The following is a 144,179-nucleotide window of genomic DNA, read 5'->3' as shown; positions in this document are numbered from 1 at the left end:
GAGAGAGGGTAGCCAGTGTATTGGTGCGTTCATAAGATAAATGATAAAATGTGCAGTAGTTGAAAGAATACACTGTAACTAATATTTCAACGCTTCTAGCTTCAGATATTTCTAAAGAGCTATCTGTTAGGAAACCATGGTTTTATGTTAATTATTTTTCTTTGTTTAAAAGTATTATAGGAACATAATATCTAAAGTTGCATATAAATTCACAGAAATTCTGTTAATCTACATTAACACAATAGATCGTCCAAAAATATAAGATACAGTCTCTCTGGATTGAGATCAGCAATTATTTTTATAGAACTTACTGTTGTTCAGTACTGGGCTAGACCTTGGGGAACAAAGACAAAAATATATCCTTTCCTTTTAAGATTTCAGTTACTTTCATAAGAAACCATTTCAGTACTTCTACACTCCTTTTACACTGAAGATATTAATTATATATTTGAAATATGTTTTTAAGAAAACGTTGTATTTGATACTACTGTTAATAAAAGCAAACCATACAATACAATCTCAAACAATATGGAGTATGCAAAGCAAAGAGTAAAGTAATGTTTCCCCTTTTTCTTAAGAGTCTATAATGAAATGATACATACTTTTCTATGGTTTCCTTAGTATTTTGTTGTAGAGATGAGTCATGATACATTTACTGTGTATTGTTTAAGCTTTTTTATATGCAATTCAATGTACTTAAGCAAAAACATACAGAAAAAGTCAACAAAATTAATTCGCTTTTTCTACTGTTTAAAGTTACCAGGGCCATTAAAAAACTTATAAATATATTTAAATTTCAAACCATTAATCCCATACATCCTATGTATGATATTTATTATGCATATACTACATAGTATAGAATATGTAATAAATATCATAACATATTAGTTAAATGTAATTTAAACATGAGAAAAATTACTATCTTAAAATAGATTTTGAAAAATAACACAGAATTGGACAAAGGCTTGTACAGAGAAAAGAAAACAGAAAAATGGGATCTAATTGTTTGCTGATCATAACTGATCATAAAAAAGAATATACACCAAAATGTAAAATAAGTTTATTTTTAAAAGAAGATATTTTTTAATTCTCTGCATCTGCTTCAAAAGCTTTATTTTATGTCTATTATTGTATTTATTCCCAACAGTTGTGTGTGTTTGTGCATATGTGTGTAAATTCACAAGCTCATTCTAAATTTCATAAATATATGCAAAGCACCAACAATCTTCAAGGTGATCTTGAATAAGGGTCAGACTGAGGAATTAAATTATGCAGGTTTCGATAATTGTTAAAAAGTTTCAGTAATTAAAACATCATGCTATTGACACACAGGTGCATTAACTGACCAATGGAAAATAATAAACTAGGAAAAGATCTGCTTGTATATGAACATAAAATTTTTTCCAGTGGGGCTAGTGGAATTCCAAGTGGCAAGTATAGGCTTTTCAACAAATGATGTTGAGTCAATTAAATAGCCACATGGGAAAAATAGAAACTTGAAATTTACTTCACACTATTCACAAAAATCAATTTAAAATGGAGTCATAGCCTGTTATGAAAGTGAAACAAAAAACTTTCTAGAAGAAACAGAAAAATTTCTTCATAAACTTGGAGTAAGCAAAGATTTGTTACTAGGAAACAAAAGTGCTGACCCTGCCAAACAAAACAAAAGAAAACAAAACTGAAAAAAGAAACTGATAACTTCTTCAATTCCATAATTAAATGTGGTACTTTCGTTCATCAAAACAAATCCTTAAAAGAGTGAAAGGAAAGACATAGACCAGCAAGGAATATTTGAAACAGTACATCCAAAAAGTAGAAGTCTTGTATATAGAAATCAGTAATATGTGAATAATATAACAATAAAGAACCATATTTTCAAATTAGCAAATGACATGATCAGACACTTATCAGAGGATATACGTCTTTATGGCTTAGAGACATGTATATAGGTTTTTACTGTATTACTCACCTGAGAACTGCAAATTAAAACTGCAATGCAATATTAATATGTCCTCGCAACACTAGCTAAATTTAAAATAATGTATGATAACAAATGTTAAAAATATGGAACAACCTGTAACTCTTATACATTGATGGTGGCTTTGGAAAACTGACAGTAGTTTCTGAAATTAAAAAAAAAAAAATGCCTACCTCATCACCCTAGAATTAGAAGCCTACGTATATATAGAGAGAAATTAGTGATGTCTTCACAAAATAAGACTGTATACCAAAATGTCTCTAGCAGCTTTATTTATAATACCCAAATTGAAAATAGTGTAAATATCTGTTAATATAAGGCAGACACAAAAATTGTATATTTATTCAATGAAATATTATATGACACTACAAAATAACACAGTAATTCAACAAGATGGCCTAATCTAAGAGACATAAAGTTGAATGAAAGGAACTAGATAGGAAATAATACATAGTGTTGAAACCAATATATGGTTATAGTTACCAGAATAGTGGCTACTTTTCAGGAGCTGGGAGAGGGCCTTCTGGAGTAATGGCAGTTAATTTGTATATTGTAAAAATTATGCTAAGTGTTAATCAAATGTATGTGATTTACTGTATTTAAGTTATGCCTTATTATAAAAATTTTTTAAAAAGCAGGCAATGCTTATTCCTCTAAGGGATAAATTTCTTGATTCTTTCACATGATCTTAAAACAATGTACGGGTATGCTATTAATTTATGTCCTTCTGCAAAGAACTGACCTAGTACCACAAACAAAGTGATATTTCATCATGTATACTTGAATTTGAAGCCATTCCAGGATGGACCTAGGGCTTTCTTAAATCAGGAAAACAGACATCTTTAGGTTCTTTCCACCCTCAGATGAACCTAGGGGATGCTCTTTGAAAAATAGATGCATACATAGTGATAATAATGTTATTTCTAACCAACTTAATTCAGACTGTGTTGAATCCTTGTTAAGAATAATGGAGAAAGAGTGAATATTGAAAATTAAATGTTCTTCCTTTACCTGTTGCAATTTATCTCATATAATTAAGTTTGAATTATATAACATTTATTCATATATAAAATAGGTTATTTTTAGTTCATAACTATAAAATATGGTAATTATTCACAAAGGCTGTAACATTATCATTATAGGTGCTCAATAATAAATGGATGAAAATTAGTAACTCAATGAAAGAATGAATTATTTAGAGTTATTTCCTCATTAAGTTCTGGATACAGCTATTTATGCCATAAATTGGATAGTTTTAAGGGCTTAGCAAGCCACATGTAAAGCAAATAAATACTACATAATTATTAATTAATTTAATAGATATTTATTGACTGCTTCATATACGTCAGCCTTTCTTTCAGATTTTAAAAATATGACAGGGAACAAAATAAATTCTCTGCCCTAGTGAAGATTTCACAGAGCTTACACATCTTTCAACATTTTGGAGCTCTTTCTGCAGTAAGCAAGTAATGAATCTCAAATAAGGGGGAGAGAATGGAACTGGGCTTTGGGTGCTCACGATATAATAATCAAGCAGCCACACGCATACACGCATTCATGCATGTGCCAATACACACATCCTGGTCCAGCCTCATGAACCTGCCTTCGTAAGTCACATCTACAAAGAAAAAAAGAAAAATAAAGTTTGCTCATTGCACTTTCCTCAGAGACCATCAACTCTGCAAAGAGGATATTGTTATTACAATATTCATTCAACTTAACATTAAGATTTCATAGGATGTGTTTGCACCGAGAACAGCGCTGGGTATCAGCTGCAAGGCCATATTTCAAGATTTATCTCAAGCCTCACCTCATCTGCTTGCTCAAGTTTTCAGTCACTGAATCTGCCTTTAAATGCACCAGCTTTTATGATTTATACTACTAGTTTGTATTCACCATACTGCACTACATCTGGAATTTTATTATTATGTTTCTTTTTGCATACATGCTCTCTAGCCACCAATACATTCCATTGCTGGGTTTGTGCTTAAAATATTGACTGTATACATTAGGTAAAATAATGTAGTACCGTTTTACTAGTTACGGTGGTGATGATGTTGGGGAAAATGAAAGTAATGAAAGTAGAATAAATACTATTCACAGTTATGGACTGAATGTTTGCATCCTCCCCAAATTAATATGTTGGAGTTCTAACCCTCAATGTGATAGTATTTAGAGGTGGGGCCTTTGAGACGTAATTAGGTTTAGATGAAGTCACCAGGGTGGGCCCCCATGTTGGGATTAGTGATCTTGAATGAAGGTCATGATACAAGGAGCAGGCGACCATCTACAAACCAAGAGGGCTCTCACCAGGATCAGAATCTGCAGGCACTTTAATTTTGGACTTCCCAGCTTCCCAAACTGTGAGAAATAAATACCTGTTAATTAAGCCACCCAGTCTATGGTATTGTTATGTCTTGGGCAGCCTAAGCTAAGACACTTACTAAGGATTTATAATATGCTAGGTAGATGTAAGTTAATGACTTAACTTTAAAAAAAAATCTTTAATTTTTAAAATAACCTAATATGGTGATTGCTGTAATTATTGACATTTTACAGATAAAGAAACTGAAATAGAGGGATTAAATAATTTGCCCAAGGTTGCACAGATAGTCAGTGGCAGAAACTGACCTCAGACCTACTCTATTAGTCATAAAATGCCGCTATCCCATGCATCTGTGTTATGTTGCTTTACAATTAAAATCAGAATCTATTTCTAGTAAATGACCTCCAAAATTCAGAGTTATATATCACTATAGCATATAATAAAAAATACATATGGTAGATTGTATTGCTGAATAAGTAGCCTTATCTTAGATAGCAAGAAACAATTTTGAGGGTGCTATAGTAGAATTAAAATACTTTATGTCACATATGTACTGTTAAACTGTATAGTAAAAGAAGCTTATATTCATCCATTATTTTATTCATTCAATATATGTAAATAATACCAAATAAGGACCATATCTAGTCCTTATATTTAAGAAATTCAAGAATTAAACAGGAGGCCAGATTATTTATTAGACAACATACATGTGCTAATACAGCTAGAGCAAGACAATGGTATAGAAAAATAGAAAAGATAACTGAGTCTGGGAAGTCAGAGAAAGTTTCCAGTCAGATGTGGCATTTAAATTGACATTCAACAATAAGGATTATTTTGCAATCAGGTGCTGTCAACATGAAAATTGGATGACCTATTCAGGTTCCTAGCTGATAGATCATTAAAAATAATTTTTGCTGACTCTTCGTTATGTGATTTTTCTAACATAATGCAAAAAGAGGTTATATCAATGACACTGCTGTAATATATCCATAGTAGACTTCTCTGAGCTCATGCTCACAAAATTTTAAAAATGTATTATAAATAATGTTGAACCATTCCTTATTTAAACAAAGTAAACTTCATCAATGAATGCACAGATGGATTATAACAAAAACAGTCTCATTTATTATTATCAAACATTGTAATATGCCCATGATGCTTTGATCAATTGTGTACTAATTCTAATTATAATGATAATCAATCAAGAGCAAAAATTTTAACCCTTGGGGCATATAGTCATAAAAAATTAATATCTTCAAGGTTTATACTTAAACTCATATGCTTGAGTAATCAGTTATATACTTTAAGTGATATGCTGTATTATATTTGCATAAAATCAAGTGGGGAATTTAAATGGAGAAAGGAAGAAAAAATACAATGTAAATATTCTATCTGGTGAAGTGGAACTCATTAACTCATTCATGTACGTGTGAAAATGAATGACAGAGCGAACAATCCTTGGTGTTTAGATTTAATTGGCTCCATTTTGAAAAGTAATGTAACAGTTTTGTTTGAAGATGGCAATATTTTTAATCTGCTGGAAATTGCATTATTGCATGACCTTAGAAGGAAACTTAGAAGGAAAACTTTTAGAGACAAAGAATGCTCAAAGGAGTATGTACTTTTAAAAATAATTTTATCAGTAACACAAACAAAATATTTTAATGATATTTATCTGAGGAATGAAGAATAATTTATGAGATGATATCAGACTAAAATATAGCAATAAAGACATAATTGAAAGGAGCATATCAAGTTGAGAATATAGGGCAAAAAAGCAAGTGTTTTGAGTAGAATATCTTAAATATCACAATATGCAGTCCAATTTCATTCTAAAATGTGAGACAGTAAGCACAATTAGTTTTTTAAATTTTTTTAATTGAAGCATTGTCAGTCTACAATGTTGTGTTAATTTCTGGTGTACAGCATAGTGATTCAGTTATACAATAAATATATATATATTCCTTTTCATATTCTTTTTCATTACAGACTATTACAAGATAGTGAATTCCTGGTGCTAAGCAATGGTACCTTGCTGTTTATCTGTTTTATATATATATAGTTAGTATCTGCAAATCCCAAACTCCCAATTTGTCCCTATACCCCCATTCCTCCTCCCCGGTAACCATAACAAACTTGTGGCACAATTAGTTTTTGATGCAACTGTTTTAGCTACTGCGTTGTAATTTTATTACCTTCTGTCATATATTTAGTCATTTCCAGTAGGTATATTCTCTTAAGCTTTTTTTCCATTATAGCTTCCATTGATAAATGTTGTAAGATCTAGATTCCAACATACATGATGTATATGAAGAACATGAAGACGAAAGTTGTCTTCTGAACCTACATTGTGTATCATTCAGGGTGATGCACTGCAGGAATTCTGTGTCACTGCAGGTTGGAGTTGACGCATGAATTGTGTTGGACAGCAAGACAGAATTGTTTTCAATGTAATCCTCAGGGAGTCCTTCAGAAAAGGGAAAACAATGATTTTGAAGATTCCTTTCTGTGCCAGCTGGCAGAGGTCTTAAAAAGGTTATTCCATTTTACCCATACTACATTGTTATTTAAATGTCTCCATGTGCAACATAAGACAAGAATGTATATTTAGAGCCACTGGAATTTTAAAAATATGTTAATAGTGGCATAAGAAGTGAAAAGCAAGAAACTACGTGCTGATTACCACTATTTGGCTGTATTGCATTGATATTATTGTTTTACAAATATTTACTCTATTTTCAGTAAACAATTGAATACCAAGTTCGAGATACTCAGCTCTACCTTAACTGGAAGCTGAAGACCCACTTGGACGTCTTCTATTGGTTTTATTTTCTGCCAAATTGAGTATTTATTACATGAAAGTAGTATTCTACATGTCTAGATTCATTTGGTCACAATAGATTTGGGAGTGAATAAAAAGATGTTGAAAATGTAGAATTCATCTAAAAATGAGCAATCTATTGAAGAAATCAATTGTCATTAAGTGACTTTATTCAAGAAATAGTTCTTTTAAGTTAATGCAGTTTCAGGATAGCATTATATAACTCTACACTTATTTAAACAGTGTTTTGGCTATTTACTAGTAGAAGACACATGAATAATCCCTTGGCTGAGATAGATTTATGGACATGCAACCAGTAAGATCTCATAGGATCCCATACTTTGTTAGTGCTCTGTTGACATCCCTTATAAATGCATATCATTTATGAGCAAGCAGTCTCACATATTTCTTTTGCACTGGGCCTTGCAAATTTAGTTCTTGGTCTTGACTGATAAATTTGGGTGAAATAGACAAATGCATTTAAAAGAAAAACAAGCAGAAAGCTCTTTGTTATTTAAAATAGGTCTTGATGTTTAGAATGCAGATAAAAATATGTCATTACTCTTAAAAATAGTAAAATAATTCATTTGGAATATTTTGTCTGCAAACAAATTTGATTGAGAGTGTTGGAATGAAACGGATTAGTACAAGGAATTAAGCATCAGACGTGTGGGGGGCTTAAGGAGACGACTGAAGGCATCACAAGTAGCCTTCTGTGGAGTTTCGTTAAAGAGGAATATTATCAGATCCATTATCAATGCCTGTGATGAGAAAAATGGCTTAAATACAGAATATCTACAATCTAGCTGCCTTATAACTCAGTGGTTCTTAGACTTTTGTGCATACAACAGTATCCTTGGTAGCTGTTTTAAATTCAGGTACTCTGATTTTATTAGATCAAGGGCAAGACCACAGCAATGATTTTTAACATACATGTCCAGGTAGTTCTGAATGAGGTTCATCGTGCATTATACCTGGAAAAATGCTGATCTATCATAGCATCTAATGTGCTTGAAGCTGAAAATTCATTTTCCACCCATTAAACAACCCTGTCACTGGGTTTCTTCATTCAAGACCTGGCTACATTAGGTACGCAATAAATTTTTTAAAGAAATCAATATTTTTAGTTGGGAGTTATGCTTTGGGTTTTATGGAAAGTTTCCCTTCAATGAGTGGGAAAAGCCCAAAGCTTGAGTAAAAGAACTAGAAAGATAATGTAGTGGAGTGGCTATAGTTAAATCTAACGCAAATATCTGGAGAATTTACAGTTTTCTCTGATGAAATTAGCCCCTGAGTTCACAAAAGACATCCTTTTAAGATAAATATTATGTGAAATAAAATAAGAAAATGGGTAGATTTTAGTAGGAACAAAACTAAGTCATACTGCTAAGAAAATTCTTCCATTGTCTGAAAATAAGGCTGGCTTAATTTAATATGCAATAATGTTATTGAAAAGATGTGTTTAATACTTTGCATTTATGAAAAAAGTAGCATTACTCAGATCAGCTTGAATTATCGAGATGTTTTAGTTTGTTATATAAGTGATTAACACAATTTTATTTTGTGTTCAAGTGAAACTGCTAGAGAACCAGAAAATATTCTCATGTGTGTGTTTCTTCTCTTCTTCAGTATCTAATTTTAACCAAGTGGATTATTTTAAGTATCATCTTATTCAACATTTGAAGTGAAAAATTCGCTTTTTAATGGTGAATCTGCATTTATCATAAAGATAAAACAAAAAAATCCTTGGCAGAGCTTTTCCCCACAGAGGCAGGCTATTTTTGTCCTATATATTTAGCAAGTTGTAAAACTACAAATTCCAGAATTCATATTTCAAGAATTTAAAAGACAAAAAGAGCATACATGTAGGAACCTGGGTTTAGTTCTTTCTATCAAGTAATAAAAATTTCAAGGGAGACATTATTATACTTCCTTTTAATAAGCAATAATTTGTAAAGATTTATTTTAAAGGGAAGTTGAGAAGAGAGTAAGCAACGAATATAATCAATGAAATAAGACCAGCATTGTTCATTATTTGCTTATTTGGGAAACATAAATACATACTTAAAGGAGGTTATGACCTATGTCAGGTGGATCTTCAGACCACGAAGTATGGAAAAGAGAATATTTTATTTGTATTTTTTAAATTGACAATATTACTAATGGTATTTTTTTCCTAAACACATAAGGTACCATGTTGATGATATAAAGGAAGAGAGAGTTTACGTTGAACTACATTTGTCAGAACTTGAGAATAGTTTGTTGGTTCAGTAACAGTAACATGTTATCCTGCGTGTAAGAAAATGTCTCATCTATAATAAGGTGATAATTTGCAGAAAACACAAATATTTTAATGAAAAATTGTAATGATACAACTGACAGCAAATTGAATGTGAATTTTAAAGTATCTGGTAGTTTATTATCCTGATTAAAAATAGAATCAAACCAAGTATATATGTGATTATATGTTTTGATTCTAGTTGTGTATCTAATGACAATATTAAAAACCCTACTCCTCCAGTAAAATTAGTAACGTATGCTTCATAATTACAACTCAAAAATGTATATGCATCCTTAGTACAATATAAAATAAATGCAAATAAGGTCACTACTTCATTCTACAGAGGTCTATCAAAAATTTTAACCAGGCCCTACTAAACATTTAGCTCTGATTCTTCAGAGCTGAAGTAATTTCAAGTCTTTCTTCATTATATGTCAAAACTCCACCTAAAAGAAAAGAAAACAATATGAGAACACAAGTAAAAAGCTGTATTTGAAATTTAACACCGTCGTTCGCTGACACCTCAGTATAGTCTTGCTTCTCTGTTTATGTTCCTGTTCTCCATAGCAGACAGCTGACTACCTTCTAGAGGGACAAAGCAATAATGTTAATCTCTTTATTATTACTATTATTATTATTATTATTATTATTATTATTATTATTATTATTATTACATAAACTCCTGACATTAGTTGGATGTCACCAATTTTGTCATTGATGTCCTTCTTTCTATTTCATGATCCAACCTAAGGTAACACTAGTGTGTTTTTAAAACTGCATAAATTCTAAAAATTGTTTCCTATTGCTTTTATGCCTTTTTCTCACTTTGCTTAGCCAACTGCTATTTTCCATGTCCAGCTATAGTAACTGTTTCGAAGTGACATCCTTCCAATAAATCATCAGACCTTTAATAGAGCCCAGGAAATTGTCACAACCTGGGTCTCCAGACTCTATTTTTACCTGCAAAGCTGTGTTTTATGTATGTTACAAGGTTCTGCTCTATAAATTCCACCTCTCTTTTTTTGGAAATGCCACCCCCCCTTTTTTTATAGCTTTAAGTCTTAGACTTAATATTTATCTGCAAATCTATATTAGCAAACTTTAACCACTAACCTGAATTCTAGCTGCATGTCTCCAACATTTTGGCTGGAAATTTTATGTTGCACTTCTCATCAATATTTAAACTCAAACTATTCAACTAATTTCTGTCCTCTTAACACTAATCTCTGATTTCCATTAATGGATCAATTTCTCCAAATTCAAACTTAAAAACTTAAAAGCACCTCTGATTTTAGCCTTTTATTTCTCATATTCACCAAACTGTAAATGTCATCAAGTATTCCTTTAAAAAAAATCTTTCTTTCAATTCTTTGCATTTCTGTTGAACCCACTAACTCACGACATTCAATTTTATTCCTATGTGGGAAAAAAAAACCCAATCTGCCTTTCTTTATCAAAGCATTCTTCAACAACGCATCTACATTTACAAGAATACATTTTTACAAATCTTATTTTTCCAGGTTATTCCTCTAATCAAAATATTGAGGGTTTTTCTCTTATTCTTGTCACCAAAATCTGAAGTTTTAATACTGGTGCATAACTACCCTCCTCTTTCCAGACTGTGATTTGAATTTACTGTACCACTACTCCCTGGCTGCATTCATTATTCTACTCCAGCTGGAGTATTCATGTATTTAGCATCAAGATCTATACTTGTAAGAGATTGCCTTCTGGAATGGGGGGATGAGAACCTCAGTAGACCTGCTCTCACAAAAAAGCAATAAAAATACAGACTGAAGAATAAAAACCAGCAATCTCAAAACTCTGGAAATTAACCAAATTCACAGAATAAATGAAAAGCATCTACTCAAGAAATATTACTGGACTTCAGTAAAGACAGCATGGCCTGCAGCACTCTGTCTCGGGGCTATTACTGTCCTTTCCCACTTCCCAAAGCAGGGGCATGGTGGGCAAGAAAGCCAGCAGACTTACAGCCAACAGAGACGAATAAACTCTTCTGGGGATCTCTGTTGAAAACCCCATCCCAGAGTACAATCTGTAGTTCGACAAAACAGAAAGCGTTAGGAAAATCTCCATTCCCAGAGCTTTGTAGTTATTTAATTTAACTTGGGGCTTAGTTCTGAAAATAAAAAACAGCAACAACAAAAAACACCTATTCCCAAGAGTTACTGAAGACGATAGCATTTTGCCCTAACGTCACCCACAATTGTGAGTGCAGTTGGGGCAGACGAGAACTTGGTCACAATTTAAAAGAAACCACTAAATTGTTTATCTTCTCCATAGTTTCTCCTTTTCTGGAGTGGCATATGAATGAAATCATATACTATGCAGTTTTTCAGACTGACTTCTTTCATTTAGAAATATGCATTTAAGATTCGTCCATGTCTTTGCCTGGCTTAATAACTCATTTCTTTCTGTCACTGGAAAGTGTCCCATCATACATCCTGCCACAGTTTGTTTTAATTCAGCTACTGAAGAATGTCTTGGGTGCTTCCAGTTTGGGCAAATATGAATATAGCTGCTATAAATACCTACACATAAGTTTTTGTGTGCTTATACATTTTCAAATCTTTTGAGGAAGTATCTTGGAGTGTAACTTCTGTGGCAAGACTGTGTTTGACTTTGTAAGAAACTGCCTTCAAAATAGATCTGTAATTTTGCACCCCACCAGCACCCCACCAGAAAGGTCGTTAGACATACTCACTAGCAATTGGTATTGTCAGTATTTTTGTTTTCTTTTTGATTTCAGCCATTGTAACAGATATGTATGTAGGGATATCTTATTGTTGTTATTTGCACTTCCCTAATGACAGAGGATGTTTAGAATGTCTTCATGTCTATCAGATCCTTTGCCCATTTTTAACTAGGTTATGTGATAGAATAAAGTCCCCTCCCACCGCCAACGTGTGGACATCCAAATCCCTGGAACTTTTAGAATTAATTTGTCAATACCAAGAAGGCTACTGACCGTGGAGTATTGATGTTGTTACCTGTAAACTTGAAATACTTGTTTATTAGTTCCTGGAAGTTTTGTATGGATTCTTTGGTGTTCTCTACATAAATAATTATGTCATCTGTGTAAAAAAGAAAGTTTCATTTCTTCCTCTCTAATCAGTGTACACTTTATTTCTTTTTCTTATTGCACAAACTGGGACTTCTAGTATGATACTGAATTGGCGTGGTAAGACCAGACATCCTTGCTTTGTTCTTGATCTTAGGAAGCCTCTCATCATTAGGTACAATAGCAGTTGTAAGTTTATTGTACATGTTTATTGTTAAGTCAAGGAATTTCCACTTTATTCCTAGTTTGCTTATACTTTTTATCCTGAATTGGTGTTGGACTGTGTCAAATGCTTTTTGTGAGTCAACTGAAGTGATGGTATGCTATTCCTTTAGCCTGAAGCAATGGTTTGTTACATTTGATAATTTGTTTTTAAAAACTTTGAGCCAGACCTGCTTAGTTGAAGTAAATCTTACTTGGTGATGTAATAAATAGTTGAGGAAATCCCACAAGTATGAGATCAGTCTGGTCATCTCTCTTCCATTTCTGATATTGGTTAATTTGTGTCTTCCCTCTCTTTTTCTTGGTTAACCTGTTTAGATGTTTCCCAATTTTATTGGGATTTCCAAATAAACAGCTTTTGGTTTTGTTGTTTTGTGTATCATTCTTTTTTTTTCCAATTTGCTGATTTCAGTTCTAATTTTCATTATTTCCTTTCTTCTCCTTGTTTTAGGTTTCATCTGTTCTTTCTCTATGTTCCTAAGGTGGAAGTTTAGGTTATTAATTTTAGATCTTTTTTCTTTTCTAATATATGCCTTTAATACTATAAATTTCCCTCTAAGCATTGCTTTTACTGCATCCCACAATTTTTGATAACATGTATTTTCACTTTTTAGATACAATTATTTTTATTTCTCTTGAGAGTTCTTTTTGACCCATATGCTACTTCTAAGTGCATTTTTATTTCTAAATATATAATAATTTTCAGCTGTCTTTGTGTTATTGACCCCTACTTTAATTCCATGGAGATGCAAGAATATACTTTGCAGGATTTCAATTTTTTTAATTTGTTAAGGTGTGTTTTATGGCCCCAGATATTGTTTGCATTGATGAATGTTCCAAGTGAGGTGGAGAAGAATGTATATTCTGCTGTTGTTGGATGGAGTATTCCACAAATGTCAGTTAGATAAAGTTGATTGATTTGTGAAGTTCAATTCATCTGTATCCTCATTGATTTTCTCCCTACTTGAGCTATCAATTACTGACAGAGGGGTGTTGAAGTCTCCAATTATTATTGTAGATTTGTTTGTTTCTCTTTGTAGTGCATTTCTGTCAGTTTTTGCCTCATATATTTTGACGTTCCATTGTTAGGTGCATATACATTAAGAATTGCTATGTTTTTTGAGGAATAGACTATTTTTTAATCATCATAATTCATCCATGAGAATTTTTTTTTATTCTTAAGTCTGCTTTTTGTGAAGTTAATATAATTATTCTGGCTTTCTTTTAATTGCTATTATCTTTATGACTCTGTTTTATTTTAACCTATCTGCGCCTCTCTATTTAAAGATGCTTTTATATAGACACCTATAAGTTGGTCTTGTTCTTCTTAAGATGCTCACCTAAAGGAACCTACTTTTACAGAATTAAAGTATGGCAACTATGTCTCAACAAAAGTAGAATTTCAAAAAAGATACAGAAAATAATAGTATTGAAACAATAATGATTTTTATTATAGTCAAAATAAAGGATAAAGTAGAAATTCTGGAGGTGAACAGTACAATAACTGAAATGAAAAATTTACTAGAGGTACTTAACAGATTTGAGCTGATGGAACAACATAACTAGTGAACTCAAACATAGGTTGGAAGAGATAATCTAGACTAAAGAATAGAAAGAACAAAGAATAAATAAAAATGAACTGAGCTTAATAGATGTGAGGGACATTAAACAGGCCAACATATGAAAAAAGGAAGAACCAGAAGAAGAAAATAGTGGTAAATCAGAAAAAAAAAATTGAAGAAATCAGGAATAAAATGTTCCCAAATTTAATGATAATATTTTAAAAAAATACGAGAATCTCAACAAATCCAAGCAGAATAACCTGAAAGAGACACCCCCAACCACTCAGATACTTCTTACTAAACCAAATGAAACTTCGAGATAAAGAGAAAAGTTTAAAGGCATCAACAGAAGAATGAGTCATCATGTAGACAGATCCTTTATAAAATCAGCAGCTGACTCATCTGAAATAATGATGGCCAATAGAAAATAAATTCAAGTTTTGAAAGAAAAAGACTGTCAACCAAGAATTATGTATCTTACAAAATTATTCTTCATGAAGAACTAAGAAATTAAGACAACTCCAACTAAGACAAGACCAATAGAAGTGATTATACATATTTTTTTACTCTCTACATAAAATGTTTTAATATATATAATGGAATATTATAAAAAGGAACAAACGATGGATATTTGTTATTCCATGAATAAACTTCAAAAATATTTTAGTGAAAGAATCCAAGAGACCACATATGTTACTATTCAACTGATAAGAAATATTATGAAAAAAGCCAAAGCAATCAAGACTTGTACATTTATGGTCACCCAGATGGGGGTAGAAGAGAAAGGATAATCAGCAAATGTGTACAGTGTTTTATTTCGAGGATATAAGATGTTCTAAAATGGATTTATTGTGATGGATTCACATTAAATAACAATGTATTTATTAAAAATTGAATTGTACATTTGAAAAGAGTGAATTATATGAAATATAACATATGACTCAAAAAAGTCATTTAAATAAAACCAAGGGAGGAGGAAGAACTGTGCTAGAAAATTTTACTGATCAACATTTAAGCTGCTCTACACTGAAATTTGACACAACATTGTAAAATGATTATAAATCAATAAAAGATGTTAAAAAAAACATTTAAGCTACATTAAGTAGAGATTTTTGTCTATTTTGTTTACTTCTGTATCTCCAAAACTGGTAATATTGCCTATACATTGTAGGCAAAAGATATATTTTTGTTGAATAAGAAGATATGTATAGGAGTTCAGGGAAAACTTCTTCAGAGGTTGTTTGTCACCAAAGATATCAATGTTGAAGGAATTGTTTGAACTGAAAATACACTCCTGAGGAATCTGTAATAGAGTTAACCAGAAGGGGTCAGTACCATTCTACCTTGGACCCAAACATAATGAACTAGACCTAAACAACTAGAAATATAAACTCCCTTCCAGAAGAACAAAGAGGAATTTAAGTATCTATCCAGAGGAAGTATCTTCAAATCATTCACAGAAACTTAGAGACTCCTATAATTGTAGAAATAGTGAAGGCAAATAATTTAGTAAGACTTCGTGAAATAACACGTATGTCTATTCATAAGGCACTTGGGCAGCAATCTTGCCATTGCCTGAAGGCAACCAACTCATTTGAAATTGCAGGAGAGGGTGTGTGGAGATGTTCTAAATCTAACCTGCCAATGTTTATCAACAGGTTTTATTATTACAATTCTCATGATGATTTGTTGAGACTTGCTCTGGGCTCCTAACTATCTTAATTGCTCTCTACTATTATATAACATAATCCCAGCAACAATCTGTAAGGCTGTTGTACAGATGAGGAAATGGAGAATTTAGAGACATTAAGCAGAATGATATAAGCTTCAAAATAGCCGTGATTTTGTCTATTTCATTCAGCACTATCTCCCGATGGCTACACTGAGGAGCCTGTTATAGGCTGGATTGTCACTCAACCACTTCCATATTTATATGTTGAAACGCTCAACCCCAGCACCTCAGACTGTGACTGTATTTGGAGATAGAGCCTTTAAAAAGGTGATGGGATAAAAATGAGGTTATTAATGTGGTCCCTAGTCCTGTTTGACCAATGTCCTCTTAAGAAGAGGAAATTTGGACACAGAGCGAGACACCACTGGTGCTCTTGCATGGAGGAGGACATGAGAATGCGTGCATAAAGAGGACAGGTCATATGAGGACACCGCAGGAAGTGACCATCTGTAAGCCAAGGAGAGCGTCCTCAGAAGAAACCAACCCTGCTGACACCTTGACCTTGGACTTCTAGTTTCCAGAACTCTGAGAAGTAAATTTATGTTGTATAAGCCACCTAGTATGTAGTACTTTGTTACAGCTGCCCTAACAAAATAATACAGTGCTCACAAATATCTGTTGTATAAATTAAATATTGCATCCAAATTTATAAAATCTAGCATGTCTGTAATTGGTCTGCAGACTCCATGTGGTTACACTTACCACTAGAACCTTCTGGCTTATAAGAGCTAATCTTTTATGTTACAGCAGAAGCCAGATTCTTTAAGGGAATTCTAAATTAGGCACCTTCAATTTCAAATTTCTTTTGCCATAGGGATTTTCAACAATTTATAAAAGGTTCATATTTGCTGTAGTCTAGATGTTTGAAACTACCTTTTCATGATGCTGAGAACTTGATTATAGGGCCAATTGCAAGACATGTGTTCAAGAGAATAAAGCATTTATTCCTCAGGGTTCCCAAGAACTAAAAAATACTCCCTCTAAACAAGAAATCAGCAGGAAAACTGTAGATAAAATTAAACTAAATGCTGTTCCATAGATCCTTAGAAAACAAAAGATATATATAATTATCTGAATGCAACATAGCTCCATAGAAGCTTAAAGATAAATTGTATATTTATATATTATGTATAATATGTAATTATACATTTCTATACAGCATCATCACAATTAAAATGTTGAGATACTTTCTTAACCACACAAAAGGGTCATAATTTAAAATATTCAAGGAAGTAAAGTGTTAGAGTCATTCTTATTCCTCTCACTGAATTCATCTCTCAAAGATCAAAGGTTTGGTGGGCCAGATCTTAAACCTGACTCTACAGAGATCTTGTGGTTTAATAGTAGATATACTCCATCTTGGCCATGGAATTACCTGCCATCACTGGGAGCACAGAGTGTGACTGAATCACTCAACTAAAGAATGCAGGGAAGAAAATAAATATATAGGAGCAGAGACAGGTGTAGCTGAACAAGCTATACAGGTAGGTCTGGGTGGCAGAAACAATCAGAGTTAATGAAATAAAATGCTAAAATAAAGTACACAACAGTATTGCCTGAATTTATTCCTAAAGTAATAGATTTCATTTTTTTCCCACCATGAAGAAGAGTAAAGCTCAATTCATATATTCTTCAGCAGAAGGCTGCAAGCCATAGTCAGTATTTCTTCCCAGCTGTGAATTTCAATCTCACGTTTGATTCTTTGATTCTACATGCAGTTCACTTCAGGGGTTTCCTACAGGGGAAGAATTTAGTAATTATTATGTAGGTCCTTGCAAATGTAAATAGCTTCTTAAATATGGCCACTGAATAGTGCTTGAGTTAAGTTCGATAGGATAAATAAGGATATCTTCCTAAAATTGTATTCTGTTGCTTCAGGGGATTATAATGCAGTGTATTCAAGAAATTTATGACCAATAAAGTATGTAACTGATGAAAGAATCTGTGTGTGCATGTGTATGTGCATCTGGGTGTGTGTGTGTCTCCCTTTCTTAGACTGTGCTAGCAGCCGACCTGTTCTGATGAACCGGAGCAGCCTTGCAACTCCTATAAATAGACAGCTTGCCAAAACCTCAGATTCTATTATTAGCAATTAGATAGATAACAACTAATCAGTATTCACTATTCTAATTGCACTGCATCTGGGTTCTTCAAAGCCCCCTGCAATTTTGTCTTTTAAGAGTGTAAAATGGGAAGCACAAAATCTACCACTCTTATGTTATACAATTTTGTCAAAATTATGATTTAATAGTGATAGATCTTTCAACAGTTAGACAATTTCCCCCTGTTTTTATCCCAAAGTCACATCAAGTGAACCTGAGTCTATGATGAATGTCTACATTAAAGCTATCATTGCTAATGGTATTCCATACCATTTGTCTTTGGTTCCGTGGGACCAAATTACAATCACCACATGACTGTAGCTTATCTTGTGATTAATGATGGTTTTACTAAGTCACTGACAGTGAAGCTTCTGGGAGGAAAATGGTAATATGGTTTGAAATTTTAGATTGCACATTTAAAAAATCATTACCTGGTTTTCAAAGAGATGGTTAATTTGTACATGATAGGGGGTAAAAAGCTAGTTCTTTTAGCCACTAGAGAAAAGAATTTCTCAAGACAATTATTCCAATTTTTAAAGGTCATAAGTAAGATGCTATCAATAACAAGACATAGCCAAAGGAGACTCAAGCATCTCTCAGAAAGGATGCTGAGTTTTTTTTTTCAGATGAATAAAATTTTAATGCACAAAAAGAAGTGCAAAAACTCAGAAACACCCCAGTAGCAAATAATATTGGGTGATATATTAACGAGTATTCTGTATGATATATTATAAGTTCAGAAAATTGCTCTGCATCATTTCCTTGAGAGTCATTGGTGCACATCTAAGTCATTAGTGAAGGAATATTATCAGCATCCATTGGACTTCTGATGTTTTCTTCTAAATTACCTCAGCCTTGAAACTAATATGAACTTAAATTATTACTACTGGGACTAATTGGCATTAGTTCACTTTAAGCAAAGAAAGATTTGAAAATCATTTTGCTTCAGGAAATAGACAGCCAGTGCCAGAGAGAGTTATTTTGATTGCGACTTTAGCTCTTTTTTTACATGAAACTCAAAACCTTTTTTTGCAGTAGTAGCCCCAGTTAAGTTCCATGATAGTAGACAATTTGCAACTCAAATGCCCATAAAATAACCTCAAAACTCTGAAGGTAAGTCATAAATGGCTTTGTTCTTAGATAGTTTGGTAAAAATAGAACAGGGGAATCTGAAACTCCATTTCTAGCCCTTCTACAAATCAATTGACTGTATCTTCTATGATTGAAATGGTCAAAATATGTCCATCTTTCAAAAGCCCATGATCATCCAAGTGAGTGTAACACTAACAGTGCCAGCTCAGATTGTTATTCTATTTCTGTGGTTTTCATGCTATGTTAGCTACAGAAAATACGTTTTTTTAGTAGTGTGTTGATTCTTTATGTGTACTTGGGCTGAAATATTTCATCTAATGCATGATATGATATTGTCTGAAAGAATTAATAGCCCAAGAATTGAAATTTTCTTAACATATTACATAAAAAGGGTATATGATGGCAGCTTCTGTTTTTGGTGAAAGTCATCAAAATGTTGGGGGCCTCATTGTTCAATCTGGGCAAGTGAGCAAGCCTACTTGTGCTCACTCTGCTATTTAGAAGACTAATTATTGTAGCAACTTTAGATGATTTTAATGTTTAAGAGCACTTAATGAAGACCGTTAAACATTTATTAGTAGCATATTTGCCTCTATGAACCTCTAAAACAAGAACAGTACTGCATTTTAGACATTTATTTCTCAGTGATGATGTTGTTCATGCTTATAAAGCTATTTACTTTTCTTGTTTAATATAACCATTTAGTGTGTTATTTCAAATTTAAAAAAAGATGGAATTAACAATGTAGCCTGCATGAGTGATGACAATCAACTCTTACACTACTTATTTTTTTTAAAAAGGCCAAGATGAAGAGACATTTGAGTCAATTACCCCAAAGAGTAAAGGTAATAAAAAATAAAATATGATTTTATAATTGCAGGATGAGCTCTGTGGATCCAATTCCCAGCAGAATAAGTGAAAACAAAACAAAACACAACACAAGCATTAAAAGCCTCTGGAAATGGTGCTAAAGGCTATAGCCAATGAAGAAATATCTATTAAAAAATCTACTAAAATTTAATGATCGCAGTGATAGGCTATAGTATTTGAACAGAGACTACTCCCTCCCTCCCCTTTCCCAGCTCAGCCAGATGGGAACTACTCTAGAGCTTGGTAGCAGCCAAGAACTCAAGACTGCCTCTACTGCCACCTCCCAGTTGGAGGTCTTCCTTCTCTGGAGGGTCAGGATGTTTCTATTTCTCATGCTGCCCTACAAATAACTGAGTCTAATTTCTAAGCAAAATGTGGGGTCTCCGTTATTTTTGCCTACCCCTCACTGGTGGGAGGAGGTTTTGTATTTTGGGGGCTCCTGAGTATTCTGGGTCCCCAGTCATTCTTTTCCTGCTCCGCAAGGCAATGAGTCCATGTTGGAGAAACAAGCTGAGAAAATCAGATGCTACTGTGACTCTTCCACCTAACAGTCAGCTCCTAGAGCAGAAATGTCACTCAGAGAGAAATGCACTATTGTCCTTACCTGCAAATTCAGAGATGTGGCTCAAAGAATTTGCTGGAGAGTGGGTGTAAAGGAAAAAGAAAATCAGAGAGATTTCTCTTGGTCTCTTCCAAAAATAACAAAGTACATTCGCAATAGGATGTGGAGAAATTGAAGCCTAAATGTGCTCTGTAAAACAGTAGAGGATATGGTGAAAGAAAATTGGGAGGAGACTCATAAATTTATTAAAGATACAGGCTGAATTTGGCTGGCTCCTTTGCCAGAGAGAACTTGGAAAAGAGACAGCTGGAGGAGACTTCCTGGAGTCAGAACAAATCTCAACTACTGATCTCTGTAACCATTCCTTCAATGGAAACTAAATATGATTGGTTTAGTCTGTAAAGCAATCTATGATTCAGATCATTGTTGAAAATGAGAAAGCAAATAGTGGATCTCAACAGTGGGAGATATCAAATAGTGGATCTCAACAGCAATTAATGTTATCTTAACATGGGTCAAAGAAAGACCTGCAAAAGCAACTGTTATTCCCAAATTGACTCAGGGTGCCCCTTATGCACAAAGGCTTAATAATGAGGGAATGAAATAGACTTCACTAAGATAATCCAGTCAGTTCCTAAACCAATAAACAAGCAAATAAAAATAATAAGCCTGGAGTTGGGGTGGAAGCAGTACCCAGAGTTGCTACAATATATTACCTAAAATGTCTAGTTTCCAACAAAATGTCTAAGACATCCATAGAAATAAGAAAGTGTGACTCATATACCAGAAAAAAATCAACACGAGACAGAAACTATTATGAGTGTCCAAATGTAGCACTTAACAGGAAAAAAAGACTTCAGGTAGATGTTATAAATATAGTCTCAGAAATAAAGGAAAACGTGATTAAAGAAGAAAAGTATGCTGACAATAACAAGATAGAAACTATTTATTAAAAAAGAACCAAATGAAAATTCTACAATTGAAAAGTACAATAACCGAGAGGAAAAATGGGCTCAACCAAGAAGAAGAATTAATGAACTTGAAAATAGATCAACAGAGATCATGCAAACTGAAGAGAGATAAAAAAAAAGAAAAAAAAAACTTCAGAGAAACGTAAACATTACTAAGAACATCAAAATATGTATCCCAATAATATAAGAGTAGAGGAGAGAGAAACAGAAAAAGATATTCAAAGAAATGTTGGCTGAAAACTTCCAAACTTTACTGTAGAACAGTACATCCAGGAAGCTTAATAGACTCCAAGAAAGATAAATGCAGAGAGATCCACAAACAGACACATCATAATTAAAATACCAAAAGCCAAAGACAAGGAGAAAATCTTGAAGGTAGTAAGAGTGAAATGACTCATCGCTTATAAGAGAACCCCAATAAAATTAACAGACTCCTCAACAGAAAAAAAATGAAGGCTAGAAAGCAGTGGATTAACGTATTCAAAGTGCTCAAAGAACAATAAAAACAACAACCACCACCAAGATTTGTTACTAGCTGACCCACCTTTAAAGAAATACTAAGAGAAATTCTTCAGGTTGAAAGTAAGTAACCCCAGATGGTATTTAGAATCCACATGGAAAAAAATATAGAACCAGTAATGATAATTATGTAATTATAAAAGACAGTGTAAGTGCACATTTCTCTCCTTTCTTAATTGATTTAAAAAGCAGTTGAATAAAATAATGTGTATATAATGTTTTGGTCATGTAGAAATGGAATATGTTTGCCAAGAACAGCATAAAAACGGTGGTTGAGAGCAAGAATTGAGCAAAGAAAATGACTCTATGTGATAACATGAATCCACAGAACAAATGAAGAGAAACAGAAATGATAAATCAGGAAGTTAATATAAGAAAAGTGACATATAAAATGAACAATGATTGTCTTCCTAGAATTTTTTGCTGATTATACATAATATATATGTGTATATATATATATATATATATATAAGAACACTGCTTGATTCTTGGTTTCATTTACAATACAGATATTGCTTTGGTAACAACGTAGCTTAAATTAGCCCAAATTAGTGAAACTTAAAAACATTATTTTTTCTCTTAAATATCAAATAACTTATTAAAGTTGTAATTTTATATATTAACTAAACAGATTTCTGTTACATATTAAATAACCACTATAAGTTAAGAAAATCTTTAAATTGCATTTGTGAAGATCCAAACTGAAATAAGCCCTTAGAACAAGTGATTTTTCCTGACTTACAAAATATGTAACATATAGACTAAGACTAATGTGTGATTAGTTCACCTCTGCAAACCCTATGGAAATGAGAAGATTGACTCTGATTTGAAGCCTATGCAATACTTTTCAGATATAATGCCATAATTGGCTTTCATTGATCTCAACATTAAAGGAATAATGGCAAGAATTCATCTTGCATGTATGCAAAGTTGACACTGTAATTGAGACAAGAGTGAGTAAGTTTGGGTGTTACCATAGTCAGCTAGAGCATTTTTCTGTTCCTAGGCAGAGTTATTAAATCATCTCACAAATAAGGAAAAATGTAATATTTTAAACCACAACCAGGTTAAGGAAAGTCCCTGGGAAACACTTCCAAATGTGTAACCATTATTATTAGAAAGACGTTTAATATGGCCTAATTAAATCTATCATTATTGTATTTTTAGTTCATGTAGAAAAGTTTCTTGATACTGTAATGTGCCTATTCATTACTTTTAAAAGATTTTTTTCCAGGAAATAAATTTTTAAAAACTGTTAAAGAATGGAAGGTCAGAATCTCAAGGTGTAACTTTAATTGTAGATATTATAATTATGGAGATATTTCTGTAGCCTGTCTCTCTGAAGTTCAAAGCAGTAAGAAGAAATAGAAAGTAGAACAGAATCTTGAGAAAGACTACACATTTCCCAATAGATCTTCCTGAGTCAACCGAATTATGATTAGAAGTTGAACGAGATCTTAAATACAGAGTACCTTATACATTTTGTAAGTGCTTGACATATATTTGTTGAAGAGGAAGATATCTCACTTCCACCTTTTGAAAGCAATGAAGTAAAGCAGAAAAGAAAGAGTGATGGTGATTGAATTAGAATTCACACCTACCTTTTCCTAGGGAGAATGTCCTGCTTTATGTTTTAATGCCAAAATGTAACCCTGGTTCAACCAGAAGATTTCATTGTTCCAGACTTCCTTTTGCCTTCACCTAAAAGCCATCTTTGGGAGATGCGACTCGTGGGAGTGTAAGGAAACTGGTGTTACAGGAGGAAATCAATTTGAGGTCATCCCTAAGGGAGGAACAGTTCAGATCTCTTCTCCCTGTATTTCCTTTCAACCTGCTCCTTTCTGTTTTTCCTCTCAACCTGACTTTGATCTATCTTCCTATCACCTGCATGCTTTTCCTAAATGCTTAACTGAATAAACTGTATAAGGGAATATATTTACATATAAATATATGTGTGTGTGAAATTAAATGGGCACTCAAGCTAGCTGCCTTCTGTCTGCCAGGCTTTACTTATAAACCCATCTAATGGGACACTACATGCCTACTGCCAGCCTTGAAAGAAGTCTTTTAACAGGACAGAGTTGCCTACCACACTGTAACCATCTTTACTGTGTTATTTATTTATTTTTAAAAAATCAAGCTCTTAGCACACAAACCAGAGATTATGGGAATTCACACCTCTTCTCTAAAGCTCTATTTTTTTTTAAATCTAAAGGGAGTAATTTTCTTAAAATAAAGAAGAAAGAAGCTTTGTTATTATCAAGGCAGAATCCGAGAGAGGCTTTGTGAACTAAATAAAAAGATAAAAAGATTTAGCTAGCACTTTGTTTTGGAGACTATGGGAGTAACAAATCAAAGCTGTTGCTTTAAAAAAATTAATATAACTTTTCAGTGATACCTGGCATCATTCTCAACTCAGTCAGTTTGAGGAAGATATGCTAGTCTATTCATGAAGATTATTCAGATATATAATAAAATTAGTAAAGTTCAAATATAGAGAGATATGTCAAGATTACAGGTCTATTTGTGTCCTCATGGACAAACAGAGACTTTGATGGGGTTGGAATGATTAAGAAACCATTTGGAAAGTTTAAAAAAAAAAACACAGTTGGAGAATAAGTAACAGAGATCACATAAGGAACATCTACTATGTGTCTGGCATATTGAGAAAGCAAAACCTAAGTGGGGAAAAAGTGAAGAAAGATAGTGTGAATTTGCACCTACACATTCAGGTGGGCAAGAGAAATCCCATTAGTTAGTTTTAATTATTAGCAAAGACCAAGCATTAATGAGGTTGAGTAATAGTAATACTGAGCATCAAGTTCTTTGAATCAAACTGTGTGCTCTTAACTGTGCCTTGTACTCCATTTCTGATAATCCACTCCATAAAAATAGTTTTAAAAGATGAGCTTATGAAATGTTAGGAGTGAGAAGGACAATATATTCATAGGTGAGAAAAAGATTTTTAAAAGAATAAGACACAATTTTGGTTAATTTATAAAATAAAGGAAGTCATAAGGAAATAGGTGACTGTCTAAAAATAAAAATTTATAAAATATTTGTAAAGGAGGAAACATATCTTACAGAGAATACTGAATAATACAAAAAGCAACTACCCCAACGTGGTTGCCTAAGCCCATGTTTTTCCCAGGGAGTCTTCCAGGCTTTCAAGAAGCAAATCATTTCCTTGTTACATACATTTGTTTTTTCTTAGCAGAGGAAAAGAGAGCTTTTCCTAATTTATTTATTTTAAACAACTTACCGAAGTATAACTTACCTACAAAAATCTTACCTGTAGTTCAATGAATACTGACAAATAATTAGAGCCAATATAACCTCCACCATTAACATATATAATATTGTCATCACCCAAAAGATAACTCAATTTGACTCCACATCTGGTCCAAAAAATTGATGATTGGCTTTCTGTCAATATAAGTTATTTTTTTCCCTTTCTTTAATTTCATATAAATGGAATTATACAATATGTACAGTTTCACATCTGACATCTTTCACTCACTATATAGTTTGATATCCATCTATGCTGTTGTGTGTGTCAGTAATTTGTTTCTTTTTAACACTGAGGGATATTCTATTTATTAGATATATCATGATTTGTTTGTCCATTCATTTATTGACGAATATTTGGGTAGTTTCTAGGTTGAGTCTATTATTAATAAAGTTGCTTTCAACATGTGTGTCCAAGTCTTTTTGTAGGCTTGTTTAAAGAAAATTTTTAGGTACTTACAAGTGGGATTGTTGATTGGTAGAAGTATATGCTTCTTTAATCTTATAAGAAAAAGCTAAAATGTTTCTCAAATAGTCACACAATTTTATACTTTGATCAGCAACTTTTGAGAGTTTCAGTTACTTCACATTCTTGCTAAGTCTTTTTAACTTTTCACAGTCTAATGGGTATGTGGTATACCTCACTTTGTTTTTACTTTTTGTATCTCCATTATATATGCATGTGGCTATTCATTTATCTTATTTTGTAAGCTGTTTATTATTTTGCTTATTTTTAAAATAAATGGTTGGTTTGCTGTCTTAGTACTGAGTTATAAATGTTTTATATATATATTTCAATACATTTGTTAAAAATGCATATGTGTGTATATATATATGTGTGTGTGTATATATATATATATATATATATATATATATATATATACACATATATATATATATATATATATATATGTATATATATATATATATATATATATAAAAACATTTGTTTGGAGTTTATTTGGGAATATGTTACCCTGTAAGGTCAGGTGCCTTCTTTCACCATATAGAAATCCATTTCTTTATAACCATTTGTTGAAAAAACTATCCTTTCTCCGATGATTTATTTCAGCACCCGCTTTGAAAAATCAATTGACTATTATACTTGGACATATTTCTGAAATCTCAACTCTGTCACATTGATCTATTTATCTGTCCTCATGTGAATGCCACTGTATTGATTACTGAAACTTTATAGTAAATCTTGAAATCATGTGTTGAAACTTAGACTCTAGCTTTGTACATCTTTTTCAAAATTGTATCAAAGTCCTTGCCTGCTAATCCTATTGTCTCAGTTTTAAGATTTATTTTCTCCTGTTTATTGACCACATTTTCCTGCTTCTTTTACACGTCTAGTTATTTTTTGGTTGGATACTGACCTACTGATTCTTACATTGGTATCTGAATTCTGCTTTCTAACTTAATGAATGTTACGATTTCAATAGACAGTTAAGTTACTTAAGAATCAGCTTGGTCCTTTTGAGGCTTGTTTTTAAGCTTTGTGTGATGAATCTAGAGCAGCCATGACTGTGGGACAAGTTTAACCCTGCAAAGTTTTTCCCTGTGGGTCCTTTACTGGAAGCCCTGGGTGTTCAGCAAGCTCTCTCTCCTTTGACTGGTGGTAATCAAATGTCTCTCAACGATGTGTTGTTTCCAGGAAATGCTCAGCTGATGCATCTCCAGTAGTTGCTTCCTGCCCAGCCTGGTGTAGTCTCACCATCATGTGGAGTTTAAGTATTTGGCAAAAGTCAAGGAGAACTATATGCATGTTTCTACAGCTCTTTCTCTGTATAGGTTGGTTCTGATTCTTTTAGACACTAGTCTCATCTGTCACAACATCTTAATCTCTGATCTTAGCCCCCTCAACTCAGTGAAATGACCATGCTTTGCTTGAATTAACCTTTCAGGACTTAAATTCCAGAAAGTTCCTCCAAGCCGAATGTCAAGGATGTTCCTTCCTCTCAGGAATTACAATCTGTCACTCTCTCTGATTCAATATGTGGAAATATTTGCTTATTTTTTTTGTTTTGTTTTACTTGTTTTCTACTTGTCTACAGTGGGGGGACAAATATAATACCAGTTACCTCATTATGGTCAGATGGAGAAATTGCTTCAATTTATTTTCAAGGCTTGCATAACACTGCAAATCCCAAAACAGAGCACAAAAACAAAGCAGAGCTTAATTTTATTTATAGGCAAGAACGCAATGATCTTAAATAAATTAGTATCAAATGGATTCCAGCAATATATTAAAAAAAATACTGCCCTAGAACCACATAACATTTATTTCGGGGAGTCTATAATGATTGAATGTTATGAAATCTTAGCATTACATCCAAAGGTTAAAGAAAAAAATCCTTTTAGTTATCATAGTAAGTACTGATCAATCTTCAGTGTGCAGTTATTAAAAATTAAAGCTCTTCACATAATAAAGCATATCCATTTCAAATCAAAATTTAGTATCATAAAATAGTGAATTAAATTGTGAAATAATTTTCAATAAATATACAAGGAATAGAAAAATGTCTGATGTCATTACTCATGCTTAATATTAGCTTAAAACCATTTTGAGCACTCTTTTAGATACAAGACACAGAAACTTAGAAAATACAATAAGTATTTTTTTTTTGGCTAATTAATATGAGAGTGATACTATCAATGAAAGCTAGTAATGTCTAATATTTAAAATTCAAGTTAATTCTAGAGACCAATGATTTTGGATTTTCCACTAAATAGTATTTTGCCAATACCATAAGTACAATTTTCAGTGTATATGCCAGTCTCTGGGTCTGTTCTTTCCTTTTACTTTTAATTGCCAATTCCTCATTCAAGATCAAGAGGGGAAAATGTAATTTTTTATTGTCAGAACTATAGGCAAGATAAAAAAACCAACAAGTTTTATTAATACAAATAGCAACCATTGTCTTTAGGAGTATTCAAAGAAAATTGCATAAGAATGATGGAAGAATGGGAAGAAGGGAGGGAAGAGAGAAGAAAAGAAAGAAAACAAAACAAAAAAGAAAGAAAGAAAACAGAAAGAAGACTGTATAAAATTATAAGAGTTTGTGAGGTGATTTGTTAAAAGCACAAAAACAAAAAGAAAAAGAAAACAATGTACAAGTCTTAAGCAATATTGAAATCATGATGAAAATATAAGCCTAACAAGAAACAAGCACTACATATATAGTGTAAAAGATAGTATTTTACTAAGAGAGATGGAAGCAAACATAGTAAGAAGTATATAATATTTATGAAAGAGTGTGCTTGCTTAAAGTTGTCAGTTCTTCCAAAATGAATATATAGTTTAAAGTTTTAAATGAAAATGCCAATGGAAAATTTTTATAATTTAATAAATAGACTTTAAACTTAATATGGAATGATGACAAGGAACATAATGGACAAAAACATTTTGAAATAAATTATTAACTAGATACACCTTTCCTTCATAGATAACACAGTGTGTTTTTAAAATACAGCAAATAAAACATCTAGTTACTAGAACAGACAAAGCTATAAATGGAACAAAAAAGAAAAGACAATGCACTTAGTATAATGCATTAGAACAGATGGGGAAATTATTTTTATAATGAAATTATTTTTATAATGACCTTTAAAATTAGATCATTACTGCATGCTATATATCAAAATGAATCTCAGATAAATAATTTAATGGGAAAAGCTAAATCATATACCTACTACAATGAAAGCATGGAGTATATTTGTATAATTTTATTATCATAACAATAAAGGTGCACCATTAGAAAATATAAGCTTGATTTGACAATGTGAAAATCAAAAATGGTTATATGCCAAAAAACGCCATTAACTGTTTTGAAATGCAAGTAAAAAATAGAAAATATATTTGTGACATACCCTGCAACTTAATTTTCACACATAGACAGTATTGCCAATCAATAGGAATTCAAACATTCAAATGAAAACTGGCCAAGAGACGCACATTAGCAAATCATAAGTAAAATGTAGTTGGGTAATAATCATAAGAAAATATTCAATGTTATCAGTCATCAAAAAATTCAGAAAGCATAATGATTCAGTGCCTGGGATTCAAAGATGAACAGTCATAAGTCTGAGTTCCAGATTTGACATTTACTAGATATGTGACCCAATTGAATTACCTTCTCTCTTTGACCATCAGTTTCCTCAAATGTTCTTGTATGATTAAATGATGTAACCCATTGTGGAACTTAATAAGCTTCATTACACACTGAATGTTTTTACTAAGTGTTTATCTTATATGAATATATTCAATTATATATTATTTTCTAAAATAACAATGAGGTACCTTCACCTATCAAACTAGCAAATACTTTATTGTAATAATAGAGCATCATATTATTATATAAATATCCAAGTGGAGTGGGTATGGGAATTTAGTATCCTCATGTATTGAGGAGTATCATTTCTTGACATTTGTCTTAAGAAAGAATAAATTATATCCATAAAGATTTTTTTGCTAAGAGAAAATAAAAATTATTGCCATTTACAGTGTTAGTTGTTAAATCTGACTCCACGACGTAAAGTGCTTATGTCCGTACTTATGTCCAAGGCCACAAGCTCTTCCTTTTTATAAAAGGGGATAAAGGTATTGCTTATTGTATAGGGACAGTTTAATCATTAACTGACTGCCATGTTAAGTGGCTATTTAATAAACATTACTTATTATTTCTCTTTTCAGTAATAAGACTTTTCATTTGTATTTTTACTATAGTGAGTCCCCCAAACAGTTTTGGTTTGTTGAAATAATTTAGGGAATAGCCAATCAGTTGGAATTATAATCTATTATTAAACAAAATGATGCAGAAGAATTTTCAAAGAATTCTCCATGGAAACCCCAGAAGATCCTCAGGTAGCCATGAGGGGAGAGGTGGGCAGCAGCAAAATCAGGCATGTTACGCCCCTTCCTCACTTCCGCTAGAGCAGGTCTGCATCTACTGTGGTACCAGTTAGATTTCTCCTTCAGATGTGCTTGCACAGAAAATTGTACCATCAAAATGTAAAAGCTCCTTGTTTAGAATACACGCTGACACAGCAGATGTACGTGATGTATTAGTAAATTTTAAAGATCAGATTATAAAGCGTAATAGAACATGTCACATGGGAACTAGGTGCCCCAACCAGTTGCTGAAATTGGGGTAGATATTGTTTTCTCTTTGGGGGCGCTGTACAATCTATGATGAGTATATTTTTATATGAACAATATCTAGGAAAATCATGATAAAGCAGGAAAGAAATATTCTATAGAAAATATCAAGAAGCTACTAATTTCATGTTTCTTTTCCAATGATACGTGAAAATTACTTGATATCACCACAAAGATTTACAAAGATCTGTAATCTGTTTTTATGTTGACCAGAACATAAAATGTTTATGTTGAACAAAAGCAAATGAGATACATATTTCCTGAGTAAAAACAGCCATACATATTGGTATTAAAACTATTTTAGTGTTACAAATAGTATTTTCTAATACCATGTTTTTTATTTGTTCTATTCGGATGCAAACTTCATAATGTTTCTGAGCCTCAGGCTACTCAGCTGTGAAATGTGGTTAAAATAACTGATGCATGGAGTTGGGGAATTGAAGATGATGTAGATAAAAGGCCTACTTCATAATAGGCACAAAAGAGAGACTAGCTTTTGCTATATACATCATTTACCTTTAAAAAACAGAAACTTTAATAATGCTCAAATCTCAATATTTGATTGTCTTTAAAAGTAAGGACAGTGATTATTTGGCTTTCAGTTTATTGTAAGCTGCATGCATGAACTCAATACGTCATGAATTTGCAGTTTGGAAAAGGAAAATCTCTGTCAAATTACCAAATATTGATATAGAGGATCTCAGGAGTACCTATTGTTGATTTTTGTGAGTTTTCCCTTTCTGCTTGACTTCCCTTTTCATGGACAGCTGCCTGTGTTGCTGAAAGATTCTTGTTTGCATTTAGTATAGATTTGTTCTTGTTAATATTTTATTAGTTGCTATTTTTAGCTTTAATAAAAGACTACGTCTAACTCTGTTCTTTCCAGGCTTTTGTAAATGGATTGCATTGAAAATTGAAATGTTTTGGAAATCTATTGGTTGTGAATATTCTAAAAACCCTTTGTAAAAATAAAGGATTGGGCGCAGGCTTCCAAATGGCCACCAGCCTGGAGCAAAGCATGTTGGCAGGAGCCTACACACCTGTTTGGCTCGCTTGCATTCGCTCTGTCTCTTTTTATCTCTCTTGCCCTTGTTGGCCACCCCAGCTGAGTGATGATATTTACTTTCATACTTTTATTACACAGAAAATAAACTTTACCTTAACAATAGCCTCTTCTATGACTTTGAAATGTAGGCTAGAGTGAACTTGCACAGTAGTTCCCAACACCGTTCACTAGGATAAAATTTATTAAACAATTCTATATAATAAATGACTTTTGAGATGGTTCAGTTTCTAAACCATCCAATATTCTGGTACATGTATGCTCCACCAATAGTGATAATGTACAGATTACCTAGAATTGACCAGGTTCTGGCCACCCGATTAATATTTTCTCATGTAGTTGTATTTTATTCTTACAGTATCTTCATGATGTAAGAACAAATTTGAGCCTCCATTTTGCAGATTGATAAAACTGAGACTCAAGACACACAATCAGAGTTACATGGCTGATAAACAGCAAAGCTATATTTGATTCAATACTTTATTAGAAATGTAAAACAAATTCAAATATTGATCTAACTTTTCAAATTAATGAAGCAATCAATCTTTGACCTCAAATTTAAGAAGTGACGTGTTTCTCATTTTCCTGAGTTGTCCAACTTCTGATGACAGAAAGTGCATTACTGATGATTTTTACACAACTGTTCCCCAAAGAGATATCCTTTTGGAGCTTAATTTCAGTGACAGGAGTGAAGAGATTCACCATTTTAAAAAGAACAGAGGAAATATTTTAAAATAGAAAATCAAGTTTTCTTTTGTTTGTTTGTTTTTAGCAGAGAAGGAAAATGGTTTGCTCCTCCACCTGCTCATCCCTTTTCAGCATCTCTTACTACAGAAGATGCCCATGTCCCAAGACCTAGTGCTGGAGGTGGCGGCAGCTGTCACTCATCTGCATCCTGGATTCAGGTACCTAGAGTGGCTGGGTTCAATGACCATTTTAAAAAGTTGTGTTGTGTTTATATTATTTTATTTTTCTCAAAAAAAAAAAGATCCCAGGCCTCATAGGTAGTCAGGGTAACGCAGAGTGTTAAAGGGTTAACCAAATGAAATAATAAGCAGTTATGTTTGTTGGAAAAGACACTGAAAGATAGTTTATTTTAGCTCTATAACTGGCATTTTCTATGCAAAGTAGAATACGATTTGTTACTACCAAATTTAGTGGGTGTTGTAAGCATTGCTAAAATTGCATTTAAAAAATCCTTATCTCTTGAAAGCAATGATCTGTATAAAAATAAGATGATTTGGGTATTACATATGCAAAATTCATCACTGCAAAAAAAGACAATTAACTTATTTCAATATTTTGGCTCGCAGTAGAGTGAACTTGTTCGGGGAAAAGAGAACATGATCAACTATAATATTTGCAATTTCAATAGCTTATGTAAGTCCATTTAATTATTAGTAGTGTGATTGACTCCTGAGGACTGCGCTTGTTGCTCTTGAAGTGGGTAAGCAAATAAAAATTCTTATAACACATTAAAGTTAGCCACCAATGTATTTATGCCCAGAATGCTACTTGACTACTGTTGGGTCTCAACCTCCTGGAAAGTTTCCTAGCTGTCATCTGAAACCAGCACCCTGCCCCCTGAATTTGGGGGAAGGAAGAGACCATAGAAAGAGGCAGAGCATTCTAGGTTGGAAGGTGGCAGATTTAATAAGCAAGGGAGCTAATTTACGAGGTTTGTCTTGGGTGACTGCAAGAAAGTAGATTTCTACACTCACTGGCCAAAATCTTAGTTGATATAGAGGCCTTAGGAGTGCTCAGTCTTCTATATCATCAAATGCTCTCAATAGCACATGATTGTCTCAAGGCTGTGTCCTCAGGTCAGCTTCTGGGAGTGGAGATGGCGAACTTAAAGCACATTCCAAGGACAGAGCCAGGGGTGAGGAGCCTCCAATTGTACCAGTACAGCTTGAGGGTCAAACCAGGGATCATATCTTCTTAATAACCTCTCCCAACAGCTACACCAAACAACCCTGTTTCAAAGTTTATTGTATTGATTCATTTTCTTTGGATTACGGCTTTTGCAGTATGAAGAAACAAGAATAGAGATTATGTTTATCTATTTAATTTTGCCAAGGCACATAGCCCAATAAAATAACTCATTCAGTCTAATTAAGCAGATTTTGGCATGAGTTATAAAGTTTGATTTTACTACTTGATCAAATTAATTTGGAAGTTGCTAAATCTCCTTTACTTTTTATAGCTATCATTATAAGTTTATCTCTCTACATTATTTCCTAGGGCACAAGTACAACCAATTTAAAGGGGAGGGAAATGCGTTGCCTATGTCAGTGTGCAAATTTGATAAATGTCTTTAAATAAGGTTATTTACTTGAAGTAATGCTTCTTTGGAGCACTGGAGAGGAAATAGACCCCATTTTATATCAGTGGATTGGATTGATTACTCACTAATAATATTTGATTTCACATAATCTGTGATAATGTCTTTCACCTCTGACTTTATATATGCATAAAGTTGACTGAGAGAGAGTTTCTGTAAGTCAATGAAGTCAAGAAAGACATATAACTGAGGAAGGGTGAGAAGCAAATTTTAAGATAATGATGTAAATCTTAAAAGGCTATACAGAGAGCAGCAGGTTGTAAAATGATGGTCCTGAAGAAATCATCAACAATTAAGCTCATCTGGAAATTGAAACCCTTAGTACAACAGATTGACTTCTTATTACTCAGATCTATTCTTTCTGTCACTTCTCTTGCCATTGATAGACTTTCCACAGAATTTTAAAAGAAGAGCTTGCTTTTAAGAAGCCATTTGCTAAAGATCTTAATCTACACCTTAAGGTCAGCCATTTGTCAACAACACAGTTTATAAATACCAACCATGCATTTTCTTTTTTACATCATTTTATTGGGACAAAAAAAAAAAAGCAACTTCCAAACAAAAGTTGGCTACATAAGTAATCTACATTTTCTGGACTCCAAGATTAAATTTGTTCTTATCATCTGAAAGTTGATTCTGTCTCAGAATTGAATAAATAAACTGATGTGAGCAAGACATTGGTTTTCATTAGATATTGACAAATTCTACTACAATCTTACTTTTAGTGGCTTTTGTTTTTTAAGTGTGAAGTTACACTGAAAACACAACAAACATCGTTTTTCTTTTACAAATTATTAAATCAGAAGTTCATTTTCTTAAAACAAAAGGTCTCCAAAAACCTGAATTAAGCATGTTTGGGAGAGAATGAAATGGGTCATTTTCCAATGCTAGTTTTAAAAGGTTTTGCTTGCAGGAATTACCTAATAGGAATAGGAAGGAAAAAGACTTACTGTCCCTTTAATTTTACCAAATTTCTGTTCTTTTAACTTGCTTTGAATTCTGGGATTGCTCCTCCATGCCTTATTTCACACAAGGTGCATGTGTAGCCTCAGAACTTGAGAATTTCTATCATTTTTGATAATACATTACATCTAATTAACTGGAAAATGTGCAGAATATACTACAATACCAAACTGCCCTTTTTGACAACAATCTTAGAAATATAGACTCATATATCATGATAGAGTTTGAGCAGAAATGAATTACTTTGTAAACACAGGTTGTAGATGATAATCAGATTTTTAATTTGTTAATTCAGTTTTGATATAATATAGGATCATTGCATATATTAAGGTATATGGCACAATGTATATAAAAATTCTTTGGAAGAAATGCTAGCATTTTCACTTTTACCCAAGTAATCTGTCCCATAATCTATAGTACCACTGTGAAGTGACAATCTATTTAACCAATATGGAATCTAAATTCTAATGAAGTTAAATTAATTATAAATAAAATAAAAATAGGACATTCTTCTCTGCATTAATTTTGATTGGAAAGCCTATGTTGTGTCATTCATGCATCGTTATTAATCATTTATTGAGTATTGATAGAGTGAATATCACTCATCATTTGTTTTAGAATTCATTGAAATTAGCTGTTTTAAAAAATATATTTTATATATGAATATATATATATTTAAAGACTTTACAGTTTATTGAGAAGAGGAAGAAAACAATGAAAATGTAACATAAATAGGATTATAAGTTGTAGAGCCCCACCTGCTACTTTTTGTGTTGACATTTCCAGAAAATTGAAATCAAAGCAGATAAACTATACAATGACAAAATTGTCTCAGTGTATGTCACACAGATATTCCAGCAATCTTTATTAGATGAATGAATTGCTTTTTAATTAATTAATGAATAATTTCAATTATTCTGCAAGTCCTATGCTTATTTTTCCTCCTCAAACCAACCTTTTCTTCAAATATTTAAGATATATTTAGTTTACTTTGGATTGTGTAACTATTGGGAAATGACCTAAGTAGATATTTCCTGTGTAAAACAGTAAAGTTCTTATTTTAATTTGGATCTAACTTGGGCTATAAAGAACATTTGAATCTGGAGAAATCTTAAATGACTTGGCATTTTATATATATTTTTTTACCCTAATAGGACTATGGAAATGAGAAAGTGCCAAAGAGTGGGTCTAAAAGAAGAAATCACTACACTTATTATTCCTAGAGATTTACTTGTTAGTTTTGCAAATATTATTGAATTTTCTGAATTTATTTTGATAATCTTAAAATATATATAAGCATATCACAGATTGTGTGCATTGTCAACTTATGACCATGTTCTGCTGCTTTATTGCAGTTCTAGAGTTTACATTTGCATTGGCCCCAAGTAAAGGACAAATTACCTCATGGCAAGCTGTGTAAATAAAGCTTTTACAGTCATTTACATAAGGACCAGTAGTGGGGAAATTAAGTCATCAAATAGTGCATGGTCTTTGAACTCCGCGGAAGTCGATAGACCTGTACTGTAGCCATCAATATCATAATCATTTCACTAGCAGATGTGTTGTTAGATTTAATTTTTACACACGTAATTATGATAATATATGATAAAGGACTTCACACTGCAATTTTTATTATGTTTTATTAAATCCAATTGAATTCATTGGATTTTCAAAATAATTCCCTGATAGTTAAAATTATTATTTTTTTAAAGGCCAAAAAAAGAGAATGATACAATTATAACTCAAATAATGGTCCAACATGCACAAAATAGGATAAGAAAAGTGAAAAAGTATTATTTTATAATTTTAAATTCATCAGACTTGTATTTTCTTAAAAAAAAATCCTAAAATGTATACCATGTTAAATTAATGTTGTTAACTTGAAATTTATTGGTTTGGTGGGAAGTTTAGTATTTTATTTGAGAGTGTGGTTTAATAGAGTTTCAGAGCTACAGGTAAAATAAATTTTGTTTATACATATTTAGGTACTATTATAAAAGTTAATGACACTTGGAATTGAAAGCCCTTGGCTTTGTATTTGTTTTTACCTGAAAGGGCTCATAGATTAGTAACATCAAAAAAAGAAAGAAAATTAGGAAGGAGAGTCCTAATTATTTTTGCCTTTCAATATAGACCAATGTTTGCTATTTTGATTATCTGATGTTTCTCTTTTTTTCACAATCAGTAGCAATAAAAGCCCATAAATGTTTATAACATATGTGTATGCTCATTACAGGGAAAACAGAAAATCAGAGGAAACGATATTTTATTCTCTCTGCAAGAGGTTTAAGGGAACCCGGTAGGTAGGACGGATGGTATCAGTAGAAGTGGCTGAAACAAGTCAAGTGACTTAGTGTTTTTGAAATGAAAAGCAGAGATAAATGCCCTACTTGTATTAGAAACATGTTCTTAAGAATGAAATCAATGGAAAACTCTTATGTGTTCCCTGACCATACTTTTTGAGTTGCCGTGGTAACCTGCTTTGATTGGACCAGAGCAAGGCTCTTTAAGACAGACCATGACAAGTTCTTCTGTAACTACCTTCTTAGGCAGTGTGACCAGTCACAGTAGCTCAGAGATGTCTCTCCAGCATGAAAAGCAAGACAATTCCTCTTTTCACACGACTTTCGTTCCTTTAGCTACTTGTTCACCTCAGGTCCCACATTAACGGCAAAGAATCAGAATTACATCCTACTCTAGAAACTGCAGACTAGAGAAATTTGGTGGGTCCTGTCCCTGAAATTCAATATCTGCTGCTAGATAATCATTTTACCTCTTTAATTGGCACAGATAGATGAGTTATTAATACAGCTTTTTCTCCAAGTTGTGCTAGACGTGTAATATTAAACACTATATCTAAAAACAATAAAAATCTGAAGGAGTGTGTGTTAGGGATTAGAGAGAAACAGAGACAGAGAAAGTTAAAAAAAATCAATAAATATTGAAATATTCTTGGAAGAAATATTTAAAGAATTTTTAAAAATCCTAGACTAAGAGAGACTATCACAGCCTTACTGATACTACTGTAAATTCAAAATAAGACAAATAGTTTATGTATACCTATAACCTAAGACTTTCTGCAGAGGTAATATGGATAATATTGATGGCTTACAGGTATGTAAGATTCTTTCTTATTTATCTTTTTAAACTCTGTGTTTCATGTTGTACCTGATATATGTAGGTTCTCTAATGACTTTAATGGTACTTATGACAGAGTTTTTGACCACAAGGAGCTTATAATTTAGTACAAGGAAAAGATAAGTACATATATGAAAAGGCTGAGAATAGCTAATTGTCTAATAAAGGATACAAAGCACATTTCAAAGAGATATATGATCTATGGCTAAGTGAATTAAAAGCCCTTTATACATAAAGTAAGCTTGAGGTATGGCTAGAATTTTGACAGATAAAGACAGAGTGAGAGAATTCCATGTAGAAGGAATATGAACAGGATCAGGAGAGGCAAAATATGGACAATTGCTAAATTGACAGTTGGACTAGAAAAAAAAAATCCCTGGCCGAAGGAAATTTAGAGTAAGCAGTATTTGGATGGCCTTGAATGAAAGGGGAAGGGCAGAGTCTTTACCTTGAGAGCAATAGACAGTTATTGAAGGATTTTCTGCAGGAGTAAAATATGGTTGGGTTAACTCTTTGGACCAGTATATTGGGGAGATGTAAAGGAGATTGTAAGGGAAGAAAGAAGGTATATGAAAACGAGAAACTACACATAAATGAAGAAAAATCATGAGAACATAGCCCATGAAAAGTCAATGACATGCCAAGGACAATATGAATGGAAAAGACTTTATAGAGGCCAACTGTATAACTTAGCATCTGGCCCTAAATGAATAGGAGTCACCAGCAATGTCTCTGTAGGTTTTAAGCGTGACCAACTTAGAAAATGACCCAAACATTGCTTTAAGAAGGTGGGGTGCATCAAATAAAAGGACAGATGAAGAATTTTTATTTGAACATGTCCAGTGTGACACATTATGGGTAAACCATTTGGAGATGTCCAGCAGGAAATTGGAAATGACAGTCTGGAGATGAAACAAATTTCGATTTGATCACTGTATCAAGGAATCAGTCACTTAGACATGTTTCTTGAAGACTGGGTAGTACTTGTCCACCCCACCCCCACCTCCAAGGGAAAGACTAGGATAATAGACTACTGTTTAGCCCTGTGTGCTCAATACACTTTGCTGCATTTTTATTTACTTGCTAAATAAATAAGTAAGTAAGAGGAGAGCCCTACTCCCATTCCCTATTTCTACATACTTCCATAATTCCATACTTCCACTCACCACACGCAAGCGCTATAGATGCCCATGCATGCACACACATGCACATTTTCATCACCTTATCCTTATTGGTACAATAGGCAACATGTTTAGTGCCTAAACTTATCAAAGCCAGCATAATCAGATGGGGTCAGAATGTCAATTTAAATTATACTCACAGATAAGATGATGGAAATGGACACCACCCATCTTTCTCAGGCAGGGTTTGAATTCATCAGACGGAATCTGACAGCTGTTGTTTAAAAGAAGCCCCATTTCCACTCATTTCCTTATTATGACATTCCGATTTCCTTCCTGAGACATTCTTCGAAGTTCTTGATCTCAACCCTAGAAATTTGCATATAAAGTTCCGCAGGCAGCTGTACTATTGAAACAGCTGCATGATGAGCCCAGTAATCATTCTTCCACCTTTCCACTCTTCTAGCACCTACACTTCTGCTCCTCGGGCAGCTCTCTGCTCTTAACTGTCTGACAAAAGAGCTGTCTTTGGACTCATCTCTGTTACTAAAATTGTAAACAGTGACAGGGCAGTAGCCTTCCTTGTGCTTAGCATAGAAAAGGGACTTAAAAATAGTACATACTTGGCAGTTAAATAAAGGAAAGGGATCCCTCCTACACTGCTGGTGGGAATGCCATTATGGAAAACAGTATGGAGATTCCTCAAAAACTAAAAATAGACTTACCATATGATCCAGCAATCCCTCTCCTGAGCACATATCCAGAGTGAACTTTAATTCAAAAAGATGCATGCTCCCCAATATTTACAGCAGCACTATATACAATAGCCAAGACATGGAAACAACCTAAATGTCCATAGACAGATGACTGGATAAAGAAGTTGTGGTATGTTTATGCAATGGAATATTACTCAGCCATAAAAAATAATAAAATAATGTCATTTGCAGCACCATGGATGGACCTAGAGATCGTCATTCTAAGGGAAGTAAGCCAGAAAAAGAAAAAAAAATACCATGTGATATCATTTACATGTGGAATCTAAAAAAAAAAAAAAAAGACGAACTTATTTACAGAACAGAAACTGACTCACAGACATAGAAAACAAACTCATGGTTACCAATGGGGAAAGCAGGGAGGAACAGATAAATTGGGAGTTTGCGATTTGCAGATACTACTATATATAAAATAAACAACAAGTTTATACTATATAGCACAGGGACCTTATATTCAAAATCTTGTAGTAACCTATAATGAAAAAGAATATGAAGATGAATATATGTATCTGTATGTATGCCTGAACTATTATGCTGTACACCAGAAACTGACACAACATTGTAAACTGACTATATTTCAATTTAAAAATGACTAAATGAAAGAACAACTTTTATCTGTGAAGATTTTTTAATTGTTTGACATCACTAAAATAAACACAATGCTTCAGATATGCTCTGAGCTCCATCAGGGTATCTGAAAGTCGAATGAGATTCACACATCTAAGCAACCTAACAGACAAGCCATTGCAAAAGCTAGCATCTCTCTGGGGCAGCCTATTGAAAAGTATCCTATATTCTTTTAAAGCTTACAATATATATTGAAGAAAGAATGTTTTTAAAATTTATTAAATAGTGAATAGAGTCAAAAGAATATTTTAAACCATGTATTGTCAGATACAAAAAAATAATGACAGAATGAACATTGGTGTACATGGTAGTAAAGTGAATGTTAAAGAAAAAAATGATAGCCTTGCCTGTGTGTCTTTACGCTCACATCCCTTCCATTACCTGTAACCCAAATTTTATGCTCATCATTTCCCATTTTTTGGTTGTTTTAACCACACAAAAAAGTATTGCTGAGCAAAATGCCACTGCTTTTTAATTGTTAAAAAAAACCCAAAACTCGTGCAGTACGTGTTTTGCTACAATTTGCTTTTTTCCTTAATCATTATGTTCCTAATATTCATCTACATAATTACAGGCATGTATATCTATTTTTCTAATTTGTGGCTTTATCATAATATGTTTTTCATTCTAATATTGATGAGCATTTTGACTGCTTTCTAATGTTTGCCATTATATGTACTACTGAGAAGATTCTTCCATTTGTCTGCTGGTGCACATGTACCAGAGTTGAATTCTAGGATCATTGGTTATGAACATTTTCAAATGTTCTGTATGTGGCCCCTTTTTCTCAAAATGGCCAACTGATCTCCATTGCCAACAGTGGTTCCTCAAAGCCCCCATTGCTCCATATCCTCATCAACGTTGGAACTCGCCAAGCTCTTCAGGCACAAAATGGTACGTCACGGTATGATTTTGTGTGTTCCTGATGGCAAATCAGATTGGAAATTTTCCCACAGGTTGACTGGTTATTTGAGTTTCCTATTATGTGAAGTGTTTGTTTTTACATTTTCTCATTTTTATCAGTTTGTGCATTTTTACCTGATTAATAGGAGCTATTCACTCATCCTGGATACTTACACTGATCACGTTTATGTGCTGCATACATTTTCTCCCAGTTTGGAGCCTCTCTTTTTGCTGCTCTTACAGTGGCTAATTCTTAATGTAGTTGAAATAATCAGTGATGTTGGGTTTAATAAATCTTCTCTATTTAAATTCATGAAGATATTATCCTAAACTGTCATCTCAAATATTGCTATTTTTACCTTTCAGTCATAAATATGTATAGGTGTCAGTCAGGGGACCAGTTTCATATATTCTCTGTATAGGTAACTAATTGTGCCAGCAGGATTTGTTGAAAAATCTATTCTTTTTTACAGAATTTGAGTGAAACAATGTTATAAATCAAGGGTCCATATATGTGTAGGTCTGTTCCTTTGAGTTTTTAATTTGTATCAATACTATATTGTGTTATTAATTATAACCTTATAATAATTATTGACAAGTGGCAGGGCAGATTCCACCCACCTCAACCTCGTGTTATTCTACTTCTTTGGGAGTATTGGGCTGCTCCTGCATGTTAGTTTAGAATCATCCCCTTGGGTTTCACATGCAAAAAGAACAGGGGAAAAGAGAGAAAGAAAAGTAATTCTGTGGGGATTTAATTGGAATTGAATTAGATCTATAAATAACGTAGGGTAGAAATGAGAGATACCAATTTTTAGCTTATTAAATACCATTTTCACAATTTTTTTCTACCTGATTGAGACAAGTGTATATAAATGCAATTGATTTTTGTACTCAGATGATATATCCCACAGCTTTGAAAAGTTTGCTAAAACTTCCTAATCCCTTGTAATAATTTATCAAGAATTTACTTTGTTTTTCCTGCATCATCATATATTCACATAATGCCCTTATCCCATTTAGGTTTTATTTGTTTTTCTTGCTATTAGTACCTTGCCATTAACATACGAGTTCTCAGCATCTGGTGTAATGCTGAAGAGGACAATGAGATCCAACAGCTTTGTCTGGTTTCCCAAATGCTTTCAATGTTGTCACAACACATATGTGCATGCGACATCCATTTTGCAAATAACTTTGCAACATTAAGGAATTTCCTTTTATTCATATATATATACATTTATATAACTGATTTTTATTATGATTAAATGTTGACTGTTGACAAATGTTATTCTTCATCTATTAAAATAATCATGATAATCATTAAATAATAACATATTAATTTATTTTAAATATGTTAAACCAAACTTGAAAACCTTGAACATAATATATCACCTTTTATGCCATACTTGCTTTTGGTTTACTAATAATTTAAGAACTTTTTTCAATCTATGTTCATAATACTGTGTGTGTAATACTGTGATAGCAAGAGGGTTTATACTACACTTTATGTGCTTTAAGATAGAACAGCCCAATTTTATTTCCCACACATATCTTATTATATGTAGCTTATAATTTCAATGTTCCTTATTGATCCCTCCTACTTGCAGTCTAGCAGTTTACTATATCTCATAAGGTTTGTTATGGCCATGACACATCTAACTGGTATATCAAGTGGATTGCAGATGTAGCATTGTCCAATATTTTGTTTTATCAGAGAGCGTGCCATATGTTGTCATTGACAGGGATGTTGGTTGCCTTTCACTGAAAGCAAAACAGAGATGGATTGTTGGTGTTCTTCCACATGTAAGAGTGAAGTTCTATTTATTACACATATCTTTCAGACTCCTACATGAAGCCATGGCAGAAGTGGCCTGCTTATTTTGATGCAATTATCAATACTGCTACTACATTGTTAAATGAAAAATGCATAATAGATTCTAAACTGGGATTATGCTGGACAAACTGGAATGTGTGATCCTCACTTTGATCCAGCTTATGACGTGCCAGGCACTGTTCTATGGACTTTTCGTTTCATTTCTAAGTCTTATATTTCTGAGATCTTAATTTTAATTCTCATCAGCCTTTGTGATGTATGCACTATTACTTACTCTTTTTTTTCAGATGGGGAAATTGAGGCACAGAGAGGTAAAATGCCTTGCCCAAAGTCTTGGAGATCATACATGATGAAACTGGAAATCAGGACCAGTCAGGATTTGGATTTTATTCTTTCAATTCCTATTTTCTTCTATTGTTTGTGTCTTCTGCTTGCTTTGGGTATGTTTTGATTTTATTTTCCTAGGTTCTTAAAATGGAAACTTAGATTATTATTCAAAGGTCTTTCTCTTTTCTAATATAGGCATTTAATACTGTAAATGTTCTCAAATAATATATTACTTTTAAAATACAAATATCTTGTAAAGACCAAATAGTGACTGTTTTACTAAAGCATTAATGAAGAGCACGAATATACATCAATATACAACATTCTTATCTTTATATCTTTTATACAACTTTACCCAAAACAAATGAACACAATTAGAGCAATTCAAAATAAAGATATTAATTTAATGTGATAAGTGAGGATGTGTTTCTGAAATGAAGCAGCTACCCATAGTAAGCACACAGAATTAAATGAGCCCGATAACTGTGGTGTGTTTTGTTGAACTCAGTAAGCCTGTATTATGCAGCCCATATGCCACGTGATGACTCAGCCCTCTAAGTACATTCCTCTATGTGAAAGTTCCTTTGTTCAGCTAGCCATCATATAATTTAGCTTTGTTTGGCAGGAACATCATTTATGTTTTAAGTCTAACTGCATCTTCTTAATTAAATGCATACCACAAAGGCAGAAAAATAAACACAGGAGGCACTGAAATGTAATACATGAATATATAATCGTATAACTCCTTCATCAATGAAATTCAAATATCCAAACTGTGTGTGTATTGTGTTGTGGTCCATTATGAAGGTGAAGCTATTTTTTTAAAAGGTATCTATATAATTCTCATGTCTCCTTGCTGTGCTCCTCCCACCACTCAATGACATAGGTCTTTGAACTTGTAGTAGTTACTGACTCTCATTGTGAGAATAATTCATCTTGTCTGTAACCACCTCTTCGATTCCTCAAACTAAATTCCAAACTGTCATCTTCTCTGGTAATCTAGAATCCCCTGTGTGTCTACATCTGCCAAACTATATGTGGTAGGCTGAATAATGGCCCCCAAATGTGTCTACACCCTAATCCCCAGAAATTGTAAATGTTACCTTATATAGCAAGAAGGACTCTGCAGATGTGCCTAAGTTTAGGATCTTGAGATGGGAAAATTTTCCTGCATTTGTGGGTGCCCCAATGAAGTCACAATAGTCTAGGAAGATTCTGATAAAGAGAGGAAAAGTTAGTGTGATGACATGATGATAAACACAGAAACTGGAGTGATGCATTTTGAAGATACAGGAGGTGGCCACAAGCCTAGGGATACAGATGCCTCTAAATGCTGAAAATGACAAGGAAGAGGATTCTTCCCTCAGAGCCTCCAGAAGGAGCCAGCCCTACTGACATTTTGACTTTAGCCGAGAGAAACTACTTTTAGATTGCTGACCTCCAATACTTTAAGAGAATACATTTGTGATGCTTTAAGCCAACAAGTTGGTGCTAATTGCTTACAGCAGCAATAGGAAACTAATACACTGTGCTTTTGCAATGCTCCTTCTGTCTGGAAACCATCTGCAGTTCTTTGCCTGATTAATTACTGGTTCTCCCAGGTTGGCTCAGTCTCACATTCTTTCCTCAGGAAAGCCTGGGTAGGAATTTATCTGCTTCTTAGCTCCAGGGTCATGGCCTTATCATAGCACCTATGCAATTTATTTAGAATTGTCCTTTGAGTTCTGCCAGCCTAAAAGCCACATAGCCCTCTGATGGCAAAGTTTTACTCGTATTTTTAATTTTTTAGCAACTATAATAGAATCTAGAAAAGAGTTAACAATAAATCTTTGTTTAATTGATTTTCTTCTACAGAAAAAGGTTTTCAAGAGTTGTTTAGTGTATATGCTATCTTATACAAATTTTAAATTAAAAAATTTAATCTAAGAAAAAAAAAATTTAATCTGCTTGAGTCAGATAATAAAATTGATACAGATCTACATATATGCATATCTATCTATACTTACAAAAATATTATGCTTTTCAATGGTATCCAGCTTTTGAATATATAAGTGGTAAAATACTCTAAATGCTAGAAAACAAGTAGAAAAGGTAGTCCAGGGTAGGTATCCTCATTTAGCTGACAAAAGTAGTGACCCCACGTTAGGAAGAACAGTAAGATTGACAAGGCCAGATAATACTAATCACTAGAATACTATAAGTAAGATATTCCTGAATGAAAACAATATTCTGACTTATTATGTCCTTCATTTCATTTATGTTCTTATTTGTTTCAATTCAGATGAGAATAGATCACAAGATTCGGTTACTGAATGATTTCCCTAAAAATAAATACTGTTGTAATCTTCCCTTCTCTTTGAAAAATACTTGGTTAGGAGTCAGAAAAGCAACAAATGAGGCAAATACAGTTTGTAAAGGATATAGTTTCAAGCTGACTTTATGGTTATTGGCACCTCAAATTATATCAACGATTCTCTTTGCTTTTTCTTTTGTTATTGTTGTAGGTAGAATTCTTTCTGGTATGCACCTGGAGATAGTGTTTGGGAGCCGAGTATAAATTCTAAGAATATTGAATGATTAGAATAATCAAAGATGGGTCAGGGAATAATCAAAGGTGAGTCAGGGAATATCTCAGCCAGGTTTCAGTGGATGAGGAAGCACTTCTACTTCTAGGACTGCTGTCTGTGTGGGTTTTGACAGTCACAGCACCATGGTAAAGGGGAACGCACAAAGAAGAGGAATGAAGGCTTATCTTGTGACTGTGGCTTTATGGAATTACTTTGCCCCAGGGACTGCTATACCACAAAAAATCAACTAAACATTATTTTCATCTATGGTTTATGTATGGACACTAATCAAGTGACAGCTTTGTAATCCAAGTTGTGTTTAATAGAGGCGTATATATGGAAGTCTTTATTTGCTATCTGGCTGCATGGATATTATATTTAAAATGTTGATATTGCTAATGGTTAAGGATGCAAACACTGACTCAATAAAAGTTTTCTGTATAATCTATATTTCAGATTTATAAGCACTCAAATATTTTAAACATGTGCAAATGATGGCATGTTTATGAAAGCTTTCTGGTTATTTGGATAATGTTTGCAGGAGGATTTTTGAGAACGTAAGAAGAGGTGCTCGGGGCATTGTTTCCTGTTTGCTTATCTGTGTTTAATCATATAAAAGTGTTTAGAGCTAAAATTGTCATTTAAGCTCCTAATTTTCACATACATAGAAGCTATAGCTCTGTATCCTGCCCTAGAAGCTGCAAAGGCAGACATCTATCTAGTTAAATATGTTTCAAAGGTCTTGTTCTCAATTCCATTTTAATTGCACAGCATGGAAATCCCCATCCTTGTTTTGACCCATAATAAGCCATTCTGTTTGAAAAAAAAAAAACACTATTAGATCAAAAATTAGAACAGTGGAAATGAAAAACTCCATCAGGAGCTGCAAAAAAATTCTCTTCTGATCTCTCAAGCCTGTAGCCTAAGTTAGGAGATTATATGAAGTATCGACTTTTCGGTCTTTTCCATATCATCTGTTAACTTTGGCAAGTTCTTCTTCTTTAATCAGCCTGTCTTTAAATCTCTATTCTAATACTGTTCTATGAGAGCAATGGCCTTCTCTGAAAGAACAGAGACAAAAAAAACAGTATTTTATGTGTTTCATCTGAAGCAGATCAGAGTCCTCAGAAATTTTAGCTGAACCACTAAACTGGTGGCAGATTGTAACTGAGTACAGGTTAGGACATGAGCCAGTCAGGAGGGGCATGTGGACATGGAGGACAGCCAGACCCACAAACCGCTTCTAGCCCCTTGAGAGCTACTGATTTATTGCTGGGCTGCAAATCTCTCTTGGACAAGGCAGAATGGTTTAAAACGATATTATGATGAAAGATTTCAACAGGTGGATTTAGCTCTCTCAGTCCCAAGTGATTTTTACATCTTGATGTGAGATTATTTGTAAAAAAGAATTTAGCAGCACGATTTAGTAACTCAATTGAATCCTTGTAATAATCACAGTAACTGGATATACACTTAAGACTGTAAACTAACCCAATATCTAAACTTAAAGTTTATTGATTTCCTATAAAATGGGAAAATTATTCTCAGTTGTCGGTATACTTGATTGAGCAAGATTTAATGTTAGAGAAATGTGAACAAGGTTGTGTTAACAGACAGGTGTCTACCATGACTAATAAGGAAACACAAAGCAAGGCAGTAGGTAAAGCACTGGACTAGAAGCCATTTGGTCTGAGTTCCAGCCTAGTGTACTTGGCTACAAACTAGCTGGTAATCGCCGTCAAGCCTTTCCTCTCAGCATATAAGCAGACTCAAGTCTCAGAACAAAGCAAAACAAAACAAAAGAAAACCAACACAAACAACGAGAACACAAAATCCCCACTTAACACTTGGGTCCTGTTCAACTACTTCTCCATCTTTCACATCCCAGTTTTGCAAAAGAGTAATTGACACTGTCATACTCCCCTTTCACTTTGTTCAACCCTTACTGAAATCTGCCTTCTGAGTAAACTGTACAAAATGACTTAGATTCGTTCTTTCTGTAGCTGCTTTTTCTCTTTTGTGTGTAATTATGCATTCTATGTAAATTTTTTTTCTCAATTTCAATCCTTTATTATTTGTTTCTCTGATCTTACTGAACTAGTCAGGACCTTCACTAAAATGTTGATACAAGGTGGTAAGAGAGCATTCTCTTTGTTTTAAAGGCAACATATCTAATTTCAACATTAACAATGATGTGTAGGTTTTGGAAACAACCTTTATAAGGATAAAAATGTTTATTAATCTAACAGTTTGTAACATGGGGCTGTGGAATTTTATCAGCTGTGTTTACTGCATATTTGATGTCATCTTGTTTTTTCTTCTTTAATTGGTAAATATTGTTAGTTATATTTAAGAATTTTCTAAAATTAAACAATACTTAGACAAACCTGAGCATAATAATATACACACTTCCACTTTTTAAATTTTACAATTGCTGGATTTAGATGGCTAATATTTTGTTTATGATTTAGTGTAAATGTGCTTGAGTAATTCTGAGTTGTAATTTTCCATTCTTGGACTGTCCTTGAATGGTTTTGGTGTCTTCATAAAATGGTTTGGCGAGTATTTGCTAGAAAAGTTTGTGTAACTTGGCTGTGAGATTCCTTCAAAATTGTTGGAACTTATGTGTAAAACAGTTTTGACTTTTATGTTCTCTCTGGGAAAAAATGGAAAATTTAACTCAATTTTTCTACTTTTTCTTCAGTTTTAAGTTAGTTATAATTCCCAGGTTTTGTCCATTAAATCTAAGTTTTCAAATTTATTGATATAAATTGCCTTATTAACTTTTTAATGCCTGTTGTATTTGTAATTTTACCCTCAGTTTAATTTATATTAGAATTTATTAGCCTCTCCCTGCCCCACCCCACCCAATCTCACTCCTCTCTCTTTCAGAGCCTTTCCAAAGATTCCATGTTAGTGTTCTTTGTTAAAAACTTACTTTTGGCTTTGTTGTCCTGTTCTTTTAAAAAAATTTATTATTTTTCATTTGTATCTGTAACTGCTTTCTTAAGTTTGCATTTTGGTCTTACTTGGTTCTTTTTAATTTAAAAAAATTTTTTTGGCAAACATAAGCATTTAACACTAGAAACACTTTTTTGAAGAAACACTTTGACTCAGTTCAGTTTTATGCATTGTGTTTTCATTAAAATTCAAAGTAAAATTTGGTTTTCATTGTGATTTCTTCACTTCATGGTTATTTATAATTGTGTTGCTAATTTTCACACATGTGGGGAATTTTTTATGTCCATTTTTATTGACATCTTACTTTTTTATTTGTTTCATTTACTGGTTTGTATGATTTCATAGATCAGGCTTCTATGACCATGTAGGCCTAAAAACAAGGTTTATTTGCTAATTGCTGGTTGTTGGGTTCTATTTATTTCTACTGAATGAAGCTAACTCACCATGTTGTTCAGGTACACATATCTTTGGTAACTTTTGTCTTAAAACAATCGTAAATAAGAGAGCAGCATTGAAATCTCACAGAATATAATAGATCTTTGAAAATTTCCCTGTAATTCTATGAAGTATTGCTCAGTATAATTTGAGGCCATTTTATTATGAGATTACTAGTTTAGAGATGTTATACCTACTGATAAGCCAAAAATGTTGCCGTTATGTGGTACAAGCTCAGTTTTTCCACTTTCCTTTGATTAGAATTATCATAATATATCTATTTTCTTCATTTCACCTTCATGCTTTTGTTTTTAAGCCTCTATTAAATAGTATACAGATGGATTTTAAAAATCTGACAATCTCTGGCTTTAAACTGATGAGCTTAAACAATTTGCCTTAATTTTAATGGTCAATTTATATTTTCTCTTACTTTGTTCTGTGTGGATCTTTTTTTTTTGCTCTTTTTTCTTCCTCTTCCACTGCCTCTTCAGAATTGATTTAGAGGAATTTTATTGCCATTTTTTTTCTCATTCAGAAATTTTGCAGTCTAATTTTAGTGTTACTTTTGAAAATTATAATGAATATTTAAAAATACAATTGTTATCTTACAGATCTTTCTTAGCAACCTGACGAACTTAGAAATTTTTGACTCTAATTACTCCTCTACAAATTTACATAGTTTCATGTTCTGTATTGTAGTTCTGTCTTTTCTTTAACTCCATAATATTAGACATTAGTTTGGTTTTTATTTTATATGGTTTGTTTAAGTCTGCTTAAATATTTGCCAATGAATATTTTTCTTGTATTTCAGTACCCTCATCTAGGACAGTTTAGATTCTTTCAGTGAATAGTTGTTCTTGATAAATTCTTTCAATTGCTGTTTATCTCAAAATGTCCTTAATTTGCTTTTGTTCTTGAAAGATTTTTTTGTTAGCCAAAAGAGAATTCTAATGTCCTATAATGAAAAGAATATGAAAGTTATATATATATATATATATATATATATATATATATATATATATACACACACACACACATATATACGTGTATATATAACTGAATCACTATACTGTACACCAGAAATTAACACAACATTGTAAATTGACTATATTTCAATTTTTAAAAAAAGAGAATTCTAGATCAACTGTTACTTTCTCTCAGCATTTTAAGAAAAGTGTAATTACATCGGATGGTTCTATTGTTGATGTGAAGACTGCTGTCCGATGTCATTCCTTCATAATTTATTTTTTTCTCTCTCATTGTTTTAAATATCTTCTTTTTGCTTTGGTGTACTCTCTCAACTAAAATGTAACTCAGTCTAAATGTTTTCCTGTTTGGTATACGTTTAGTTTTCCATATCTATAAGTGTATATCTGGAAAATTCTCAGAAATGAGCTCTTCAAATTTCACCTTTTTTCTCCTCACTCTATTTCTTCTTTTGTGGAGCTAATTAAACAAATAAGAAAAAGTTTAAGTTCACTTTATACATTTTTTTTTACCATCTTTCCTCTATTTTCTAGCTCACTGCTATCCTGTGTTCTGAATTTTCTTATACTCTAGCATTATTGCCACTTCAGCTGGGGCTAATTTGTCTTCACCTCAGTTTTTAAGGTTTTATTTTTATTTCAAAATTTGTATATTTTTATTTTATGATCTCTAGGTTATGTTTTAAATTTGCCTGGCCATTTGCTTAATAATATTCTTTTGCTTTGATTAAATACTTAATTAATTTATGTCATTTAACTTTTAATATATTAAACATAAAATCCATAGTTAGGTCACATCCCTAAAGTGGTCACTTCATTTTCTATTGTTCTTGAGAGTCTAAATCTGTTTTGCTTGTTTGTTTCTGACAAACTTCATTCAAGATGGCTTATTTTCCTATATATTTAGGGATCTTTATTTATAAGCTTGTTTTTGAACTTTAGGAGACCTGGAGGTCTAACTTGAAGCTGTTTCTTTATAGAGGGTGGCTGGGTTGGAGTTGGGAAATAGGTATAGAGTGTGTTACCAGTCTCCTTCAGAGTCTCAAGTTTACTGTGAAAATGGTTATCAAATCCTGTTCATCAGATTGATGCTGATATTGGCATTTGCTTTCAGAGCAACCAACAGATTGCTTTTGCTTGAAGAGCTCTGTTGGTGTCAATTTATAAGTTTTATTTGTTAGTTAAATGTATTATGCTTCATACATTTGTAAGTACCCTCTGGGTCACTAGTCTGCCATACTGTCAGGGCAAAAACACACACACGCATGCACATACAGAGAGAGATGAAATTAAACTACATCATGGTATTGGGAGATTTGCACCTTTTGTTCTTTTTCTTTGCATTGATCTGAGCCTCCAACCTTTTTCCCATCCCCACCAGGCACACACATACATACTTCATCCCCCAGGACATTGAATAGTCCCCACCCATATATTCAAATTTCTCTTACTACCTACTCTAGATTAGTTCCCACCCTTTTATGTTCTCGTAACTTGTCCTTCATAGCATGCAAAACTACTGTAATTAGATAAATTATATGAAAATAGGAGATTTTTGTCTCTTTAATATCATCATATCCTTAGTGAGCAGCTCAGTTCCCGTCCCCATAAATATTATTAAATGAACACATTACAGGAAGTGGATAAAGACATGTAACTTATAACAAGTAAGGATGGAGTTTCCATCAGTACCAAATTTGAGCTCATCAAAATTAGATGAATCTACTGAATTTGAAAATTCTTCTCACTGTTGAATGTACAAAGCACACTTAAGTTCCAAAATGCCTTGAAAGCCAATGTTATTTAAAAATCTAATTTGGACTGGCTTAACAGCAATTGAAAGTGGGAATTCAGATGTAAAAGGCCATATTCAGGCTATTCCGTAAAATATTCAAAAGGTCTATATCCTACTGCAAACATTCCTTGAATATATCTCCTGGCGAAATAGATACCTGATTTGTAGAGATTTAATAAATAACAGACATAAATAGTTACTATAAATAATAACACTGATTATCCTGTGTAATCAAACCCTTCACCTGCTGAGCTATGCAGTGCATTTATGCAGATCAGCTGTAGGCCTTTCATCCATGAAATTATAGAATGTATAATGTGATGGGCCGTGATATGTTCAGTGTAATTGCTTATTTATAAAAAGAGCTATCAACAGCCCACTTTAAATAAATTCAGAAATCACCGTAGGGCATTTAGAAATGAATATTTTATATGACATGTTAAAAAGATTATGAGCATTTCTTTGAACAGTAAAATTAATGGCTGTTTGGCTGTTTAAACTCATCCACTGTAGATTCAGGATAATAGCATATAAACTGCAATTACTGTATTTGTGTTTTAATTAGGAATAACCATCTACCTTTCTAGCAGTGCAAATCTTTTACCCAAAACATGAATAAAGGGAAAACAAATTAATAAGTGTTAAACTTCCTCACCAATCTTTCAAAAGTAAAGTATATTTCATAGTAACTATCAGTATCTCTATTTATCTAACTACATACCAACACATCTATACTTTACCACAATAGTTTTAAGTAAATCTATATATTTCCCATAAAAAAATTCAAACTTCTTGTACCTCAAACGTAACATTTTAAAATCTAGAGCTTTTAACCTAATCAGCACCACTGCATCTTTTGTGTCTTTAATCTTTAGTGTAAGTGAATTTTACAGGAGTCTGAGATGCATTATAAAGTTAGAATTAGCATTAGAGCCCCATAGTCCCGAAATCAAGGTGAGGAAAGGTCAAAAATAATGATCTTTGTCCAGAATTAGCTAAAGGATATTATACTGAATCTTTCACAATAGGCATTGTCATAGCAGAGAAGAAAGGGCACATTGAAAATCTATGAAATACTGGATTATTGGAATAAGTGTTCTTAGAAAATAATTCACCAGACATTCATTAAAAAGCTTCAGAGGGCCACAAAGTTATCTGCATATTCCCTTTTATTCACTCAACAAAAGTTATTTTCTGTACATTCTTTTGTACTTGTTATTCTATGTTCACATTGGAAATCATTCAAATAACACCAAGTGCCTTTTTATATTTTTTAAGTTTTCTATTGATTTTAGTATCTAATCTTATACATAGAGACTGGGTTATCACTCTTAGCAGTAAACCAAGTGCTACGAAGCATCTAAAAGACATAGAAAATAGTGTCTGAGTATCAATTTAGTCCTAAAACAATTTCTACATTTAGAGAATCTTTGGAAACTTTCTCTAAAAATTGTGGAACTCTTTTCTCTAAAAGCAAAGGATGTTACCTGAAGTATCAAGTTTATATTGTCAGAACAGACTAGGAAGAATAACTTGGAAAGAATGATCAAATTTGTACTATTTAATATTATTGTAAAACTAATACTGGAGATAAAGGATGAAGATAAAGTGAATACCTCACAACACACAAAATTAATGTTAAGATATTGGCCATGGGATCTATTCACATGAGGTATGTAACTGATTTTTCATAAGAAATGCAACTGTTGACAGAGTTGCAGAGTGTACTGGGCTATGATAATTAAATTCATTTATCTAAGAATTCCATGAACAGTAGTGAGGATCAAGCCAACCAAAGTGAACTCACATGTAGAGACAAGGACTTCGGAAACACATGTAGGTAGTAGGTAGAGCTGCTGAGCAATAGTTTAAACTAATGTTCTTTAGATACCAGCCAACAGTGAAAGTCTCAAGTCCTTTGATTGTTTGAAGGCGTAAAGGACTTGCAAAACTCTGGAGAAACTGGGGAACAAATGCTTGGACACATCTGTTATCTTAATCTCCTCTGTCCATATTCACGTGCCATTCAGGGTTATTTGGTTAATTTGAGTTAGACTTTTGAACTAGAGCTATCCATAAGTGGGAAGGAAAGAAGGAAAAAGAGTCTCTTCCCCCCCAAATGGAATCCTTAGTATTTATTTCAATTTGACATCTTTTTCCTCCAATAATGAAATTCAAGTAGTAAAATATGCAGAAATGAGAATTTATTTCAAATCATTAAAAATAGATTGAAAATTCACAGTGATCTCATTACTTTCATTTTCTCTATACACATTCTAAAAAACACTAAACACTTTCTCATTTTCAATCCATTAATTTATATAAACTGTAAAATTGATCTTATGATGTTACATTTTAATACTTAATTTGTTCTCAGATGTCAGAAAACTTTAGGAGTTAAGTAAAAGTAAGGAGACATATTAAAATGCAATGGTGATGCATTTATATTGAAAACATTTGGAACATGTTTCTCTGTATGTTTATATATTCATGAATTATCTTTGAGTTTAACTTCTGGCAAAATACTGATGCAAATGATAATATTAGATGTTTCCTACAGCAATGGCACCTAAGTATTTGAAAAGATTTTTTTATTTTAAAAATTTTCCATTTTTGCAGATTACCTTAATGATAAAATTCAGATAGGAAATTAATGAATGAATTTTTTAACATTGTTAGTCTTTTTGGGAAAACTGTATACTATCAAATTTGAAAATTTCCTAGGTTTTGGACCAAGATAGCAATGCGAGAGGCTCCTGAATTTTTCTTCTCCTGTGAATCCGCCAAATATACAGCTATGCACAGAGAAATTCCCTCTGAGTGAAATCAAAAAAATGGATGAATGACTCTTACACATGAGCAACAGAAAATATAACCACATTGAAACAGATAGGAAAGACTGAGACACCTTCCCATCATAAACCTCACCCCTGGTACAGAACCACACAATCAGGAGGAAACCCCCCAACTCCCAGCTTCTCCCTGAGAAGCAAAGGGTTAAAACCACCCGCATATATATTGCCCTAACTCTTAATGCTGCCTCCCAAGGGATGGGCCCCCAAAGCTCCCATTTCTGAAAGCCAGTGGGGCTTGTGTTCTTGTGTTCTACAGGACAATAGCAAACTAACAAAAATTTTTAAATGGGCACAGGAGCACCTCTCATGGCTATACACCCAGCCTCAGTGCAAGGAAATCAGGCGAAAATGCCGATCTCAACTACAAGGAGCCACTAAGACCAAAGATGATGGCTTGGCCAGTCACAAAGATTTGAGAGGCAACAGGAGTTCTGGCCAGGCTCAATGACGAGGTTCATCTCACACATGAGGCCAGTTTGTCAGGACAGGGAGAGGTGGCTATTTTATTTAATGTGCAGAATCCAATACTAAAAGTCAAGGAAGATGAAGAAACGGGAATATGTTTCAAAAAAAGAATAAGATAAACTTCTAATAGCCAATCTTAATGAAATGGAGATAATTAATTTATCTGATAAGGTATTCAAAATAGTAACCATAGAGATGCTCACAGAGATCAGGAGAGCAATGCATAAGCAAATGAAGAATTTCAACTAAGAGACAGAAAATATAAAAAAGTACCAAACAGAAATCTTGGAGCTGAAGAACACAATAACTCAAATGAAGAAGTCAGTAGAGGTGTTTAACAGTAGACTACATGGAAAAAGGATCAGTGGACTTAAAGACAAGGCAATGGGATTCACTCTATCCGAGGAGCAAAAAGGAAAAAGGAATTTTAAAAAGTGTGGAGATAGTTTAAGGGGCTTACAGGACACCATTGAACAGACCAATATGTACATTATAGATGTTTCAGAAGAAGAGAGAAAGGGGCTGAAAGCTTCTTCAATGAAATAGTGGCCAATAGGTACGTGAAAAGGTGCTCAACATCACTAATCAGAGAAATTCAAGCCAAAACCACAATGAGATAGAACCCTACACCTGTTAAGATAGCTATTCTCAAAATGACAAGAGGTAACAAATGCTGAGAAGGATGTGGAGAAAAAGGAACCCTTGTGAACTACTGATGGGAATGTAAACTGCTGTAGCCACTATGGAAAATAGTATGGAGGCTATTCAAGAAATTAAAAACAGTACTACCATACAATTCAGCATCTCCAAATAAATTATTATTAACCCCTTCATTGCACTCAGGGGAAGGAAAAAAAAATAAAATAGATCTTCTTCCTTGGTGAAGGTGAATGAAAGCCAAAAGCCCAAACGACACTCCAAATGCTACTCAGAAAATGTCTCTTCTGAACTGGTACATAAGGGGAGTTCTTACAGTCAGTATAATGAATTCCCTTTAAAAATCTCTTTCAAACTTAAGATTTTTATAAATCAAATGATGTTTACTAATACTTTTAGAATTAATCAAAAAGTAAATAAATGTAAAATACACTTTTTTGCTATAAAAATAGAAACATAAATATAAAAATAGAATTAAAAAATCAGCAATTATGCCATCTTACTACAATCACTATTTATGTACTATTTCTTGTAATTTCATAATTTTCAAAACCATGATTTCAGTAGTTATATTTTACTCAATTGACTGGTTACCCCATAACATAACTAAGTGATATTCTATTTACAAGGCATTTGATTGTTTCCAAAGTTTTATTATTAAAAGTGTATGCGTTCTTATAGATTGTATGTATTAAAGACAATTCTTTAGGAAATATTCCCAGAAGTGAATCAGCATGTCAAAGGTTGTAAACAAATTTATCTTGATTCGTATAGCTAAAAAACGTTCAAAAGGTTTGTGTCAATGTCACTCTTCATGAGCAGTGTATGAGACCATCAGTTTTGACATAGCCTAGGCAGCACAGAACATGATTTTTCTCATGTTAATTAATACATGAAAACTAGAATCTTATTTTGATTTTCGTAGTTTTTAAACCATAAAACATAATGGGATTAAATATTTTATAAAACCTATGTGATTAAACTATAATTATAAAATATATTATATGGAAGATACAATCTTGCTTCTTTATTGAATACTTTAATTCTTCTTAGACTAAGTTTCCACTAGTAACATGGTAGAGAGAGGCATTTCTATACTTCTGAAATCATATGGAATGCTATAAAAGGAACACTCGGGTTGGGCTGTAATCATTTAGTGTCCATGGCCTTTCCTATTTAAGGTTTTAAATTTTACTTTTAGACTACTTATAGTAGGCTGAATACTTGCCACCCAAACATATCTGGTCTTAACACATGGAAGCTGTAGATATTACCTTAGAATGAAAAAGGAATCTTTGCAGCTGTGATTAAGTTAAAGATACTGACATAGGCAGATTATCCTGGATTATTCTGGTCTGCTTTAAATGCAGTCACAGCACCTCTATAAAATAGAGGCAGAGACAAATTTGACACATAGAGGAAGAGAAGGTAATGTGACCAGGGAGACTGGCAAGATGCAACCACAAGTAAAGCAATGCTGACAGCCACCAGAACCTGGAAGAGGCAAGGAAACAATTTCCCTCAGAGCCTCCAGAGAGAGCACAGTCTGTCGACACCTTGATTTTGGCTCAGTGAAAAGGTTTTAGGCTTCTGGCTTCCAGAAATTGTGAGAGAATAATTTTGTTGTTGTTATAAACCACTAAGTTTGTAACATTTGTTAAAGTTGCCACAAGGAAATAATCCACTGGTTAACTGTTAATCATAAACCTTTGGACAAATTTAGGTTGCTGTACCAGTCACTGCTTTAAAATTTGAATCCAGAAGATATTATATGCATTCCCTTAACACAGTTTCTCACGTTCACCTTTTGATAAAATGCTGAAATTAGTAATTCTTGTTCTAAAGCCCAAGGACAGCAAGGAAGACTTCAGCTCTCAAGTCATACATCAGCCAGGCAAGACAAACTCAAAATTGCTCACCTTGCCCTAATGGGAAAAAAAGCATATTCAATTTCCCAAAGCAATTTCAAAATGAAAAGAATATATAACACTTAAACATAGATGTGTGAACGCCCTCTTTTTGCATCTAAATCTGAAGGGATTTTGAAATTCCATGTCATGCCTTTAAAAATGTTTGTTTTATAAAAATATAAATTTGAGTTATAAATATTTATTTTATACAGTCTATGCATTGTTTTGTTCACATTTAACACATTTTATATAATCTATTAAAATCATTTTACCATAAAAAAGAAAGTTGGATATATTTTTTTTCTCCTAGTAACTAGGATAGTTTCTAATGAGGACAAAGGTTTTCTATAAAAGGAAATGGCAACATCATAGTTTTCACAACTGACAAGACTGTATTTATTTGAATTTGTTTATATCCCCTATGATAAATGTCTGTTGCCGGATGCTCTAAAATATGTCATCAGCAAGGATTTGTAGAAAGAACACTACTTATAGTATTATTATACAAATCAAGTAGGCTAAAATGTAAGATCATTTTAAAAATTGTATCAGATTCTACAAAAATAATTATTTTATGATAAAACATCAATGTACTTGTATATCTGGGTGATCATCTATCAGTTATTATGTGAGACAATGACCGTATGGCACTTTGAATTAAGTAGCACATTATAGCATATTTAAACATTTTTAAATGGACCTCTTTTTATTTGCGTGCTACTGCTGTGAGAAAATATCAAAGCATTCTATTCTCAAATAACTTTCTCATAATTGTGCTCATTAAATTGTAGTCTAAAATTTTACTTTTTAGCATGGTCATACATTAGCATTGATATAATAGAACTCAATATAATTTAAAATCTAACGAGAAAATATTACTTAAATATATTTAAAATCTAACATAATAAATGAAATTATGTTATGTCAAAAGCGTTTCTTAATGAAATAGGGACATTTCATTTCCAGTTTTCTTGGATCTCATGTGATAATAGATCCTTACACAGCAATCATCACTGGGTAAAAACTCTATTTACTCTTTCAAGAACGATCTTCCTCTAGGCCATACCATGGGGTAGTCTCACTTCTTCAGGTCTTGACATACCTGTCTCATTCCCAGTGAAGATCTACCTTGCCCTTACCTGAGTTAAATACTCCATTCCTGACCCCCACATCCTCCCCTATTGCTATATATTTTTTCTTCCTGGCCACCGAATAACATGCTCTGTATTTTACTTATCCATCTGCATTGAATGTTATCTGTATTCTTTTAATTGAATGAAATATCCCCAGAAGCAGCCTTTTTAAAAAATCTTATTCTTTGTTGTAACTACAATGGTGTTGGCACCCAAATAATTTTGAATGAATTAATTAATCAATAAATGAATAAATGTATGTTTGAATAAGTAAATGAAGAGAGTAGAAAGTTCCACATTTAATATTAATGTATTTCACTAATAAATGGTATCTCAGCTATGCTCAGCTCAACAAAGAGTGATACAAAGACACGAGTTTTATAAGGATAAGGGTTATGAAAGATAGGAAAGATAAAGTAAATAGTAAATGGGTCTCCAATGGGGTGCTTGAAATAATTCCTTTTCTTTATTTTCTTATATATGCTGAGTGACACAGATATCAGTTTTCTTCTAAAATAAATAACCAGAGATGTAAATTATAATGAAAATATGATAAAATATAGTAGAAGTAAATATGGTTTTATAATTTTAAATAAAATATTTTAAGAAAACAAATATTTATATTTAAATCCTCTTTGGATTTCTAACAATATAAATACAAATAACCAAATCTATAAAAAATGGAGAGGAATCAACCTGAAGAAAATCCTGAAAATTTTTGTTTTGTGTGTGTGCCTTGTTATTCCAATTTTACTCTGTATTGGTGGGGAAGGTATATACTCTATTTCTTCCCAGTTAGTAGTTACCCTAGAAACTGCAACATGCATCTTTAAGTTATAAAAAAAAATCTAATGTTAATCTGTATCTTAGCCTCATCTTGGACATTCCAAGAAATTTATATTGAGGTAAATAAAACTTTACTGCCCTTCCATTATATATGATATTTGTGTCATATATTTTTATTCCATATATTTTATTATCATTTTATATATACCCAAAGTTCATTTGAATTTATCCTCCTTTTGAGCTTTTGTTTTCATTTTTGCTCAAAAAGTTGGTAAAATGAATAGTAAGATTCCAAAATGAGTTAATAAGTTAATTTTCTTTCTGTCTAACAATTTTTGTGTTTTGTTTTGTTTTTTATCTAAAAATATCTTTTTTCAGCCCTCTTCCTTAGGATATTTTGTTGGGTATAGAATTCCACATGCCAGTTTTTTTTCTTTTTTCCTTCAGTATATTGGGACTACCTATCACTAGTTTCTAGCATCCATTGTTGATATAGAAAGTCGACTGTCCTTTGAATAAAATTTGTATTTTTGTCTATGTGTTTCCAAGGTATTTCTATCTTGTTTTTATTATAATTTGACAATGGTATTTCTAGTTGTATTTGTCTTTCTTTCTTGGAATTCTTAGGCATATTGAATGTTTAAATTAATATCTTTCAAGCATCTGTAAAATTCTCACTTAAATCTGGAAATAGTGTTCTCCACTTCATTCTCTTCCATTTTGTAAATCAATTAAATATATGTTTGAATTCTCGCTAGATATTCTGTTTCTTTTAACTGGACTTCTGCTTTTTTCATATTTAAAGTTTGTTTTTTTAGAGTAGTTTTAGGTTCACAGCAAAATTAAGAAGAAGGTACAGAGAGTTCCCAAATACTCCCTGCCACCCACATGCATAGCCTCCTCCATTATTAACATCCCCCAATGAGTGATACACTTGTTACAATTGATAAACCTATATTGACACATTGTTATCACTCCAAATCCATTGGTTACATTATGGTTCATTCTTGGTGTTGTACATTCTATGGATTTGGACAAATGTATGACATGTATCCACGGTTATAATATAACAGAGAATATTTTCATTGCCCTAAAAAATCCCCTGTGCTCTACCTATTTATCCCTCTCCCCTCAACCCCTGGCAACCACTGATCTTTTTGAATATCTTCACAGCTTGCCTTTTTCCGGAGTATTATATAGTTGGAATTATATAGTATATAGCCTCTTTAGATTGGCTTCTTTCACTTAGTAATATGCGTTTAAGATTTCTCTATGTCTTTTCATGGCTTAATAGCTTATTTCTTTTGAATGCTGAATAATTTTCCATTGTCGGGGTGTCCCACGGTTTGTTTATCCATTCACCTACTGAAAAATGTCTAGATTGTTTCCAAGTTCTGGGAATTGTGAATAAAGCTTCTATAAACATCATTGTGTAGGTTTTTGTATGAATATAAAATTTAACTCCTTTGAATATATATCAAGGAGAATGATTACTAGATTGTGTGAAGAGTATGTTTGTAAGAAATCACCAATCTGTCTTCCAAAATTGGTCTACCATTTTGCCTTCCCACCAGCAATGAACAAGAGTTCCTGTTGCTTCACATTTTTGCTGGCATTCAGTGTTGCCAGTGTTCCAGATTTTGGGCATTCTAATATGTGTGTAGGCGTGTCTAATTATTTTAATTTGCATTTCCCAGATAGCATATGAAGTAGAACACCTTATCACATGCTTACATGCCATCTGTATTTCTTCTTTGGTGAGGTGTCTGTTAAGGTCTTTGGTCTAATTTTGAGTTGTTTCTTTCAATTTTTGTTGAGTGTTAAAGAATTCTTTGTGTACTTTTGATAACAGTTCTTTATCAGATGTGTCTTTAACAAATATTTTCTCCCCATGTGTGGCTTGTCTTCTCATTCTCTTGATATAATATTCCTCCTTTGATAGCTTCAGGCTCCATTCTGGACAATTTTTACTGATCTGTTATCTAGTTTCTTATTTCTCTCCTTAGCTGTTTCTAATTTGGGGTAACATCTGTCCATCAGATCCAAAATTGCCTCATTTTATTTTTCATTGCTAGAATTTCTATTTGGTTCCTTTTGAAATCTGCTTTCCATGTACTCTGAAATTTTTTTTTCAAGAGTTTCTTTTATTTCTTTAACCATAGAAATGACAGTTGTTTTACAATCTCCACCTGATACACTCAAGATACGATTTTTAAAAATCGATTATATGTTACATTTTCTGTCTCATTCATGGTGTCTTGTTTCCATAAGAGCTTGGTTTTCTTTGCTTGTTGGAGTCATTTGTTTTATTTTAAAATGTATTGTAGGAGTGAAATGTATCAAATACATTATAGCAGTAAGAAAGTTAAGATAGTTCACTCCTCCTTCACAAAAGATAATCTTTTGTTTCTGTAAGGGGCCTGGGGATGTTTCTTGTCTTACTTTAACTTACAGTCAAGGCTTAAGATTTCCTTCATCCCTTCAACAGATGCAAAGGTGAGCAGTGGACACTGATTTATTTTAGGCCTTTCTTTCCTCTAAAAGGTTATCCCTTTGCGGTCACAGCCTTGTGTCTCATTTTAGTTCACTGAATAATTTAAAATCAGTATCTTACTTATTTTACAAAGTCCTCAACTTGTTAAAACTTGGGCTTCCACTTTCATTTTTTAGGCAACGAGGCCACTAAAAGTGCATCTCAAATTCCCAGCTCTTTTTACTGATTGGCAAGTGCCCTGAAAATACCAACAATGGTGTTTGTGCTTGGCTTTCCCAATATTTTGGCCTAGAGATTTCTCAACTTCTTCAAAGCTCTTAAACTGTTTTTTAGAGCGATTTCATCCAGCACTTTTAATCACCCTAAGCCGGAAGGCTGGTCCTAACCACTGGGCCCATCATTACAGGAAGCAGGATCTGTGTTATAGAAAAGACCACTTGCTGTAACGGTCCTCATACACGTGCACTCTGAAATGCATTACAGGTAAATTGACAGACAGACGTAGGGAACGTTAGCCTCCCTCAGAATTCAGGGCAGTTATTATTAGGTAAAGATGAAATTGGGCAAGCAGAGAAAGCACAATTTGAGACAAGCAAACTATGATGAACTATAGACAAGTGTGAGGGGACAAGGGAAGGTTAGCTTTTATTAGGTCCTGGGAGGAAACTGGGGAAGGCTGTTTTGAACAACTGGAGGAGAATGAGAGTTCAGAATTGTGGCAGTTTCACATTGGTTGTAAGTGATGGGCATTTTGCTGTTACTGAGGAATGCAGAAACCTTCTTTATTCCGGCTAAGCTGATATGAGAGCTCTTTCTTCATAGCTTCCTAACCCCATTTTAAAACAGATTTCCTCTTATCCATTTTCACATTTCCTCTTTTTGATCAAGATCTTTCTCTGAAAGCATCATTGATCAAGCTTCAGGTCATTTGTTTTGGTTGAAATAATTTTTGTCTGAGTTCCTTGGTGCTGGAAAGGATCTTTCCTGGAAGTCACACCCCACATGGAGGGGGAAAGAGCAAGTAGCAGCCACAAACCAAAACGGCCGCAAGGAAGGCAGAAGGAGGGACTCTCAGGCATCTTCCATTCTTAATTTCATATTTTGTCAAGGTTATAAGCCACCTTGGGTTGGATATTGGAGACCATCTCAAAGTGATGCGCTAACGTCATTTTTCTGTTAGTACATTATTTCTGCAGATATTTGACAGGCAAGAGATACAAAGTTTAAAAATGATTATGTAATGCATAATGAAAAGCAATATGAAAGATCTAGTTTCTGTAATTGTCCTGAGCCATGAACCTAGGCTTGAGGTCAGCCAACTGAACAAATCAAAGGACCATGGGGAATCAAGTGGAACTTGGTGTAACCAGAGTATTTGTTCACTATTTTTATGCAATTGCATTTCTACTTCCCCAGAGGAACATGTCCTTATGCAATAAGTGGTATTTGCTACCGTGCATGCATCACCTTGTTCTGCTAGGAGGTTAAGGACAATGTGATTATCTAATATCACCTTAGCTAAAGAGTCTGATGACCTGGGTAGCTATTGCTTTAGCGGTAGAGTCAGCTACATTACCTAGGGTAATAGAGAAATTTCTAAGTGTGTGCTTGTTGGTGTGTACACTGAGCCAAAGAAGAAGTAAAGATCTGCCAAAGGAGGCGAGCCCAGAGTCGTAGACCCCATTGGGTAGTTCACATTTTGTTCTTTGATGTAGGCCTAAGTGGTTGGTCCAGTGATCAGTTTTGGATTGGTTAGGAATGGACAGCGGAACAGCTAGATATCCTAACAAGTATTGTACTCCCATTTACCATCTGGACATTCAAGGACCCATAGATGATCCCACCCTCCACAAAAGATGATGAAGTCAGATAGGGTGCAGAGAACTTCAGCTAAGTTGGTATTTTCTATTTAGGTGCAGAGCATTCAAGGAGGTTTAAGAGCCTTTTCTGAAGGCTCTACAAAGTTTATCCCTGTGATGTTCTCTTTTGGTTAATTTGGTCAGGCAGCATTAAAATACAGAAAAAATGAGAGGGGTGAAAATATAGTACTATAGCAAAAAAGGTTTTATTCAACTGAGCCTTCACAGGGATAACCGAAGACAGAAACAGGGCACTGGAAGATCTGTCTGCAAGTGTCTTAATCTGACATCAAGGGGATACTGGGTGAAATTAGCAGTGGCATTAGGGAGAAATAAAAAGTTTGTGCAGGATGGGCAAAAGGGTCACTGTTGGTACGTACAGATCAGAGTTGCTGGTGGCAACACAACAATCAGATAAGCTTCCCACTTTTGCAATAGATTGAAGAATGTGGATAAACAGTGTCTTTCCAAGAAAGAGAGGGAGAAAATAAAGTAAGAAACAACAGTGAGAAAAAGTTATTACAGGCCTGATCTAGTCATCTCGGAAGAGCTGTCTCCTCCAGCTGCCGTCTGTTCTAATTCTTGGAAATCTTTACTTCTAGGTCACCCGTTGGTGTGCAGATCCAGTCAGGGTTGGTGCTTTCTTTAGATGTGACACGTGGATCCAAGGGTCCAGCACAGTGGTAGGAGCCCTCCCAATGAAGTTCACCATTTATTTGGTCAGTATTTGAACTTGAGGTGCACAGAACCACACAGAAAGTACTCTGTTGTGTCTGACATCTCTAGGGTCCAGCTTCTAAGTCGTAGAAGGATACTCCCTGTTACAAGTTCAAGGTGCTGCACCCAGTAACTCTTTCCACTTCGTAAGAGACTGAATCCTTGATGAACTACTTCAAATTCTTCGAAGTTTCAGTGAAATCCAGAGAACATGATAATTGTCCAATTTGTCCAGGTAGTAATGTGAATGACTCTACCTCTTACTCTTAAACCACAGCAGGTCCAATGCTGCTGGAAGTGACTGAGGCTGCGCTGAACGTTTTTAGAGCCTGTTTGCTGCCTCAGCAAGAATCACAGCAATGTCAGTAGGGCTTTGGCAGGAAGCGACACTAGGCTTACTAATGGGTTTACGTGAACAAAGTGGCCATGGAGGCAGGGTAAGAGATTGTGTTTGGTTCGACATTATGAACCTGTCCTCTCTAAGACTAACCTGAATGTGGCCACTGCTTGGCCAGAGCAGAACCATCCCAGACCTTCTAACACGATGTCATACTCTAGGAGAAACCGTCCTGCCATATGTGGCAGGTTAATTACACCAGATTCTTTCATCATGGAATGGTCAGTAACTTGTCTTCCTTGAAATAAACACTTATGGTGGAAAAATGTATTTCTTTCTGTCCACAGAAATAATGACAGCAACACCAACAGTGGCTTCCTTGCATATAATTTTCACTATAATGAAATCCTGTCACAGGATCGATTCCTTGCTAAAAACAAAAACAAAAAAACAACAACAAAAACCCCCCTAATTTTACCACAAACAAGTAAGACACTGTACTGATGCTCATGGGATTCACTAGTCTTACTATGGACTCAAGTTCCCAAAAGTAACCAGCTGTATAGAGAGGTGAAATAAACTATTGCACTTCAGACATTTCTTCAGCTAGGGGAGATCACACTGAAAATTGTCTGCAGTGTTGTCATTCACAAGGGAGGAGGTGCTGTGGTCCAGCAACCAACCTGTGGTGCTGTTTCTCACACTGATGTAATATGTGGTCCTGAAAACCAAGAAGCATAAGGGTGGGTAGAGTTTCCTACTGTGATAATTAAAATACTGATACTTAATCGTAAAGAATCTTGAATACTACACTAGATAGTTTGAAATGTGTCCTGTAGGCCATAACAAATCATTAAAGGTTAAGAAGATTGTGAATGACTTGGGTATCAGGGGAAAATGTGGCCTGGAAACCAGTTGGAAAGCTAATGGAATGGTCCAACACAGACTGCTAAGAGCTTGGACTAATGCCATGGCATCAGAAAGGGTGAAGAGAGGATAGATTCCTACAGATTGTATTAGTAAGGCTTATGACAGTATATGTTAAAAAGGAGAAAAAAATTTTAAGATGATTTTAGTCTTTTAGATACCGTTTAGGTTTTAGGTTTAGGAGCCGCACATTTTAGTTATAACACTTTGGTTTGTGTTTCTGCATTATATATAGCCCCAGACATTGGGGGAATGGCTTAAAATATTAAAACACAATAAAAATAACTGCAATTATGTGCAACATCAATGCTTCTTAGAAACAACTCAGTTTGGACTGAAAAATAAGACACAAAAGACTGGACCCAGTATGATACCACAATTAAAAAACACAAATGTAAAAGTTACTTAGGAATATGTGAATAGGTTTTTTTTTTAAAGTACCATATTAATGATAAACACAAAATACAGGGTAGTAATTATCTTCAGGTGAGAAAATAGCAAGGTGGAATCGGGGAAAAGCCTGGATTCAGTGGAGTGAGCAATACTGTGTGTCTTAGGAAGGGCTACGGTTTCACGGATATTTATGTGTTCATCACGTGTATTCTGCACTACGTTTAAATAACACATAATGACATAACTTACAAAAGAATATTTCATCAGAGTCAAAAGAAAGTGAAGATGGAGACCTAGATCTGGAGATACTAAGCACATAGCTGACAGCTTTATACATGGGAGTAGATGGAATTTTCTTTAGAGAGAACACAAGCAAGGAGGAGGATGAACACAGTGTTCCAGAAATGGCACCTGTAATGGCCGAAGAGAGGAGTCAAAAAGCGAAGGAGTTGGTGAGAAAGCCGGAAAGCTCAGAGTAAATCATATCTTGAAGAGAAGGGAATAGAAATTCTAGGGTCATCAACAGTGCAAGATGAAGCAGAGAGCTCAAGCTGTAGACATAGCCATCGGATTTATCAGTTAACAGGTGTGCTGACTCATGTGTTGGCTGTGCTACAGCTTAAGGAATGCGGCAAGTAATCCGAGCAGCTCACGCAGATGTACATAAAGAATTCCATGTTTACAGTTATATTAGCTTTGTAGGGCTGCCATAGCAGACTGGGTGGTTTAAATAACAGAAAGTTATTTCTCACAGTTCTGATGTCTGGAAGTTCAAGGTCAAGGCGTCCGCAGGTTAGGTTTCCTCTGAGGCCTCTCCCCTTGACCTGCAGATGGCCACCTTCTCTCTTTCTGTCACACATTCTTGGTCTTTCTTCTGTCACACATTCTTGGGTGTCTCTTGGTGAGTCCTAGTCTCTCTTTTTATAATGACATTAGTTGGCTTGGGTTAGGGGCCACCTGAAAGGTGTCATTTGAACTTAATCACCCCTTTCAAGGCCTCATCTCTAAATAAAGTCACATTCTGAGGTCCTGGGGGTTGGGGCTTCCACATGTGAATGGTGGGGGCAGGGCACAATTCAGCCCATAACAGCGATCTTATTTCAGATATGTCCAGATTTCTTAAAGAATCAGCTTGTTATTTACTAATCCTATCAAGTAACAATGCTTCCAACAATTGGGCTTATTCCTGTTCTGGCTTCTGATGCCTTATAACACAGTCACCCAATTCCTATCACTGGTAACTATTCAATTAATAGGGACTGAAAGACCTCTGAAGTGATCTTTAAGAAAGCATCCTGCATCCTGTATCCAACACATCTCACAAATGGCCTAAATATGATACCTGAAGGGCATGTATAGAAATTGTCATACTTGCTGTTCTCAGCTCTTCTTTCCCGAACTGTGAACATTTACTTTCTTCTGTTTGAGGGACATATTGGTCTGTGAGTGTGCTGAGGGTGGGGCGTACAGATAAAGCATCCTTAATAGGTACCCTGAGCATCCAAGATGGTTGCCCTGCAGTGCAGGACACTGAAGCAGAGGAGAAACTGCACATCATTATAAATTCAGAGCCTAAAAGCACATCCCAGCTGAGTCAAATTAACTTCCCATTGTCACGTAAAGCATGGTATAGTGACAGTTGAATAAAACTCTTAATGGGAAGAATGTATTATATCAGCTTGGCTAGGATTACATGAAAATTTAATTTTAGGTTCAAAGCCTGGATGGAAAAATAAATGTAATTAGAGATTAATATGAATCTGCTGGTAATATTCTCATAGTTACTACTGTCAGAGACACAAAGAATGTACAATAATCACTAAAGTATGTATTTGAATCCAGAGTTTGAGGCTGGGGAGACTTTTTCCCCAGTTAGCTTTGATTTTCTGAAGGCCAGAGAAGATTTGGGCCGACTTGATGTACTGGATTCCAGACAAGTCATCCACCAGTTTTGAAATGAGCGATAGGCCTGTCTGTGGAGAAAGTCTGGCCAGCGACTGGGAAGAGAAGAAAAGCACGAAGAGGAAGAAAATTAGCACATGACAATTCTAAGGAAGGAAACCGAAAACATGAAGTATTTTTAGATACTTAACATATTAAAATTATGTTAATTCGTTGAAGTCACTCTCAGGGGTTTTATGAGTCAGAGAGGAATAATTTCCTTCCTCTTTTGGTAAAAATGTCAGTCAAACCTGGAAAGTGGTGTTGACCAGCTGACAAGTTACTGGAACCCCTATGCTAGGCCTCTGTTTTTTCCTATTGTTCCTCTCTGTTCTTTTCCTGTCTTCTCCATTGTTTTCCAGTATGACCTTAGGCAATTTACTTAATCCTTAATTTCTCTGCCAAACAAGAATCATTCCAATTGTTCCTCTGCAGCCTAATTTTCACTTACAACATTATTAGGTACATCCATGCTATGTTATGTATGAAGACTATGGAAAAGTGAACCAAAAACAACGATAACGAAACTTCCAAAGTAAAATATATCATTTCTTTTTACAAGAAGTTCATAGTCAAAAAGAGGGGAAAAAATACAGGTCTGTGCCTATTTTAAAAGAGTCTTCCAAGAAATAATGCTCAGCAGAAACAGTTTCTGCCCAGTTTCAAATAGAATGTTCTTGCTATGTTTATTGGATGGTTTTCTTTGCATTCTTCATATTTATGTAAATTTCTTGACATCTTATGTGTGTCATATACTCTGCTCTATATTTCTCTTTTAGTACGTCCAACGACCATGTAAGCCAGGTATTATTACTTTTAACCTTACAAATGGGGGACTAAATTCTAGAAAAGGTAGTTAACTTACTCTAACTCACATGGCCAAAATTGCTCTAACTGGAGGAAAATAAAAACAAACAAACAAACAAACAAACAAAACCAGTTTCTATAACCTGCTGCCTAATGCTTTGGCTAGATTTTTTTGTCTTCATTTTCTTGTTTGGCAAGTGCAAAACGTGTATTCAATCAAATATTTTGGGCCAGCTCAAATGATTTAAAGGACTGAACTATACCTTTTCAGTGTTTTAACATGAATGAATGAATATGAACTGACATAAACCAATGCATAGCTTCCACCTTCAACTCTTCTGTCATTCCAAAATAAATCCTCTCTTTCTTTGTCTTTACACATAATTTGCAGAAGGGTGAATAAAGAAGAAAAGGAAACACAATAATTTTAGAATGAAATGTATTCATTGCCCTGTGTGCATATCTTACAACACCAAGTTTTTCCAGAAATTAAATAAATACTTACACGATTAGATAGTTTTGTATTCCTGGTGCCTAGCAAGGTGTTGTAGATTCTCCCTAAATGTTTATTGGATTGACTCAACACTGATAGAAAGTTAAAGGAGGTGCTGAGGGGGAGAAGCACCAACTTTGGTAGAGAAAGACACGTGTATGCATAAGAACAGTTTCCCGGTACTGTAAATACCACAAAGAAAGTGGCTTGTGCTAAATGCACAGCAATGCTAATCCCACCATGACTACCACTGTTTTTTGTTTTCAATGCAGTCAAGCAGCTTTCAAAGGCAAGAAGAGCTTTGCAGCTCCTGGGATGAAGCGTGGGGTCACAACTTTCTAGCACAGCCATCTAATTACACTGAGCATCTGACAAACTCCAGACCACTCCCGCACCAACCAGGCGGGCATCAGTCACTCAGGAGGGAATGTAGAGGGTGTGGAGAGTGGGAGCAAAAACTGAAAGTAGCCCTGATCTCAACTCAAGCCCCGGGGCTTCATTGCTGTGGCTTCAGCACACTGCAGAATTCAGATTGTTCTTTCTTCCTTCCTTATATAGACATGGCACCGTTTCAGAAATAGCCTGTGCTTTTTTAGACCTTTAAAGACACCATCAATCATTGTCTTCTATGGTAATGCTTCAATTACCCAGGGGGGGAAAAATACAGTGGCCATGGAAGTGAGGTCCTGATGTGCTGAAAATCCCAACTAAAAAAGGGCAATGTTTGCATATTAGCCACAGAAGCAGCGTAAGAACTGTGATGAACCATTAATAAGCCTCTCTCATGCTTTCTAAGTATTCAGGAAATGTGCTGCCTGACAGGCCAGATCTTTATAGGATTAGCTTAATGGTTTGTCACTTTCTGCCCTGTGTGCCGCCCTTCTGCCTTTTTTTATGCTGAACAATATTGCACTGAGCATCCTGTGTGGCCGTACAAGCCCAGTGTTTCTCCATGATAAGCACCCCCATTTTAGGCACTTACAGCTCATCCACAGTAAATCACACCCAGCAGAAATGATGCCCTGGGGTCACTACCCTCTAGGTAAATCTTGTCGATTTCTTAATGCCAAGGTGGTTTCGAATTGGCCACTCCCAAGTGATCACCCAGAATAATGAATCCCCAGGGGCGCTGCTCCCTCCACTCTGTACAGTCTGTATCTCTGGGAAACGAGGACATGCAACATGCAATGTCATTCTGGAGAGACACACAGGTGCAACATGAGTGCAGCTTCTGTGAGGCTCCCACATGATAGCCAAGGGGTTACAACACAGATTAGGAAAAATAAAGCCATAAGACCAAAAAAAAAAAAAAAAATTTATCACATTGAGGTGCTCGCATAACCCACTTCTGCAATGAAGAAATGTATGGGTGTTTATTATTAAAACAAGCTCTTTTTCTTTAGCTTCTCATGCAAACAAAAGATACCCAGTGTCTATGGAAAACAGTTAATGGAGGTTTTGAATATTTAATGAATAGGAAATAGTAAGAGGGCAGGCTTTATCTATTAATATTTTTATTGATACATTTGTGCATACCAACAAAATATACACTGTGGCATCACTTTCAATATGAATGATTTCACATTGCAATAAGCCTGTAATTAGAGTTTTCAGATTATCATCTGTGACTGCTTTATGATAAGTACACCAATTCCCTTGAAACATTTGAGGTGCCTCCTGCCTGCACCGCTGATTTTATGAAGGTTCACAGTCTGTGAATACCATTGCATTTAAACTTGCTTTGTATGCCACGCAAACCCCTCACCTATATCACTGCAAGATCACATTAGATTGCTCCTTACTCCTGAACACACAGACACACATTATTTATTGTACTTCAGGGTTTCTTTTTCAATTGTTTTAATTTGCCTCAAGGGATTGATAATGGGATAAAGAGCTTTTCACTACTCAGTCACATATTATGAACCTAGTTTGAGTCTGTAATGACCACTAATGCTTAGTTTGAAAATCTTGTTGTCTGCATATCATTTCCTCTTTGAATTGCCTGTGATTTAAACAAACTGTTTTTTGAATATTACAAAGTGTTTTTCATGGTAATAACGTTTTGAATTTTAATGATTAGCTGGAAAATTGTATAGTGATGATTCACTCTGTTTTAGACCCTGCTGATTTATCTTCTTTAAATTGTGAAATTAGTGTGAGATAATTAACCCACATCATATAAGCATATATGTCATTAAGATCATTTGACTAGACAAAGCTAACCACAGCTCAGTATCTCTCCCAACACAATGTACTATGAACAAGCTTAGCTCTCTACTAAAAACTAAAGTACTAAAAGTCTTTGCTAAACACAAAAATACTAAAATATGTTTGAATGGCATTCAAAAAAATCAGTACTGTTTAGCAGGGGGCTGATACAAGAGTTTATGATCACATAGCATTTGTAAGACAATCAAACTGGATTTCACATAACAGATAGACTGCTGCAGATGTAGGTCTATAGAAATAGATGATTAATAGATGGAAGGACAGTAATATAGCACTCTCTCATGATTTTGGGATGTATAAACCCATGGGAAAAAATCCCAGGAATATATCAACACTTAAATATAGAAATAATGACTATTTAAGAGTCCATCTTCTGTTACAGAATGCATCTGAGTGATTTCTGTTAGATTCACACTTCTTCCTTTGTGTCATCAAGAACAACACGGGCAGGCTGGGCTGAGAAAAAAAGAAGGGAAAATTTTCCTACTTAAGGCCCCACCATAAGAAAGGGAGACTTATTAATACCAACCTGAAGCTTGAGAAAGGTAGCTAAACTTTGTCAAAATAGAACTGTCTCTGAAAAGTGACATGTTGTGATTCTGATGGTATCACGTCTCCACATGCCACATTCCAGCTCACTCATCACTGACCTGTCCATGGTCAAGGACGTGTCAGATGGTAGACTCAAGTGGGAGCAAAAAAGGATTGACTTTTTTAAAAAAGTTTCCAGAAATAGGCAAAGAAGGGAGATGCTCTACCAAGTAAAAACAGTCCATGGGTTACTGTAATTAGATCAGAAACTCAGAAAGAATGTTTAAGGGGCCCGAAGGGGTGAAAGTTGTGAATCAGTGCTGTTATTTGTCTCTGGAGTCTCTGGCACGAAAACTGGGCCTTCATCACAACAAGAGCTACTTCACTTTGTTACACAGTGTGAGATTACAGCTCATCATAAACATTCAGTCACTAAATAATGGGGGCATTCATTGCAGACAGAGGTTGGCAAGATTGTGACTTAGTAGAAATGGCCAAGGCAGGGAGATGAGAAAAAGGGCAATCAGAGATCCTGAAACCACTGTAAAAATGTGTGAGTGGATTTAGCAGCAGCCAATTCATGTATAAAAGCCAATTCATGGGAAAAAAAAAGATAATTTTTAGACATTCAGATCCTTTGGGCTTTTCAGTACTGAAATGTATTTTACTTTACTTTGACATCTAAGGCATTTTGAAATATGTAAAATTTTGAAAGAATTTATTTAAGCAGCATTGCATTATGTAAATAAATAAATGAACACACACACACACACACTTCATCTCTAATCAACACCCCTGTATCTCAATTTTTTTTCTCTTTCCTACTACCAAGTAGAATTTCTATGATTTTTGGTTGGTAAAATGGTCAACATTTCTCCATCACATTTTCCAACGTTGAAAATGCACAGATTTATGCAATCATGTCTATTCTAGTTTCTAGCTGGTGGGACAATTTAATGGTTTATTGATTTAAATGGAAGGAACATGGACTTGACGAATCTTTTACCCCAAGATTGTTCTGGATAGATAACAGTCGTGAATTAATTTTTAATTGTAAATGTCTCTGCAAATCAGTATAAAGTAAAAATAATTTCTTTACAATTAGAGAAAGAAAAGAAGTACTTCATTTTTATTCCAATTTTCTGAGGACACTGCATTTTATTTAGGCTCTTTTTCCCTCAGTGCCAGGCATCCAGGAACACTTACAAAAATGTTTAGGGTTGATATATATAGCGCTGTGTCAACAGGCCCCTCAGAGGTCAAGAAAGTTATGATAATGGTTTTCCCAGGGTTAGTTCTTGTGCTTAACGTTCATCGGCTGATAGCTTATATATATGTATTTTTTGGATTTATTGCTTAGTTTTTGGTGAATTATTTTCTGAATTATCCTTCGATCATAGAGTGAATTAGATTTGTTTTCTAGTTTCAAATATTATCTATCTGTTGCATGAAACAAATTATATTAATTCACATATTTCTCCTATTCAGAAATTTGATTTCCTTTATAAGTTGTGGCAGTAACAAATTAGTGACTTAAGAACACTAAATAGGAGATTGACTCTCAGTTTAGAAATTTCTATTTTAAAAATGGAACATGATCACTCTCTACACCATTTGGCCAAGTATCTTTTTCTTTTTGTTTTCATTAGCATTTACGAGGGCAAACAATGCAAGTGGATACTTAATATATCACAATATCTAGATAGAGCTCTTTAAACTATTTATTGGAGCCAATAATAACACATGCATTTAAACATTTGAGTATTTTTTTTTAATTTGTCCTTTTACAAGAAATAAGTTGAAAATAAAGTTGAAGAAAGACCTGGAATATAAAGCTTATGAAAACAAGCAAACTTTACTGTATTATTTTAAATTTGATTTTGTTGGGTTTTTTGAGAAGTTAAATCTAAAAGAAACATTTACCTAATCTGAGATATGTAGGTGTAAATTACTGAGAGAGGAAAGAACATTATAGACATTCTAGTTTATGTTCTTGATTGCTGGGGAGTGGTCCTTTTAGTACTTTTTAGGCCTCTGGGGTCTTTGTAAAATATTTAATATACATATTACACAGTGTAGCTCTCCATTCTACCCTCTACCAACAGAGATGGCTTCTAGGAAATGTTCTTCAATCAAGGATGATTTGTCTAGCATTTTTTAACAAATGTAAGTGTTTATTCTTGATATTTCACTTTTCTAAAATAACTTATAAAGTACAAAGGAACTTAACAGTTCTTCTAACCTACCAAAGAAAGTACATATTTTCCCAGTATAATTTTGGTGTCCAAAACCTACATATCCTAATTTTTCTTTTAAAGGCAATCTATACATGGCATGTGTGGTAATTTTCTTAAGCAGTATAGTTGAGTAGCTGACCTATCACACTCCATAGCAATGTTTGATTCTACTGTTTATATATAGTATATAAAATATTTATTATATTAAATGCCATACTTAATTATATTTAACCCTTAGGTGGGTTTATTTTTTTTCTCTTAATGAGTACATTAATTCACATGTATACACAAATGAATTACCTCTGTAGAGAAAGTTACTATGAATCTCACTATCAGAAAATAACACTATACATTTAAATAGAAGTTTGTTTGCATATGTTTTAATCAGTTGAAAAGTTACCTAACTCAAAGATTTCTTTGAATAGAATTTTAAAGTTAACTCAGTCTACTCTTCTGCTTGTCAGGTAGGCTAACTAATAGTTCTGATAACAATCTACCTAGAGAAACACCAATGTGATTGAGAATATAGATGCATTATTACTTTTAATTCTTTAAATTTATCCACTGAACACAAAATAAAGTAGACAGTGATAAAGAGGCTACCGATTTTTTTTTAAATTCATAATCATGGAAAAAAGAGGACTAATTAATCAGTTTAAATATACTATGCAAGAAGGGACATGTTCCTTCATTTAAATCACAATACAAACTTAGATCAGGTAAAAGAACATTTTAATGAAGATATTCTGTACTTATTATTATCTTTTGAGTTTGACAAAAGAGTGTAAAATCTCCATGTTCAGATTTTTATAAGCTCTTCTCGATATTGAGCAATACCTATAGTAGGTTTCCATGATACAGCTCATAGGAAAACTGATTTTACATTTTCACAGTGATCCAACTACAGAAATGACCATGCTTAAAGAAACATTGGCTAAAACATCGGTGCTTAAAAAATATTAGGAACATTTTTGTTTCTAATTAGTGTTATAAAAAATTAAGAATTCAATATTTGAGAATTTTCAAAACAATCTCTATCAATTCTAAAAATTTTGAGTCTATGTAATAGGACATTTTAAAGTATGAATAGCTTTCAATATTAGTATTGTCACAGTCTCAGGATGTATCCACGATATCCCAGAAGTTGGTGCACTAAAGTATCATTAGAACTAGTTTGAAAACTTACACGGTGGAGTGGTTTATTGGCTTTCTTGGAATTTTGATTGCCTTAAGAGAAGAAGAAAGATGTAAAATTTAGAGCCCCATGAGAATCCATTTCAGTCTATATTCATCTCAAGGCAGTAGAAGAGTTCTGACAATGACTTCTAGCATACCAGAGTCTTCTAATTGCTCATTAGTTCAGAATTTGCCTTTAATAAACATATTCTGGAATGTTATTGAAATAAATGGCCTTAGTGAATTGAAGATTCATTCAATTGAATATTATATGTATATATATATGCATATGTGTGTTATAATATTCACACTCTTGTTCTCCATTTCTTATGTTTCACCGTTAAAAGAAATTGATAATTTTAGGTTTAAAATTTATATCTTCACCACAATATTTTCAAGTGGAGTATTAGGCAAATCATTTTACTTTAGAGTTATTTTGTATTAATGTCTGCTTCCATTGATGTTTATACAACATGATCTTATCATGTATACAGGTGTTCTTGTAACTGCTAGGAATGGTATTCATTGGAAGTGATTTACATTCCTGCTTCCTCCAGTCAATCTGTTTCAATTTCATAAAGTGTATTGCACATACACTGTGGACAAAGCTCTGCTTTATACATTAGAATACATGGAATAACTTTCACTCAATGAACTTACTGGTTTATATGCAAGGACAATTAACTAAGCCTCTCACATAATTGTAATAAAATGTAAAAAGAGGAAATGCTTAAATATGTCTAAACAAAATGCTAAAATAATTTATTGAGAAGAGAAAATATTTTCTGTAAGACTTTCAGAAGTTCTCATTTAAAAATGGAATTGATCTGATCTTTGATTTTGTATAGTTTATATATTTTAAATTCAATGAAATGTGCAAGTATTAAGTGTACCAGTAGGTGACTTTTTCCATGTGTATCAAGTGTGTGCATCTCCATGTAATCACCAACCAGATCAAAGTATAGAACAACCATCACCCTCATGCCCCTTTTCAGCCAGTGCCAACCATTTCCAGTGGCAATCACTATTTGACTTTATTATTAATTACTTTGCCTATCCTTAAATTTGGCATGAATGAAATTACGCTATACAGTATGCATACTTTTTCATCTTACTTGTTTCACTTGATATAATATAGCTGAGAATTTTCCATGTTACTATATGTAGAAACAATTCTTTCTTCTGAATGCTGAATGGTGTTTTAGGACACTCTGAATTGGAGGACATTTGGGTTCTTGCTGGTTTGGGACGATTATAAAAGAATCTTCCATGAACATTCTTATACAAATGTATTTGCAGACATAAGTAACCATTTCTGCTGAGTATATTCTTAGTAGAAGAACTGCTGGGTCACGGAGTACATATATTAAACGTTTTATACTCTCTCCAGCAATATATGCGCATTCGGCTGACTCCAGAGCTTGCCTCCCCTTGGTATTGTTGGGCTTTCTAATAAAACGCTTGTGAAATCACATTTTCCTATGCCTTTAATTGGTATATTCCTGATGACAAGTGATATTGTGTCCTTATGCACCTTTCAGATACATTCTTTAATGAAGTACTTTTAAACTTTGAACGCTCTGTGAGAAATTAGATGTAGATAGGTACAGTTAAACGATAGATAAAAGATAGATAGATTGATAGATAGATAGATAGATAGATAGATAGATAGATAGATAGATAGATAGAAAGAAAGAATGGGTGGACAAATGGACAGACAGACAGAAAGGTAGAAAGAGTTATAGATATAATCAGTTTGTTGAAATGGAATATACGTATTCCTAATAATTACTGTGCTGTGCAAAAATCACAAAATAAAAAATAAATAAAACCATGAAGTTTATGAGAAAAATGACGTTAGGGACATAACATTCAAAAACTTTGTTAGTAACACATGCACAGAAAAAAACCTATTAAAATGATTAAGAAATGCATAAATGTTACAACAAATTTGGTATTTTCTTCCTTGAAAAAGACCAGAACTTTGCTTGGAGAAGTGGGCATGAAAGGATTGCAGCTTGTGATTATTATGAATTGGTGGAAGGAGGGATATGTGAAATCTGATGGAAAGTTGAAACACCATCTGTGGAAATGTGGCTCCCAGCACACACAGTCATCAGAGGTAGCTGTTGGACGTATATGCGGGTATATTCCATGTATTCCTATGTAGCTTGGTTCAGCTGGGAACAGTTTTTTTCTTTTTCTTTTTTCTGTTTTCAGGTAGGGTTTCTTGCAGAAGAAATTACACATAAACAAAAGCAAAATTTGCAGTATGCTCAATTCGTTCCCTAACAGATCAAATGTATTGGAACAAATTCATATTTTCAGAACAAATTTTGGAGCAGAATTGACTTCATATTCTCTTGAACATAATTTCTAAGATTCATAAGTCATAATGTAAAACCTTAAGATGATTGAATTAACAGGTTGGTAAACTTTTTATTTAAAGGGCCAAATAGTAAATTTATGTGGCTTTGTGGATTATAAAGTCTGCTTTGCGATTACTTAAATAAGAGTGATGATGCAAAAGAATCCATTGTCGATGTGAAAATGAATGAGCATGGCTGTGTTAAATAAAAGGATTTACAAAAACAGATGACAAGCATAAAGTATAAAACCTAGCTTATTCTTTTTACGTTCTATGGAGGGCTCTAACTTTGGGAAGTGTTAATACACTTGGATATTCTTTGTCACTTTAAAAAGTTATGAAAGAGATGTATTTGACTGGCAAAAGTTTAATGTCTATTATAATATTGTCTAATTTGTTAAAATGCTTTATGTAGGACAAGTAGTTTATATTGTAACCTGTTTTCTCTGTTAACTAGAAGTTAAAAGTTATTTTGTTAAAATTTACAATTAATGGTGATCGAGGCTACACTGGGAGAAACAGTGACAGAAAAATACAGCTCTTTGTGTAAGGTAATTAAGCAATCTTTTTCCAAAGGAAAAAGAGGAATTTTGACCAAAAATTAGTCTCAATTTACCCAGAATATGAAAGTGCACAGCAAAGGACCAAACTGGAATGTTTTTGGCAAGGTGCAGAGGAAATGTGATTTTGCTTTCCCTCATCTATAATATTTGACTCTGAAAAAAAGCTATGAGATATGTTTAAATTTTAGAAAAAATGTTTTGCTCCAATTATGGATTTATTCACAAGATAATTATGTAAAAATTTGGAGAGAAAAACTCATGAAGTATTTACTACAAGGTACTATGTTAATCCAAATAGAGAATTTGTCTTTTTCTTGTTAAAATAATAAATTGGTGTTAGAAATTTTAACACGGGCAAATGAAAGTATACTTTATATTTTATATAATACACTGCTATCACAGAAATTCTAAATTTTACCTGAATGATTTCTTTGTTTGGTGATGACTATCTTTGTTTGGTGATGACTTTGTTTGGTGATGATATCAGGACCTTGATTATTACAAAATATAACAATGCATTTTCAAACATTATGAAATAACAAAGGTTTCTCACTTGGAGTAACATCATATTTATTTTTACATATTTTATTGTCACTTTGATTAAATAGGTTTCCAAGTCATTATTTCTCAGGTGTCCATAAGCATAGTTTCATCTATCAATCAAATTTCTTATCAACTCTTGATTTAACTTGCTCAAGATCAGAATCTAAAAAAATTAAAATTAAAATTAAAAAAATTTTTTTTAAGTTTATGATATCTTTTACTTCTAAAACTGTCTTTAGGATTTCCCAAAGAGCATCTGAAAAATCAAAAAGACTTCATATTTCTCTTTGAAAACTAAAGATGCAGAAATATTTCAATTTGTTCAGTATGCTTCACATTTCTTAATTAGCTCAGCATTATATTAATATCTGCATGGGAAGAGTGGTCAACTCAGAAGAGATGCTCATCTCAGTCTACCAAAGATTAAGCTTGTAATGGCAAAATATCCTTATATGAATATTTCAGATATTATATTTTATGGGAAGGAACTGTGGGTTTGTTGATGGCCTCACTGTTTGTAATAGTCTTACCCTCAGGGTAAACTTTTACCAAACCCCTACATATATTCCAACAGAAAATTGCACTCTTTTCCATTCTGATATCATTGGTTACTGTAATAAATTAACCACATCCTTTCGGTCTCATTATTGTGCAGGCTTCTAGTTATGTGATGCTTGCCTGAAGGCTCTGTTGTAAAACACAGGCTAGAAGATCAGGAGATCTCAGAATAGAATGCAGACTATGACAAAATAAACCAACTTTATTAGGAATGTATAATCAACCTCACCAAGGGGGCTCCATGAAAATTTGGTTGACTTGAGTAACTTTGGAAATGACACATTCCTGCAAGTTTAAAGACAAAAGGAACTGTCAATAAGAATTATTGGCAATGTTGTTTCTTACAAGAGTATGGGTTAATTCTGGAACCATTGTTTATGGTTACCAGAATCAAACAAATAAATAAATGAATGGTCAATGGTAAGAACAATGTTTCTCATGTTGGTGTGGGAGGTTACAGATGAGCAAGGAGGTAGGCTAAAATGATCCATGTAGTAGTGACGGATGTTGGTGTGGGAGGTTACAGATGAGCAAGGAGGTAGGCTAAAATGATCCATGTAGTAGTGATGGACTAGAGTTGGAGAAATCAGTAGGAGTACAGTTTTCCTTAATGTAAATAGAGATGGATAAATACAGAACTATTTAGCTTAGTTAATACTGAGAGGCAGAAAAGCAACAACACCCAGTAGCCATGAGCATACTAATAACCAGATCTTGGTTACTAACATCATTCTCCAATTAAAGGAACCAGGGATACTTGGATAGATGGTTGATTCTAGGCCTGGGGGCAGAAATGTACAAGACAGGCATGGAGCAACATTAGTTCTTGAAAGTAAGGAATTCCTAAACACACACACACACACACAGAATGATGGGGCTATGTCAAATGGACAAGGAGCCAATTTGAAAGAGCCCTCAAAAATCAAACATGGAACATTCTGGGCAACAAAATAAAATATACTGATGAAAAAAACAAAGAATATCTAAATAAATGAAGATGAACACTGTGTTTCAGGATTGGAAGTCTCAACACAAGAAACAGGTCAGTTCTCCCTCAACTGATACTCAGATTAATATAATCCAACAATATTTTATAGTTATAGACAAGATTTTGCATAATTTTAGTGGAATGCTGAAGGAATTTACTTTGCTTAAACAATTTTAAAAAATAGAATGAGAGAAAGTAATCTACCAAGTTTCAATTCATGATACAGCTACAGTCATCAAAACTGTGTAGTACTTTTCTTTTTATTTTTTTTTTTTTTGGCAGTTATTGGTGTGAGGAAAAGGGTCATTAATGGAGTCTTTTGGAAGCTCAGGTGTTTATACCACGTACCGGCACCGGCAGCGCCCAGAGAAGGGGGGTGGGAAGAGCATTTATCCGGACAGGCTTCTGCAGCAGTTTAGAGGTGAGGGGATAACGGCTTGGGTTAGGGTGGGGCAGTGATGTGGGAGCAAGAAAAGGATTCTAGATTCGTGAAGGCTCCAGCACTGGTGACTGGGGGAGCGGCAAGTGGTTGATGAGGATTTAAGGGGTGCAGTGGGCAGGACTGATTTGTGGAGGAGGCTTAGTCTGGGGCAACGGGAGCATCCAGATGGGCAGAGGTGAGCAGACAAGGCCAGGAGGGGCCCCCACTGTGGTGCGGTATCCCAGGCCAATCCCCCAGGCCTCTCTTCTCTCTGACCTTTCCGGCTGGAGGTTCGGAAATCTGTGGAACATGACAGAACCCAGAAATAGACCTCAATAAATATATCTAACTGATTTTTGGCAAAGGTAACAAAGACATTCAATAGGATAAGGATGGGCTTCTCAACAAATGGCTCTGGAACAACCTCTACCTAAACCTCATACCTTATACAAATGTTAACTCAAAATGGATAGCAAACTTACATGCAAAATGTAAAACTAGGAAACTGAGGAAAAAACTATAGGGGAAAAAAATCTTGCTGTGTATCTAGACAGAAAACATATATTGATACCAAAACACAATCCATCAAGGAGGAAATGTACAAATTGGATAACATTAAAATTAAACACTTTCGCTCCAAGAAAGACACTGTTCAGAGATGAAGAGGCAAGCTGTGGACTGGTGGACAACATTTTCAAGCCACATATCTGACATATATTTACTATCAAGAATACAGCTGACCCTTGAAAGACACAGGTTTGAACTGCAAGGGTCCCTGTATACACGGATTTTTGTCAATAAATACTACAACACTACATGATCTGCAGTTGGTTGAATCCAGGTGGAGGGTGGACTCTAAAGTTATACATGGGTTTTCAACTGCATGAGAGGTGGAGGTCCCTAACCCCCCTGTTCAAGGGTCAACAGTATATAAACAGGTAAAACCCATAGTAAAAACCACCTAGTTAGAAATTGGGCAAAATAAATGAGAGAAGTTTGCACTGAAGAAGATATACAGATAGCAAAAAGTGCATTGAAATATTCCACATTATTATTCATTAGGCAAATGTAAATTTTAAAAAAATGTATTATCTCTATACTTAACCAGAATTTCTCAAATAAAATCTAATGACAACACCAAATGCTTATGAAGATCTAGAGAAATTGTCACTCATACATTGCCCGTGGAAATATAAAATATTCTACTCTGGAAAATAGCTTGGCTATTTTCAGTAAACTACATATGCACCTCTTCTGTGACCCTGCAATTACACTCCTGTGTCTTTCTCCTTTTCTTCTATAATGAATAAATTCCATTAAATCAATATCCAAATGTGCCAAATATTAGGATTTTATTCTGTGATATTTCCTGTGCAATAAATTTCATTTCCTGGAGAAGTATCAAGTATGTTTCCTTGTCTCACTGAAATAGATCCGTTCAATAGATCCAAAGAAATAAACATATAATTACATTATGAAAAGTAGATCCATATTTAAATATTGTCTTTACACTTAAAGTTCTTAAATTCTCCATTGATTTTCACTAATTTCCATGTTGATATGTCACTGTGGGGAGGAAATTGTTGTAAAGTCAGAAACATTTTGCTATAAAAAATAAAATGTCTTTTAAAGAATTAAGAAAATACTTTATTTTTTCTTATTAATTAATTACTTAATTAATTTTTTATTGAAGTACAGTCACAGTGTGTCAGTTTCTGGTGTACAGCACAATGTACGTCCCAGTCATGCGTATACACACATATATATACATATATATATATTCATTTTCATATTCTTTCTCATTAAAGGTTATTATAAGAGATTGAATATATTTCCCTGTGCTATACAGAAGAAACTTGTTTTTTTAATCTATTTTTATATATAGTTGCTAACATTTGCAAATCTCAAACTCCTAAATTTATCCCTTCCCACCCTGTTTCCCCCGTAACCATAAGATTGTTTACTTTGTCTACGAGTCTGTTGCTGTTTTATAGATAAATATTGCTCTGTAAGTCACATTGTATTTTTACCATAAACATGTTTTATTTTGGTTTTTGGTTTTTATCTTTTAAGAGGCTATGTATTTTCCTAAAATAAACTTATTGAAAGAGCTAGGATGTTTGATCATGGCTTTCTATTTCTTTTAGGCAAAATTGTTCTAGGCAAAAAATTTTATCTATCTAGTCCCTAACTATACAATAATTTTTAGGTTTAAGGTTTTTGCCATTACTTTTCATAGCCTAAGTCATCTTATGTAATAGCTTTTAAATGTTTATGTGACAGTCGTAGCACAACTATTATTGTTTATACTTATTTAATATTCTTTACAAAGCATTTGTTTATGGTCTAATGTTAGGTCTAAGTATCAAATTTCAGAAAAGTTGTCATGAAATACATTACTCTTAAAATAAACATTCTATTATATCTGCCTAATGTGAGATATGATTTTATTTGCTTATGTTTCTGGTAATTTTTAAAGATTGACATTCAAGATGTCATGCAGATTACAGTAGAAGGTGTGGAGAAAGCAATGGAATAAGTAAGTTGCAATATCAGTTTATTTAATAACTATGCTTTCTTGATTACTTCAACTTTGGGTGTTTTATTTGCCTCAGTTCTAACATGGAGATCATTTATCTTCCTTACACTGATACATGATTTAAGAACCAAAGGAGATGTGCATAAAAAGCACTTTAAAATTATATATTCAATGTTAATAGAAAGTATTACTTATTATGATCATAAGTCTCTAATATTGGCATCTTTTATGTATTAAAAATAATATGATTTTACAGTTTTTCTTTCATGGTTTGTACTACTGACATTTTCAGGGGTGGTTTTCCTGTTTAATATAGGATCAGACATTTTAAGAGACCAAACTGATGTTGATATAACTTCTTTCATGAATAAATAAAATCAATGTTCCAGATTCAAGAATGTAATTTTCTAATAAAACATGATTTTTGTCTGATATTTCCCCCTTTGTTTCTTAGTCTACCTAAACACTGAACAAACTCTAAAAAGCTTGCAGGTGTGTCAGGGAAAGGTGCCATTTTATCATGTTTGGAATTAAATTGTAACAATTAAGAACATAGGAAGAATGAGTTGAAGTCAAACATTCTTAATTACCAAATCTTTTAGAATTTACATAAAATTATACTCATCTAAAGTCATCAGTTGAGTGATCAGTTTTGATACTTTTTTGTTTAATTTCCCTTGGGAGCAGAAGTGCTAAATTCGTGTATGTTCAATTCTACAATTGAGTTCAAAGAAGTAAGAAAAGTAAATTATTCATGGTGCAAAGGCGAGTGTCTGCAAAGCAAAAAATTATAATTAAGTTTTTGAATCTCTAATACCTATGTAGCATATAAATATTACATGCAGCTAGAAGGGCAACTCCATCCATGGGATACCATAGCATCTTTTAGGATACAGAATATCTGTAGCTCAAGACATTTCCTTAAGAGAGGATTTCTCAACAATGTGCTTGGCAGGCGGTTACCATCGCTCACACTATTAAGCATTACAAGAAGAAATCCAGCAAAAGTTAGCTTTAAGGTAGCAGGTAAATCACTATGGCTCCAAGTCTAATACATTCCATGATGGACATTTCAAGTGATGTTAAAGGCTGCCCAATGAAGAATTACTTTTAAATAACTAGTAAATTCCAGTAACTAGAGTTTTAGAATTTCAGATTCTCATCAAAGTGCTGAAGTTATACAGCTCTCAGTCCTCAAGGAGATCATGGCCCACGGGGGCAGACAGACACTTAAAAGACAATAATTCTAAAACATGAAACAGATGCTAAACTGGATAGATGGACAAGTTCTGTGGGAATGCAAAGCAAAACAAATTGTTAAGCATTTGGTGGTCAAAATCATCTGAACAGTGTGGACTTTTTAAATGCTTAAGAAGCCAGCCCACTAGAAAACTAAGTTTGTGTGTGTGTGAGAGAGACAGCACAGACTGTACGCGGTTCAGCAAGTAGCCTTTTTGCTTTGTCACTAATGTTGCTGACTCTACTGTAAAAGATCATTCTCCTTTTCAAGGGCTGCATTTCTTCCCTGCACTCCCATGGTCAGCTTGTGACCTTCTGGGAGTACAAGCTATCTGCAGCAAAACCTTCTAAAGAAAGATGGCTGTCTGATGTTTTTCTCCAGTCTTGAGATAGAGCCCAGCTTCTAGCCCTCTGTGGACACTTTATCTAGAAGCTGCTCTTGGCTCCAAAGTAAAACATATTTTAGTTCCTGTGTACTCTAATGAAAACTTCATCTTATACATGGAAACAAGTTCTCATTCTTTTCTCCTTTATATAGACTATCTTTCTCTAAAAGTATGTAACAGCCCAACTGTTCCCCAGTTCACTTATTTTTACTACTGGAGGAACAAGGAGAGGTTATTTTCTAACAAGAACAAAATGATTAAATGAACCTTATTGTAGAATCATATCATAATCTGAAAGGAAAAAGGAGGGAAGGTCTTTTAACCTGAAATTCAGGAAAAGTTGACTCTCATATACTGTATTTAAACCCAAAACAAGACATTTCAGGGTAACTTTGAGTTGAAGGAAAAGCTGCACATTTGGGGTGAAGGACAAGAGAGGGTCTGAGAATTTTAGAGACTGTCATTCACAAGACTCAGCTGCAACACTTTCCTGTTTTTTTAATTTCAATTTTATAATTTCAGGAGAGAAAATCTAAACGACCTGGTCTCGATGCTTTTCCATGAAATCAGCAGTGGCGGGACCAGCAGGGACCTCTAGCTACAGACGGTGAGTCCCATCTGCTGGTGCGGCTGCCTTGGGTGCGTGTCTCTGTTGAGCCTGGAGTCACCATGGAGTCAAGAATAACTACAGGTTTTAAATCATCAGCAAGACAAATAAACACGATGAAAAACTCGACAAAACCAAATATCAAAGACGGGGAGCATTGCACAACAAATGTAATAGAGCTGACATTTCCACTTTTAAGAGAGAACACGTATAAGAAAATTTTTTAGAACACAAGCCATGAGGGGAAGACTAGCGAGGTCAGTACAGGTGGGGACACTGCGTGAGTTACACCGAAACTCAATCAAGTTTCTTTCCCTCTAAAGCATTTGTTTCTTCTCCTGAGTAATAGGGATACAAGTGGTGTATAACTCATGCTGTTTTGTAGATCAGATGAATAATCCAAGCAGAAGGTTTACTGTAGCACCCAGCATGGAGTAAGTGTGCGAGAAATAATAGCTATACTTGCTTTGATACATATTATTATTAACCCCCTAGAAATGGGTGATTTATGTATATAAAAGATCAGAGGTAAAAAAAAAATAAATGGTTAATGAACTTATAGAAAGACTCTCAACTTTATTCATATTTAAAGTCTAAACAATTTTAAACAATTAGGGAAGTCTCATTTGCCTATTAGACAGGTAAATGATAATTAATACCAAATATTGCTGCGGGCTTTCAGCTGACCCTTAATTGCTACAAACTTTTTGAAAACAAGTTATCATTAACTCCCCAAATAAAATGAGACACGCCACCTCTTTATTAGTAGGTAGAGATATTTTCTCTTTGAAGTAGGAAGCACACTCCACTGGGCCCAGGGGCCTGTCAGCTTGCCGCATCTCCTCTGTGCTGCGGTCATCTTCCAGGGCCAGAGACAGCAGGCAAGTGGGGCACGTGCAATGGGCTTGCCATCCAATGTGCATCAAGATGGATGCACGTCCAAATTAGCAAGACCAAACTCTGTCATAAAGTGGTACTGGGGTCTGGATGGTAATGAACAGAGGGAGATGCTTATTTGGCTTCAGATCTCAGGCTTGTATTTCAATCCAGCTTTGCCCAAGAACCCTGGACTTGTGGGGTCTGGGACATTTCCCTTTCATTAATAATGCTTTTTCTTGATTTCCATTTGCCTTTATGCTTCTCTTTATCATCAGCTGAAACACATCAAAGAGACAAATGGTTAATACCCTAAAGCTCCAATTAAATCCATTTCTATACTTCTGTCTACAGATGCATTCACACAAATGCCTGAATGTATTTGTACAGAATCTTGCTTCCAACACTGTTATAATAATAAGGAAAAAGAAAATGATGTTGATTATTCAGAGATGGGTGAAATAAATTATGATATATTCTTAAAATGGGATACTATGTAATTATTTTAAAAACACAGTGTGAATTTATAAGTACTGATATAAAAAAATGTTTATTGCACATTACTAAGAAAAGTAGCAAGGTGGAATATAGGAAGTGTCACATGACTTTTATATAAAATAGACACACACACACATACACAGACTCACACTCCAATCTGACATCTTTGCCTTGGGGGTCACAATTCAACTGCTGTCCCTCAAAGACCAAGCAAGTGTTATCAATGTCTGTTGTAGCTAACTAAAAGAATTAGGACACAGTAGTAGGAGGGAAGATGAATTTCACACTTAAACACATTCAAACTTGGTTTTAAAATTTTTAAAATACCGTATCACCCAAACAAAACCAAGAGTGATTTGCCTCAAACTGCTAGTGGGTGAATTCTAATACAAATACTCATATTCATTGAATACTTCTAGAAAGCTGCATGAAAAACCCCTAATAGAGATGAATATTTTGGAGAGGAGCTAAGATAATGCAAGGTGCCCTTAATTTTACACTTTATAGTCTTTGGTATAGTTTTAACTTTTTTTTCACACATACTAAAGAGGCTTACATAAATTGAATGCATGATAAACCAATGAAACTGCTTTATTAATACCTGAAATATACATACCATAAAATGTTTGATAAAATCGAAAATACTCATGTCTTGGTCCTGGGTTCAATCCCCAGGACCGCCACTCTAAAAAAAAAAAGAATCTAAAAAATATAAGTTAATTAGAAAATACTCATGTCTCACACTCCCACCCCAGCAATATCTGATTACATATATTTTTCTATAAGTTGTTCTAGTCTACAGTTTGATCATAATATTATAATGCTCTATATTATATGCACATCTTTAATATATTGCATGGCCTTATACATATACTTTCTACGTGGTGCCACTTCACCTGGAATTTTTCTTCCCCTCTCCACCTCTTGATAGCTGGGAAACCTATGTTCATTCATATCAACTTGCTCACAATGAGTGGCTTCTGTTATTCCCAGTTTCCCCTCCTCAATCAGTGTGAACCACTCATTCCCCTCTCCTTCTCCTTTATGCCACATCCTTTAATCAAATCCACATCATATGGAGTTATTATTTATTAGAATGTGTCTTCTCTCTATCAGAGTCTGAAATTTCCTTGAGAACAAAAAAATGCCTGATTTTTCTTACTATCACCAATTCCGTGCAGAATACCAGAGACAAAATTGTTCACAAACTTTTGAAAGTGAACTAAGATTAGGCATTTTACTTTGCAGTCTGTAAATCATCCCTAGAGTCCAGAATAAAAGAAATAAGAGCCCTTTTTTGAGGGCTGTTAAGCACTGAATATGTATTATCTCATTTAAGACTTACAGACACTCTCTAGATAATTAAGCTCATTTCCAGATGAGGGACTTGAGGTTTTGAGTCATTAATTTTCTTGGCCAAACTGTAAGATGTAGAACTTGTTTATGAGGTCATAGATCAGGATTTGAATAAAGAAAATCATAAAGTTTTTCTACAACTCAGTAAAGCAAAAATGTGAGGAATGTTTCAAATCTATTTCTTCATGTTTAAAATGGACAGAACAGGAACTTTGCCTCAACAGCGGGACAATAGGGATTTGGAAATCAATTGAAAATCACAAAGGAGGTCGTATTTTGGGGTGATTAAAATAAGCAGAAACAAAAGTCCAATGAGTACAAATGTAAAGCTTGTAAAGATATGTAAAAATGTCTCAGCATCATAACATATACTATAGCACATTAATTAATTATTGGACCATGCATAGTAGAAAATATAGTTTGCTCAAGATGATGGTACTGAAAAATAAGAAAATTAGAAAACTGATTTTAAAATGTTTAACTATAAAGTGATGTAGATTCATAAGGATCAAAATTATTTCAAGGTGTACTTTTCACAGGAGCTCTTAAATAGAAAACATAACATAAATAATTTATAAATACTACTTCAATAAAATATTTAAGAGATTATAGAAAAATAAAAGCAAGAAGAATCACCAAAGTAAGTCATTATGTAATATCAGAAAAAAGAGAAAAGACTTAAAATTGGCTATTATTAATGCACTTTAATTTTAGCAATGAAAATATATATTTCAAATAGAATGGATATTTTCAAATTTTAAAAAATGCCTGCAATCATAAACCTGCATTTAAAATGCAGAAAAAATGTAGAAATTGCTTCTAGTCTCCACCTCAGTATTACTAACTTTAAAAACTCTGTCAAATACAATTGCCTTAGGTTCTCAAAAAGAGCATCAAATATTACTAAAATAGGAATTCATATTCTTGAACTTGAATCATGAAATTCTCCTCCCTACTTTAAAGAAAGGTTACAGCTTTATCCCCTTCTCTGTCCATAGTTACCCTGACTGTGACAGAGGTGTAGGCAATAAATGCATTGCCATTAATTGCTAATTGCAAATAAAAAGATCTGTAAGGAAATTCACAAGATCACTAAGACATCTGTTTTTCAGCATATTTATGTAAGAAGAAAGGACCCCCTGAGAAGGCCTCACTCTGTACTAAATGACCTGCTTCAGGCCTTAAAGCACAAGGTCTCCAAGCTGTTTAGTGGCCTGTGTCAAAAAAATTACTTGTTTCAGTCCAATTTCTCTCAATTCAATAACCCTCAAGCCTCTCAAAACAAAGCAAAGTTAAAATTATTTTCAATTGCTTTGGACTGGGATGTGTCAGGCCGTCTCCCACATTCCATGGACATCAATAGAACAAAGCACTCACCCTGAAACCTTTCTCTTTTTCTCATTAATCAAAATTCCAATGAGCTGATTCCTGGTTTAGTCTAGTCTAGAAGAGATTTATGAGAAATGGGATTTTTCTGACTCATGACTTTGAGCGACGTTCTCTGGATATATATTCCAGAGAAAAACAACACAGCCAATCATCCCACTTAACTCTGAATAATGCACACTTGATTATGTAGTGTGGTCCCAAAGTCCAGCAATCAAGAAACTTGACAAACAGAATTGAGCACATGGCTTCCTGTCCTGGACTCTATCTTTTAGTGAATGACTTTTCTCAATATGGTTTATTTAGTCACACATTCTAATATCAGTTCATTGTGTCAGAAAGGTAAAGTCACAGGAATTAACGATGAAGAATTTCATTTACGCGGCTGCCTGTCGTCACCTGTCAACTCTCTACCCGTTTGTCACCTAGCCTGTCACACTTGACATCAGCTTCTGAAGGGCTGACCGAGGAGGAGGCGGGAGAGGCTGGATAAATGTCTTCATGATCATCTTTAGCAATGTCAGTAGCTCAGCACTCTCAGAATTTTAGACTTGCCTGTGACAGCTTTTCCACCAGCGCTGAAGCTGCATTCCAAATTGATGTCTGTGGCGGCTTGGATTCTGGGCTAGAGCAATGCCTACGGCAAGCCAAATTCTGTGGTTTGATACCAGTAAACAATATGATCTCTCTTTGTGTTTATATGGATGAGCTGGAGTGGAATGAGGGAAGGATAACTTCAAATGACAGTTGCCACAGGTGATTAATTTTTTTTTGTCTTTTACAGATTTACTCTGCCTACTCTAATTTAAGTTGGTGTTCGTAATGACCCTTTCATATTGCATAAAGGCTGAAGAAATGCTTTCACTCATGAAACAAATAAGCAGGCAGGATGCCATGCAGGAAGATAATGTTCCTCACTCATGGTAATTTTTTTTTAAAGTGCGCTGGGAGATGTTTTCTCTTTATGGATACCCACCTGACCAGCCCATTTGTGAGCAGGAGATGCAAATGTGAGGCAGCTGATTGGAGAAAGGCGCGGGAACAAGAGATGCTCCTAAGGTGAGAGATGAGGTTCTCTGAGGACAGAGAGGTTACATGAATGTATCAGGGAAAGAGCCTTCACACAGCCAGACAGAGAAGGAAACATGGTCCAGCTCCTCATTTCTGATTGTAAGCAGGAAAATATAACTTAATCTCACTGGAACGCAACAAACAAAGGTGAAAACAGAAGACACTGAAAAGGACTATCATGAGAATATTACAGTGCAAATGAAAGTGTTTTAAAAGTTACAAAGCATCATTCAAGTATTAGTTAAATCTTATTAATAATTATCTCATATCGAAGGGAAATCAACAGGCTGGTAACTGAGCCTTTAAACTTGGCCTTGGGAATCAGAAAGAGTACAAAATCTCATGTTTGATTAATTCTGCTCTGTTTTGTATGGTCTATTATTAGTCATCTTTAGTTTTCCATTTTGGGTATATGTAAACATGAAAGCAGTACTGTTAGTATATATCAAAATATTTAAGTAATGCATGTTTAGAAAAGCTGGCAGAATAGAAATGAGCAACATCTCATGGGAAAGATAGAAATAAAGTAGTGCAATGCTAAATAAAGCCTTTCATGTAGAATGACCATCCAAACACAATTCATTTTTACGGGTCATGGATTAAGAAGTTGATTTTTGAAAATACATGAAAAAACTCACATTTTCATTGCATTGAGGAAATCTCCTCAGACTGTGTGATTCCAGTGGAAAATATCAGTATTTTTTGCTTTCTCTTTGCTCAGTCAATAGTCAGAGGCTGTACCATGATTACCTGACATACATTCAGACAAATGTGAGCTCCCACATTGATCTATTGCTCTCTGGGGAGCGAAGCCCTCAGAAGCTCTGTTTCTGAATAACAAGGTGAGAGTGAGCCGATACAAACTTCCTTTGAAAGAAAATGTCAGATTTGGAATAGAAAAACAACAGAAATATCACAGCCTTCCTTAAAAAGATACATAGGACTGCAAATTGCTAAAGTACGTCCTATAGGCACACACTCTTAGAAAAATCTGATGAGCGTGTATACCCAAAATATTTGTGAGAGCTAACTGCCCAATTAATTCTCAGAGAAAACCAACATAAGTGCCAATAACGCTAAACCTAAAGTTGAGCAGTAATTCCTTTGTTCTAACTAGGCAGTACCTGTCTGCCCTCTGAAGCAATGCATGGTATCTACTCAGTAGCTGAAAGGCTACAGGGTAAAAAGATCTACAGGAAATAAAACATCAATTGATTATTCTCTTCTCCAAAACATTATCCTTTTTTTTTACATTTCATAATCTCTTAGCAAGCCCAATATTTTACCTTATGAACTATCTGCCTTGAGCACCTCTCTAGTCCAATCATCATAGATACAATGATCAGATTTGGATTTCAAAAGTCCACCTTTGATCACAACTCTTGTTCCCCAAGCCTTTAATAGCTTCCTGTCGCCACCACCACCACCATACACACACACACACACACACACTCATGCACACACCAAATCTCCACAAGGCACAGTATGACACAGCAGGAATGTCTTTATCCTTATTTCCCCATTAGTCCTCCATATGGAGTTACACTACAGTCAAACAGGAGTTCTTATATTCTTTGAAATACTACTTGGTTTTTCCTCCTCTGCTCAGAGTGTTTTTCTTAACCTAGAATGCCCTCACTCTTCTTGCATCTCTGCCTGGTTGAAATTTTAGGTATCCTTCAAGTTTTATGTCAAAAATCACACACTTCATTTTCTGCTTGAATAGTATTTCCCAAAAGACCCTTAAAATACTTAAGAAGACTCCAAAGCATATGGTAGCCTTTAACAGTGACTCTCAACACTTGAAGCCAAACGGCAATCAGAATCTGGGAGGGATTTTCATTGTTTGGAAGAGAAAGTGCCATTCCACATCGGTGAGTCCTGGTTTGTTTACTGTTATTTGAGGAGGCCACGCTGCAGAGCTGGTGGAAAGCAAGTCTGTCCCAATCCCTTTGCCCATCCCTGAATGTTAAGACCCACTCTCTTCACTGAGTGTCTCTCTACTGCATTCCATTAATTTCTAAATGACCCGATAGATACGTTTATTACATTTTATTTTCATAAGTGAATTACCATTGCCAGAAAATTTAGGAGTCAGGATGAAGGAGGGATAAGTGGTGAGGCCGCTTCTGCAGCAGTGTAACTCACACAAGACAGAGCTTGTGGGAAGGGTGAGAGGAACAAGAATCCGAAATAATTTATCTGTGGATGAGCCATGTTGTGTAATCCCTTGTCAGAGTATCAAAGAGGAGGTCAGGAATACGAAATAGATAGACAAGATACAGATACAGGTCTCAACCAATTGTAAATACACTGAATGAATCTTTGTGAAAACAATGGAAATTGACCCAGGAACTATGTACATTAACCTGCCTCTCTCAGCTGCGTTACGAGGAAAAGAGCATAGCAGACACCCAAGTGCAGGTGTCTCTTGTTCTGTTTCTTTTAAGTGTATGATTAAAAATAGTTCAGCTTTGCTTTTGAGAATCAAGGACATTGTGGGAAATGAATTGTATGCAACTATTTCTTTGCTTACGCTGTAGGTTTGCGATATACATTATAATACAAAATTTATGCTTGTGCTTGATACTGCGAGACTTACTGCATTTCCGCTGATACTGTCTGACAACTCTCCCCCAGCGGGTTGAATAGTGAATAGGGAGCTAAGGATATGCCAAATATCCTAGGTTTTTATCTCCATCAGTTCTTGATGGGGATTTCCTGCTTTCAGGATAGGGCAAAAAGAAACTACCTTGCATGGGTCCTATGAAAATTATTGAATATTCAGTGAAATAATGTTGTAAACACTTTGGAGATATCCAGCTCTGAGTTGCAGGGAAATATCTGAAAAGTTAAAAAACATGTAGTCCTCAAAATACGCATTTGATTGGTACACGTAGAAATACGATGTTTTCTTATAATGTACAAGTTACTGTGGATGACTAAGGTAACACTTTCTTATTCAAAAGAAGCTTTGGAATAAGGTGTTCTGAAATAAATAAAACAAATCCAAACAAGTTCAAGGAGTATCAGGCATATAAATTTGTCTCTGTTATCTCTTGAAAGTTTTGGAATAATAGGTACAAAACAGAAAAAAATAAATACATTTTCTGTGTGCATTTGCAGAACTTAAGCATAGATATTAGGAGAATAAAGATTTTGGCAAATTTGTGAAAGACAAAAGGCATGTGGAAGAGAAGTGGCCAAAAACTGATAGAGAAAATGAGGGCCAAAACCAATATGTCCTCTAATTAAGCATGAATGATAATAAGAAAATCTTTATGTCGATTAACTCAAACTATTAATGGAAAGTGAAAGTGAGACATCAAAATAGTTTTTGAAAGCAAACAAACAAAAATAAATTACAGAGTAATTCTAGCAAATTAGGCCTAGAAATTGGACTTGATAATTTAACAGTTAAAAAAATAAAAGTATTAAGATAAAAATATCTTTGTAATATGGTGAAAAGGACATGTTTCTTTTCTTAACAAAAAAGATGAATGTATTTTGAGTTAATAGGTCAAAAACTAGAGGTATAGACAAACTATTTAGACACGTGAAGATACTTTCCCACAGCAACAAAAAATGGAAATGATCAAGAAGTATTTTGCTTTGTTTTGAAGGTTGGACTAGGTTGGGGAGGAAAAAGGCAGGGGGTGGGGATAAAAACATGAATGTGAATTGATCACTGAAAGTCATTATTTAATTTAAAATATCTGAATTTCTCAATAGCAATTGGTACAGTTTATCATTCTCTTTGGAAACACTTTTTACCTAATTTCAGAACTGTAAGACTCTGCTAGTTTTTCACCCAACTATCAGGATTGTCTGTAATTTTTTGTCTACTTTCCCTCCACTTGGATGCTTAAGATAACTGCCAAATTTTCAATTACCTGGGCGTCCATATAAGGCCATTTTTCTTCTCAATCTATACCATCTACTTATGTAGTATCTACTACCCTAACTTTAAATACCATAAATATGCAGATGAATCACATATTTTATTTCCAGACTTCTCTTAAACTCTGTAACATGCAGCCTTCTATCTGGTATCAGCCTTGGATTTCTCATGAATATCACAAATATAGCATGTGTCAAACCAAACCCTCAGTGCCATACCTCAGACGTACTTCTTTCACAGACCTCCTCACGTCAGCCGTGGGCGTTGCTATACATTCAGTGCTCATGGCAGAAACCAGGAAGAAGAACTGAAACCGCTCTCTCATTATCCACCTTTAATCTTTCCCCACTTGAGTGAATGTCTATTAAAATGTCCCCTTCTACTCATCTTATTACAAGTTACTCTATTTTAAAATCCTTCTAATTGATATGTCTGGTTCTATTCCCATCTCTCTCCAGCCTGATATTGTTAAAAAAAAAAAGATATTGTTAAAATATAATCAATGACTGTAGCTTTTCTTAAGAATTCTGTATTCTTAAAATAAATTAATACACTAAGTATAACCTGCAATGTCCAAATCTTTGATTTTTCTTTTCATTTACTCTTTTGTTCCAAGAATATTGGGTTCTTTCCATTTCTGGACAGTACTAGATCCTTTTAGGTTCAAGGCCAGGTTACTAACTCTGCCTACTGTCTCATCTTGTCCAATCCCCCCCTCCCACTAACCCCCACACAAATCACTTCTTCTCAATGTCTGCTCACTTTTCTTGTCTTAGATTCAATTTCCTTTACTTAAAGACAATTTCTGTGACACCCAGACTTGATGTACACATCTCCATTACCACTTTGATAGCATTTCTTACGTGTCTTTCATACTATTTGTCACAATTGTTTAATTACTTGCATGGATCTACTTATGGCCCCACCCGCATCACAATGAGGCTCAAAATTCTGTGGAATGAGAGCTCAGTCAATTATTTTTACTGCTGATTCCACATTATCTAGTACAGTCCCTTAGACTATTTATAAATTGGAGCTTAGGATGTTTATAAAGTCATCTATTTATAAATTCAATTGAATGTATATCCCTGATAAGATGGGCTAGGGCTAAGTCCTAAAGTTAGTGGTGCAAAAGAAGCCAATCTCTTGGTAGATTTATGCCAAATAAACACAATTACTGTTTCACACACCTGAATTTAGGAAGAGTAAATCAATCACAATTTCATACAAAAGGTAACATTTTAATGATATATATTACTTTCAAAAGATTGTAGATACTAAAATATACATAGATGCAACATATCAGCTTATATATATACAGATTACTAAGAGAAACCAGAGCATCTTCATAATCACTTGAGATTTGATTTGACATAGGTATTTTAATCTTTAAAATGAATACATTTTAATTACAAAATTATATATAGACATATTCTTTTTTTTACCTGGAATTTCCAACTCTGTTTAATGAATTTAATTTGGCTTGACTTTTACAGACTGGTTTTTAAAGACATCTGCCTGTGATCCAGGTTATTGTTCAATTGCAGCATCTCAGTTTAACTTTCATTTTTAATAATAAATATTCAAAGTACTGTGGAAAAATAGGTTCCCTCAACACCTTGAAATCTTGTGTCCTGGCAATTAACATACCTGTTTGTATAATATTCAGTTTTTCCTATTGATAGGATCTGTGAGACAAAAATCATGTCTTTCTTGCTCATTATTTTATTTCTAATATCTAGAACAATTCTTAAAATAAAGCACAGTAAATATTTCTTGACTTAATAAACATAATCAAGTAAGGAGACATGGTTCTAGTCTCTTAGGAGACAATTTAAGATAGATATTGCTGTAGGACAACTTAAAGTAGTTAAACATCTCATGCATAAACAAAAAGCATATAATTTATGCTGAATAATAATAATTGAAGTTATATTTTACAAGCAAAGTAAAATGACATAAAGTATTACTATGGAGTTTAACAAATGAAAAGGAGCAAGTACAACACTTGATTCAGCCTCCGATATGTTTTTTAAAACCAATTAAATTCTAGGCCATTTCCTATACCCTGATTTCAGTTTGGTTTACAAAATCACAGAGATGTTACCATTTTAAACAATTGTTTAGATAGATCGTTGAGATTGAAGAAAGTCTAGCATAAAGTCAAGGCAGTTGGAGCTCCTAAAAATCGCATATTCTAGGTTAAGTCCAAGGCTTAAACTTTGAGGTCAATCCACAAATAGTTTTTGTATCCTTAAAGATATTTGAACAGGGAACAACTTAGGCCCAATATGAAACACAAACAGCTGAAATATACATATTGACAGAGGATGTCATAACAGATGTTTGCAGTGGAAGAAGTCCAGAAATCAGGAGTCCAGAAATCAGAAGTCCAGAGCCGGACTACAGACTTAGAGGTGAAATCTGATTATTCTAATCAGAGACCGTTGTTCTCTTCCCATGCTTCATATAAATCCTGTGGGATTTGGGCCAGATGACTCCTCATATCTGGAAGGAACTGAAAGTGCTACAAATAAATTTGGTTTCAATTTGGTGAAAGAGAAGCTCTTAAGAAATTCTCATTTTCACATGTAGGTTAGTTTCTACGGAGTGTGCAAAACAAAATAAAATCCAATGTGAATGAATAGGTGGAGCACAGGAGACTTTTCAGGCAGTAAAAATATTCTGTATGATACTATGATGATGGATATATGTCATTATACACTTGCCCAAACCCATAATATATACAACACCAAAAGTGAACACTAAGGTAAACCATGGACTTTGAATGGTTATGTTGTGAAAATCTACGTTCATTAGTTGTAACAAATGTATCACTCTGGTGGAGAATGGGGGAAGTTATGCATGTGTTGAGGGCAGGGGATATATGGGAAATCTCTGTATCTTCCTCTCAATTTTGCTATGGACCTTAAACCCCTCTAAAAAAAATAGTTTTAAAACACACCCCAAACCTGTAACAATAAGATAATCAGAGACAAATTAACATTCCAAAGAAATTGTTTGGAATTAGCAAACTGTGATTGCATTATTTGGTTAAAGATTCGTTTTGTTATGTTACCTGTCACTAAACCTAATTACCAGGTGGTGGAAAATAGTTCCATTGCCGAATCTGTCAAAATGATCTCAGTGTATAACAACAAAGTCTATCACCACGGCTATTAAACAAGAATAGGAACATCAAACGCAGCAAAGAAAAGCTGTAGACTAACAATCCACCCTTACTGTAAAACTCAGAGGAGCTATGATGGAAGCATATTTTGAAACTTAGTTAATATAAATTCCCTTATTTTTATACCTACAAAAATCTACATTTTCAGTGCATATGCATACACATACTGCCACACATATATGTATTTAGTTCATTAGTATACACATACACACATGCACACTTATATACAAAGGGCTCTCAACGTCCAACATCCCTTATTTTTTTAATCAGTTTCATACATATTTTCAGCTGTTTCAAAATTGTTAACTCATACCCCCATGAGAAATGACTTTACTAAGCAGACTACAGTTCTTGTAGACAGTACCTTTTGTCATCAGACTTACAGTATCCAGTCATTTTTTAAAACTTACTGAGATCAGCACCCCTCTTTTTGCCACCTTCAATGTTGTTGTGTAACATATTCTTAAGAGATATTTTTGCCACAGTCTGAAATCAATCTAGAAATCCCCCACCCTCCTTGTGGAAGATTTTTCTTAATTTAGAAATTTCAAGGTTCCTTTTTGTCATAAAGTGGTATGAGTTTTGAGAAACAACCAGTATCATGTATCATTCAGTATTATACAGAATAGTTTCACCATTTTAAAAAGCCCTTGTGCATCACCAGCAACCCTTCCCCTTTCCAAAACCCCTGGAAGCCATTGACTGATTTTCCTTCTCTTACAGTTCTGGCTCTTTCAAATGTCACATTAAGGGAATCATATAGGATAGATCACTCTCAGTCTTGATTCTATACTTAGAATTATGCCTTTAAGATGCATCCCTGTCACAGCTTGTTCCTTCGGATGGTTGAATTGTATTCCACACTATTGATGTACCGCAGTTAATTCATTGTCACCAATTGAAGAACAACTTGGTTGATTCCAGTTTTTGGTGATTATGAACAAAGATGACGTAGACATTTATGTTCAAGTTTTTTAATGGAAATAGGTTTTAAATCAGTCACATAAATACCTAGGAGTATGACTGCTAACTCATATGTTAATTGAGGCTTAGCTTTATGAGAGACTGACAAACGGTCTTCTAAGTTGACTATATTTGGGTGGTTATATTCTGTGCACTCAGTTTTATTCCATTGATTTGTGTGTCTGCTCTTTCACTAATTCTAGATTGTCCTGATTATTGCAGTTTTATAGTAGTTCTTAAAAATCACATACTGTGATTCTTCTAACTTTGTTTTTCTTCAGAATTGTGTGGGCTTCACTAGATCTTTCGTATTTCCATATAAAGTTTAGAATCAGTTTGTTAATAACTATAAAAATTATCTGGGATTTTGTTCAGGATTACACTGAATCTATTGATCAAATTGGGAAAAACTGATGCTGTAAAAATATTAAATCTTTCATCCTATGAATACAGACTATCTCTCAAAAGTCTTTTTTAATTTTATTTTTTTCATTCATTAGTCTTTTATAGTTTTCCACACATAGATCCTATATATTTGTGAGATTGACAACAAAGTGCTGACTATATTTTAGATGATATTGTAAATGACTTTTTTATTTTAATATCTTATTGTTCATTGCTAGTATATAAGAAGGCAGTTGACATCTGTATTTTGAGAACTTGCCATACTTGCTTATTAGTTCCAAATTTTCTTGTATATTCTCTACATAGACAATTATATCATATACAAATAACATTTTAGGTCTTTCTTTTTGACAATATACTTTTTTTTTTCTTATTACAACAGTTAAGATGTCCAGTATGAGGTTAAATGGCAGTGGTGAGAGAGGACATTCTTGCTTTATTCCCAATTTTAGGGGGTAAGTGTTCAGTCTCATTAGTGTAATGTTATCTACAGATTTTTCATAAAAAGTATTTATTAGAAATTTCCTTCAATGCTTAATTTTTGAGTCTTTATCATGCATGCCTCTTGAATTTTGTAAAACACCTTTTCTGAATGTACTGATATAATCATATTTACTTTAATATGAGGAATTACAATGGTTGATATGCAAACATTGAATAGGCCTTATATTCCTGGAATGAATCACATTTGATCATGATGTATTTTATTTTTATATGTTGCTGAATTGAATTTGCTAATATGTTTTTAAGGACCTTTGTGTCTATGGTCATGAGAGATATAGATCTTTAGGGTTTTTTGGTAATATTTTTTATGGGTTTGGTAATAGAGTAATTCTGGCCCCTTAAATGAATTGGAAAATATTTCTTCCTCCACTATTTTCTGAAAAATATTGAGTAAAATTCATATTATTTATTCCTTACATCTTAAGTATAATTCAATGTTCAAATTATTGGGGCCTGGTGTTTTGGTTTTTTTTGGAAGGTTTTTTTGAGACTAATTCAATTTTGTTAATAAATATATGGCCATTTAAGTCAGCTGGTTTTCTTTGAGTGATTTTTTTATAGTTTGGGCCTTTCAGTGAATTAATCTGTATCACCTAAGTTATCAAAATATGGGCATACTGTTTATAATATTAACTGATTATTGGTTAACATCCATGAAATCAGTAGTGAAGACCCCTCCTTTATTCATGATACTGACAATTGGTGTCTTCTCCTTTCCCCTTGGTTTGTGTGGCTAGAATTCTATTAATTTTAATATTTTTTCCAAAGGACAAAGTTTTGGTTTTAAAGATGTTCTCTATCATTTTTCTGATTTCAATTCCATTGATTTCTGCTTAAAACTTAATATTGCCTTCACTTTGCATGATTTAAGTTTAATCTGATCTTCTTTCCCTTGTTTTCTAAGGTAGAAGCTTAGGTTATTGATTTCAAATGGGTTTTTTTTTTCCAACCTATATATATTTAATGTTGTGAACTTCCCCCTAAGCACTGCATTTGTTACACCCCACAAATTTTGATAAGTTGTATTTTTGTTTTCACTTATTTTGAAATATTTTTTAGATTTCTTGAGGCTTCTTCTTTGACCCATGTGTTATTGATGAACACATTATTTAATTTCCAAATTTGGGAGGCTTTTTAAGCATCCTCTCAGTTACTGATTCTAGTTTATTCTCCTGTGCTCTAAAACTGTACTTTGTATAAATGAATAGCCTCTGGCCTCAGGAATTTTTTAATTCTCACAATAGCCCATAGACAGCCCCTGGAAATTTGTCAAAATCATTATTTAAGTTCTTGAGTTTGTGGAGTCTGGTGTCCTAGATACTTCTCTCTCTAGATGCATGAAATGCTCCAGAGTTCAAGATGGCAGTTTGCTCTGTGACCTAAATTAAGTCTTAGAAAAGGTGTTGATTTCCAACACTTTTTCCAGTTCATTCATATATATAAAGAGAAGACAGGGGATTCTAACCCCTTTACATACAGCAGCTGAAACCATATATCTACATTTCTGTTTGACCATTTAAATTCCTTTTGTTAATGTTTATGTTTTAATATGCTTAGTTCATCCTTATATTTTATATTCTTAGAAGCTGTGTTTATGGACTATTTATGGTAAACTAGAATTCAACCTGTTCTTTTTATCTTAAAGTAATCATTTTTACCTATAACGCCAGGTGGAAATGTGTTCCATTTTATATTCAATTATTTTTAATAGTTGTATTGTGATATAATTTACATATAATAGAATTATCTTAATATAGGTATATAGTTATATGAATTTGAATAATTGTATATACTGCAACAAGATATTGGAAAGTCCAATTGCCCTAAATAATTCCTCTGACACTTTAGTCTTCATCCTCTTCCTGGATCCCAGCTCCAGAGGCTACTGGTTGGCTTTCTGTTACTAGTTTTGCCTTTTCTATAAATTCATAAAAATGGATCATGCAGGTATGTAGTCCTTTGTGTTTGACTTATTTCACTTAGTGTTTTTGAGATTCATTCACTTTTTCTTTTACCCTCCATATCCAATCCATCAGCAAATTTAGTTGTCTACCCCTAAAAATATTTATTACTGACCTACTTCTCTTTGGATTTACCTCTAGCAGCCTGGACTTCCTGGAAAACTGTGTAGCCTGGCATCCTTGTGTCAACTTTTATTTTGTCCAGTTAAATATTCTCTCTCCTTCACCCTAGACTCCCCAGTCTTCCAAACAACAACCAGAATTTTCTTTTCTTTCGTTTCTTTCTTTCTTTTTTTTTTTGTAGTAAATCAGTTTATGTCATTCTCCCTGCTTGAAACCCTTCAGTCACTTTCTAGTTTACTTGGGAAAAGTTTGAAATAACTGTTCATGAGGTTTCCAGTGACTTCTCCAAACACATGCCATTTCGTATTGCAGTTCCAGCTACATTTCAATCCACACTTCTGTCTCTCCACTACCATGCTCTTTCTCTCTGCTGACATTTCTCTCTCCTCAGCTATATGACTGACTGATTTATTCCATTCTTAGGACTCAATTGTCCTCCTGTAGACAGTCTGTTCCTAGTTACTCTGAATGAAATAGCACCAGTCAGCCCATTTATGATATATCCTGACTATGTGTTTCATACTACTTATTATAGTCTATAACTCATTTGTTCACTTACTTGTTTATGTTTTTATTGTAGCACCCTGAATACAATGTAAGTTCCATGAGACTATGTTGGGGCCCCAGCTGCATGTAGACTAATACATAAAAGACACTTACGATACCCAATATATACCCCAGTATCCATGTTCTTATGTAGTCCACCCTCATATTGCATGAGCTAACCTGTAAAACTAAGATGAAATTAGACTGTATTTTGGACCATAAAGTAAGTCTCAATAAATCTGAAAGTATTCAAATAATACAAAGTATATTCTCTGACCACAGTGTGATTAAGTTAGAAATTAGTACCAGAAAGATCTCTAGAAAATTTACAAATATTGGACTGAATAACACATTCATAAATAATCTATAGATCAAAAAGTTAATCAAAAAGCGAATTTAAATAAGTTTGGACTGAATGTAAATTAAAATACAACATATCAAAAGCAATAGCTATAAGGAGTATTTATTTATAGCACTAAACATCTCTGTTAGAAACTACCTTATCAATTACCTTGGCATTAGTCTTAAGAAATGTAAAAAGGAAGTCATTTAATCATAAGTATGGAGAGGGAAGAAAATAGAATGAAAATCAATGTATGTAAAACAGATTAACAATGGAAAAAATGAAACCAACATGATTCTTCAAGAAGACCAATATAATTTATAATGATCCAGTCAGAAGGATCAGGAAAAAAAGAGAGAGGAAGACAAAAGACTTGAATTATCAATAGCAAAAATTAGAGAAGTGAAATCACTACAGATTTGTCAAGTATTAAAAGTTAATAGAGGAATATTACAATCATTTTGTGACAATAAATATGACAGTGTGGATTAAATGGACAAATCTCTTGAAAGAAACAAACCACCAAAGCAATCTCAGTAAGAAACAGATATTCTGAATAATTTCTACCCACAAAGTAATTGAATTTGTAATCAGATCATTTCCCTGGAGAATTCAATCAAGCACTAAAGGAAGAAATAATTACAATTCTAAACAAACTCTTCTAGAAATATGAAGAGAAAGAAATATTTCCCAACTTACTCTATGAAGCCAGCATTATTTTGTTACTAAAAGCAGGTAAATATCAAAAGAAAACTACACACCAATGCTCCTCATGAACAGTGATGCAAAAATTTTAAATTAAATGTTGTGAAATCATTCCAAAAAAATAATAAAAATGATGATACATTGTGATCAAGGGAAGTATATTTAATTTAACATTCAGAAAGCAATTAACAATTTTACATATTAACAAGTTACATATAAAATGATCATCTCAATAGAAGCAGAAAAAGCATGTTATAAAATTCAACATCCACTACTGTAAAAACTCTCAGGAAATTACAGATGGAATGGAGACCCTTCATTCTGATAAAGAGCTTTCATGAAAAACAAGTGGATTCTGAATGTTTTTATTCCAAAATTAGAAGCTATTGTCAATTTCAGCATATTTGGTCAACATTGTGCTGAGTATTGTAGCCAGTGTAATAAGAGGAAAAAAGGAAATAAAATTCATTTAGGTTTTAAAGAAAGAAAGAAATTATCTTTACTTGAAAACTACATGTTCATATATGCAGAAAAAGCACTATAATCTTTTAAAAGCTAGTACAGATAATAAGGGAGTTTAGCAGGTTACAACCTAAGATCAATGTACAAAACAAAAATTTTGAATTTCTATTTACTATCAAAGAACAATCAGTAGTTGAAATTTAAAATAATTCCACTTAAATAACATAAAAACATGAAATAATTAGATATAAATCCAACAAAGGATGTGTGGGACCTATATACTGAAAATTAAAAATCATTAAAATTTAAAAGTCATTTAAAGAAGGCCTAAATATGGGCATTGGCTAGAAATCTCAATATTCTTAAGATGTCAGTACTCTTTAAATTGATCTACAAACGTATTAAGGGCAATACTAGTCAAAATCTCAGCAAAGTAACTAATGAATTATTAATTATTAATATAATATGGTAAATGTCAAAATAATTAAGTTGTGTAAAAAGCCAGACAAAAAAGAATATATATGCTATGAATCTATTTATATGAAAATTCTAGAAAATACAAACGCATAGATAATTACAGTATGAGCAGTAATAATCTTGGGATGGAACCAGGTGGAGAGGAAACACAGGGAGGCATTACAGAGTCCAGAGAAAACTTTTAGAAGTAATGGATATGTTTACTATCTTGTTTGTGGTCATGATTTCACAATTGCACACATATATCAGCATTTTCCTAAGTGTACAGTTTAAATATGTTCAGTATAGTCTATGCCAATTATATGCTAAGTAGTTTCAAAAAAGACTGACAGTAAGTAAATGCTCCACTTTACTCTTTTCCTCATTCACACAAAATCTTCTCAGAGAAAATCATGGGGTTTTTTTGTCATGTTCTCTTATATGTTTTGATGAATTTATAGACATAATCTTGTATCTAAACATTTATAAAATTTTACATAATTTTTACAATACCGCATTATTTCCCAACTTTCAGAAAAAATAAATCAATGAGAAGAGAAAATTTCCAAGAACTGGAAATATATATGAATTTTTTATGGTAAGAAGTCACCAACTGTCAGGTAGAATGTATCTAAACAGATCCACAATGAGATCATCCTCCCTTAATTTCAGAACAACAAACACACAGAAGAGCCTAAAACCTTGGGAAAGATTTTTGGATAAGCAGGAAAAAGGTTACTTACTCAGGAATGAGACTCAGATGGCTGTCAAGCTGCATTATTAGTACTGGATTCTAGATGACAAAGAAACATCTTTGAAGCCCTGTGGGATAGGTATTTTGAACACATAATTATAAATTCATCCAAGCAAGTTTTCAAGTGTGCCCTCTCTCTTAGCACCAACAAGTTATTTGGAGACTCAAATGAGAGCAATCTCAGCAGCTGATGGGGAGAAAAAAAAGTTTGCAGGCAAAGGCAGATTTATCATGAAGCTGGTGAAGCTTGAACTTCAGTCTTTCAGTTGCTTATAAATTTCAGATCCTGTGTGTGTGTGTGTGTATATGTGTGTGTATACATATAGATATACATAAAGATATTTATTATAAGAAATTGGCTTGTGCAATTATGGAGGCTAAGTCCCACCATCTGCTGTCTTCAATCTGGAGACCTAGTAAAGCCTGATGATGTAATCAAGTTCAAGTCCAAAGACGTAAGAATGAGAGGAGCCTATGATGTAGATTCCAGTCCAAGTCTGAGGCCTAAGAACCAGAGCCCCAAGGGCAGAAGAAGACAGGTATCACAGCTCAAGCAATCAGGCAAGAAAGGCTGACTTCTTCTTTCTTTCACGTTTTGGTTCTGTTCTGGACCTTGACGGATTGGGTGATGCCTGCCCACACCTGGGAAGGCAAACCACTTTACTGGGCTCACCAATTCAAATGCTAATTTCATTCAGAAACACCTTCACAGACACACCCAGAAATAGTGTTTTGCCAAATATTTGGGCATCCCATGAATTCAGTTAAGTTGACACATAAAGTTAACAGTCACACCATGCAAAACCTTGCTACATGACTAAATGCAGCAAGTTAAGCAGTCGGTATCAAGTTAGGAAAAAGAAAAGTAAGTAGAGGTGGCTTTTTCAAGGAGCAACAGCTGGAGAGATGATAGTAGCAACAGGAAACCATAGTCAAGAAGTTTCTTTAGAAGACCGACTAAAATATGTTTATAAGAAACATGGTACTAAGAAGGGAGAAGGTGAAAATTCCCTGGAAAGTAGAACTAATTTATAGAGAAAAGTATGAAAGAAATAGAAAAGGGTTTGGTTACTCAAACTGAAAAATCTGCCTTGAACTAATATAAAGATTTGTTCTCTCACCTTAGTATTGCCATAGGAAAGAGCACTGACATTCATTTTTTGAGGGAGTATGGTTAGGCCAGTCATGCCTGATGGCTTTATTTTTTGTTGTGAAACAGGAAGAATGCTGTCTGCTAATATATTGGCATTTTTTTCTGAAGGTGTTTCCCCTGGTGTATAATTTATTTGCAATATTTTCTGGAATGAACTATTATGTTGCAGAATCAATATGACATACCTATTGTGATCAGTCCTGAAATATAAAATTCTCCAGACAACTTCTTTTCACGTCCGCTGATTTTACAGATAAATAGATTGAGATGTGTTTAACATGGCCTGTCAATCAGTTCCTCATCATGTGCAAGCCTAGGAAAAGCAGTTGCCTGAGTATCAAAAGCTTCTGGTTCTTTGCACTGTGTTTCCGCAGGCCTCAGCCTCCTCCTCACATAATGTGTGTTATCAGACTAGGATCTCTTGTTTCTAAGATTACATGAGCATAATTTAAATTTATTTACTATCTGAACAGAAAAATTAGAGTATGGGAAAGGAAGGAATAATTGTAAAGTGAGGTAATCAGAACATCTTCAAGAAAGAATAATTAAGCTGAATCTTAAAGAATAAATAGAATCTACATAATAAAATCTAATAAGATTTGTATGTTTTGTAAGTCAAGTGATTTCCAATTTATATAATATTTTATTCATTCCTCTTGTCATGGCAATATAATGTATTATAAATGTTATTTTCATCCTAAAGACAAGATATTGAAGCTCAGAAAGAAAACAGAGTTCTAATTATTGCATACCTACAAAGTTCCAGGCATTGTAATAGATGCTGGCAATTCTGTTGTAAATAAGATATGGCCCATATTCTAGAGGAGCTCATTAATTAATGGAAATTGGATGAAGAGATGAAGAAATTAAGACGACATAACAGAGGACTTTGAAAGCCAATCAGAAACTCGTAGACAATTTCCTTTCTGTTACTCAGATACTTCATCACAAATCAAGATAAGGAAGTTCCAAATGATATTTCACCTCACAGTATTCATTATTTCACTAGTAGAAATGTATTTATTATACCATGAAGGTAATAATCTAAAAAAAAGGGAAAGACTATATTTATATTTCTTGTCAATTTACATGATACATATTTAATTAACTAGGAATCTGTAATCTATCTGAAGTTATTAAGTGTACTTGATGAATAGTCAATAAGAGCCACTTACATATAATAATATGAAAAAAGCTGAAAGAAAATCAATCAGCCCATTATGAGGAATAATATCACAATAAGAAACAGAATGGTGACCTATTTCTTAAATAATTAAACTAAATTTCCTGTTACAAAGTCATGGTGTAATTTAAATGACTCTCTTCTAAGTAACTCAAATTCTCATTTGTAGTTTTTTTCTGTAGTCTATTTCTGCCTTGCAAGCATAAATAATGTGTTGGCTCTCATTAATTATAGTTATCAATGTGTCTTCATTTTTGTTCACACCTTATATAGGAATGTTAGAAAATGAATTATTCCTTTATACAATGTGATATACATGAAGTAATTATTTTAAAATATTTTAAATTCTAAATGATGATAATATATTAAACTATTTTTAATAAATACATGAAAATCCTGATTCATATTATCTTAATGGAAACACATTCAGTAGCAAAACAAACATGCTGGTAAAGGTTCTTGAATAAAATTGAAGTTATTCCCAGACCCAAAAAGAGCTCATCTGAAGCTAATTTACATGTGCTTTAAGTTTATCGTTCCTATCTGTGCAGTTTTACAGTATTTGGCTTTGAGCATGTACAGTTTTGAGTGATGTTGTTATCAACTGCAGAGTTCTCCAATAATCTGAGTCCAAAAAACAAGTGTATATGAAACATTAACTTACTTTCATTCTGTAAAATCTAACAATTATTTTTATGAATTTAATTTCACTGGGTGTTGGAAACTTTCCATCAGCCAGTTAAGGGTTTCCCTGTCTTTTCTGAGAATTTCTTATGAAAATAAATAGTACAAGGAATGGACAGACAGGCATATGGTCTAAGGTCCTCTTCTGTCCACATTTTCATCATCTGCGGTATATATTCTATCTTCTGATCCTGGGTGGTCAAGTTATGAATTATTCTTATTTTTTGACCCTAAAGTCCTTTCCAGTGTGTCTAAATCTCTAGTACTCTCAGGTGTTTGGAAACATTTGCTACACCCCAAAGTGCTGAGTAATGGGAAACACAGTTTACATCTTTAAACCAGGACTCTCATTTGGGCGATCAAGAAGGTATTAAGTTCTTCAGCATCTGTCACATCCTCACCCTCCTGTCCCCTCCTGCCTGAACACACAAAGCAAAAGGAATCAATCAGGAGAAGAAAGAGGTGTGAAAGTGGGCTGAATATTTTCAGCTGTTGGTACTCCTAGAAACTCAATCTGTTATTGCTGTGGTTGAACTCAGCGTTTATATATATGAGCTCTGACCTCATAATTAAATATATTTTAACATTTTGAATGGTACCTATTTTCCACCCTCACTTGGAGCCCTGGCCGAAGGTCTACAGCAGCCTGTGGTAGCATGTCTCTGCTCACAAGACATGTTAAGAGGATAAGAAGACACAGGATAAGACTCTTCCATCCTGCGAGACTGGAAGTCCCTAAGGATGTAAGGGGACAAAGACGCTTTCTCTGGGACCTAAATCCTTTGAAACTAAGGCTGATCCATAGACCAGAGGAGAAGAAGCCACTGCACTTGCCCTCCTCTTAGCACTGCTCCTCATAGAGGTAACTGATGAACAACCAGAGCAAAGTAGTCAGTGTCTACGGGGGCCAGCTACAGGGCTCACTTGGCATCAGAGAGGAAATCAAAACTGCAATATCGCCATCTAGAAAATATGACTGGATATTCATATATATCCAATTTTTGAATTGGATACCTAGGTGAGTGGAGCTGGAATACTGAACAAGGAAGACACCTCAGTGTCTCTGTGTGCAAATTGGAGTCTGTCTTGCAGCTATAGGCATAGACACTTGGACACAGCCAGACAGAATAGAACTCCAGAGCCCCAGGTCTCCCCTCAAAGGGAAAGACCACACAAAAAAATATAGAAGAGCAACACGCGTAAGGCAAGACTGAGAACTGGATTTCCCACTTAAGGACCTACCTCAAAGAGTGACATGGCTGACACGGGTAATTAGGAAAGAACTATGGAGGGTACATGGCATCTGGCTTCAAACTGATTCAGAGAACAAGCACTTTCATCCTTACTCAGAAATCCATCCCAAAAGACTCCTGAAGGGCCTTTCTCCTGCTACAACTCAAACTTACCTGGAGAAGTTTCCCTAAATTTCCAGCACTGCCTGCAGTGGACTTGTACCTGCTGGAGGCAAGCATGACTGGTACTTGAATCATGGTACTTGTGCTCCAGTTACTCTGTTGCTGGTGATTTCCTACCTGCATCAAATGACACTGGAGTTCACCCATGTCTTCACGTACTAATGCCCCATTAATGTGTGTCCTCCACCAGAGGGTATGTTCGAATCAGTAGGGAAATATTTATTATAAACATTACTACCAAGCCGATGACACGAGCCAGGAGGTTCTCATCACATGTGTGAAGTTCCAGAGCAGTCTCCAAGCATTCTGTTCTCATCTCTAAGTGCACCCTCATGAAGAGTAACCATGCAGATCAGGATAACGGCAGACTCTGAATTGAGACAGGCTTGCAGATTGACTCCCTGCTCCACTGGGTATCAGCTAGGGATCTTCTGGAATGTGACTTAACTTTTGATCTTCAAGTTTCCTCCTATACTAAAATAAATATAGCTAGCTAGCTAGCTAGATAAACACAGATGAGTATATATATATATAGTATATATAATTTACCAATATTATATATTATATGTAATATATAATAGATAATTTAATATTAGGTAACATAATAATTACCTAAGAGCTTTGTTTTTGTTGTTGTAATGTTTTAATGAGAGAATCTAAGGCAATTAGTCCACTGCCTGAGCAGAGTAAATGATAAACTTTTTTTTAATTAAAGTATAGTTGATTTACAATGTTTTAGTTTCTATCGTACAGTAAAGTGATTCAGATTCTTTTCCACACTCTTCTCCATTGTGGTTTATTACAGGATATTGACTATAATTCCCTGTGCTTGTAGGGAATAGTAGGACCCTATTGTTCATCTGTTCTACGTATAGTTGTTTGTATCTGCTAATCCCAAACTCCTAATTTACCCCTGCCCTACCCGAACAAATTCTGTTACTTTCAGTTGCTATTGCCAATTGATCATCCTTCCCCTTGAGGAAGTTCTAACAGACTTTGTGTGACCCCAGAGTCTTTCATAAAACCTCCATTTGTATCTGCACTTGACAGCAGTTTATCATCTTAATTGACTAAATCAATTGTCATGTTAATTGCACTGGTTTTAGAGAGTAAAGAATAAGGCCCTGGGAAGCCAGATAAAGCAGGAAGACCCTTGTTCCCTGGCCGGGAAGGGTTTGAGCACAGAACTGAGAGACAAGATGGTGTCAGAGGTATTTGCCACTTAATCATTTGGCCTAGAACTAGCTCTTAGAAAACCTGGAGACTGAGGCCAGTTAGCAGCACTGTCAGGCTCTAACCCTCTCCTCTAATTCACATTTTGAACTCTCCTAGAAAATGGAGCTTTATGACAAGATGAATCCACAGGAAGAGGTGACTCAGAAAACTGGTTAAACTTGACTTTCTCTTCGCTGTTTCCTGTTTTCCTTACAAGTGATGTATTTTTGGCTCAGGGTCTTGTTATAAACCGTCTGGGGCAGTTGTTTCATGATACTGTATTAAGCTGCTAAAAAGAGAGAATCCTGACTTAGCGAATGACTAAACTGTGTTTTCATCCTGAATAATGACAGACCAACTAGACAATTGTAACTGAATTTTCCATCTCTTTCCTGACAACAGCACCGGGCTGTGGGGTTGAGTGTCCTTTAAATAGACAGATGCAGAAACTCTAAATGCTTGAGTCTTGTTTATTTTCATCCCTGTTCTATTTTTTAGACAATGGTACCGTCTTTGGTCAGCTAGTTGTTTTCCTAGGAAACTTCAGCTATGGAATTTCTTAGCACGGAAGTTGATGTCTGCTTTCTTTAGATTGTTTTCCAAACATTAAAGATTTTAGTGATAGGAATAAATCTAACCTGCTCTTTTGAAACTTTGCTCTATATAAGATGCTTTCTCATAGAGAAGCACATTCTGTCTCAGTTTGACATCAAATGATTTTATTGCTGATAAGAAAGTGACTTCAGAATGAGTTCATATGACAGAGCAAAATGAATTTTAAGACAATAGAAAATCTCTTTGCATCTCTCTATGTAAAATAAGTGATTCTGTTTATTGATCTGAGAGCTAAAGTGCCTACTGCCATCCTAACCCAGTACCAAGGAAATACATTGCCAGTAAGTCCAAGAGCTTAATAAAAGTATTTTAAAAATCACAGTATTTAAAGGTATATCATGGTGTAAAATTACTTCACTATGTGTTACCACCTGGTATATGTGAATATATCTACTTATAAATTCATATCTGCTAATAAAGCGAGAGAGAGAATTAAAATAGATCTTTTCACAATATTCTTGACTATTTCTATTAACTATTTAAAATGTTGTATAGATATTTCATCAAGTCCTACATGCTCTAGGAAAGTATTTTAGGAATTTGTCACATAGAACTGGATGACAACTGGGGTTTCACTACAAAGACGTAAATCAAATTAGTGACTTTCAGATTGGCATGAGCTGTGTGGAATCTGAAATAATGAGCTTTAAAATCTGTAATTACTTACCCTTCTTTTCAACCTATATTTTATTAGTTTCCAAAGATAGCAGAATTGTATTTCAAATACCTCTCTGAACCACAATAAAGCAATCATTCTGTGTTCTTCCCTAACGTTTATGGCTTCAGCCTTGGCAGCATTTTATGTCTTATTGATAACAATTGCAAACAGTATTCTATTTAGAAGAATTTATTTTGAAAAGCCTATCCCTGAGATTTTATCAAAAGTTTTCTACCATCTACATACAATCCCCAAATTGAAAAATAGAAGGTAGACAAAATTTCTTATATAGTTTGGTCTTGTTGGGTTCCTGATAGTGGAGTTAATTCTAAGTCCTGGGGAGCTTGTTTTCTTGGAAAATGATTTCAGCCATCTAAATTTTTTTTTTCTGAAAAGTTTACATGCAAACAGGCAAAAAACAACCCCCCCCAACTCTCCATATTGATTCTCATGTAGTAAGTTCATGACCTGGTTTCAAATCCCAGCTTTGACAGAAACTGAATGTGTTAACTTAGGCAAATTGTTTAATCTTTTTCTGAGCTTCTGCTTTCTCACTGGCAAAATGGGTGCAATAACTTTATCTACATTTAGGAAGGTGTGCTAGAGACTGTGGTTTCATCATACTCATTTTCTCTGTCCTCTGAGTGCACTGGGGGCACTGTTTTTCATGTCTTCTTGCAATTGGTTGTGGCCAGTGCAACATGAATGGAGGTGACATGTGCCTCTCCCCGAATTGGCCCTCAAAAAAATCCTCTTGCATTGATGCAGGAAAACGGATGTGGGGCGTGAGAAGGGCCGTGTCTCAGGTTTCGGTTGAGCCCCTGGGATGTGCCCCGCCAAGTGTGGGTCCTTGGTTTCGCGCAGGAAAGAATTCAAGAGCGAGCCACAGTTGAGTAAAGGTAGATTTATTCAGAGAGATACATTGAAATGTTAGAGAGAGGCTGCGAGGTGTGGGGATTGGGTGCTCAGATTAAAAGTAGGTTCACATTCCATAGACAGAGTGTGGGCTGTCTCCAAATGGGGGGAGAGAGAGAGAGAGAGAGAGAGAGAGAGAGAGAGAGAGAGAGAGAGAGAGAGAGAGAGAGAGACTGTGAGGGGCAGTGTTGCCCATTTTTTATGGGCTCAGTGGCTTCATATGCAAATAAGTGGAAGGCCCAGTCTAACTAGCCTGGGGAAAGGGCTGGGATTCCCAGGAATTTGGCCATTTCCCACTCTTTGACCTCTTGTGGCTAGCCTTGGGACTGCCATGGTGCCTGTGGGCGTGTTACTCACCGTGCTAATATATTACAATAAGCATATAATGGAGCTCAAGGTCTACTAGAAGTTAAATCTCCCATCATCTTGAGCCTCAAGGCCTCCTGGGGGTTGACTCTTTCACCATTTTGATGTTAATTGCCGTAGCATTCCTTGAATGGCTGTGCCCTGCCCTCTTCCTGTCTCAGCGTGATCCGCCAATGTCTCTACTCTTCTGCCAAATGGAAAGAACTTTTAGGATCTAGTGGATAGAAGCTATGGGATGGAATTTGCTTAGGGTTCTGAATGACCTTCCAGCATAGACCATTTGCAGAAGAGGAACATCTACATTTAAGTTTGAATGAGGGTGATACAAACTTTTATTTGAAAGCCAACAAACTTCGGAGATTTTTTTGTACCGCTGCTAGCATTACGAACCCTAATATCAGCTCCCTGCTAGACTGAGAGCTCCAGGAACTCCCTGATCCCTCCTATCCATTGTGCTACTACCACCATGTGAATGAGCGCAGTGCCTAAAACATGGTGAGGTACTCAAAATAGAAATGAAAATGCACGTACGACTGAAAAAACACTTGTAAAGCAGCCTACACATATGTGCTTTATAAGTCACAGCTATTTTCATTGTGCTCTTATTTTATTATATTATGTATTATATTTCAGTTATTGATTATTTTATTTATAGTTAGAGAATTTTACTTCTTTCTATGTTCAACATTTTCCTTAATTAGACTCTTAGTCTTCTTGAGGAAGAGTACAGCTGCTATCTCGCAGATCCTCTGGTCCCTAGCTTCCACATATAGTGAAATCACTTTTAGCCTTTTGTAGAACATGGCTATTTTTATCAAAGTATGAATATACTCCAAGATGATTCATTTTAATGAGTTACTTTTTCAAGTGAGTTATTATTCAAATTGGTTAGCGTTTATAAAGTTCTTAGAATCATGCCTGGCACATGGAAAGTGCTGTATAAATGTCTGTTTAAAAAAAAAAGTGTCATCTTTAGTCTACGTTTGCATTTCTCTTTCCAGTCCAAAATAAATTCTTTTTTCATTGATCTTCAGTTTCCATGTGAGATAATTTTAACTCATACTTTATGTTGTTGTCTGTCCCATGAAGCTTCTGTTTGGCTTTTGGCACACAGATACTTCCACTGATGTCCAAGCCTTGTCATGAGCATAAAAATCACTCTCCTTCAAACTGCCACACAGATTCACCAACAAGCTTCATATTCTGGGGTGTACTGCAGCCATCTCAACTGACTTGCAGGGACCAGTTTTTAACATTTCTTCCAAACTCTGTATTCAGTGACCTCATATGGGCAGCTTGACATCAGCCACTGTAGGTTAATTACACCATGGAAACTGGCAGATTCTACAAATAAGGATTCTCTCAAGTTCTTTCTCTCCTGTGCATTCTCTCTTATTCTCCTATTTTTGGAGAGCCAGTTGTTACAAATTTCCCAGCACTTCTCTGGGACCTTGATGTTTACAAACTCTAAAAGAAGATACTTCATAAGAAAGCTAAGATAAATCAGGGTACCAACTGATATACAACAACTCAATATCAAAGAAAAGAAGGTGGTTCCCATTCTCTTCCATTAATTCAGAAATTCATATGATGCCTGAAAAATAATAGGCATGAAATGCTTGTTGAATAAATGATACAGTTTGGAAACAATAGACACTTTTGTTAGGATAATTTTTAACTTTTACTGAGCACTTACTAGATGACAAACACTAGTTCAACTGATTGACAGAATCCTCAGAAAAATGGCATGATGTTAATAATATCTTTATTCTACAAACATAAAAGTGAGGGACAAAAACTGTAGTTATGGCTAGGAGCTAAATTGGTAATTATATTGTTGAAAAATGCTTGATTTATAATTCACTATACTTTAGGTACAACTCAGATTCTGCCTTTCTTTGCAAAACTGGAATACCAGACTGTAGCCCATACTTTCTAGTAAGATAGATCAATGGAAGCATAAATGATTTTACCGGAAGCTTCTATTTTGATCAAGCATCAAGTATTTAGTTTACCACTTTCCTCGATGCCTGGGTGTGATTTTCTACTTGATTGATTTACCTTAGTTTTGTGAGCTTTCTGATCTCTAGAAGCAGTTGAAGCTGTGATTCCTGAAGTAATACTGGAACCCAGTTCCAAAGCCTGTACTCTTAACCCATGTGATGTTATGATAAAAGATAAATGTTTAACACAAACTAGAGCTATTTCAACTTATCTTGGTTGCTATTATAGTGTTAAAAATTGAGCTGCTTTCACATGTGATTTTGTGTAATATGATACATGGATATATATTTGGCTTTGCACATATTTGTCCACCTATATTGGCACACACACACATAAAATCTACAACTTTATAACCATCAAAAAGGTCGCTTTCAAAAAAAAAGCTTCAGGAGACATTGACCTGAATGAACATATTGCCATCTCAGCACTTGCTTCCTAACTGAGCAACCGGTTTCTATTAAAATTCAGATTCCCAGTCTATTCACTCAGTCCAGGCTTCTGGTGTACGAGTGGCTATTCTATTTCCTGAATGAGCTTAACGGCTCTGGCAGGAATCCAAGCCAGTTCATATATCTATTATGCACATGCATATCAGATAGCAAATACTACTATAATGATATTGATGTTATTTTAGATGAAGTTTTCCAGCTACTTGATTGTTCTGAAGCAGATGTTATGAAGACAGCTGGCTACGTCCTCATTTCCAGGGAACACAGGATGGAAGGTAGAATGATATAATCAACATGGAAGTCGTCCGCAAGTGTTTCCAGTGTGTGGGAGCGGTGTCCCAGAAACAAAAGAGAACTCTTTCACAATAGATTCTACATTTCTGGGCTGAAATGCCTTACAGTAGCTTCTGACCATTAGACAATCCTGTTTTCCTGTCACCCATGAAGACAGATTGTGGGCTGAGTGTTTTGGAGAAGAAAAACATGCTTTTTATCCATGATGCTTTTCCAAGCAAGCTCATCTTCTTTGTTACGTTATGGGAGAAAAGAAAGATCAGAAAATGAGCGAAGGGGAAGTTTTATACGAACTTGAAGTTCACATAGACAGCCTCTGCTCTTTAGCCAGGCACAGAGGAATTTGTCTGTGCAACTAAGACTAAGTATAAAATAACCACAGGGAGAAGAAATTAAGAGGTTTTGCTTTTTCTGAGGCATCTGTATCATTTTAGACTATAGCACAGAGACTTTCTCAGTGTTAGGCATCACTAAACCACCGTGATGCCATTACCCAGACCTGTCAATTCCTCGTCCTGGGAGTTAAGACTTAGACGCTAAACTAACAGCAGTGCCGAGCAGGGCCAAGGCGTAAAGGCCCAAGTTCGTTGTGAGGCATGAAAAACAGGAATTGCTCAAGTTTGCTGTGACTTGAGAGAGAAAAGATCGCATCTGCCAGGACCATACGACTCATGGACATTAAAGTTAAGTCGTGAGGCTAGATTTCAAACAGAAACATTCCAAAATATGTACGTTGTAATATCTTTCTTTCCCCTTCCCTCCTGTTCTCTGTATGTTTGAAATCTTGACTTGGATTCAGTGGTTGAGTGTTATTTATAGGCATGACTCATCAGTACTCTGAAATGGTTAACATGCAAAGAACTAACTCACCCAACAGTGAGGAAGCCACTGGGGAGAATCTGGGTTCCAGAGAATAATGACTCATTCTAATACTCTTTCATAAATATATTAGCAAATAACACGTTATAACAAGTGGTGTCTTCTTCGTTCACACACACACACACACACACACACACACACACACACACAGAGCAGCTCGTGATAAAATCACAGGGATACCATTTTTATCTGCTTATTGTCTTCATGTTTACCAGAACATCCAGATGTCAAAAAGATCGAAGTACATGAATGTCTATTTGCTTATGTTGCTTCATTAAAGTTGATAGGAATACAAGGGCGGTCACAAAATTCAGCAACATTAGCTTCCAGCAGGACGGAAACAGTGACTGAAAGGCATGTTCTGTTTTGCTTATAAAGTAACATGATACACTTTACTCCCACCTGCTTCTCTGTCTTCTGAATTATATGCTCCTTTCAGGCCCACCCACAGATAGTCTCTACTTAGTGAATCACTTGACTGTCCTTTATTCTACAAAATGCCATTTCATAACGTTTTATGCCATTAAATGGATCCTTATATGCTAAGCTGAACAGTGACTTCAAGCTCTGATGAAAAGTAAGAGTAAATATTAAGGTAACATTAATTATTAAGAAAATCCAGCCCTAATGAACTTTAAGTTTCAATGAGATTCTTATTTGATAGTAGGATTACAAATGGAGCATTAACAGTGATTAGAAGCCCAATAAAGTACCTATGTTACTGAGTGCTTGTTTACTAGTATGCCTTTTGCTTTCAGAGGCTGGTGTGACTGTGGTCCTATTCAGTGTTTCACCACCATTAATGATGGACTCAGATGGCATCGGATGGCATAGCCAGCCTGATCTTTTCTCCGTCCCAACAATAGGATAGAAGGCTAGAAGGACATAAATAAAGCTACGATCCTAGGCAAATGTTTCCCTGAGCAACAAGAATAAAATAAAATTATAAATATCACTCAATATCATTTTATCAAAGCCACAAGAGAGAAGCGTCTGCGTTTAATTGCAGGGGGCGAGAGAAAAAATACAATGCATTAAGTTTCACTTTTGCATTTACTGTCAGAAAGCAAGACTGGGGGTTTCAAATTACAGCCAGCTCACTGTAGACAAACTAATTTACCCTCTTCACCTCCTTCAGAGAAGTCTGGGCTCTTTTTTGTTTCTGTATCATTTCTTCTCTTCCATGGCATTTTGATCATTATGTTAACTCAATGTTTGCAAAGTGGTCATCAAGATACAAATAAAACAAGTGAGTTTATTCATTAACATCAACATCAATAGGTGTATATTATATATTAAATGTATTAACTCCTATAAAATGGCAGATGTTAACTGAGAATGTATTATACATACCAGGCATTGTTCTATAACACTAGGATATCTTAACTTAGTCAATCCTTACAAAATTCTATGTAATAGATACCGATGCTGCTCTTTTTCACAGCTGAAGCTAAGACAGAGACCTACCCAGCTTGTAGGTGTCGGTGCTGGTATATCCAGAGCCTGACTGCAGAACCTGTTCCCCTAATCTCTCTACTCTGCAAGGAGAGTTTATAAGGTTATTGTATTTTTATATCTTCAACAAAATCAGAACACTTTTTTTACTTCTCCATATAACTATATCACAAAATCAATACAATAACTGACTAAATAATTAAATAAATGACAAATGTCTTTTCGTTGAGCTGGATAGCTTTTAATTTGGTAAATATTTTTAACAGTCCTATATCAAATTCTATTTTGTTTTGAAATGAGTTGAACATGAATAGAAATAACCTAGAAATGAAAAATTATGATGTGGGGGGAGAACTGAAACACATACTATGCTTTTGCAAATTTCTTATACTAGTATAATTTTTGGTCATTTTGGGCACTTAGTATTTTTCTAGTTAAAAAGTAAACAAAAGAATAGTAGCTAAAGCATAAGATGACAAGTGCCAGCCTTAAATACCGGGGTCTGCTACAGAGCATGAGGACTCATCCACTTCTGAGGGGACAGCATCAGCAGCCCCAGCGCCTCCCCAGAAGTCCTGAGGATTGTCAGAAGCTGGAGTCAGAGCACTGTTCTTGCATTACCAATGAGGCAAGCCACAACCACTAAGAAGAGCAGAATTAGGATGACAGGATTAAGGAGGATAATTAAAGGACATGCACAATCAATACCATATGTACAGTGTTAGATGGAAAAGGTCAGTATTAAACACTGACTAAGAACTGATGGAACAGGGCATTGAAAAACAAGGTGTAGGGAAGGGGATTAAACAGAATTTAGAAAAAGACGGAGAAAAGGAAGAAATTATAAAACTTACATTTCTGTTTGGAGGAAGCCTATTCCAGGGAACAAAAGTAAAACATTGCTTAATTCCATTGGTACAATCAGCCATTAACTATGAAGTCATTAAGTTTAAAAAACTTTTTTTAAAATTTTGACTTTATGGCTCTCATCTGGACATTCAGATGAATTAGTCATGCATATTATTCCACACAAACTTACATGAGTTTTTTCCTCCACATTTAAGGTAAACTTAGTGTCTGAAAAGACCATGTAGAACAATGTGACAAAAAATTTTTGTTATGGGTTATTAATAATTCCCCTTTTGACTCTACCTAAAGGTGTAAACACAATGACAAGAAAACTATAATGTGATAAGAGGATCACCAATATAACAGAAAATTATATTTTAAGGTTTTTATATATTATTAATAGGATTTAATATAATGGGGTTTTCATGCAAGATCAAGCATTGTCCATAATGCCTCTAGGTAACAAACAGTCCAATATTTCATGCTCATATATAGTATTGTAGATACATCACACATGATCTCTGCATATGAAGCTTTCTAGCCTAAACAAAAAATGTTGCAGGTTCATGATATTTAGAGTTTTTAGAGTTTCCACTATGAACTTTTATGGATTAAAATGTGCTTCAGATTAAAATTTTCCTGTAAGATTGGAGTAGAAACATGTATCTATTATTATTCCAGTGTAACCTCTATATAATTTAATATACTTATGTGTGTTTTATAAATAAAGCTTTCTAAAATTGTAATATTTAATCTATTTAAAAATATTGAATTTTAACATTCAATAGATGAATGCATTTCAAGCATGATAATTCACAGTATTGATTCTAAAAGTAAAATTGAAGTGTTTAAATAATTTAACAAAATAGTTATAAAAACAACACACACTTCACATGAAGAAAATATTATAATACATTAATATATTTCTGGGATGAATTGAAACATTCCTTTTCAATGTAGATTGACAACATTGCTTCTTTCTAAGATGAATTTATGTTTCTTAAATTCAGTGATGGCTTTTTCTCTCATTGAAACCACAAAATTTTCCAAGTCTCATTTTTTACCTCATGTGTAATCTTTCAGTGTCTTCTTCAAAGAGAGAAATATACATAGTCAGAGAAAAATCCATTCATTTCTGGCACAAGTGAAATCCCCTCCTTCTCTGTATTACCCATCTAGCTGGAGCTCTGGATACTGCAAAAACTCACAGGGACCCACTTTCATTTCTTTAATTTGCAAAGGAGTGGTCTATGCAAATCTGAGTTTAATGGATCCCGAGAGACCTCTCACAGCTTTTTGCAAATACCCCAGGTAAACTATCAAACTCACTGGACATCCATAGGAAAACCAATAAATTTCTTGTGGGTCTCTTGAGGTTCCTTCTGAATCCTGAATCCTGTAATGACTGCTTGGTTTAGCCATTTGAGAGCTGATGAGGTTGTTGTTATGGAAAAAGAGCATAGGTTTTATGGTGCCTGTGAGGTTTCACACTATTTTCTGCAATTAGCACAAATGTTGAATTAACAGACGAATTAATGGAAAAATTCATCTGGACTGCTCTCAAGTTCTAGTTTATCTCTTCCAGGGGTTGTTCTATGCAAGTGGTGCCCAATCCCTTAGTGTAGAAGGAGTCAGGGCATTTCTCAACAGTTTTCACATCTGTAAGGGAAATTGCAACCGTGAAAATGCTGGGATTGGAAATGAAAGTGAAAAGTACTAGCATGGGATTCTGTCTGGTAAGGGCATGCAGAGGCTTCCCGTATTTGAAAAACAGGAGTTCCTTTCATCAACCTTTGCCCTGGTGTCTCCTTGGCCATTCCGCAGGAAGATGTTTGCAGACCGCTGGGATTTGTGATCCTTAAGAAAGAAGGCCCAGTCAGAGATTGTGACTGTACACCTCTGTTTTCCATCCGTCATTGAACATTAGGGATTCTGCTCCAGATCCACTTCTGCATTTGGGTGTCATGTGGTAAACATATAAAACTCTGTATTTGCGTGCACCTTAACTCTAACTTGGAGAGGCTGGGCAATGAGTGCTTGATCTCACAAGAAGTAGCAGGTTACATGGCAATGGTTATACAGTAAAAGATAATTACAGATATCAGCCAGAGATCATGTTGATAATCACTTCAGCTAATATCCAAATTTGGGGAATCCTGCTGAAATCCAAAATGTATTCCAAGTTGGCCAAAATAAAATTTGTCGTAAATAAATTTTATTTATTTTATCATTTTATTAGCATCAGCTAATGATGACAATATGAATATTAGTAAGGCAGTGATGATGTTAATAATAACATTTATTGAACAATTGGCAGGCACCAATTCTAAACATGTTACATGTATTATCACACCTTAATCTTACTATAAGTTGTTTTGCCTTCATTTCAGAAATGAGAAGGTCAAGTCTTAGACACATGTGGATATTAACTAAGGTGGAATTTGATGCTAGGTGTTCTTATTCTAAATCCTTACCTTTTAGCCATTCGTTCCATACCACACTACTTCTCAGCTTCTTAACCATTCGTTCCATACCACACTACATTATATATATAATGGGTATAAGAAGAGTATATATATATATAAGAATAAATATGTATATAATGGATATTACATATATAATTATATATTATATGCTATTATATATTATATATAATATATATTATATATTATAGGTATATAGTTATTATATTTATTATTAAAGGTATAAGAATGGGTGCATATACATATATATATATACATAAAGGGTATTATATATATATTCTTTGTTTTTTCTTTCACTTTTTTCTTTAACAAGACATAATGAGAACTCTCCAGTAGCTCATCAGAGCATCTTAATCCTTCTATACAAAGGACTGTTAACAGCCACAAAATGTGTGGCCTTTCCAGAACTTTTTCTAAGACAAGGCAGTAATTGACAAAGTTCTGGTAAATCTTTCATTCACTGTAACTCATGACCATTTCTCTCCTTTGATGTCTATAACTCCCTTATGTAAAGAATATCAAGCCTCAGAACCCCTCTTGTTTCCAACTCCAATGTCACAAACATTCATCTGAAAACTTCCTTGAAGATACACTATTTTTGAAATGTTTTCGAGTGTGTATTCCATACCAAGGCAAATGGAGGATTATTCTTCCATTTTTATGTTCGAAGTTCTTTTTCCCTTTCTTTCTTTTTTTCTTCCTTCCTTCCTTTCTTTCTTTAGTGTAGAAAGGTACATTTTGTTTTGTCTTTCCTAAGCCTTTGGCCTTATAAATTGATTCTTAGTGAGTTTAGCACACAACAAACCTCATTTATATTGTCTTTCTCTCGCTTGAAAGATCAAGCTTTTTGGTTTTTTTTTTTTATGAGAAAATAGATAAGATTTAAGAAAAAAATGTTACAGAATTCTCCAGATGACAAAACACGACATACAAATTCTTCTTTAAAATATATTTCTCCATGCTGGTTCCTAAGAAAATAAAATAATGCTTTTGATAACCTAAAAAATAACCAGAATAGTTTTACCCTTTATTCTGTATACACTGGCTACTCTGGGAAGTGGTAGAAGCCAGGAAGCTGAAGTCCATGGCTAATTTGACGACTTACACCTTGCACAGGACCTGGCCATGAACCTGAGCCTGAACCTGAACCTGGCATCCTACATCCTTCACATCCTTCACTTATTCTGAACTCTTCTGTTCTCTATGATTCTTAAATTTACTATTTTCAAAATCCTAGTAACAAATACCTTCTCACTTCTTTTCCTTTTCCAGAAATTACTCTTTCATATGATCTGATGTAACCTTATTTCTTTTTTTTCCATTTTTAAAAAATTTCTAAATCTTTCCCATGAAAACATCAATTGTATCAAAAGAATATTCAGATAACATCAGATAAGTGGTAAGCTGTTAATGAGTATTTCATATAAACATGTCTGTGTTTGAGGTCTAACAGATCAGGTCACACACGCACAGTGCACACCAAAACACATATTGAAAATACCAATTGATTTGAAATGAAATTTTTAAAAAAGCAAGCTGGAATGCTAGAAATGTAGTTACAAGACTTATTTGTCCATTTAGAGATCCCAAAGAAACCAAGTTTGAAACTTGATTCTGTAATTGGAAAAAAAGACTGACTTAGCTTTTACTTCTTTTGAAAAAACTGGCCTAACACCACCTAATTCCCTTATTGTTGGTAGATTTAATGCAATGTCAGTAAAAGTATGTTAAAACCTTTTAAGTTGTAAAACTTTATGCAATCGTGACATATTTTTTATTCCTCTTTTCAGGTAAAGAAAATAGTTTGTTATAATAACATGTACTTTTCATATCTACACATCAAAGTTATTTTGGTAACTACTTTCTGCAGTCATTATGAAAATTCCAAATATATTGAACTTTTTGAAATATCATAATGAAACTCCATGCAGTCATCATTCAATATCTACAATTATTAATTCTTGGTCAGTTTTCTGCCATCAGAAAATCCCAACTATTAGGGCATGGTGTCTGTAGATATTTTAGTAGGTGTTTCTAAGAGATAGGAAAACTTTTTATAAAGATTACCTTTAATCATTATCACATCTAAGTGGAATTAACAATAATTAATATCACCAAACATAAATTAATGTTCAGTCTCCTCAGTTGTATCAATTTTCCTTAGAGTCTGTTTATTTGATCAGGTTCCAAGTAATGTCCCTACACAGCAACAGATGGATAAATCTCTTAGTCTCATCTCCTCTTTAAATTCTCACTTGATCGTTTTTATTTCAAGATTTGTGTTATTGTTGAAAAAATGGTCATTTAATCTATTTATATACTTTGAATTTATTTATTTCACATTTATTTATAATATTTTGCAGGAAGCTTTATTGGTTTTGCAAATGTTAGATACATAAAGAATGATTTTTGGGAAGAGTTTAATATGTTGCCTGACATATGGTAACATCTCCATAATCATAAACAACTCTTAATCCCTTATGACAATTATACGTGAATCTTGCTACTTTGATTCCAAAGGCAGATCCACAGATGACATCCTTGTCTGAAATAGTTCCAGTCTTGTGGATTGAATCATTTCCCCCCAAATGATATGTTGAAGTACTAACCTTTGATATCTATTGATGTGACCTTATTTGGAAAGAGCAACTTTGAAGATATAATCAAGTCAACTTGAGGTCATACTCAATTAGGATGGTTCCTAATGAGATTCTGAAATTTCTATCCAAGAATAAAGTTTAAAATTGGAAGTATTTTTCTATTGGTGTGGGAAAGAATATAATACAGAGTTTGGTGAAGTTTTAGAAAATCCCTTTATTCTTCTAGTCTGATTAATGAGTTAAGAATAATAGACTAAAAATAAGTGGAACTTTTCTTCTTTTCTCACGAAGAAGTCTGAAGGTAAGCAAACTAAAGCTGATAAAAGGCATCAACAGCCTTCAGAGAGCCAGGCTACTTCTGTCCTCCTCTTTTATGTTCTAACTTGTGGTTATACCTTCTTATCACTGCATGGGCCATAATGACTACAGCATCAGCCATTATACTACAAGTTCAAACTTAAAGAAGAAAGAAACGTAGAATGGTAAAAAAGAAATACTTTCCACCTGAGTTACCAGTTATAAGGGCTTGCATTTTCAAATACATCTAATTGGTCGTAATTTCATCACTTGGTTACATCTAGCTAAACACTCATAAAACATGGAGAAAAGCATCCTGAACGTCTTATTGATGTAGTATCACACAGACTGAAACTTATTTCTGAAGATAAATGTTTATAATTAAATTGAATTACTCCATATGTTGTTTAAAATCTGGTAATCACAAGAACATTCAAAACTTTCCTAACACCAACTGGGTGAATTTGACTACATCAATTATTTTTTCATGTATTACCTGAACTATCCATACTCCTCTCCTCAGCTACCTTTTGGATTAGCTTGAACATGATTGTTTAGCATTCTTATAAATATCCTTCTTGTTTCTCTCCCCATTCCAACCTCCCCTTTCCCACCACTCCTACTTCTCCTACATCTTTCTCTCCTCTCTCTCCCTTGGCTCACTGAAGATTTATTATTTCTTGCCTAAGATCTGGATTACTTTGGTTCATAATGGGAATTCAATAAATATTTGCTTAGTTAATGAGTTAACCATTTTAAAGGAAATCTAAAGATGCCTACACTCAAAAGGGAATATATATTTTATACAGTCATCCCACAGTATCCAAAGAGAATTGGTTCCAGCAGTAGCAAAATCCTCGGAAGCTTAAGTCTCATTTAAAATGTCTAGTATTTACATATAATCTACATATGTCCTCCCTACTTTAAAGCATCTCTCATTTCCTTATAATACCTAACACAATGTAAATGCTATTAAATAGTTGTCAGTGTACTGCAAATTCAAGTTTCACCTTTTGAAATTTTATGGATCTTTTTCTAATATGGAATATTAGAACATGGGGACATCAGCAGCTGGTTGACTCTGTGGTTGGTTGAATCCGCCCATGGATACAAAGTGCCAACTGTATTTCCACCTACAAAAATTTTGATATTATAGACACAGTAATTTTTCTGGTGACATACTTAACATGCTTAGAATCAAATTCCCTAAAATGAAGCTTTATTTTTGCTCATTTGACTGTAAAGCAAAAGTAGACTTAATTGCTCTACTCTTAAAGCAGAACACTATAAATCTCAGTTAGGTCGTCCCTGAAGGGTTACACACAATCTCTTCACAATGAAAATGTCTACAATTAAATAGGGACTTCCTTCACCAAAACTTAAGGTAATTATAAAAGTGAATGTAAAATACAAAATAGAATAGTACTTTATAAACCCACATATTAAATATAAATGGAAAAAGGGAGGTTCTCCTCACTCCCTTGTGAATTTATCTTAAGTCTTGTGCAAATCAGTTCAACAAGTTGAGAAGATTTCATCAAGCTATTATGCTATTTTCTTCACTAATCTAGAAAGTATTGTTAGTTCTAATTGTCGTCAGTGTCCCAAAAAGAGAATCGTCATTCTAAAAATATCAGCTAATATTACAGCACAGTAAGGTTTGATTGTTTAACTCTTTGGTCTATGTAACTAATATACTGAATAATAGAAATAGGTTTTTATGTGAAATTAAAAACACTTGAAGTATGTGGATTGGATAGTATATTCTCATGGGACTACTAAAATTTATATAAATAGGATGTAAATCAGGAATTCATTTAGGCCTAGAACTGTTACTCTTAGGGATGGCAACCAAATTGTATTGTTAACAATCCCACGTCCAAACATTAGGTAGGGACGGGGCTTTCTCATTGCATAAGATGACTGTAAGGATAATCTAAGCCAGTTTGCAGGATTTTGCCCTGACTCAAGCGCAACATTTTGTGTGAGGTGTTGTCAGAGCACAGGCAACTACAGACAGCTGGATTATATAAAATTAAAGAACAGGATACAGATTCATTTGCAGAATGAATGTAGTTAATATGTGATTAGTAAATGATTATGCCTGTGGTAGAAATTAAGTCTGAGAGTTGCTTTCACTGGTAGTGAGATGATCTTAGGGGGTGTAGCTAACCCTTACCCCACCTTAGTGGGTATTATAACCTACTAGTAAACAATCAAACACTTAAATATTGTTCATGATCAAATTTCCTTGAGTTAGTTAGCAGTATCAGCACCCTTTTCTCTAAACTGTATAATCTTAAAATGTAGCTTTTATATTTTTTTGATCTATGGTTCCAGGAAACTTGGATCTTATCTAGACATGTCAAAAAACCTATAAGCACTTCAAGAACATAATTTTTCATTTGTTTATAGTTAGTATTATGGAAAAATTATTTTCTTTGATACATATACTGACAGATCTTGTTTTATTGTGCTCCGCTTCATTGTATTTTACAGGTACTGTGTTTTTTTTCTTTTACAAATTGAACCTTTGTGGTAATTCTGCATTGAGTAAATCTCTTGGTGCTATTTTTGCAACAGCATTGGCTCACTACATGTTTCTATGTCACATTTTGGTAATTCTCATAATATTTCAAACATTTTAAAATAATTATTATGTTATGATGATATTTGATCAGTGGTCTTTGATGTTACTATTTTAATTATTTTGGCATTATTTAGCAATAAGATATTTTTAAAAAGGTGTGTACATTGTTTTTTAGACATAATGCTATTGCACACTTACTAGACTACGATGTAGTGTAAACATAACTTTTATATGCACTGGGAAACAAAAAATTAGTGACTCATTTTATTGCAATATTTGCTTATGATGGTTTGAAACTGAACCTAAAATATCTCGGAGGTATGCCTGTATGTGATATTCATTGAAATCCAACCTTCTCATTTGAAGAATGAATAGGCCAATATTTCAACATGATAAGGAGAACCACAAATTAAGCTTCCTTCTCAACTCCGGTATACGCCACAGTTGAAGAACAAATTTGGATAGAATTACTCAACCTCATCAGAAGTTGTTGTGGATTAAGCTCAAGTACAGAGCAAATGTGAAATGGTGAGTAAGCCTTCTGAAACAAAGCCATCCCTCTGTTCAAATATGTTCAGATATAAAGTCCAACTTGTTCACTTTTATTTCTATAGCACAATTTGATGGAAATGAGTCATTCCATTCACTGTGATATCATGAAAGTTTAAAAAAGGCTCAACAATTTTGATGTCACCCTTTATTTAAGTCCTAGATTTTCTTTATGTGCTTTCTGCCCACTAACATTACTCACCAAGCCTTAGCGTAAGGGAAAAATGATGAAATTTTGAAAGAAACTAATAATGGCTTTTGGAAAAAAATAATTTCATCTGGAAAATAAAAGTAATAGGTAAAATTTTCAATATTTCATAGATTTTTTTTTAAAGGGCAGATTTACCAGCAAATAGAAAGAACAGACTCTCATTCACATTCAGCAAATACATACCGTGTGCCTGGAACTGTGTCTAGGGTCTGGAAAAGAATACAATGACTTTCTACTACTTCTGATATTGTGACTAATATGTATAAATAAACAGATAATATCAATAAGTGATAATTGATGAATCTCTGGGTTCTACAGAAACATATGGTGGAGGAGATAATGCATCCTGCAGGGGTCAAGGAAGGGTATTTAGAAAAAGTAACTTCTACATGGAATCATAATGGTAGAAAAGGAGTTAGCCAGTTAAGGTGGTGTAATGACTGGGGGAAGATGGATTAATCTGACAGAGAGTAGTACATTTGTAAAAATTCAAGGGAAAGAAGGAACAGAGCTCATTCTAAGAACTAAAATAAGGTCGGTATGACAGGTGTGTGACGCATAATGAGAGAAATGGAAAGAGAGCGCACTGGACAGTTAAGCAGATCCTGAGCCTGTTTAGGGCCTTAAAAATCATGTTAAGAAGGTTTGCCTTTGTTCTTAGAGCATCGAGAAATGGTTTAAGATTAGAAACAAGTGTTGATATAAGTATATACTTTTATTTATAAACTTCACCCTGGAAGCACATAGGAAATGGAACAGTATGTGATTAATAGCATCATAGAGAAGTATATACATAAATCATAATATTGCTATAATTTTTTAATTTTTTCTGAGACAAAGGCTAAGGCAATTTTCTGAAAGTCGTAGTTTATCTCTGTTGCCTTTTATTTCTTTTCAAAGTGTTGTACTGTTTGAATATCTTTATCTTATAAGTGAAATACTCTTTCAAGTTCATGTAAGTGGCTTTTTAACTAGTTGGTTAATATTTAATGTGAATTTCCATTGTTAGTACTTTAGGTTATAACAAATATCAAGTAATTAAAAAGTTATTGGACTTCTCCTCTGATTTAGGATGTAGAAAGAAGCAAGAGAACACCCATGACGATGGAAGCGATAGTCCACTAAACATAATCTATTTTAAACCCTTCAGGGAGCTGAGGTCGTAAGACCACCATGATAATCGAATTCCAAATAGTGACAAGTTTCTCCAAAGATGAATGACATATGCTATCTCTTGTACTTTGGGCAGACATGGAAAAGAAAACAAAATAGCCTTCATAAAAATAGGGAAAAATAAAGTCAGCTAAAATTATAGCTGAATCTTAAAGGCTGAATGTGGGCTCATATATTAGCTTAGAATAATTGGGCGCCCTGTACAAAAAGAGGTTTTGTAGGCACATTTGAACTTCTTTCAATGGCTTTCTTCTGCATGTTGATGAGAAAGATCTGAGGCAGGACTTGAGACTGGAAGGAGTCCCATTAGAGGCATAGGTATGAAGAAAGTGACTGGCTACCGGTGGGGTCCAGGTATAATACATTACCCGTATGTTGGACCCTTTGACGTGTAAAGCAAGCTCTTCAAACCACACAGTGAGAGGTAACAAAACAAGAAAGACATACCACTTCTGGAGGAGAGGTGGAAACAAAATCTATCTGCCCTGGGGATGACTAGGAAGGACTCTGGATCACATTATTCTTCCCCAGTGCAAAGCAGAGGTCTGCTATCGCTGGGGAATCATAAAACAACTCTATCTTTTACAAAACCCACCAGACATAGAACTGGTGTTTGGATGCCATAGTGGGAAAAGACAGCAATGCCAAGAAAGCTCAGAATAAAGCTGGGAAAGGATAACTGCCCCTGTCATGACCCCAGTAATTCATAACAGGCAACAGCAGGCTACCGATACATAAGGTCAGAATGTGCAGAAAGACCCTGTCTGTGGCACATAGGTGGAGAAACTGCTGAAAGCTGATATTGGACTGTGAACACTAAGAGAAACCTAGTCAGAAGGAGTTGGAAGCCTATAGTGCACCAAAGGCAAAAACTGCCACCATAAATCCTAAACCTATCTAAACCACGTATTAAATTGCCAGCTCCCCACGCTAGTGCTGTGCAGAAGAGCAGGCATGCCCGTTATTGGATATAATTACTCTTGAACTCAGTTTCTATTGTCCTTCTACACTTCACATCTAGCATGCAATAAAGTTGTGAAATACACACACACACACACACACACACACACACACAAGCTTTAATCAAGAAATAGAGTGATCCATAGAAACAGATTCAGAGAGCACCCAAATATAGTATCTAGTAGACCAAGTCTTAAAAATAATCATGATTAGCAAGTTAAAGGTTTTAATGGAAAAAGAACAAACATGTATAAGCAGAGTTAGAATAGTGACAGTAATAGAAACTACCAAAAAAAGTCAAATGGAAAAGCTAGAAGTAAAAAGACATGTTATCAGAGATTATGAATATCTCTGATGGATCCTCAGCAGACTAGACACAGCTGAGGAAATAATCAGTGAATGGACTTGAAGATAGGCTAATAAAAAGTATACAATATGAAATACAAAGTGAAAAACAATTCGTGAAAAAAAGAGAGCACAGGATACTCAAAAACTGGCATTATCAAACTATTAAGTCCCTAAGAGAAGAGAGAAAGAAATTGGGGAAGAAGAAATATTTGAACAGATAGGGATCAAATATTTTCCAAAATTAATATGTGCTTTGCAGCCATGGATTAATATTAATTAATGTAGCTCATAGAATGACATGCAAGATAAATACAAAAAGAAAAAAAAGAAGGAAAGAAAAAAAGGACAAATAAAAGAAAGTCACTTAGACATAACAACAAAGTGATAACCAGAGATAAAGTCTTAAAGGCAATCAAAAAAATAATAAAAAACAGCAGAATTCTCATCAGAAATGATGCCATCCAGAAAACAATAGAGCAATATTTTTAAAATTGTAAATAAATAAATAAATGGCCAACTGATAATTCTATACCCAGTAATAAAATCTTTCAAATAATAAATGTTTAAATGTGAAGTATTTTTTTCAGATATTTTAAAAAAGCAGTGGGAATTAATTGCCAGCAGACTTATGGTATAGGCCCTGTTGAAGTTGGATATTCAAGAACAGGGAATATAAGATCAAATGGAAATTTGTATCTGTAAAAATGAATAAAAAGCACTAGAAATAGCAAACATAAGAAAAACATACTTTTTTTCCCTTATTTTAAATCACTTCAAAATGTAATTAATGGTCTCTATTAGTTTTCTAGCAGTGTCATAACAAATGATCACAAACTGAGTGACTTAAAAAAATCAGAAATTTGTTCTTTCACACTTCTGCAGGCAACAAGTCCGAAAGAGAAGTTCAGGCAGGGCTATCACTTCTCTGAAAGCTCTAGAGAAGGACCTTTCCTTGATTCTTTTATATTCTCTTGATTCTTTTATATTCTGATGGCAGCTGGCAATCCTTGGGGTTCCTTGTATGTATACACATCACTCCAACCACTACCTCCTTCTTCACATGGACTTCTCTCCTGTGTGTCTCTGTCCAGGTTTCCCTGTTCTTAGTCATTTGATTAGGGCCCACTCTAATCCAGTATATACTCAGCTTGATTACAAAGACCCTATTTCCAAATAAGGTTACATCCCCAGGTTCTGCATATTAATAGTTTGATGTATCTTTCTGGGGGACACAGTTCAACCCACAGTTTAACAGCCCACCTCTGTCCCCCAATATTGATGTACTTCCCACATGCAAAATACATTCACCCCATCTCATATCCCCTAAAGTGTTAACTCCATTCCCACTATAAATTTTAGTCCAAAATTTGACTTCATCAAAATTAAAATATTCTCCTTTTGAAGAATACTGTAAAGCAGCAAAAAATAGTTATGACTTAGAAATATATTCACAAAGGTATACATGATAAATGATTTAGTAGAGAAAGCAAAAAAAAAGTCTTACAACTAAATAATAAGAGGACAAACAGCACAGTAAAAAAAAAGAGTGAAAGATTTGCAACGACATTTCACGAAGGAGGAAATACAGATGACAAATAAGCACATAAAAGAATGTCCACCATTATTAGTCATGGAGGAAATTTAAATTTGAGACATAGTAAGACACCAGAACAAACCTACTAATGTGGCTAAAATTATCAAATAAACAAATAAACAAAACATGGACTCTATAAATTGCTGGTGAGGATGCAAACAATTAGTACATTCATATTTGCTGGTGAGTATGCCAAGCGGCACACCCATTTTGGAAAACAGAGTGGTAGGTTCTTATAAAATTATGTGTACACTTTCCATATAACTGAGAGACCTGATCCAAAAGGATCAATAAAAAGCAATATTTCCACATAAATGCTTATATACAAATGTTTAGAAAGCTTGATTTAGAATAGCTAAAAACCTGGAAACTATCCAAATTTTCCACTAATAAACAAAGGAATAAACAAATTGTGGTGCATCCACACAATAGAATACTGACCAGCAGTAGAAAGAAATGATCTACTCTTTCGTGCAACCATATGGATGACTCCCGAAAACGTTATGCTTAGGGAAAGAAGCCAGATACAAATGGCTGTGTACGTATAATTTTATTTTCATGACAAAAATATAGGACAGAAAACAAATCACTGGTTGCCAGGCACTGGCATTATGGGAAGGGTTGACAACCAAAAATGTCACAAAAATATTTTGGAGTGATGAAACAACTTTGTATCTTGATTCTGGTGGTGATTACATTTGCATATATGGAAAATATTTCATTTTACTTAAATTTTACCTCAGTAAATTGGCTGTGAGTTACATTGTGTCCCCTGGAAATTCAAATGTAGAAGTCCTAATCCCTAGTATCTCATAATGTGACCTTATTTGGAGATAAGGTTTTTACAGAGCAACCAAGTTAAAATGAAGTCATTAGGATGAACTCTCATCTACTATCACTGGCGTTCTTATTAGAAAGGGGACATTTGTATACAAAGACACACCTAAAGGGAAGATGATGTGAAGAGACATAAGGAGGAGATGATCATTTATAAGCCAAGAGAGAGGACTAGAACAGATCCTTCCCTCACAACCCTCAGAAGGAACCAACCCTGCCAACACCGTAATTTTGCACTTTGAGTCTCCAGAACTGTGAGACAATATATTTTTGTTGTATAAGTGCTTTGTGATGGCGTTCAAGCACACTAATACATGTGACTTTTAAGAAAGTATTTATTTGTATTCCCACAATTTAAAAATTAAAATAATGACCATCATAATACAGTCATCCCCATGAGGGCACAGAATTTACTAAGTAAGCATGTACACATGATCAATCCACTCTATACGCTTAGTATTCCAATGGTTTCAAACATCCTTACAAGGAAGAGTCTGGAAATGTATAGGAAGGAGATTGTGACAGCAAGGGTCATGGCTCATATGCACATACGTATTTACAAGGTTGACTCTTCAGATATGCGGTTTCTAAGAGAAGAGAAGGACCCCTCAAACCTAGTGTGTGTATGAGTTTTAAATGAAAGGAAGATACACTGCATTCTTAACTTGGCAATTGGCCACTGTACATGGTGGCAACTCCCAAAGAGAATGTTGATAATGTGATGTGGTAAAATGTGTGTTGCTCAAATATGGAAGTTAAGACTCACTTTAATTTTAAAAAGCACTAAATCATGCCCTGGTCTTTGTATAGCTATGTAGTTACCAAGACCAGTTAAGATGCACTCAGGGAATGTTTCTGCCTCTCAAAACTGAGAAGTTCAAACACATCAGTCATGAATCTGCATTTTGATGTCAGGGCCAGGGGAGGAGGTTGGTGAATAGTAAAGCATAAAGAAGTATCAACGTAGCAACCTGTAAGTGAATTTCTGCCGACATGTGAAAGTAGTTTGTTGTGTGTCTGCTGCTTATAATAATAATTACACCCAAGGTCTTATTTATTTAACTAATGTAACCTTATTTAATTATAATCCTTTACATTGCTGTTGCCCTCTGTAATCTCCTTAATGAATAGTATTTAATTATGTTCTGTCTTTATCAATTTTATATTGAGTACACCTGGAGTTTCTGTGCTAGAACATTTAACTTCATTTTTGAAAGTATATTAAATAATTTGCATAAAACTGACTTTCATTGATTCAAACACAACATCATAAATAACTATATAAAGAAACTTGGATGGCTTAGCAGATTGGCATTATAATGTAGAGGTTTCTGCTTTTAGGTCACAAGCTTAAAACCAGCCTCATATTATAAATCAAGAAAAAGAAATAAATAGCTGTAGTAATTAAATTTCACATTCTGAGTCAATAGTGGTTTTTTTTTTTTTTTTGCAAGAGTCTTCTAAAAGAATTAAAGTAGGAAGAGTCGAAATCTTCTTCAAATCTTAGAAAAATTTCCCCCAAAGTAGTACTTTAGGGGGAGGGGGAGAGTATGAGGCCAAAATTCACAACCACTTCCATATAGTAAGAGTCATGTATTAGTAAACTTGCACACATTCTTCCTTTTGGGTGATACAGACATGAAAGCAGATCCAAAAAACCAGCTCCATATTTCCCAGTATTTTTTCTACATACCCCTCCTAAGCTTATTTATCATCCTTTCTGGTGGACCTTTTCTGCACTCACCAAACATACTTCCCTGCAATCCTTTGCAACCCCCAGGCTCTACTCCTACTTTTGTATGGAGTGAGTTGTGGTGATCACCAGAGGACTGTCTTCTCTTCAGGCACATTTTTAAAATTAATACTGAGACATCAGTCAAATGATATGCATTATGTTTTCTTTCATTTTCAGAAAAATCTGCTGCTAAATTCCCCTTAGCTATTTACAACACAGGTATACACTGTGTGCCCATCCTGGGCTCACATAAATCTTTCCTTGATGAAGTTTATATTCGAGCAAAATTAGGAAAGGATTTAAGTTACGTAACTGGTGCAGTTGATGCTAACAATTCAGATAGGCTCTCAGGGGTAGTTTTGATCACGGGATGGGCCCAGGAAACTGTTGAATGCTAAAAAAGTTGCTATACAACCAACTGAAAGAAGGCAAATAATCCTATCAAATGTCAGAAGGAGAAAGGCTTCTGGGAGACACTGGAGTGAGCCTGAATCAATATTAATACCTGGGAAATGACAGCAGCAGATGAGCTACTTTAGTGCAAAACAATTAAGGTTGACAGGGCTCAGTTTGAACAATGTGTTTCACTGGTCATAAAGCCAAGTGACAGATCTGTGAACAGTGGCAACCCTGTGTACAGTAACTGCCATCATTGACTGAGTGGTCAGGATGTTTAATTGGTGACCTCAGAATCACTAATTGGGCATTAATCTTTCAGTCAGCCATGCTTGCTTATAGAAATGATTCTTTGGTAAGTTTCTTTTTCTTTTCTTTCTTTCTTTCTTTTTTTCCTCCCACAAAGCCAGGGAAGCTTTGACTTTTACATTAGAAGACAAGCCTACGTAAATAGTTGATCTGGCTTTCCAAGGGACAAAGCCATTGATTCCACAATTAGAAAGGTGGCTTAAAATGTCAAGAACCCTGGTGAAGTAATACCTTTCCAGAAATTGACAGTGAAGGATGAACAAGTGAGACTGAAACTTTTGCTGAGAGCAGATTTAATTGGCAGGGGTTAGGGAATTTCACAAAGATGGATTTCCTTAAGGATGCAAAGAAAAGTACCATGAAGAGGAGGAGGAAACTGCCTAAAGTAGGTCTGGTGATGTCAAGACCAATCTTTTCCTTCACAATTTTGCCTGGGGCTGATTCTGCCAAGACTAAAGAAATGATGACATCTGTATGGCATATTCAGAATATTGTAGCATTTTATTTTACACCTTGGTGAAAGTAAAGAAATTTTGGGAAAGTGAGGGAGGAACTAAATTCTGTTTTATTTTTTTTTAAATGCATATTATATTGTTCTGCATTCAGTAGGTGCAAATAAGTGTCCATTCACTGGAATCCATTCTGAATTATATTACTAATTCTCATCTGTTGAAAAAATAAATGTGGGTTCAGATCCACGAGGTGGAGTTCCAATTGTTCTTAAATAGCCTAAGTTATTTTTACTCTTAGTAGTTTTAAGTTTTAATAAACAGGTTTACTTGAACAAAAAAGAGATATTTCATTTCCTAGGGAGGGATGTGATGAGTTACATGCATATTTCAAGTTCTCTCATTAACAAATATTTCTAAACTTCTACTCTGTATTATGAACTACATCATGTGTGAACTGTTTCAAGAATGCAAATGCATTAAAATAAAACACTCTAATCTGGGCGAAATGAATGACTTGAAACTGACTCTAGTCTAAAATATTATATATGTATCTAGTAAACATGATTATTAATATAATCATATTTTCCCTATGATCTGAATCATCAATGATCTTAATAGACTCAACACTGGAGACCTGGGAAGATTCCAGTTTAAAGTACTCTTTTACTTTAAATCAGCAGACACACAGTTCTTTCATACCACCTATGCTAAAAATCCCATGATATACTATCCTCAAATATGATTTTCAATTTTCTATTCCAAAAGATAAGTCAATTAGTAATTTCTTCACTTATAATGAGAGCCAGGAATTTGAAACCAGCAACTTGTATACAAATGTGTTTTCCAAGTTCTTTTGTCTTTTGGCGATCCAGTCTTTCGGGTCATTTGTTTTCTCAATTTCTGGAAAGCAGTTCAAAAAAAGTTTTACTGTGAGTTTGTTTGTTGCTAAGATTCGTTCAGGTTATGGCACATTGTTATAGTTCATTTATTTTGACTACTGTAGTACATGCCAATGTGTGAATAACACATGGTTTATTCATCCCGGCTGCCACGGTGGGTGTCTGGATTACTTCCAGTGTTCTCGCTGCTGTGGTGTTCTCACACAGGTCTCTGGCAGTTCATGTGCAAGAGTCTCTCTAGGGTGCACACCTTGGAGGAAAATTCTGGAACAAAAGGCATATGAACGTTCAAATTTAGGACATAGGCAATGCCAGCTTTCTTCTTAGATGATTTCACCATGTTAAATCTCTACTGTCCTAGATTTACCAAATCACCGTTTAATTAAACCTATTCATTCTTTTTTTCTCTTATAGATTTCCCTTATAGACATAATTCCTTTTTCCCTTTTAACCTTAGATTCTCCTAACTGGTTGATTGAGAACACTGAAATACTGTAATACCTTTAGCAATGCAATTTTTCTGATGAAATATTTTTATATTTTCATGTGCTTTAAACTTTTTGTTTGTTTTGCCAAACTTAAGAACTTCCTGATTTAGTTCATTTCAGGGGCTTGTCTTTGACATTATAACTTTAGAAGTAACGTTTATTCTCATTAGCATACCAATTAGTCACACCAGACACTCTGTATGAGAAAAAGTTTCACTTTATGTTTTCCAACTCAAACGCATCTGTTAATATGCATTTGAGGAATATCAACAAAAGAGAGAAAATAAATCCCAGAAAGCATCTTGCAAGATAAATGATAAAAATAGTTTATAAAATTTTGAATTTAACATAAGTGATTTAAGTTGGTAAATTTTATGCTATATCTCATTATGTAACTTGCAATAATTTAATGTCATGAAAAGCAAAAATTATAGATTACTTTAAAAAAGGATATATTAAATACATTGTATTCTTTCAGAAAATATGCTTATGTATGTGTTCAACTCTGACATTAAATGAGAATAACTACCTTATTTTAATTAGATACCATGATCAAAATTTTTCTGTGTGTTTAATGGAGGAAACAGAATATGCTACTGAAAAATAATCAGTCCAACATGAGCATTATAATTTTACTTGTTAATAAGAAACAGAAAATACTCTAACAAGTAATAATTAAAATGAAGTAAATGATTTCTTATAATTAATAAATATTTTAAGATAGCATTTGATAAGATTTAACTGCATTATTGAATAAGGCAAATCACATCCAAAATAAATAATTATCTGCAAATTGTATCTATTATAATTGGAAAAACATGGTGTACTCAGTAGCACTCTAGTTACATTTAAAAATATTAGAGTGAGTAATCTGTATTACACCGGATATTTGTAGATCCTTTTCTTTCCTCCTCATGATGCATTTTAGGAATAGAGATTGCAAATAACTTTTAAAAATTGCTTACATTAAATATGTGAATGAAAGCCATTTTAAAGAGTTTATTATTTCCTACTGAAGCGCCCTGCTTTACTGTAACCATGTATTTTCCCAAGAGCCATACATTCTTAGAAGTTTGGCAGAGATAAAGTCATTATGTGAAAATTGTCATCAATTGCACAACCAATAATCTACTGTATATCTGATTTAAGAATGTTCTACAAGGACAGAAATATACCATTTTTATTCCCTGTTTCTTTCTTAACAGAAATATGCATAAAGTGGGGAAAAACAAAAGCTTCCATAATGGGATCAAGGTGCCTTCATGAAGGCATCCATGACAACACTAGTAATTTGCAATGTCTGATGGGATCAATGAGTGGGAAAATGTTCTCTTTTTCTGTACATAGTTATTAAATTTAAAAAGGAATAATAAAAAAACCCTAAGCTATGCTAGGAAAGAGTAGCTGTAAACTGACTCCATTAAAGCTGTACGCACTATTATTCTCGGAAATAATCCCAGTTTGAAGACCATTACTCAAAGAGATCACTGGGGGATGGGGAGAATCATCTCACTTCTTTCAATCAAAAGAGAAATGAACATCAATACTTTCAGTCAAGCCAGAATCAAGACTTTATGTAAACATTAGAAAGTCAGAAGTTGGGAAACCCAACTGGAATGAGGGCAGTGTTGTTCGCTGCATCATTTCTTCTATCCAGGGTAACCTGATGCTCTGCTTTGATTTCCTAATGAAAGTCTGTTACATCTACTGTCCTGGTATCCTGCCCAGTTTTCCTGCCTTCCTTCCTCCCTTCCTGCCTTCCTTCCTCCCTTCCTTCCTTCCTTCTTCTTTCTTTCTTTCTTTCTTTCTTTCTTTCTTTCTTTCTTTCTTTCTTTCTTTCTTTCTTTCTTTCTTTCTTTCTTTCTTTCTTTCTTTCTTTTTCTTTCTTTCTCTTTCTTCTTTCATTCTTTCCCCTCCCCTTCCCCTCCTCTCCTCCTCCTCCTTCTTTTTCTTCCTTCTCCTCCTCTTCCTTCCTCTCCTTCCTTTTTTTTTCATTGTAGACAAAACTGTCAAACTTAGATGATACATTTTATGATCACTCTACTTCTACACCAACACCCTCCAGTTTATATGACTTTTTCGGAAAGTGTAGGTCAAGGTCAAACAATAGTTAGTAGAAATGCCCAGAGCCACATAGTTCTAACTTCAATAACCCAGAGCCTGAAGTGGTGTCCTTTGTATCTGAGGTTTTACTCCTAGATCTAAAATAACCAACTTAGGATTGTTTTTCAATGAGGAAAAAAGAGGGGAGATTTCCTAGAACTGGATATTGAATTTGCAGCATTAAAGAAGCTGATGACTAGCTTCATAGAAAGATGAGCTGTGTATCAAATTCTTACACTGATCCTTCTTGAGGACATAAGATAGAGTGAAAATGTCTGAATTTTTATGTCTCAGTTTAATGCAGAGTATATGAGTGAGTTACACTTAGTTTCATTTAATATTCATGCTATAATCATTTATTGTGTTTACAGATGCTCCGATGCCTGTCTTAAGGAGCTCTAAGTTAAGTAAGAGTCAGGCAAGCAAACAAAGAAATGCAATGTAAGATGGTAGGTGATGCAAAGTGGGAAAACTAAAGGAAAATTCTGGCCATGTCAAATTATTTTTGGAAAAAAATTTGATCCTTCCTGACTTTAGAGGAATAAATAAAGCTCTATACTTTTGGTTCATGAGCAGACTTTCTTAACTCTAACAAAAGGAAGACATGAGGCTCCATTTCCCTCCCCCACAAGTTTGAATGTTAGAGCTAAATATAATTGGCATCTATTTTTGATCTTTTATAAACTATTTGTGGAGAAAGGTTTTGCTTCTTGATGCAAAGCCATGGGCAACTGTAATTCATCACAACTGCTCTTCCTGCTGCCTGAATTCTTTGAATAAGGCATTGTGTGAAATTCCAACCTCATTAAATCTGCTGTTTAGCTGTGCTCTGTACAGCCACTGCGAATCTGCTCTGGGTCAACCCTCCTGCTTGTGAAACCATTTAAGGCAAACAAGATGCCTGAACCATGAGGTGTAACATAACACCAAAGTCAGCCAGCCACATTCTTTACTTCTTAAGTAAATTTCTACATTCTTTGCTGATCAAACTAAATTCTTTTTCCATTTTTATTTGGTAGAATCATTCAGACAAAATGTTGTTTCCTCCAAATATTAAATAGCATTGAAGGGCCGTATAGTAAAAGAACAAGGAAACTTACTTCAGTCTACTGCAAAGGGGTAGAAATCAGAGTTTAGATTTCCCCTGGTCAATTGCACCACTTTAATTCTGAAACAGAAATCATCTGATGACACTGCATGGACAAATTAAGCACAATATTTTCTACTCTGCCTTACAATTTCAGATTAGAAGAACCACTCCAGAATGATTTTATAATTTTGTTCTGCTCTGAAGCATTAAGAGTCTGTGTGTACTTGTTCTTTCCTGCATACGTGAATGCTGCATTAGATAGGTAGATGAGAAATAATGTCTACTAGAATTGAGACCATATTCTTATTTCACATTATTTGACAGTTCTTATATGGCAGCAATCACTGTTTTTCTACCTACCTTGGTGACAGTCTCAATTCAATCAGTGACCTAGATAGAAAAGATTTTATAGTCCATTACCCAGGCCTTCAGTCATCCCACTTGTGTGGTGACCGAACTAGTTTTTAACTCCAAAAATAGACTCTGTTACTGGAGGTATGAGATTTTCCAAACAGAGACAACAGTATGGTCATTTCGTATCTGATCTGCAGATTTTTCACAGGTATTTATGACACAACTTCAGTTATTCACAATGCTTTAAATTTGTACACATTTTAAGTTTAAACAGTTATGTATCTAACCTATGTTAATATGACATTTTAATAATCCACAAAAAAGCAAATCATGAATTCTCAGAAAATACTTTCTTAAGTTTTTAAAATTACATAGATTTTTAAAAAGCCAATATTGGTGATATTGGAGATGGTTTAGTAGAGTAACAGCTATGTATGTTTTTGCTTATTTATATTATCACATAAAAGCTGTGACCAATTAGAATGTGTCAAAAGAAGAAAGGAGCAAATAAATCCATTATGTCCACACACACACACACCCATCTTAATACATTTAATAAGGCATTATAAATGTCATTTAATAAGGCATTATAAAATATACAGATGTTTTAATATGCAGAAGCAGGGGAAACATGATTAGAAAATTAACTAAAATTGAAAAGATATTTCATTATTCAGATTCAGAATGAGGATAAAATTTCTACACATTTTTAGCTTTAATACATTCTTAATTTGTATTCTTTATTTTTATACAGTAAATGCAAATTTTAGAAAATTTGACATTTTAAAAATAGTAGAAAACTAATAAATGTTACATATAGAAAAATTTTAAATTTAATAATTTTAAACTGAATTAGGTTTTCTGAGTAATGTAGCTATCTTTATCCAACTAAGAATACATGAGTTGAGATAGATATTAATGAATGGCAGATAATCATTAAAAAGGAAAAAGTACAATATAAGCTTTATAAATAGATGTAAATTATTGAGAGGGTGTTGTGCAAAATGTTATGAGTGAGGGAATATTAAATGAGAGCTACATAGCATTATTTTAATAATATGATGAATTTTTCTATATTCAAATTATATATATGCATTAAGGAATTTTAAGGAATTGCATTATCTCTGTCATTTCATGAAAAATCTGAACACCTGTCAGTCATTTTTTTTTAAATCCAACAGAAAAAATTGGGATGCTTTTATTACTTTTTTCCTTACAATTAAAATCAGGTAGACTAATCACACAGGCAGAAACAATATTCAACAAACACTGATGTCTGTTCTCATCTGTATCACTATTCCAGGTACTAGAGATAACAGATCATAAACTCTGTCACTGTCTGCCAGTAGCTATGGTCTAGTTTGGGGTTTTTATAAGCGAATCAGTAATCATCATTGAAATGAGTACGTGCACAACAGAGTTCCACCAGATATAGTAGTTGTAAATAAAATAAAGGGATCAACTTTATGCAGCAGAAACAAAAATTAACCCATAAAGGAGGTTCCTGAGAAAATAAAATTGTAGACACTTAAGAAAAGGCCATATGGAGATGTCAACTCTGGTAATTGAGGGTAAGTAGGAATAAGAGATAGGTAATTATTTTATTCCACTTTTTTTCCCAATTTCAAACTGGTAAATATCAGCCATCAACTGCATAATGCCTAAGGTGACAAGATGCAAAGATGCAATTCTAACTTCTAGAACGTTACAGGAAACATGTTGAAAATAAATCAGATTGTAGCGATCTTCATAAGACTTGTAAACACAATCCACTGATAATAGCTATCTATAGTTCCTTCTGGGGAACAGATGATATTTCAGAAAAATGAATGAGTAGATGATAGATTGATAGATCAATGGATGGATCGACAGACAGATACAGACATACGTGAAACATGGGCAGACAGCTTACACTGCAGCTTTCAGTTCATAAGTTGTAAGCAGCCTCTGCAGGGTTCATGTAAAAGCCACGGTGACCACATTCTATAAACAAAGAGAACTAATGAAGGGTTTGGCTTCAGCTTGAAGGTTCTCCTGCCATTGAGTAATTTTCTTATGCCATATACTTAGCCCTTGTTATGACCTAATTATGCATAATTCTTTTGGAATAAGATCATTACAACTATGCTTATTACAAGCTCAGTAACCATTTAAAGATATTTGCCAAAGACATACATGTGGCTAAGCAGGAACACAGAGTCTGCGTCCAATTTGATAACCACAGAAAAAAGTCGGAATGAAAACATCTTTTGAAATAGTATTTTGGTTTACCCTAGACTGAACCAAGATCGACACAAACACTGCATATTTCAGATATTTAAAGAAAAGTAAATGGTTGACTTTAAAGGCGTGATGCCCAGAAATTACAAGAGCTAATACAATACAGGGAAGCATTCAAGAGTCACAATTTTATTGCCTCCTTAGTCCCATCAAATATACCTCAAGAAATGAAAGGGACAACAGCCTCCCCTACGTGGGTCTGGAGGACTGGCTGGCAGCACAGCAG

At 34.1% G+C, this 144,179-nt stretch overlaps 2 long non-coding RNA genes across 3 annotated transcripts; one reads left to right on the top strand and one right to left on the bottom strand.

The window, feature by feature from the left end:
- Positions 1 to 87,308: 87,308 nt before the first annotated feature.
- Positions 87,309 to 96,564, bottom strand: LOC140697884 (uncharacterized). Its single transcript, XR_012075267.1, has 3 exons — positions 96,422 to 96,564; positions 95,878 to 96,118; positions 87,309 to 87,725 (listed from the first exon to the last, which is right to left on the bottom strand). It is a non-coding gene; the product is annotated as an uncharacterized lncRNA (long non-coding RNA).
- LOC140697885 (uncharacterized) lies at positions 91,478 to 128,623 on the top strand. 2 transcript variants are annotated; one of them, XR_012075268.1, is made up of 4 exons: positions 91,478 to 91,746; positions 100,600 to 100,672; positions 116,914 to 117,003; positions 118,660 to 118,856. It is a non-coding gene; the product is annotated as an uncharacterized lncRNA (long non-coding RNA). The 2 variants fall into 2 exon arrangements; XR_012075269.1 differs by lacking the exons at positions 116,914 to 117,003; positions 118,660 to 118,856 and adding an exon at positions 128,542 to 128,623.
- The last annotated feature ends 15,556 nt before the right edge of the window (positions 128,624 to 144,179 follow it).

Source organism: Vicugna pacos, chromosome 8 (assembly GCF_048564905.1).
Source record: "Vicugna pacos chromosome 8, VicPac4, whole genome shotgun sequence".
NCBI lineage: Eukaryota > Metazoa > Chordata > Mammalia > Artiodactyla > Camelidae > Vicugna > Vicugna pacos.
Note: the sequence above shows the minus strand (reverse complement) of the source record. Positions and strands in the feature narration are given on the sequence as shown.